General features: G+C 37.8%; 9 protein-coding genes and 1 long non-coding RNA gene across 19 annotated transcripts; 4 read left to right on the top strand and 6 right to left on the bottom strand.

Annotated features, from left to right (window-relative positions):
• Positions 1-925: 925 nt before the first annotated feature.
• Positions 926-3,462, bottom strand: LOC125216126 (protein REVEILLE 2-like). 3 transcript variants are annotated; one of them, XM_048117752.1, is made up of 6 exons: positions 3,194-3,456; positions 2,570-2,641; positions 2,346-2,457; positions 2,171-2,277; positions 1,735-2,085; positions 926-1,636 (listed from the first exon to the last, which is right to left on the bottom strand). In XM_048117752.1, exons 5-6 carry the CDS (start codon positions 1,957-1,959, stop codon positions 1,139-1,141), a joined length of 723 nt encoding a protein of 240 aa, XP_047973709.1. In that variant the 5' UTR covers positions 1,960-2,085; positions 2,171-2,277; positions 2,346-2,457; positions 2,570-2,641; positions 3,194-3,456; the 3' UTR covers positions 926-1,138. The 3 variants fall into 3 exon arrangements, with proteins under 3 accessions (XP_047973709.1, XP_047973708.1, XP_047973710.1); XM_048117751.1 differs by lacking the exon at positions 3,194-3,456 and having other exon boundaries at positions 2,570-2,975; XM_048117753.1 differs by lacking the exon at positions 926-1,636 and having other exon boundaries at positions 1,936-2,085; positions 3,194-3,462.
• Positions 3,463-20,693: 17,231 nt separating this feature from the next.
• Positions 20,694-22,428, bottom strand: LOC125209951 (protein ALTERED XYLOGLUCAN 9). 2 transcript variants are annotated; one of them, XM_048109526.1, is made up of 2 exons: positions 22,006-22,428; positions 20,694-21,825 (listed from the first exon to the last, which is right to left on the bottom strand). In XM_048109526.1, the coding sequence occupies exons 1-2, from the start codon at positions 22,195-22,197 to the stop codon at positions 21,079-21,081; spliced, it is 939 nt and encodes a 312-aa protein (XP_047965483.1). In that variant the 5' UTR covers positions 22,198-22,428; the 3' UTR covers positions 20,694-21,078. The 2 variants fall into 2 exon arrangements, with proteins under 2 accessions (XP_047965483.1, XP_047965482.1); XM_048109525.1 differs by having other exon boundaries at positions 20,694-22,428.
• Positions 22,429-36,933: 14,505 nt separating this feature from the next.
• Positions 36,934-40,028, bottom strand: LOC125210608. Its single transcript, XM_048110149.1, has 3 exons — positions 39,821-40,028; positions 39,360-39,423; positions 36,934-37,720 (listed from the first exon to the last, which is right to left on the bottom strand). The coding sequence occupies exon 3, from the start codon at positions 37,718-37,720 to the stop codon at positions 37,079-37,081; it is 642 nt and encodes a 213-aa protein (XP_047966106.1). The 5' UTR covers positions 39,360-39,423; positions 39,821-40,028; the 3' UTR covers positions 36,934-37,078.
• Positions 40,029-41,503: 1,475 nt separating this feature from the next.
• Positions 41,504-44,029, bottom strand: LOC125210609. 3 transcript variants are annotated; one of them, XR_007174383.1, is made up of 6 exons: positions 43,594-44,029; positions 43,264-43,397; positions 42,842-42,956; positions 42,531-42,648; positions 42,170-42,421; positions 41,504-42,080 (listed from the first exon to the last, which is right to left on the bottom strand). It is a non-coding gene; the product is annotated as an uncharacterized LOC125210609 (long non-coding RNA). The 3 variants fall into 3 exon arrangements; XR_007174381.1 differs by having other exon boundaries at positions 42,842-43,397; XR_007174382.1 differs by having other exon boundaries at positions 41,504-42,075; positions 42,842-43,397.
• A 20,942-nt stretch (positions 44,030-64,971) lies between these two features.
• LOC125210528 lies at positions 64,972-66,210 on the bottom strand. The gene is made up of 4 exons (XM_048110071.1): positions 66,055-66,210; positions 65,716-65,985; positions 65,436-65,603; positions 64,972-65,301 (listed from the first exon to the last, which is right to left on the bottom strand). The coding sequence occupies exons 1-4, from the start codon at positions 66,208-66,210 to the stop codon at positions 64,972-64,974; spliced, it is 924 nt and encodes a 307-aa protein (XP_047966028.1).
• Positions 66,211-76,320: 10,110 nt separating this feature from the next.
• LOC125212590 lies at positions 76,321-78,536 on the top strand. Of its 2 annotated transcripts, none has more exons than XM_048112800.1 (5): positions 76,321-76,620; positions 76,689-76,748; positions 76,819-77,034; positions 77,102-77,250; positions 78,183-78,536. In XM_048112800.1, exons 1-5 carry the CDS (start codon positions 76,455-76,457, stop codon positions 78,423-78,425), a joined length of 834 nt encoding a protein of 277 aa, XP_047968757.1. In that variant the 5' UTR covers positions 76,321-76,454; the 3' UTR covers positions 78,426-78,536. The 2 variants fall into 2 exon arrangements, with proteins under 2 accessions (XP_047968757.1, XP_047968758.1); XM_048112801.1 differs by having other exon boundaries at positions 76,324-76,620; positions 76,704-76,748.
• Positions 78,537-93,355: 14,819 nt separating this feature from the next.
• On the top strand, positions 93,356-97,628 carry LOC125208904 (RHOMBOID-like protein 9, chloroplastic). 4 transcript variants are annotated; one of them, XM_048108428.1, is made up of 8 exons: positions 93,356-93,489; positions 94,303-94,384; positions 94,514-94,849; positions 94,946-95,120; positions 95,222-95,387; positions 96,240-96,410; positions 96,843-96,997; positions 97,200-97,628. In XM_048108428.1, the coding sequence occupies exons 2-8, from the start codon at positions 94,321-94,323 to the stop codon at positions 97,417-97,419; spliced, it is 1,287 nt and encodes a 428-aa protein (XP_047964385.1). In that variant the 5' UTR covers positions 93,356-93,489; positions 94,303-94,320; the 3' UTR covers positions 97,420-97,628. The 4 variants fall into 4 exon arrangements, with proteins under 4 accessions (XP_047964385.1, XP_047964383.1, XP_047964386.1 ...); XM_048108426.1 differs by having other exon boundaries at positions 94,475-94,849; XM_048108429.1 differs by having other exon boundaries at positions 93,370-93,493.
• Positions 97,629-105,053: 7,425 nt separating this feature from the next.
• Positions 105,054-107,028, top strand: LOC125210527. Its single transcript, XM_048110070.1, has 4 exons — positions 105,054-105,156; positions 105,511-105,932; positions 106,338-106,433; positions 106,984-107,028. The coding sequence occupies exons 1-4, from the start codon at positions 105,054-105,056 to the stop codon at positions 107,026-107,028; spliced, it is 666 nt and encodes a 221-aa protein (XP_047966027.1).
• Positions 107,029-110,555: 3,527 nt separating this feature from the next.
• On the bottom strand, positions 110,556-111,605 carry LOC125210526 (protein ALP1-like). The gene has a single exon (XM_048110069.1). It carries the CDS (start codon positions 111,603-111,605, stop codon positions 110,556-110,558), a length of 1,050 nt encoding a protein of 349 aa, XP_047966026.1.
• An 8,702-nt stretch (positions 111,606-120,307) lies between these two features.
• LOC125212816 (cytokinin hydroxylase-like) lies at positions 120,308-123,360 on the top strand. Its single transcript, XM_048113079.1, has 5 exons — positions 120,308-120,650; positions 120,709-120,935; positions 121,008-121,249; positions 121,338-121,713; positions 122,797-123,360. Exons 1-5 carry the CDS (start codon positions 120,368-120,370, stop codon positions 123,217-123,219), a joined length of 1,551 nt encoding a protein of 516 aa, XP_047969036.1. The 5' UTR covers positions 120,308-120,367; the 3' UTR covers positions 123,220-123,360.
• Positions 123,361-144,179: the final 20,819 nt, after the last annotated feature.

Raw genomic sequence — 144,179 nt, 5'->3', positions numbered from 1 at the left:
AAATATAAAATATTTAATTATGATAAATTTGATATATATATATATATGCTTAAACTCAATCATAAAATAATAATATTTGTGATATTTCATGAAATTTTAATGCATGTTAAAAATTTAAATATTCTTTTAGTGAGATTAATTTATTTAACAATTAATATATTAATAAAAATTCAATATATAATTTATATATTTACCATAAAATTGAAAGTTATCTTTTTTTAGTTATCTATGTCATAAAATTAGTCAACGAAGTGTCGAATTAGGAGTAAAAAATTGAAAAATATAAATTTTACCGGGTTATCGGGCCAGCCCATCGGGTTTTCGGGTCTGGCCCTAACGGGTTGCGGGTTAATCGGGTGCGGGCTTATCGGGTTTTATTTTTATCGGGCTAGAAATTTCCGACCCTAACCCTATAAATTTAGCGGGCTATTCGGGCCAGCCCACGGATTGCGGGCTACATCGACATCCCTAAGTGGATCCCACATGTGTAGTAGGAGATGTTAAGTGGCGCTCGTCATATTCAGTTCAACCATGCCAGTCGAATTTGATTTAGAAAATTTTGGTTTTATCCTGGGTTAACTTAGTTATTTCAATAATAAAATTTGATCAAATTTTTGTTAGTTGAAATTTTAATTTTGGCAATTGTATTAAAAAATGGCTTTCCTAATTATTCAAGATCACCAGATTGATCAGAAAGATATTAATAATATCGTATTGTGAGCGACATAGACCATTCACTTCTTGCTATGTTGTACGTACGCCACACATCTTTCATTATCTCCATATCAAAAAATGATCGATCTCGTGCCTTCTTTTCTTTTCTACTTTTTTTTTTTAATCATTTTTAAGCTTGGGTTGTAGCAGAAGACATATGTACCAACAATAGATCCCACAGGGAAAACAGGGAGAAAACACAGTATGTCGAAATTGTTCTGAATCTTATACAACACAAGAAAACACAAGTTTCCATTAGGATACACAGTTGTGTTTCGAATGACCGAAAACATTAAAGATTGAAAATATTACAACCCAAAAATCAAAGATTGCCTAGGAAATCAAGTACCTGCACAATATATTATAGCCTTCAATTCAGAAAGAGAGCAAAAAAATGTTACTTGGCTATGCATATTGGCTGGGGCTACAAGCAAATGCGGCTCCGGTGTTTCTCAGCTTGTCGTGAATGTCTTTTGTACGGAACAAAACCTTTTCTATAATCTTCAAAATCTGCAGAAGCCCTCTTACGTAATCTAGAGGCGAGTGCATTTGCATTCTTCCTGTTAGTATCCGAGCTCTTTTCTCTGTCTGAATCAGTTGTGGAACCACTAGAAGACGCCCCCTTCTCGTCATTATTGTCGAGATGGCATTTCTTTTCGATAACTTGCTGGGTCGAACTTGATGAAAGCATCAGCCATGGAAAAGGAACCAGAGGCGACGCATCCACATGCTCAACAGTTAGCTTCAGAGGTATCACTTTCAAAGGGAATGATACGTCCCCACCTTCATTTCTCTCGATGGTCGAAAGAGATGTTCCAGATGAACCCTTCACTAACAAGTTCTTACCAAAAAGCTTCAGGTGTTGAACAGCAGATTGATCTTCTTGAGCAAGGTCACTGTCTTGAGCCAAAAGCTCCATATTCTGTTTCGTAGAAACAAACATATACTGCATTAGTTATGAGTTGGAGAATATGTAAACCAATTAACGCTGGCCTACTAATTTGAGAGTCGTGCAAGTACCAGAGAAACTTCTTCATCAGGATTACACTTTCCATCTTCGTGAATTGGTTTGGATATTGTAGGTACTTGGGTACCACAAGAAGCAAGAGCAGATGAGACTGGTGACGAGCTACCTTCTGGAGTACACAAATCAGCTCTGGCAGATGTGTACGAATGATTCTCAGATAACACAGAAGTAGGAGACTGTGTATCTTGTTCCGTCATGTCTTGAGATACCGATTTCATTAACTTCTTAACCACTGAATAAGGCTTCCTCGGATAAGGGTGCACCGGCTTCCTCTTAGGCCTTGGAGGAGAAATTTCAATAAGCTTTGCATTACTTCCTTCTCCATTAGTACTCTCTCTCGAAACCTGAAACACCACAACTATCCACACTCAAGCACGGAAAAACCTAACCCTAAATTAAGTTAAAATCAATGCAGTTTGGATGCCTTACTTAAAGGAGCTTATGGACATAATGATACTTATGAGAACAGTTAACGTTGGAGAAAAACTTCTGTGCGTGGCTTCGGATTTGCACTGCTGTTTTTGTACCCACATGCTCTGCAAAAGAGAATACACAATTTCCTCAGAATCAATCAATCATTCACTAAAAGACATGCATACAACACCTTCAATTTTCCTCCACGCACGACCATGAAGTTTCAAGGCCTCGAGGAACCTCTCGTGCTCTTCCTCAGTCCATCTTTCCCTTTGTTTAGTAATCGTATATGGCTTTCTTACCTGTCCCAACAAACATAGGACACCAAAATCACTCACAAAGTTGCAAGAGCACTGTTATCTGCAATACTAAACCTTAGGAGTGAACTCAAACAACTGCATACGGACCGATCACCTTAAGAGCATACGCATACGGATTCGACTGCATAGCCTCCTCACTTGCACCCGTGGCCTTATCATGCTTTTCCTACACCAGAAAATAATAACACTGTCCAAACTAGATCTTTCTTCAAATCTTCCTTATTAGCTAGCATGGACCCATCAAATCAAAACTCTTAATTCTCCCTCCGTCCCACACACAACGCATTTCTAATATAGAAACATCACTCTCTCTAGATGCTCCCCCGCATTGATCCTCTTTGGAAAATTAAAAATTAAAAGAGGAAAACAAAAAAATATTCCTACAACAAATTTAACAGAAAAGTCTGGAAATCGTACATAAAACTAAATAGAATGTAATTAATTAGAAATATACTACTACCTCCGTCCCCCAAATTTTGACACAGTTTACCATTTCAGTCCGTCCCTGAAAGTTTGAAACACTTTACTTTTTACCATTTTAGGTAGTGGAACTTATATTCCACTAACTCATTTATACTCACATTTTATTATAAAACTAATACAAGACCCACATCCCACCAATACACTTTTCATTACATTTCTTAAAACCCATGTCGGGTCAAACCGTGTTAAAATTTGGGGGACAGAGGTAGTAGTAAAATTGATGCCTCGATCTCACCTCAACTGCCATGGCTGTACTCGTTCCACAAGTCCTCCAACCTCTCCGCTACTAATATCTATTCCTCAACTTAAAAAAAATAAAATTCCAAATCCAAGAAAATTCGAATTTTGAAGGAAAAATATCCGACTACTTTACCAAATACTATATCTCATTTCCGCTTTTGGACAAAAAGTGAAATATGAGCAAAACTATTGGAAACTAATGAAGGAAATGGTGATTAAAGTGAGAAGAGGCATATGTTGCTCGGATTTTAGGTAAAGATGAGAAAAATTAATATCTGGATGAAGAAACTTATTGTCATTTGTGGATTGTGGAGAAGAAGAATGAAAAGAGGAGGTTGAGGCCGCCACGTCAGCGTGAAAATATAGTTAAAAAATTATAATACAAGTCTCGAAAATTTGATGGAATCATGTGGCTGGAATTCAACACGTGGCGTGAAGATGCTGGGAGTGGCCCCACTACTGCTCTTTTTGTGTTTAAAGTGCTCGCATCTATACAAAACTACTCTCTCCGTCCCCTATTAGGAATCACTCTTTGACCGGGCACGAGTTTTAAGAAATGTAAAAAAAAGTTGTTGAAAAAGTTAGTGGAATGTGAGACCCATTTTTTTATATTGATTTTATAATAAAATGTGAGTGAATTGAGTTAGTGGAATATGAGACCTACTTGCTATTTATGGTAAAAATGAAGTGTGACTTTTAATTGGAGACGGACCGAAATGGAAAAATATGACTCTTAATGCCGGACGGAGGGAGTAACGTTTACTCGCCAAAAATTTCCAGCCACTTGGCGAATTTCTAGTGGAATTCTGAGTGCAACATATATGTTGCCTAAAAATGTTGACCGGATAACATATGATATTTCATTTTCACAGTACTCATTGATGGCCAATTTTATATTTTCATCGCACATTTCATTGCTCACTTTCGTCCATCCATAGTTGAGACTATAGGAATATCAATCAGGTTGATCTAGCGGTTTCGGGTCAGCTTTATGGATACGGATCAATTGGATGGGGGCTACCGGGATGTGATTTTCCGAGTTATAAAAGTTCAATTCTAACCTTAAAAGCTCGAATTTCGGGCTAGCCCAATGAGTTAATCGGATTGTTAACGATAAAATTAACATGTGATAAGCCCAATAAATAATGATAAAAATTAGTTATATTTATAAAATATAAATCATTTAATTAGTAAATTTGAGGTATATGCTTAAACTAAACATTAACATGATCAAATACTAATATTTGAGATTTATACAAATAAAAATAAACATTAAAATTTTTTAAAGCATGTTTTAAAATTTTAAATATTTTTTTAGTGAATTTAAAATTTCTACGTTATTTATCCATTATTGTATTAATTAAAGTTTAATGTATAATTTGTATTTAATATAAGATTGAAAGTTAATCTTTTTATTATCTAAATAATAATAATAATAATAATAATAATAATAATAATAATAATAATAATAATAATAATAATAATAATAAATAATGAAGTGTCGAATTAAGAGTCAAACAAATAGAATAATACTCCCTCCGTCCGGAATTAGGAGTCCCAGTTGATCAGATTCATCCGTCCGGCATTAGGAGTCCCGGTTAGATATTTTCATAAAAAGTGAAAGAAAAATATTATAAAATAAAACACTAAAATGCACAAGTAAAAACACATCCAAAGAATAAAACAAATATTAATGCAAATGGGTCTTACATTTCATTATCACACATTCTAATTATTACACAGTCAAACATTTCTTAAAACCCGCACCCAACTCAATCGGGACTCCTAATGCCGGACGGAGGGAGGAGAAATTTTACTAGGCTTTCAGGTCAGCTCATCGGGTTTTCGGGTCTGACCTAAACGGGTTGCGGGTTAATCGAGTTGTAATTTTATCGGGCTATAATTCTTCAACCCTAACCCCTATTAATTTGGCAAGCTATTCGAGCCAGCCACGGGTTGCAGGCTGCATTAACATCCCTAGTTGAGATGTTTATTTTCTGTATGAAAATTAAGAAAAAATGTTTGTTGTGTTAAATGAAAAGAAAGAAAAGTAAGAGAACAGAAAAAGTAGAGAGAACAAAATAGAAAAGCGAATAAAGTAGGAAAGGAAAAGTGAGTTAATTACCATATAGGGAAATGACTCAACCATGAAGAAACTTTCCAAAATGAAAAAACGACTCAATTATGGTTCCACGTACTTCCCCAACTAAGAGCCATGGACTTGATTGTTCAGCAAGCTTACCACAACATTTACCGAGTTGCGAGATGGGATCCTAACTTTGCTGGTGCAGGACACTAAGGCGATGTGTATCGGCTGGTCACGGATCCCCAAGATTTGGGTACCCCAAGAATGCATGACTCCACCATTGACCCAACGCTGATTTCCTTATAGACACCGACTACTACAAGATTTCAGGCATGGAGCCATCACCTCCTAATGGGGCTACGAACTCGCCTGCAAAGGGGAAGGGAAAGTAAAGGAGGTTTCACCTAGTTGGTTGCAAGGTCTGTAGCCTGGAGGAGATGATGGTACTGACTAAGTGCTGGGTCAACATCTCTGAGGACCCAACTTTGCGAACAACCAAAGAGTCAACAAAATCTAGGGTTGTCTCTTGAAGAAGTACCACTGGGTCCAAATGGATGTCTCCAAATTTATCGCCATCTACCAAAACACCAAAAGCATGTGCCCCAACTTCCAAAGTTTGGAGACATTCCGCAGCATAGTCACGAAGACGTACTCCAATGACAATATGAGTCTCAAGTTCAAGTACAACGGCGTCTTTTTCCTCATCAAGGAATTTTACAAAATTCTAATCGGGTTACGAGTGTAGGGGCCTGAAGAAGACCAAGATCAGTGTCAATGGCAGCTGCACCATCAGCGGTGGCGATGCCTTCGACTTGACTCTCCTATGGTAGAGTATTTTGGCACACAAGTGCTAAGATAAAGTTGTCTCATGGGCTTAAAAGTGGCCAATAGAAAGTGGAAGGCTAAAGCAACCGAGCCACATGAAGCAAGTCCACATCCAAGGGCTGATCAATGCACTATTGTCGAAGCCGCTGCTCGCCACCAAGACCAACTTCGAGGAGGCCCGAGGCAGAGTGTGAAGAAAATGTATCAGAAAATGATCAACATGCTTCACCCACGATTAGGATACAATTGATGTGTCATTTTTCTTTATTCAATTAGTTTTTTTTAGTTCCTATGTAACTTTTTCTTTTTACCTTTTTTTTTTTAATATGTACTCCCTCCATCTCTTTTGTCACACTTTGTCGGGGCACGGGTTTAAGAAATGTAACGAAAAATGAGTAGAAAAAGTTAGTGGATAGTAAGTCCTACTTTTATGTATTAGTTTTATAATAAAATGTGAGTTAAAATGAGTTAGTGGAATATAGAGTCCACTATCAGAAATGGTAAAAAATGAAATGTGAAATTTTATGGGACAGACGAAAATAAAAAATGTGGCTAAAATTTAAGAGACCGAGGGAGTAAGTTTTAGTATTGTGTTTAATTTATGTTATTTTGATGTTTTTAATTTTTCATTAAATATTAAAATAGTAAAAAAAAAAATTGTGGCTGATTGCGTTAAAGATTGGAATTTTTAAATATTCAAGTGGCAACTACAAAATAGGTTGCGGAGAATTATAAGATTGATTTTTAGTAGATGTTCTAATATCACGAAATATAGCTATCCAATGTGACTTTAGAATATAACCTAAAAAACATATCCAAATCTTGAAACTAGAAACTAGAAAATAGAAAATTAAATAAGACACTATAGGTAGATCCCAAAATTCCCATGCAGAAATTCGGTAACATATGTATAGATAGGGACGTCAATCTAGTTCGAAATTCGTGGGTTGCCCAAATAACCCGGTACAATTATAGGGTTAGGGCCGAAAAATTACAACTCAAATGCAGAATAGGGCTACACGGACTGACCCGTTCGGGTCAGCGGGTTATGCGGGATGGCCCGAGTGGGTTGTGGGTTAGCCCATGGGTTGAACATTTAAAATAAAAATATAATTAAAAATATAATACGATGTATTTATTGTAATATCATTATCAAACGTATCATTGATATGAAGTATATATGGTAATCATGTCTTCTCTCTCAAATGGAAAGTTAGAATTATTTTTTGGGTATACAATTAAGAATGTCACTCAACTGATTTGAAATGCATGATTTCCATTTAATTGTAGTTAGATTCACGATATGTTTATGTATTTTGTTTCAATTTTCAATTCCTATTTTTTTTTCTCTTGATCACTTACTAATTTACGATTTGCGACAATCTGTTTTTTTATAACTTAGAATATTGGATTTGATAGAAAGTCACACATAAGATCACTTTTGACCCGAATAGTTCGTGGATTAGCTCGAAACCCAAAGATATAGAGTTATGGTCGAAAATTTATAATCCAAAAAATTCATAACCAAAATAACCCGCACCCAAATGAATTGGCCCGAATTCGAGCGAATTAGCACAATTGAAGTTTAAAGGCTAGAGAGAAGTCGATAATATTGAAGAGGATATTTCTCAAGGAAATATTTAAAAGAAATACATAGACAAAATAAATTAATAACTCTCTCTATTTTTAAATGGTTTAACACAAAGGATAACAAATACTCCCTCCGTCCCGCTTAAGATGACACGTTTTCCTTTTTAATTTGTCCCAACTAAGATGACACATTTCCTTTTTTGGTAACTTTCTCTCTCCAATTAATACACTCAACCACTTTTTCTCACTCCTATTAAAATATTCATCTTTCTTTATCTCTCTACTTTAATACTTACACCACTTTCTCTCTCTCCAATTAAACACTTTAACCAATAACTCCTAAAATCTCGTGCCGGCTAAGCAATGTGTCATCTTAGCCGGGACGGAGGGAGTACTTTGTTGTACACATTGACATATCTTTGTTTAGCATAATAATTTTATCGTTGGTACTTTGAATTAAAGAAAAATAGTGAACTACATAAATGATACCCGATCTTTCACTTTTATACATAAATGGTACTTGATATTTATTTTATACTCCCTCCGTTTCACTATAGTTGAATCATTTTTCCATTTCGGGAAGTTTCTTCATAGTTGAGTCATTTCCATATATGGTAACTTTTTTCTCGTTCTTACTTTACTCTCTCTTACTTTATTCTCTTTACTTTATTCACTTCATACTTTATTCTCTCTACCTTTTCCTCTCTCTTACTTTTTTATCTATTTATTTAACACACCCAACATTCATTTCTAAAACTATGTGCCCAAAAGTTCCGCCTCAACTATGGCGAAATGGAGGGAGTATCATTTTTGGTACCCTATAACAAAAATAACTCTAAGTTTCAAACATGTAATTGTTATGGAGGATATTTTTGAAAATTTCAATTAAATAGAATCAAATATGTGATTATTTTTTCTTCCTTTCTTATTTTTTTTTTCTTCTTTAGTTTATTCTTCTTTCTTCTTTCTTTTTTCTTCATTTTCTTCTTTCTTTTTAGTATTTTATCTTCCTTTCTTCTTCTTTTTTTCTTCATAGTTTATGTTTCCTCTTTTTTCTTTTCTCTTCTTTCTTTTTAGTGTTTCATACATACATCTAATTGCATTCATATTATAAATCAATAACAAAACACCTAATAAAATAATTATTTAAAGTAATCAAATTAATTGAATATTTTTTAATTAAATTATTTATACTCATTTTAGGGTTGAAACACCTAACTAAAAATATTTAACTCTTTATCGTTATGAATAAAATTCACAATTTTAAATTTTGATTAAGGTTATATTAATTAATTATTAATTTAATATAAAATAATAATTAAGTATATTTAAATGATAATAAAGAATAAATTAATTATTAATTTATAACATCAAAATAATAATATTAATATTAATTAATAATAATAGTATAAAGAGTGAAAAGAATGAGATAAGATATTATAATATTATTTTTGATATTAGTTTTGTCAATGTCTAAAATATCCTTTAGGATATAAATAGAAAAATGAATTTGTTTAAATAGTATTTTGGGGTGAATATTTCCTCAAGTATTAAAAATGTGATTTATAATTATAAAAAACGATATAAAATAAAGACCAGATAAATATGTAAAAATGAAAGATTAGTTACTATTAATCAGCTGTAGAAGGTGATTAATGAATTGTCTATTATTCTCTCTCACCATAAATATGGGTGGGCCAAACCTTTCTGCTCTTTTCCGCCACGTCACAATCCACCCGCCTCCTATTTCCAGACACCAGCAGATGCTTCGACATAAATTATAATTATATTTTAATTATAATTAGGATACGTATTGATTCTTAATTGCGCCTGCTCACATTTCAGACCACAAATTGGTTGTGAGTCATGACTCATGAGATCAATCTAGATCACAATATTAATTTGATATTTAATTTTGAAGATATATACTCCCTTGGTCCACACTACGGATTACTTAATACATTTACTAATATACTTCCTCAATTCGTCCACAAAAAATAGATCACTTTGTGTATAACACAAGTTTTAATATAGAATTGGTAAAGTAAGAGAGAGGGGGAGAAAAAATAGATAAAGTACGAGAGAGGAGGAGAAAAAATGAGTAAAGTATGAGAGAGGGAAAAAAAATGGAAAAAGTATGAGAGATAAACTTTCCATTTTAAGAAAATGAACTATTTTTTGTGGACGTCCCAAAATGACAAAAATGATCTATTGTTTATGAACGGAGGGAGTAGTATTTATTAATACACCGTTATAAACTACACAAGTATATATCGAAAGTTACTCTTCTTTTAACCGGAGAGGATCTCCTGTCTTTTAACACCTCTCTCCTCCTTTTGTCTTTCTTATTTTTTCTTTCTTCTTTTGAAGAAATATATAAATTATTTTATATACTATTTTTATTTATATATCTTGTTTGTATATAAATTAGTTTTGTTTTTATTTCTTGTAAACTGTTACAATGAATTAATTTTTTAATGTATAAATTATTTTTTATATATCTTATGTTCTTTTCATCTATATTTTTTATTATTTCTTTCGGTATTCCACCATTCATCATATTATTTCATAAAATTTGTTATAAAAATTTAAATATTACTACCACTAAATAAATGTATAAATGTAATTCATGTTTATCACTTATTTAATAAATCTAACCATGTTTATTAATAATTTTAAATGTAAATACAGTATTTACAAAGTAATTAATCTTAATAATTAATTATAATTAAACAATTTGTATAAAACAAAATATAAAGAGTGACATGTCTCATTAGTCCCTAATGTTCGGGGTTGTGACACCACAAACCCCTAACAAAAAATAATATCGCCAGATAATATAATTACGGATGCAGTGTTTTTAGCCATTTTTTCAAACGAAAATGCCCAAATGGCTAGAAGGGCAATTTAGTCAATTTACCACCAACCTGCACTCCTACTCTGCACACACCTGCGCATGACCTACAGACTTTTGTTTGGAAACAGGTTCTCTTACCACATCTGGAGCCATTGCCTAAACAACATCGTTTGGATCCTGGAAATCTAGCGCAATCATGTCAGCAAGCAAAAGACGCGTTATGGCAGGGAATGGAGCAACTCCACCAAATCGTGGGGCAAGCCATAGCCAAACTGTTGAAAAAGTAATTTGCAGTCATGGATCTCAATGAATAGACATGTACCTTCTTGAAGAGTCGTATACTTTGATGAAGAGTCATATACCTTATTGAAGAGTTATGGCCCTTAGTAAATAGTCGTGTTCCCTTAATGTAGAGCCATGTCCCTTAGTGAATAGTCATGTATCTATCTATAAATACTATTGTAATCTCCACAATTTTAATCATCCAATAAAAATATCATATTCACTATTTAGTGAAATATATCAATATCCATATTCTCTCCAAATATAAAAGTGCCACAATACTATTATCAATTCCTATACTCAACAAAGTGGTATCAAAGCCTTGATCTTTAACATGGAATCAAGCATTTCCATGTTTTCTTATACTCCAAATCAAGTTCCTATCTTCGAAGGAGAGCACTTCGATTATTGGAGTAATCAAATGGAGACTATATTTTTGTCTCAAGATCTATGGGATATTGTGGAAGATGGATTTCAAGAACCACCACAATAACATACTAATGGAGAGGAATGAAGCCAAATTTAACAAAACGACTTAAAGAAAAATGTGAAAAGAAATGCAAGTGCCTTGAGATTTATTCAACAAGGGCTGAGTAAATCCATATATCCAAGAATTCGTAGTATCAAACGATCCAAAGAAGCTTGGAATACATTGAAGGAAGGATTTCACGACAACGACAAGGTAACTTCTATCAAACTACAATCTCTTTGGAGAGAGTTTCATAATTTATCAAAAGAAAGATGGTGAAACCATACAAATCTATCGTACCCGAGTTGCCGAGATCGTGAATCAAATTAGAAGTATTGGAGAAGTAATTGAAGAAAAGAAAATAGTTCAAAAAGTCCTTCGGAGTCTTCCACCAAAATATGATTATATTGTTGCCGCTATTGAAAAGTTTAAGGATTTATCAACTTATACACTACATGATCTTATTACATGCTCTCTTCAAGAGTAGGGGTGGGTCAATACGATATATCGTATCGAAAACGCTGTATCGTGTATCGTATCGAAAATATCGATATGAAAGAATTTCATATCGTTATCGTATCGAAAGTTTCGATATAAAAAAATTTCATATCGTTATCGTATCGATATTTCGATATATCGTACCGAAATTCGATATATCGTTAAATATTGATATATATCGAAATTTTTGATATATATCGATATATATATCGAAAATAAAATATCGATATATATCGAAAATATCGATATATCGAAATTTTTTGATATATATCGTATTTTCGATATAAAACGATATATCGCGATATAAGGAAATTCATATCGTTATCGTATCGAAAACTTACGATACAATATCGTATCGTATCGAAAATTCGATAATTTTTCAATATTTTTCAATACGATGCGAGCGATATATCATTTTTTCGGTATTTTTCCCCAGCCCTATTCAAGAGCATGAAGAAAGAATTTGAAGGTCTTCAAATCAGCCTCTAGAGCAAGCATTTGGGTTGATGAATTTTTCGCACCCAAAACAACAAAGCAAAAGAAAATTCCAAGGACAAACATTTCAAAACAAGGGTGGATCATTCCAAGGAAGAGGAGGAGATTAGTCGAGGAATTTTAGTTTTTATTGCAAAATTTGCAAAAAGACTACTCATATCACAAAGAGTGTTATTTCAAATGCAAAAAGTGCAAGAGTTCAAATCATTCCAGAAGGAATGCTACCATCAAAAGAAAAAAGAGAAGCAAAATGAAGCACATTTTTCTAAAGATGAAGGTGAGCAACTCTTCTCTTGTATGATTTCCCAACATCAATCACAAGAGAAATGGTACATGGACAGCTGTTGCAACAGTCACATGACCGGGAACAGAAATATCTTTGTCGAACTCGATCAAGATTTCACCTCGGAAGTAAGGCTTGGTGATGGGAAGATCCATCATTGCGAAGGAAAAGGAACCATCGTCGTTCCCACCAAATGTGGTAACAAAAAAAGATTTATAAGCAATGTACTTTATGTTCCAAATCTAACAAGCAACCTTCTGAGTGTTGGAGAACTTACACAAAGAGGTTATTCCGTCGTGTTTGATGATGGAAAGTGCAACATAGTTGACAAGAAGAATAGTCGCTCTGTTGTTTCCGTGCCAATGAGTTCAAACCGGGTGTTTCCCTTAGTCATGCCTATAGAAGAAAAAGTGGCTCTTGCTGGAGAAAGCGTTGATCAATCTGGAATATGGCATTTGAGATATGAACATCTCAATTGGAACGGATTGCAACTTCTGAAGAAAAAGAATATGGTGATTGGCCTTCCGGAGATTGAATCAAACAGTCAAATGTGTGAAGAATGTATTTGTGGGAAAATGCATCGATTTCCATTCCCAAAGACTTCGTGGAGAGCTAAGCAACCATTGGAACTCATTCATGCAGACATTTGGGGTCCCTCAAGAAAACTCTCTCTCGAAGGAAAGAGGTACTTTATTTTATTTGTTGATGATTTCACAAGGATGATGTGGATCTATTTTCTAAAAGAAAAATCCGAGGCATTTTCTGCATTCCTCAAGTTCTAAATCCTTGTAGAAAAGCAAGACAATCATCAAATAAAGACACTTCGAACTGATCGTGGAGGTGAGTTTATCTTCACACCACTTGGATTATTGCAAGAATAGTGGCATTCACAGGAAGCTCACTATTAAGAGGAGTCTCCAACAAAATGGAGTGGCCGAGCGGAAGAATCGCACAATCATCGAAATGGCCAGAAGCATGATGATTGAAAAAAAACTACCAAAAATTTTATTGGGCCGAATTTGTTCATACAGCTAACTACATTCTCAACTTATGTCCTACAAAAGTTGTTTTGGATCAAACTCCATTTGAAGCATGGCACAAGAAAAAGCCGAAAAAGCCTGATATAGATCACTTGAAGATTTTTGGGAGCATTGTGTATTCTCATATCTCTACTCCAAATAGAGATAAATTTGATGAGAAAAGTGAGAAAACGATATATGTTGGTTACAGTGACGAGCCAAAAGGCATCATCTCTACAATCGATTACTCGAAAGATCGTGGTTGCAAGAGATGTTATCTTTGATGAAACAATATCGTGGAGTTGGGAAGGAAAATCAGTTGAGCATCTATCTCAAGATGATTTTTATGAATCATTAAATGTAGACAATGTAACAGATCATGGCGTTCCTCCACCTCAAAGTCCAAATCCTACTTCACCTCAGAGTCCTCCTGATCATGTTGCAGATTCAAGTCCAGAATCTCCAATAAGAAAGACTCATTCATTACGAGAAATATATGAAGTATCCGAATTTGCTCTATATTCTAGTGAGCCTGGAAATTTTGAAGTTGCAAACAACAAAGAAATTTGGAGGAAAGCTATGGAGGAAGAAGTTGCCATGACAGAGAAGAACAATACTTGTGAGTTGGTCGATAGGCCAATACATAAATATGTCATTGGATTGAAATGGATCTATAAAACAAAATATGAAGAAGATGGAAGCATTCAAAATCATAAAGCCAGATTTGTGGCGAAGGGGTACTCGCAACAGCCGGGAATTGACTTCACATAAACTTTTGCACTAGTTGTGAGGATGAAGACTATTCGTGTTGTACTTATACTTGCAGCACAGCTTGAGCTTCAAGTATTTCAACTCGATGTCAAGTCAGCTTTTCTAAATGGAGAGTTAGAAGAAGTTGAACAACCTCAAGGTTTTTGTGTTGAAGGAGAAGAAGCCAAGGGGTACAGATTGAAGAAAGCTCTATATGGCCTTAAACAAGCTCCAAGAGCCTGGAATAGCAGAATTGATGGATTTTCTCAAAGATGGTTTTCATTGTAGTCCCAATGAGCCTTCTTTATATGTGAAGAAAGAGAATAATGACATGATGATTGTTTGCATCTATGTAGATGATCTTATCTATAGGTACCTACAAAGACAGATGATAGAAGATTTCAAGAAAATAATGATGGAGGAATTCAAAAATGACAGATTTGAGAATCATGAAGTATTTTCTTGGAATCCAAGTGAAGCAATTTGGAGGAGAAACACTCATATCACAAGAAAAGTACATTGAAGATCTCTTGAAGAAATTTCACATGGAGAACTGCAATCCCAAACCAGTTTTCTCTCCTCTGGAAACAAGTGATAAGTTACAGAAAGATGATGGATCTGAAAAAATTGATGCACAACTCTTTAAAAGCCTTGTTGGTTCGCTTATCTACCTCACCAACACGAGGCCGGATTGTCCATGCTGTGAGTAGGGGTGGGCAAAAAAATCGAAAACCGAATATTTGGACCAAACCAAACTGAAATTTTAAAATTCAGTTTGTTTTTTCAGTTTTTTCGGTTTGGTTCGGTTTTAAAAATACAAAAATTTTGATTTTTCGCTAGGTTCGATTCGGGCGCAATAAAAAACCAAAAAATCGAATTATATTTTAAATACAATATTGCATATATATTCTATTAATTTAATATATTCTATATAATATGTAGTATTATATTATATTATACTATTAATTTTATATCATATATATATATATATGTTCTATTAGTATATAGTATAAATTAAAATATTAATATATTTTATTAATATTTATTAAATGAGATTTATTAGGCTAATTGAGAAATGAGATGCAATATCAGCCACTCATTTTTATTAAATGAGTGATCCAGATTCTACCACACAAAAAATATTTTTAGATTAATTTATTATGAAAGGGTATAATGGTAATTTTGTGTTTTAATTTAGGATTTTCAGCTTGTGTGTGGGGATTCGTCTTCACCACCGTCTTCAATCTGGAGCAGCACGTCCCCTCCGGCTTCTGCGCTGTGCCGCCGGCCGTCACGAACGGCAGGCAGTCCACCATGTTCGCCACCAGGCTCTTGCATTCCAGCGCCGCCACGGGCGCCGGAGCCGATTGCGCCGCCGAGGAGAGAGACAGCAGCACCGCGATTGCGAAGAAGGTAACCGCCATCTTCACGAAATCAGAATTTTTAACTCCTCAGATCGTCGATTTGCCAAGATATCCTCGAAGTAAAACTCCTCAGATCGTCGATTTCTGATTTTTCCCCTTCACGACGCTCGATTTAGATCCGTGGCTGCCGCACCGGTTCTGGCAGAAACCATCGACTACGACGTTAATCGCGTTGATTTTCTCTCCTTTAGATGCCAGATCTATGAGGTGTTTTTCGGTGAGAGATTTTCCGATTGAGTAAGAATCGTCGAGGATCTACTAGTTGAGGTGGAGATAGAGGGATGGATTTTTGGAGGAGGTGAGGTGGTAGTACTTCTCTGTTTTTTTCCACCACGCAGCGACGAAGGGGTTAGATTGCGAGGGAGAAGGGGAGAGAGAGGTGATGAAATCGGCGACGATTGCGCGCTGAGAAGGGGTGAATTTTCCGTACCAAATTAGGTTGGCGGAGATTCTTTCGAGGAGGAGAGCGCCGTTGTGATATTTCAAGAGCTGAGTTTGCTTTGCTGTGTCTTCAGCTAGAGAATTGGGGGTTGCTTCTGATTTGATTGCTTCTGAGTTTGCTTCAGCTGAAATCAATGGTTGCAATAGTTGATTTGCTTTCACCGGATAAAATTGCTTCTGTTCGATTCATTAGGAGAAGAATTGGCAAAATTCTTGATGTATTTGTATTGTTTCTTTTGGTATCCTTTTGTTATATTCTTTTGGGATTCAGACTTTCAGAAGAGCTTTGTTGCCATTTCTAGAAAGTTTTTTTTGTTTGGAATAATGAGTTTTACATTTTTGGCTGGCAAATTTTATTTGTAGACTTCATGAGTGACCTTGTTAGTCGTTTGTGTTGGCTATTATGTGTTTGTTTGACCAGTTCTGTAAAATAATTTGTACTGATTTTGAGGAAATTAACTGTTAAAATAGGATTGAGATGTCGTACTAGTTCATCTCTGAGATCAACCACACCTGAGGAAATTAACTGTTAAAATAGAATATGTGTTTGGTGATATTCTCAAAATAGAAATTAGTTGCTAAGAGATAGATTCAAGATTTAGCTATCTTCCTTTTTTAATGTCAACTGCATATATAATCTATGTCAACTACATATATAATGTCAACTATGTGTACAATCCATGTCAACTACATATATAATGTATGTCTAACTACATATACAATTCATGTAAACTACACACGTATAATGTCAACTACACAAATATAATGTCAACTATGTGTACAATCATGTCAACTACATATACAATTCATGTCAACTATATGTACAATCATGTCAACTACATATACAATTCATGTCAACTACACACATATAATGTCAACTATATATACAATTCATATCAACTATACACATATAATGTCAACTATAAGTTGTTGACATTCGATATTCTCGGTATTGATATGTGAATTGTAAGTGTTATTTTTTAGTTGTTGACATTTTAATACGAGTTGTTGACATTCGATATTCGCGCTATTGATATGTGAATTTTAAGTGTTATTTTTTAGTTGACATTTTAATACGAGTTGTTGACATTCGATATTCTCGCTATTGATATTTGAATTATAAGTGTTATTTTTTAGTTGTTGACATTTTAATACGAGTTGTTGACATTCGATATTCTCGGTATTGATATGTGAATTATAAGTGTTATTTGTTAGTTGTTGACATTTTAATACGAGTTGTTAACATTCGATATTCTCGATATTGATATGTGAATTATAAGTATTATTTGTTAGTTGTTGACATTTTAATACGAGTTGTTGACCTTCGATATTCTCGGTATTGATATGTGAATTATAAGTGTTATTTTTTAGTTGTTGACATTTTAATAAGTGTTATTTTATTGAATGTTGAAGATTTGAAGATTTGAATGTTGAAGAGATATGAAGATTTGAATGTTGAAGATTTGAAGATTTGAATGTTGAAGATTTGAAGATTTGAATGTTGAAGATTTGAAGACTTAAGAGTTAAAGATTTGAATGTTGAAGATTTGAAGATTTGAATGTTGAAGACTTGAAGAGTTGAAAATTTGAATGTTGAAGATTTGAAGATTTGAATGTTGAAGACTTGAAGATTTGAAGATTTGAATGTTGAAGATTTGAAGAGTTGAAGATTTGAATGATGAAGATTTGAAGATTTGAATGTTGAAGATTTGAAGATTTGAAGACTTTGCAGCTAGAGTTTTAGAGAGGATTTTAGAAAATGATTTCAAGTACAATTTAATTGAAAAGACAATTATACCCCCGTGTTGACATAATGTGATAGTTGTTGACATTAAGTTAATCTTGTGAATTAGTGGTTGAGATTGCATCTCATTTCTCAATTATTCATTTCTCAATTATGCCTAAAAATCTCATCCTAACAAGATCATATATATATATATATATATATATATATAGGGGTGTGTTATATTGCTAACTATTTAAATTGCTAACTCTGCTAACTCATCAATACAGTGTATTAAAAATGTCAACACAGTGGCATCAAAATGTCAACACATAATATCAACATATTATATTGAAGTTCAACAAAATTATATGTTGACATTTTAATGTCATCGTGCTAACATTTTTAATACACTGCGTTGATGAGTTAGCAAGTTAGCAACTTAAGAAAGTTAGCAATTGATCACTCCCCTATATATATATATATATATATATATATATATTAATTTCAGTTTTTTGGTCATTTCATATAATTTCGGGAACAAAAATATCCTTTTAGGACCTGAGGATGCTTCAGTCCAAAAAATCACATCGTGATTATACTAAATGTTAGGATTATCTAGCACTGTTGTGTTTAATTAAGGGTATGAGATGTCACAACCTCAAAAGTTAGTACTAATGAGGAAGTTCACTCAAATATAAAAACATGTTGTTAACTCAAATGGAATAAGATTACTTATTCATAAATTAATTAATATTATTAGTATATGGTTACTAAAAAAATAATATAATTATTTAGAACAAAATAAATAGAAAAAGAAAACAGGCAGAGAAGATGGAGGCTAAAGATAGTGTTAGTTTTATAATGGATTGTGAGTGTAAAAAGTTAGTGGAATACGGTATCCACGTACTAAGAGTGAAGAAAAAATAAATGATTTTTTAAATAATGAACAAAATGACAAAATGACTCTTTAAATTGTGGATAGAGAGTGTAGTAAGAAATTGGAAAATGAAAATAGAAATATGTAAATATTGAAAAGGGGAGTTTTGTATTTATTTTTGTAAATAATTAGAGGAAGAGGAAGAGGAAGAGGAAGTGAAAATAATTTTGAATATAAATTTAATATACAAATAAGATGTCTAATAGACAATAGTTGAATGATGATTCCATAATTTTAAAGTAAAATAAAATACATTAGTCTTCTCTTCTATCTACAATAAATGCTAATCATAAGAATAAAAAGAGTTAGTTACACTTTTACTCAATTTTATCGCAATTGGAAATTCAAATCTCTATAAATACTCATTCATAAAATAATTTTTTATATCAAAATTCGAGCAGACAAGACATAAGAAAGAAGGATTGGTCTTGCTACATATCCTCCAAAGTAGTTTGATGGAGAAGATAACGGCGATGCAAGACTATGAAAGTGCGCAAGAGGCTAACCAGAAAAGATAAAGACTACTGGAGATAGATGGACGTGGAAAGTAGAGGTAAGGGGAGAAGATAAGATAAAGGTATATTGGAGCAAAAGATAAGATGGAGAAGGATTTGGGTATTGAAGTGAAGGAGCAAATGGAGGCAAATTCGTGTATTAGAGCATCTCCAACTAGGAAAGGTAAATAAATGTGGTATATTATCTATTTACCTTCTCAAAAAGTGAAATATACATTTTCAAAGAGTAACATATTCTAAAGGGAAAAGATATATAGAAAGGTAAATTATTTTTAAAAAATAAAATAATAGTACAAAATGCATTAAAAATATAAAGTGTAATACCTTCTCAAATACCTTCTCCATTAGAGAAAGGTTTTTCATGAAAAGAAGTCAAATATGATAGTTATCAAATTTTACCATTCCATTGACGGAGAGGTAAAGATACCTATTCAAAATAGAAAAAAAGTATAATACCTTGTCAAATACCTTTCATATTAAAAAGGTAAATATGATAATTATATAACTATATCTCTCCACTGGAGATGCAAAAGATAAATGGCGCCAGATTCTTAAACGAATTCTATACCTTTTTTTCATTAATTCTAATTAGTTGACCCAATTATTTAATTTGAAGAGTATAGTCAATTATTTTTCAATTTCATTTAAATGAATTTATTTTTTAATTTAATAAATTGTGTTATTTAATTATATTATCTTATAGTACTAGTATTTTATGGACCAATGAATTTAATTGGCTTCACTTAAATTTGCATAATATATTAAGAAATTTAACAAAACACTCATTAGAATAATATGAATAACAAAAAAGATAGACAATACATAAATCCTAAAAATAAAAAATAAAATGAACTATGCATTCAATCGAGAGTATGCAAATAGTGTATCGGTCAAGGACAGTGGGATTCCTCTCGAAAGTCGACCATAAGATTAACCCCAATTCAACCATATCATCTTTCCCCACATTCAACAAAACCGATTAACAATCTCTTACGCAATGATTTACTAATCTAAATATCAAATCAATATCAGTAATTAACAAATCTAGCTGTCAAAAACATAACCCAAACTATATCGACTGCAACTACAAATGGAATATAGGATTTACGATTGCATTTACAATCTTCCTCACAAACATAACAATCACATGTATTTTACAACACAACATACAAGTTACTGCTGAAAATACTCAAGAACAAAGATGGCTCAGAAATTACTACTATTATAATTATAACTAAAAGCCATTTTGCAAATCTCGAGGTATTTGATGAAGTGAAATGAAATTGCACTCATGAAAATATCCCATGGCAGGAATAAAGCACATTGAATGACATAGGAAATTCAGGATGTATATCCCAAAATAGAACATCTAAAAATTGGAAAGAAAAACTTCACTAACCTTTATAGGGTGGTTGAAAGCATGTGTCTATGAACTATTACAATATTCTGTATTTCTTCACATCAAAATCAGACGTGAGGCATACTAGTTTCTCCGACTAATCTGTCTACCACACAAAGAAGCGAAAGAAAATTCGCCTCCACCATGTTAGGACTTGATCAATGAAGGAAAAGCTAATAACATAATCTCCCGAGAAACTAACACAACTGCAGCTCGCGCGATATTGGACCTCAAGAATACAAAAAATATTAAAGAACCTTATATCCCTTTTGAACAAAATGTGATCACTGGGGTTTCTGATTAGATTCAATGAGCAATGCGTTCAACATTATCTGAAGGGCAGTATTATAGACAACTTCATCATAATGCATTCCATCAGATGTACAGCGAGGGCCACAAAATTCACTTAACAAACCAATATCGAGTTTCAAAAGGGGACCGCCTGATTGGCGCAAGAGATTACTTCCAGCAAGCTCGTTATCATAAGAACTGTACACTGCAGTTGTCATCCTTTCCTTCTTCTCAGCAGTGTTCAACATCGATGTTATCAACGTCGGCATCCCAACCCAAAACAAATGCAACAGGTGAGAGGCTTTAGGCTCACTCACCCCTCCACCGCCAGCATCAGCAACCAAACTTGAAGAAACTGGCAAAAGAGCCAACACATTATCCCTCAAAACCCGCAGCGATACACCAAACTCTGTGACATTGTTCACGTGCAGCATATCCCACAAGCCCGCCCCCATCATCAAGATGTCTGGGAAATCCTTACTTCCCTTATACCTCAACGTCAATTGAGTTAAATTCGCAACGTAGGGAGCCCAAACGAAATCCAATCGCATCCCGATCTCCTCCACCATCACCGAGTAATCACTGTGCCTCTTGAACAAATCCCCTTTAACCTTCTCCACACCCTCAGATCCCATAATCAACTCCAACAAAGAAACAACCATCAATCTCGACTGCGAGTCCCCGGCAACAACCACCCACGATCCGTTCAACAAATCCGATGCATCGGATTTCTTCAGCTTCTGAAACTCACACTCATCAACCTCACCATTCCTAATCCAATCCCACGACCTCTTACAGACACTTTCGTTATCATCAAAATTGGAATCAACATCACATTCCCTAACATCTTTATACACAACTCTATGAAGCAAAAGCACGCAGGAATCATGATACAAAATAGCCGGCGTGGAAATGATTACCTCGGATGCGGAAAGGAAAGCGGAAATTGAAGGAAAATAGGGCGTGAGATGCACGCCGACGGCGAGGGTGATGAAGAGGGCGCAGCTGAAGAATAGCATCTTATTGCGGCTCAAGTGCCAGCCGGCCATACCCATGGGAACAAACAGAACAACGCAGGCGGCTAACAATCCGAGCTGAACGGCCCCTAGCATCTCTGGCAGACAAGGTATTCGACCAAATGTCTCTGCCACATTTGGGGATTTGGAATTAGGTTGGAACAGCGAGAAGTTTCCTGCCAGAAAGAGGGGTTTGGAGAGTGATGGTGATGGACTAACAATTCATAGCTCCGAAATTCTTAGGGCAAAGGAGGGTTTTTCAGGTCAATTTGGGAATTGAAATGGAGAGAGAGAGAGGAGAGAGAGAATTTGCTCTGTTGATGGTAAAATTAAAAGAGTATTAAAAGAGTATAATTAACACATTTTAACTTTTTTTTTTTTTGGAATGTTATCTATTCTCTTTGTCCCACTTTGTCCCACTTAATATAATACTACATTTTTCTTTTTAGTTTATCTCAAATTAGATGACATATTTTTTTTTTAGAAATTTTTTTCTCTTCAATTAATACATCAAACTACTTTTTGTCACTCCTATTAAAATATTTATCTTTCTTTCTCTCTTTATTAAAATACTTCCATCCACCTTTTCTCTCTCCAATATTAACTAATAGTTCCTATAATCTCCTGTCGGCTAAGAAATGTGTTATTTTAGCCGGAACGGAGGGAGTACTAAATTTGCAAAATTTGTTTTAAACTAAGTTTAGTGTTTGATTTTTTTTTATAGAATGCTATCTTCTAGATTTGCAAATTTGTTTTAAACTAAGTTTAGTGTTTGAAGATGTAAAAAAAAAAATTGTAAATGACACAAGTTTTAATATCAATTAATAAAGTAAGATAAGAAGAAAAATATGGTCAAGTTGTGTTAATGGATTGCATGGTCCACATTTATATTGATGTACTAGTATGTTAAACTGTTCATTTTTAGAACTAGGTTAAACTTTGGTGAATAATTGAAAATGATAAAATTAATCTATTTTTTTTTTAAAAAGTAGTAGGATATTGTCGAAACTCTTTTATTTGAAATTACAAATGCGCACGCACCCGAACATTGATTGTATTTTTAAAACGTGCTAAATACTTTTTTGCGGCAAGTAAATCATTTTTACACAGTGTAATAAAACCTGTAGATTGATCTAGACTTGCACTTGGGTTTGGAATGGGGTTCGGATTTGGACTTCCATTATTTTTTTTTGGTGAAGTTTAGATGCTATAAATTAATTATAAAACTAATATCGATTTCCTAGTAACATTTAAACAAATTGTTTATATTTGTATTTTCCATAAAGCTGTCCTGATAATATTTCTGACTTACCTGCACATAGCATGCAATAGGCAAAATTGCAAAAATATAACGCTAACAAGTTAGTTAAATTTTTGTACGAGCTTTAATGGTATTCTTATCGCTTACTCTCTCCATCTCACAATAAGTCATGTTTTACTATTTCGATTCGTCTCATAATAAGAGTTATATTTCACTTTTACCATAAATGATAAGTAAGCCTCACATTTCAGTAACTTATTCCACTCACATTTGTTATAAAACTAAGAACAAATTGTCTATAAGGTCATGAACTTTCAAAATAGTTTGGATTTCCCTGTGAATTTTAAATATTGCATGAAAAGTCATGAACTTTACCGGACTGTGCAAATTTCCCATCCTATCCAACCCGATAGATTTCCAACACAATTACTTATCCTAAGTGGAGCGCCAGAGGTTTGACTTGGCAAAACTCCACTAATTCTGATTGTTTCTCTTCTATCTTTGCAATCTCTGACCAAGTTGCACAAATGAAAACATACAAATCGAATTGAGTATACAAATCTACATAAACATACAAATCGAATTCCACAAATCGAATTCAACATAAAAGTAGCATGAATTCCATAGTTCGAATTGAACCCTAAATTGTTATATGCCAAGTTATGCCTTCGGCGCGCCACGTAGGATACGTTTGTGTCGGAAATGTATCAGGTCGGGCCAGACGGGAAATTCACACAGTCCAGTAAAGTTCATGGCTTTTCATGCACCATTTAAAGTTCACGAAAAAAACCAAACTATTTTGAAAGTTCATGACTTTAATGACAATTTGCCCTAAAACTAATATATATTAGTAGGAAGAGTGATCAATTGCTAACTCATCATTTAATTGCTAACTACAACTAATTTAAGGCCATAGGATTTTAGAAAACGTGTGGTCTACAACTTTCCATGTGTAATTTTCGTTTTTATTAATCGAATCAAAAAAGATAAAAAAAACTCCAAATTAGGGTTTTGGATGAAAATGTCAACATAGCTTTCGAAAATATCAATACAATGCTTTGAGAATGTCAACACAATGCTTTAAGAATATTAACCCATTGCTTATATTGACATTCTACATGTATTATATTGACATATTTTATATAGTATGTTGACATTTCTGTTGTACAAAAAAATTAAAAATTTTCGTCATTTTTTTTAAAATTTTGACGTCGGAACATATGCATGTAGGATATCGTTGGAATCCTTATAAAATTATCTTTAATTTGATATATGTTATTATGAATTTAAAGTTTTGAGATTTCTTTTAAAAGTTAGTTATAACTAATTTTGTAGTTAATTGACATTAATACCCCTATTGATATTTTTTGGAATTAATCCTATGGCCTTATTGACGTTTTTTGTTAATCGTATTGACATTTCGGAGTTGATGATCTAGACCTTTAATTTGAATATCTAATGACTATTATTTAGTTATAGTTAGCTATTAAGTATTGAGTTAGCAATATAACACTCCCCATATAAGTAGAGCCTATATTCCACTAACTTATTCTACTCATTTTCTTTACATTTTTAAAACTCATGCCATAACTAAATAGGACTCATATTCAGGATCTGAGGGAGTAATTCGATAAAATACAAGTATTCACAATACATTACTCTCTAATAATGCAAAAATCATACATACTTATATGACAAATTTACTTATTTAAGTTATAATTTTTATGTGTGACCATTCAACTAGCAATAATATAAAGGAGTGAGATTGAGTATATCGTAAATTTAAATCCTCACTTAAGCTAGAAAAGGTAGATTCTTATTATTCACATTCACTACACATTTCTTATTAATGACATAATTTGATTTTTTTGACTCGAAAACTAGCAACATTGGTGAATATGTGACTGATATTTCACAGTAGAAACTTTAACGAATATGGTTCTAGACTTGTGCCAAGCTTTGATTGACACAATATTTCGAAAACTTAGTGAATCAATTCTTTTCTCCTATATTTTACGTCCGTCATTTAATATAATACTTTAATTTATATCGTTAGGAATTTTTAGTCATTATATATAAGCAGCTAATCACTGGAGTAGAATTTCGGTACAACTTTAAAAATAAATCTCCTAAAACATGTGGAAAAAAAAAAATACTCCTAAAGCATGTGGGAGTGAAAATGTTTGAGACGTGGAGACTAGGGGTGGGTAGGTACGATATACCTTACTGAAACCACCATACCGTATACCTTACCGTAAATACGGTATGCGAAAAAGTCATACCTTTACCTTACCAAAGTTTTCGGTATACCGAACTTCGGTATACCTTATTTTCGGTGTGACGAATTTCCATACCGATACCGTACCTCATTGTCGGTATATCGTACCGAAGTTCAGTATACCTTACTTTTTCAGTATACCTAACTTTCAACATCAATTAAAATAGAAAATTAGAGTTTTTAGAATATTATTTATATTTATAATTTTAAAAATAAATTAAATATAATTTATTCATAATTATATTTATATTTCACAATAGATTTTATAATTTTAAAATATATAAAATATATTTTATATATAATTGTGTTTGTATTTTTGTGGTATATACCTTAGTTTACGGTATATACCTTAATTTACGGTATATACCGAATTTCGGTATGCAGCGGTATACCGCGGTATTTGAAAATTCATACCGTTACCTTACCGGAATCTTTCGGTAAGGTATCATACCGTACCGAAAGTCACAGTATACCGAAAATTCGGTATTTTTGGTATTTTTTGGTACGATAAGGCCGGTATTTTGGTATTTCGGTATTTTTCCCTAGCCCTAGTGGAGACATAATGTTGGCTGAATATAATCGATCATACACAGATCGGCACATTTCATAATTCAAACATAGAATTTAATATGATAAAGTGTTCCATTTAAGTCAATAGATTAGGTAGATATTTTGGGTTCAAATTCTCTATTTTCACTCTTTTATGAAATGGAGACATGGAGTTCAAATTCTCTATTTTTACTCTTTTATGAATCGGAAACATAGTGCTTATTTAGTAGCATAGAAAAGGCTCAAATTAGCACATTATATAAAAAATATACACTATACACACACCGCACACTAAAACAAAATACAAACGCTACACACATTATACACACACTACAAATAAAATGCAAACAATATACAAAAAATACACGCATTTGGTTTGATACGAGTTTTAATGCATAATTGAAAAGGCAAGAGGAAGATATAAAAAAAAAGTTTTAAAGTATTGTTAGTGGAGAATGAGTCCCTACCTTATTAGAGAAGAAAGAGTTTCTAAAATTAGAAAGTTCATACTTTTCGGGGATTGACTAAAAAGAATGTGAATTATGTAGCGATATTCGACCAAGAACGAGAAGCAAAAGGAACTTAGGCGATTACGTGGTTCGGCACTTAGGCCTACGTCCACGGGCAGAACTAGTGTATGCTTTATTTATTAAACGAGTACAAGGATTACAAGAAACACTCAATCTCTCAGCTGAATTTACAAGAAGAAGAACTCTTCTCAACCCGCTCAAAGTCTACTTGCTTTGAGAGCTATCACGCACAGTCGAAAGAATTCCTAACTCTCCTCTTGATTTTTTCACTCTTGAATTGAATGAATAAAAATGTGTAAACAACACGGTATTCAAATGCTGTTACAAACACTCCAGAAGAGAACTAACCAACTCAACTGCCAAACCAGCTCAGCTCCCAAAATCGGTTGAAACCAACGGTCACCTTCAATTTTGAGTCTTCACTTCTCCAACGGCTATATTTGGTAATTCCCCAAATTGAGTTGTTGATCAGCTCAACTTCTAACAAAGAAAATTGTTCATACTTTTCTGGGACAGATATTAGAGATTAAAATCATTTAAACATCAAAGCTGAATTGATTATATATTCCGACATTCCCTGACCAAAATCTAAATAACGAAATGAAGCCGTATGTAGGGAAAGTTTATGCATTTTCATTTTGATTTATATATGTATAAGCAGATCAAGGAGAGAGAGAAAGAGACGGCGGCGGCAATGGAGCAACAACAAAACCATAACTTGAACTCTTCTGGTTATGATCACCCACGTCATATGGGAATGGGATCCTTCAGCAACAGGTATGCAATAAATACTAACTTATTTCTAAAAATTTGAATAAATAGAGTTGGTGATAATATGATGGTAATGTTGATTGCATACATAGCAATGAGATTTGACGAGTTGAAAAAGAAGGTTCAGTAGGGGGAGTGAGTGTAACACAACACCAAAATCAATTTTCGAATCCGGTTATGCCGCCGTGCATGCTACGCTCATACACATACACATACACATACACATACACGTACACATACACATCACACACACTACAAATACTTCACACACAAAGAAAAAATACAAACAATTCATACTCTACACAAAATACTCACAATTTATACATTGTACAAATAAAAATACACTATATTCTAAATATACATTATTACACTACAGCTTAAATACATACATTGTGCTATACACATTATACAAAAAATACACAATACACGCACTGCACACTAAAACAAAGCACATACACTACACACATTACACAAACTACAAATAAAATGCAAACACTATACCAATAATACATGCCCTGCACGTACACATACACATTATACACACTACAAACACGTCACACTCAAAGAAAAAATACACACTATATAATGGACACACTACACCAAAAGTAAATACACTATATTCAAAATATACACTATTACACACTATATTTAAAATACATACATTGTGCTAAACACATTATACAAAAAATACACAATACACACATTGCGGACTAAAACAAAACACATACACAACACACATTACAAAAACTACATGTACACATGCACGTACACATACACATATACACACTACAAATAAGAAGACAAAAACACACTAATCCAAAACTCATACACTACACACTATAAATACACACACTTCATGCACTATACACAAAAAACAAATAATACATATAATGCGCAAAATACACACCAAATATAAATACACAAAAAATTCAAAATATACACCATTACACGCTATATTCAAAATACAGACATTGTGCTAAACAGACATTCACATTATATAAAAAATACACACTATACACACACCGCACACTAAAACAATGGTATGCAATATTCAAGAGCTCCAGAAGATAAAAACAATGGTATGCAATATTCAAGAAGATCAAATTTGGTATAGAATGAATATTATCTCTTGAGCACATTATATGGAATTGATCTCACGCTTTATGTATACGTGTAACAGCCCGACATTTTAGGGTATAATAAATACGGGGACTGCTACTAAGGCGGACTTACAAGCAATAAAGACAAAGGCTAGGGTTTCATTTAATGAGATTTGACCAAGGTATTTAACGAACTATCAAAACAATAAGTCAACGATTTAATCAAGAAAATCAAAAGATGAATAGATATCATAACTATGCTCAAAGGTCAAGGGTTTAATGTAAATCCAACAAAACGCATTATGTCTCGATATTCTAAGCAATAATGAAATAGTTCAAAAGCGATGATACTAAGTTTCATGTTTAGCGGAAGCAACCAAGAGAAAAGTGAAGAACATGTATGAAGACACAACTCCACTTGATGTTTCAAACGATCATATCATTATTCAATTTATTAGCTCAACACCGCCACCCGCTCGTCACTGCTCAACCTGCACATAGGGAAAACACATGCAGGGCTGAGTATTTTAAACATACTCAGTGGACTCATGCCAAAACGTTTTAATAGTTATGCCACCCTTACCATAGTGAACTCGAGGTTTAGCATTTATTGAAAGAATAACATCGAGTATCACAAAATATTTCATGGACTGGCCAGTCAAACAATACCTCCCATTTTCTCATCAATCAACAATATCATGGTGCGACGAAGTGTGGCCACACTTTCGCCCACGAGACCGGCCGACTAGCAAGGACGGCTCCCGATCTCCCGTGTACACTAGCCTGATAGGGTTTGCGGCCCTACTCAGACCCGAATTCGTTTATATAGCCCTATAGCCTAATGGAGCGCACTCGCAAACTAGGCATCAAACACACACAATATCCAAAATAATCATAGGCATGGCATAACAGTTTAATCCACCCTTATCGCTCCACTTTCATAAATTTGCAACATAAGAGAGAGTTTAAGAATAAAGCCCACCTCGATTCCTAGATCACAAGTATGTTCTTCTTCTTGCTATCACTCCGTGAGCGCGAGGTATCACCTTTAATTTATATATTACAAGTAAGTCTCAATCATTGATCAAAATCATGCATGGTCCCACGTTTTCCCTTTTTCCCATCGATTAGTTTTAATATCACCATTCAAAATTAAAGTACGATTATCATATCGCTTTTATTCGCACAACCACTCCAGATTTGTCATCAAATCGTATCACGCATGAGTGTTTTTCACACAACGCACGCACACGCACAACACACATACCGAGGCATGCACACACACACACACGGTTTCATACACACACACACACACCCATGCATCCCAAATTCATCAATTAATTTCCCCTTCACTCAATCTAAATGCATGTGGACTCAAGAACACCGATTAATCGGTAGATGAAGAAAAGATCAAAATAAAAATACCTTTTTCGATAGAATGAACGGTAGAAACAAAGTAGTAGCCTTGATTCTTCAAAGATTCTTGAATTTCAACTTCAATTCTTCTCCAAAAGATGAAGAAATATTGGAGAAAGTAGAAGAAAATTTTGAGAGAGTGGGGAGAAAGAGAGAGACGTGATTTTGGGAGTGGGGGCGTGATTTTGGTGTGCTAGGGTTAGGTTCTCACTCTTATATTTATAGAGTGCAAGATTTAATCCAACAATTAAATAAATAAAAGATTTGAGGAGATATGGTAGTTGTAGTTGGCGAAAATTTGAAGAGGAAAATAGGGAATTCGAATTTTTAGGCTATTTATTTAGCCCATGGTTTAATTTGAATATTTCACGGAGTAGGATAAAATAATAAACTCCCCAATCATTATGAAATAGGCGTGATTTTTGAATCTCTAACAAGGATTCAAATTAAAATCCTAATTTAAATAGGATATGACAAGATCTTCCTAGATATGGTAAGATTTGTTAGGATATTTGAATTTATTTATGGAAGAGAATAAACAATGGATCAAATAATATAATAAAAATATCCCTTCTCCCATAATAAGAGATTTTCGAAAATCTCCTTAGATAAATATAGGGATCGAAATTTTCATGGAGAAATAAGAAATAATCGGACTTTGGATTTAATTTAAATAATTATCCCAAACAATAATTAAATCCAAGAAAATTAGAATTCCTTTCAAATAAATAGGAGGGGTCTAAAATTCCAATTAATTAAATAATGCTCCTATTAAATTCTCACTCATCCCTTAAGAAAATAATTCACCACAATACTATTTAACCCGCATCAAAATATTCGCATAATCACATCACAAAATCCACCATTCAAATTTTACCGCCACGTCACACTTTCAACGACTTTGACCATTCCACAGCCACGTCATATATTCCACCATATTGACTATTCAATAGCCACGTCATAAAATCAACAAGTTTGACTATTTAACTCCAATTTAACTCCAAACCGCAATTAGGTCACAAGGAATCATGCAATAAATTACTCATAATTTCATCCACATATTTCATAGCATTAAAAGCATTAAATGCAAAATTTTCACATCTCAAAAATTAGGATTCGAAAAAGTGGGATGTTACATCCTACCACTCTTAAAAGAAATTTCGTCCCGATATTTGGTACCTTCATGGGAAAAGTTTCGGGTACAGTTCCATCATCTTATCCTCGAGCTCCCACGTGGCTTCCTCGTATTCGTGGTTTCTCCAAAGTACTTTTACACTGGCTATAGATTTGTTCCTCAAGATTTGAACTTTACGGTCCAAGATCATATGAGGTCGCTCCTCGTAACTCAAATCCGGATTCAAGGCAACTTCCTCGTAGTGAATCACGTGTTTCGGGTCGAACACGTACTTTCGCAACTACGACACATGAAAGACGTTGTGTACGTTCCCAAGGTTTGGCGGTAGTGCTAATCGATAGGCTACGCGTCCTACTCCTTCGAGAATTTCATAAGGTCCGATAAAACGCGGTTTCAACTTTCCTTTAACACCAAAATGTGTTATCCCTTTCGACGGGGATACCTTGAGAAAAAACTTTATCACCGACTTGAAATTGTAAGTCGGTCCGTGGGACGTCAGCGTATGACTTTTGTCTGTCCTGGGCTTCCTTCATTCTCACACGAATTCGTCGAACAATTTCAATCATCTCCTCGACTGCATCGGGTCCGAGTACCCTTTGTTCGCCAACTTCATCCCAGTAGAGCGGTGATCTACACTTTCTTCCTTATAATGCTTCATACGGCGCCATGCTGATCGTTGCTTGAAAGCTGTTGTTGTAAGCAAATTCAATCAGCGGTAGTGCGGTCTCCCAACTTCCGCCTCGGTCGAGCACCACGGCTCTTAGCATATCCTCGAGAGTTTGTATCGTCCTTTCGGATTTCCCATCGGACTGCGGGTGAAACGCCGTGCTAAAGTTCAATCGTGTTCCAAGCTCGCGCTATAGACTAATCCAAAATTTTGAAGTGAACTTCGGGTCACGATCAGACGTAATCGTCACTGGGACTCCATGCAATCGCACGATTTCTTTTATGTAGATACGAGCTAGTCTGTCCGATCCATGAGTTATAGGAATCGGTATGAAGTGCGCACATTTGGTGAGTCGGTCTACAATCACCCAAATGGCGGTGTTTCCTTTGAGGGTCTTTGGCAAGGCCGTCACGAAATCCATGGTGATGTGCTCCCACTTCCACTCTGGTATTTCCAACGGTTGTAATTTTTCGTACGGTCGTTGATGTAAGGCCTTCACCTGTTGGCAGGCTAAGCAACGCTCCACAAATGCCGCGATATCCCTCTTCATGCCATTCCACCAAAATGACCTCTTCAAGTCTTGGTACATCTTTGTACTTCCAGGGTGAGCAGTGTATGGAGTCTCATGAGCTTCACTCATGATCTCATTCTTGAGTCCCTCGTCGTTCGGCACGCACAGTCTGTTGGGGATAATCGCAGCGGAAATAGCAAATTAAATAAATCCACAAAAGAATCTATTTAGGAGATTATGTGGATCGATTCAATTTCATGCTTGAACATGTAGAGACATATAATTGCGCAATTAATCACATAATTTAAATTAAATTATGATGTTGAATACTTACAATAATGATTCTCCAAAGAATCGAAGTGGCTTGCTACTTCTCCACGTGTAGATCTTGAAGCTTGATTGTGAATGCAAGACCAAAGATCTTCTAACCTATGACCCTTAACTCTATAGATCTAAATTCCTTGTGGGAGGAATCTCTTAGAAATTATAAGAATCTTGAAGGAGAAGACAAGAAAGCCAAGTGTGGAGGCTAGGGTTTGTGATAACATTTGTCTCATCTCCTTACATTCTTATTTATAGAGTTTATGATGGGCTAGGTTAGGGATCTATGGGGCTTGGATTGGGCCTCCCCCATTGGACCTTCTTTACTAATTAAATTATAACCCATAATTTAATATAAGGCCAATGGAATATTTCTTATGCCACTATAGAAGAAATATTGACCGCCCATCCAATCCGTGATTACAAGCAATCCGGGTTAACCTCTTTAATATATTATTTCCCGTGTCTAAGACTTTCTATATCCATTAATTAATTTGTAGTCTGCTATAGACTTTAAATTAATTAATATCTTTATTTCCAAGAGTTTGTCTAGTACGAGATGTATATTAAAAATATACTTTTCCTTTTCTATTTATTCTTGGATTAAATCCAAACCGGCCGGGTTTCCGAATAATAGAACTTCTCTCGAACACCTCTTGGGGATATAGTCAAACCGCGCAGGCACACGATTCAATGTAATAATAAAACTAACACCATACTAGTTATTAATTACTACTACCCAAGATATTAGGAATATTGGGTTACGAAAAACCCGCACCTATTGATAAGTCAAAGCAGCGTATGATTAAATAACGTGTGTCCTATATTATTACAAAGATCAGGAAATATTAAATCTCCAAGACATCGTCTTACAGTAGATAGCAACAAAGACGTGTCTATACTTTAGATCCATTCAATGCTATACCACACCAGTGTCACTAGTCATTCTCAAGGTAAAGATGACTTTCGGATGGACACTGCAACCTTTCGCGATAGGTAGCCAAGGCCTATCTAGGTTGTGAAAAAATTTTACTTCTACAAGGTACCGGTTGGGCCACCTACTGTGATGACCTGTTCCACGACCCAACCTTCAATGTTGAAGACTTAGACTGATTTTACTTTCCGGCGCTTTAATTATATAATTTAATATATAATTAAATACGGTTAATACCCATTAAAGTAAAATACACAGTATGAAGAAAACATTTATTATTCTCATTAAATGAAGAGTGTTTACAATATACAAGCAATTTATCAAATTCAAAATAAACTCGAAAAATGCTTTTTAGTATATATGTTCCAACACAGTCTTCCTTCAAAGATGAGGGCATTATCGGACTCCTCACTAAAATTTTCCGATATGCCCGTTCTCACTTCCACTCGAATCTCTTCGAGTTTCGCATCCATTAGTTGCGTTGCAATGATTCTGGTTTTCAAATCTGGTTCCACCACTAAGGTGGCGATTCGTCCTTCCACCGTTTCAGGTGCCCTTATTACTTCCAATCGCAATTTACTAAACTCTTGTATCAAACTCTCTTCTTCCGTTAGGAAAGCTAGTTGCGAATGGTCCTTTCGGCTCAAAGCATCTGCCACCACATTTGCTTTACCGGGGTGGTAATTGATACCACAATCGTAGTCCTTCACTAGTTCGAGCCATCTTCGTTGTCTCATGTTCAAGTCCTTCTGCTCGAAGAAATATTTCAAGCTCTTGTGGTCCGTAAAGATTTCGCATCGAACTCCGTAGAGATGATGCCTCCAAATCTTTAGGGCATGAACTACTGCTGCTAACTCCAAATCGTGTGTTGGGTAGTTCAACTCGTGTGGTCTCAACTGTCGTGAGGCGTATGCGATCACCTTGTTGTTTTGCATCAACACGCATCCTAGTCCAACCTTCAAGGCATCGGTGTAGACTACGTAGTTCACTCCAGACTCGGGCACAACTAACACTGGCGCGGTGGTCAACTTCTCCTTCAAGAGTTAAAAGCTTGCTTCACACTATGGGGTCCAATTCACCTTGACTATCTTCTTAAGTTGTTGGGTCATTGGTCTCGCTATCTTGGAGAATCCTTCTATAAACCTTCGGTAGTATCCTGTCAAGCCTAGGAAACTCCGAATCTCGTTTGGGGTGGATGATGACTTCCATTGTTGCACGGCTTCAACTTTGGCGGGGTCCACTCTGATTCCCTCTGCCGATACAATGTGTCTAAGAAAGTTTACTTCTTTCAGCCAAAATTCACACTTGCTAAATTTGGCGTATAGCTTCTCGGTCCTCAAAGTCTCCAAAGCAATTCATAGATGCTCCTCGTTCCTCGAGTAGACTAGAACGTCATCAATGAATACTAAGACGACTTTATCCAAGTATGGGTGGAATACCCGGTTCATCAAATCCATGAATACCGCTGGGGCATTCGTTAGACCAAACAACATCACAACTAACTCGTAGTGTCCATATCTTGTACGAAACGCAGTTTTCGGTATGTCCTCCCTTCGAACTCTTAACTGGTGATATCCGGACCTCAAATCCATCTTTGAAAACACACCGGCTCCTCGAAGTTGATCGAACAAGTCATCAATCCTCGGCAGTGGATACTTGTTCTTAAGGGTCAATTTGTTCAACTCCCTATAGTCGATACACATTCTCATCGACCCATCATTCTTCTTCACGAAAAGTACTGGTGCGCCCCATGGCGAGACACTAGGCCTAACGAAACCTAGGTCCATAAGCTCCTGGAGTTGTATCTTGAGTTCTTCCAACTCCTTAGGCGCCATTCGATATGGTGCTTTGGATACGGGTGCGGCTCCCGGCTCGAGATCGATGGTGAACTCTAATTGTCGATCCGGCGGCGGTCCAGGTAACACTTCGGGAAAAACGTCTGGAAATTCCCGCACAACAGCGACGTCTTCCACTTTTCTTTCATCATTTTCATTGCCGTGAAGATAGACGAGATAGGCAGGTCGCCCCTTTCTCATCATCGTGGTAGCTTGTAGTGCAGAGATTATCGCGGTTCGTCGGTTCAACGAGATTCCGTGATACACGATGGGTTCTTTTCCCGGAGCTTGTAGAGAATTTTGCCTCTCTTTATAACGAATCGTCGCGAAATTCGCGGCCAACCAATCTATTCCTAGGATTACGTCGGTATCTCTCATTGCCATAACTTGCAGGTCGTGAGCGACTAACTTAAGTTCTCCTAGTACAACTTTTTATGTTCGAGCATATTCGAGATATTTCTACTGTCCCACCCACTGGTGAAGACACTATCACCTTATGTCCAGATTTTCTAACAGGCAAGCTCAAAGTGTGCACACATAATTCAGATATAAACGAATGCGACGCGCCCGTATCAAACAACACAACAACAGGGGTGTTGAGAATTTCGCCCATACCTGTCAAATTTCTCTTCTCGCGTTCATCTTCCTCAATCTTCGGCTTCTTCTGTTCCAATGCGTACGTTCTCGCTTGAGGAGGAAGCCTTTGGCGAGGAGGTTTTTGCTGTCGCGACGGTGGGTCGTGATTCCCTCGTGGTTCATTTTGCGTTCCCCTTGAATGCTGACGGAATCCCTGGTCATTCCGCCTCGATCCCGATCCTCCCGTCTTACTTGGGCACTCCCTAGAGTAGTGACCGTTCCCTCCGCAGGTGTAGCATTTGATAACATTCTGTTGCCGGCATTCTCCGAAATGGTACTTAGAGCACACGTTGCACTGTGGTGCCCTAGTCCGGTAGTCTCCTCTCTGGCTAGATGCATGTTGTCCTCCTCCATGTTGGGACCGATGTTGATTTCCTTGGTACCGTTTTCCATCGTAGGAAGTTCTAGAATCCTCACACTTTCTCTTCTCCCGGGAGTGATGCGATGGAGGTAAAGACGGTGTAGAGTTCTCCTTGGCTCACTCTCTAACGCGAGTGCTAACGCGTCGGCGTAGGGAAGTCTTCCTCTACTAGCCAACGACAATTGTTTTGGTGTATATGGCCAAGCACAAGATATCAAAAGTTCGTCACATAGATGGATTGCACAAGTAGTGTCAAAGCATTATTATCACAAAATCGGTTGCGCCATAGGGTATCAAAAGGATCATTGGTCCTTATCAACAAGGTAATTGTAATCAAGAGACAATTATGCAATTTAAGTGGCAAGTATACTGCAAAATAAGACATTCAAAGATAGTGGTGTGATAATATGATGGCGTGATAACACAGTGATAGATAATTTTTCACAATGGCATGGGAAAAACAATATGGAAATCCATTGCATCATAAGGTAGTGAGTACAGAAATAATAATAAAAATTCTCCCCATAGCATATCAATCAAAAACATTGCCTCAATGAGGTCTTAGTATCAACGGAATTTCAAAAGAGCAAAAATAGAAAGGTACGACAAAAGTTTAGCAAAAATAATCAAAATATGGGGGAAGCAAAACAACGTTTTCCACGACTATCACTCCTAGTCAATATCGTTCATATCCTCCTCGGGGTCCTCATCCTCATCAACATTTCCCATGTCCAAATCATGTCCTTCCTCGTAAGGTTCCTCATCTTCGCTTGATCCACCAACATCTGGGGGCGGGGGGGTTATCGCACGCATGTCCTCCACATTCCCATTTATAACCAACGGGTTAGACGTACGAGTCCTAAGTCTCGGTTTAGTAGGGACACGATCAAGATGCAGCTCCTTATCACGACGATATCTCCATCGACGGGCCTGACTCGGCGGATACTTGTGCCGTGGGGGACTAAGCGGCGGTCCATCTCTTGCAGCTGCCATGGCTGGGAGTAGCACCCCTATCAAGCCGATCATATCACCTCGAGGCGTATACTCGGGCGGACTGAACCACGTATATGGTAACGCAGCTTGGGCAGTCCATTCGCTCCAAGGACTTGGCAGGCTGTGGATCAATCTCGAGATCCCCGCGTGATGGGTAGCTCCTCCATACGCGTATGCATCCATCCAACGATCGTAGAATTCGGTGACGTAGGTCAGGAGGAAAGACTTTCCGTCCCATTCAAAATCTTGGTAGGTCTCGACAGGGAAAACATTGTTCTTCGCGTAACGGTCTCGTATCCGTGCGTAATACCGGTTAAGCATCTACAAAAAGAAATCTCAGCATCAGCACAAGGATCGAAAAAAAATCGATAGTGTATGAGGTTTCAAATGATGCTGAGAGTATGATGGATGTATATATGGGTCGAACGATAAAGGCGTGAAGGTACTATCATATCAAGAACAAATGGGATTTCAAATCCGCAACAAATGGTTCGTATGTTTTCGCATTTCAATAATTCGCAAATTTCGTTCTCAAGTCGCTTGCCTCGCATTCGGCGTTTCGTGCCTCCATATTTGACATCATCACAATATTTTCATTCACAACACGATTTACAACTATGTATAGCAGTATGCTCACATTCATTCTCATAAGTGTCGTTCATCATTCAATCAGCAATCACAATCATATAGAATTTCATTGATTCGATTCGTAGAGATCTTAGTCGCAAAATCACTTGCAAAACAACATTCATCTTTTTTTTTCTTGCATAATCACAATTAGCAATTTCGCATGCATGCATAATCGTCAGTTCATACCCCAACACAATCTCAAAATGTCACAACAACTTCCATTCGCTTCAATTTCCATCATTTCATAATTCAAATCAATATTCAGAGATACGGGTTACCTCATTCTTCGTGGTTGAGCGGAGACGAGTCGTGGTGTTGAGCTTTCGATGATGATCACTTAATCAATTTACACAATTTCAGATTTTAATACAACAAGACTCTTGGTTCCAGAGTGGAAAGAACTGAGGCTCTGATACCAACTGTAATAGCCCGACATTTTAGGGTATAATAAATACGGCGACTGTTACTAAGGCGGACTTACAAGCAATAAAGACAAAGGCTAAGGTTTCATTTAATGAGATTTGACCAAGGTATTTAACGAACTATCAAAACAATAAGTCAACGGTTTAATCAAGAAAATCAAAAGATGAATAGATATCATAACTATGCTCAAAGGTCAAGGGTTTAATGTAAATCCAACAAAACGCATTATGTCTCGATATTCTAAGCAATAATGAAATAGTTCAAAAGCGATGATACTAAGTTTCATGTTTAGCGTTAGCAACCAAGAGAAAAGTGAAGAACATGTATGAAGACACAACTCCACTTGATGTTTCAAACGATCATATCATTATTCAATTTATTAGCTCAACACCGCCACCCGCTCGTCACTGCTCAACCTGCACATAGGGAAAACACATGCAGGGCTGAGTATTTTAAACATACTCAGTGGACTCATGCCAAAACGTTTTAATAGTTATGCCACCCTTACCATAGTGAACTCGAGGTTTAGCATTTATTGAAAGAATAACATCGAGTATCACAAAATATTTCATGGACTGGCCAGTCAAACAATACCTCCCATTTTCTCATCAATCAACAATATCATGGTGCGACGAAGTGTAGCCACACTTTCGCCCACGAGACCGGCCGACTAGCAAGGACGACTCCCGATCTCCCATGTACACTAGCCTAATAGGGTTTGCGGCCCTACTCAGACCCGAATTCGTTTATATAGCCCTATAGCCTAATGGAGCGCACTCGCAAACTAGGCATCAAACACACACAATATCCAAAATAATCATAAGCATGGCATAACAGTTTAATCCACCCTTATCGCTCCACTTTCATAAATTTGCAACATAAGCGAGAGTTTAAGAATAAAGCCCACCTCGATTCCTAGATCACAAGTATGTTCTTCTTCTTGCTATCACTCCGTGAGCGCGAGGTATCACCTTTAATTTATGTATTACAAGTAAGTCTCAATCATTGATCAAAATCATGCATGTTCCCACGTTTTCCCTTGTTCCCATCGATTAGTTTTAAACTTTTAATATCACCATTCAAAATCAAAGTACGATTATCATATCGCTTTTATTCGCACAACCACTCCAGATTTGTCATCAAATCGTGTCACACATGAGTGTTTTTCACACAACACACGCACACGCACAACATACATACCGAGACATGCACACACACACACACGGTCAAACACACACACGGTTTCATACACACACACCCATCCATCCCAAATTCATCAATTAATTTCCCCTTCACTCAATCTAAATGCATGTGGATTCAACAACACCGATTAATCGGTAGATGAAGTAAAGATCAAAATAAAAATACCTTTTTTGATAGAATGAACGGTAGAAACAAAGTAGTAGCCTCATTCTTCAAAGATTCTTGGATTTCAACTTCAATTCTTCTCCAAAAGATGAAGAAATATTGGAGAAAGTAGAAGAAAATTTTGAGAGAGTGGGGAGAAAGAGAGAGACGTGATTTTGGGAGTGGGGGCGTGATTTTGGTGTGCTAGGGTTAGGTTCTCACTCTTATATTTATAGAGTGCAAGATTTAATCCAACAATTAAATAAATAAAAGATTTGAGGAGATATGGTAGTTGTAGTTGGCGAAAATTTGAAGAGGAAAATAGGGAATTCGAATTTTTAGGCTATTTATTTAGCCTATGGTTTAATTTGAATATTTCACGGAGTATGATAAAATAATAAACTCCCCAATCATTATGAAATAGGCGTGATTTTTGAATCTTTACACAAGGATTCAAATTAAAATCCTAATTTAAATAGGGTATGGCAAGATCTTCCTAGATATGACAAGATATGCTAGGATATTTGAATTTATTTATGGAAGAGAATAAACAATGGATCAAATAATATAATAAAAATATCCCTTCTCCCATAATAAGAGATTTTCGAAAATCTCCTTAGATAAATATAGGGATCGAAATTTTCATGGAGAAATAAGGAATAATCGGACTTTGGTTTTAATTTAAATAATTATCCCAAACAATAATTAAATCCAAGAAAAATAGAATTCCTTTCCAATAAATAGGAGGGGTCGAAAATTACACTTAATTAAATAATGCTCCTATTAAATTCTCACTCATCCCTTAAGAAAATAATTCACCACAATACTATTTCACCCCGCATCAAAATATTCGCATAATCACATCACAAAATCCACCATTCAAATTTTACCGCCACGTCACACTTTCAACGACTTTGACCATTCCACGGCCACGTCATATTTTCCACCATATTGACTATTCAATAGCCACGTCATATAATCAACAAGTTTGACTATTCAACTCCAATTTAACTCCAAACTGCAATTAGGTCACAAGGAATCATGCAATAAATTACTCATAATTTCATCTACATATTTCATAGCATTAAAAGCATTAAATGCAAAATTTTCACATCTCAAAAATTAGGGTTCGAAAAAGTGGGATGTTACAATACATCTATCTCTTCATGTAGCTTGAGAAAGCACGATTGGGATGCAAGGCCAAAGATAAATCTTTAAAGAAGGCTTGAAGAAAATCTACAGAACCTTGAAATCAAAGCTAAGGGAAATGATCAATTTTACAAAAAACATTGGGAGAAACTAAAAGAGTTCCAAGTAGAGTTGAACTCATCACTGCCAATCAATCAGAGAAAAAGGTTTCACATCTTTTGGAGAAGTTAAAAGGAAAGAAGAATCTTGTTCCAAACTTAAACAGAAGGTGAGAAATCAACTTTTATGTGCATACACCAACTCATATGCTTTGAAATTTGAATTTAATCTCTGTCGATTTTTTCGTAGGCCATTGCAGAGATAATTTGGGGCGCGAAAAAGGGATATTGTCCATTTTATTTGAAAGCATAATCTAATAATCATTGTTCAGGCACTACTCTATCAAAGATTCTTGTTCCATAAGAAATAAAATGATGACCTACATGAAAGCTTATGCCACACGTAACCAAATCAGGAATAAACCATCTTAACAATCGAAGCATCAAAAGGTGAGAAAATTAATGTCCTTGTAGTGGTAATTTGGACATAAAAATGGATCTTTAAATGAACTCGGCACTTGAAGATATCCCATTTGTTTGAGAGAATAGACGTATAATTGTTATTCGGACACAACTCTATCACAGATTCACAATCACGAACTCGAAACCCTAAACACGTTACAAGCTACCTAAACCCTAAACCCTAAACCCTAAACCCTAAACCCTATACCCTAAACAGAGGAAGTGAATATCCTTATTTTCTTCTTTTTATGTCAGCTTCCTTTCAAGCTCTTTGACCTAAGGAAATTATTGAACATTTGTTATACGTGTATATCTTTTAAAATGTACTTGGGTTGGATCACACTTTTCCAAAAAAATGAATGCATTAACAAGTGCAAGGAACCTCGTGTTCAAGTGTTTGAGAACTGGACTCACAAATTGTTGTATTTGCTCACTCAGCTTCTTCTCAGACCTTCTTTTTGTATGTTGTAGAATGATTTTCCTCGTGCTATTTCAGTCTTTTTTTCTCTCTATTGTTGTTTCAGCTTTTTTTCTCTTTTTTCAGCTTTTATTTTTCTCTCGTTTTATCTGACCTTCAACAAACACGAAAAAATCGACAAAGATTAAATTCAAATTTCAAAGCATACAAGCTAGTGTATGAACATAAAAGTCGATTTCTCACCTTGTGTTTAAGTTTGGAACACGATTCTTCTTTCCCTTTTAACTTCTCCAAAAGATGTGAAACCTTTCTCTCTTATTGGCATTGCAGTGATGAGTTCAACTCTACTTGGCCCTCTAACTCTTTTAGTTTCTTCCAATATTTTTTGTAAAACTGATCCTTTCCCTTAGCTTTGATTTCAAGGTTCTGTTGATTTTCTTCAAGCCTTTTTTAAAGATTATCTTTGGCCTTGCATTCCAGTTGAGCTTTCTCAAGCTACATGAAGAAATAGACAAGTACATAAAGCGTGAGATCAATTCCATATAATGTTCTCAGAGATAATATTCATTCTATACCAAATTTGATCTTCTTGAATATTGCATACCATTGTTTTTATCTTTAGGAGCTCTTGTATATCAACTTGTTCTCTAGCAGGACCAACTCAACACCTCTAACTCGGGTCGCAAAATTGAATAAACAGGTCAGCTTTGAGTTCCTGAAAGCTGCAACAGTTAGACACCAATGTCAGGCTTCATATACTGAGGTGTAACAACTATAGGAAAAATGAAAAGACCTTTTTCTTTTGCATCACCAACATGTATGATATGTGGCTGCTTTTATATGCTAAGGCAGATATTACATCTCCGAGAGCAGAGAGTGACCTATTGATGTTCTGAGCTTCTTTAAGCCACTTACCTTGTATATCAGTTTTTGCAAGCCTCTCACTTCCTACTAAGTCCTCAAGCCAAAGTTTGCTTTTCGTGCACTCTCCGGTGATTAAGTTTTTTTTCCTTACCATATACTGAGCATGCTGGGAGAGAGAGAGTGAGTGGGGCCATATAATAAATAACAGGCGATAAAGAATCTACAAGGCAGCAAAAGAGCTTGCAGCAACATCACTAATCAAGCCATGAACGAGTTAAAAAAACGCATACAGCCGTTTTCAACTTCGTACTAGTACTAAATACTGAACCTTAAAGGGTAAATGAAAACAATCGACTTTTCATCTCATCTCAAACCAAATTAATCAAAAGGTTAATGATGAGAATGCTAAAACAAGAATATTATTGAAAAAATATCAACAAAATAAAACAAATCCGACACTGCACAAAATCTACCCAAGCTGTTTCAAGCGCTTGGAAATGAGCAGAATCTGCTGCCACGCGCCGGCTTCGAAGCATAGCTGCAGAATATCGGTGTGCCAGCGACATAGCCAACTTGCCTCATATGCTTCTCACAATGCCCTAGCAATCTGACAATCAAGAATTTCCACAAAATTACTAAGAAGATTGAATCTTGAATGATACACATAACTGGTTATTTTTGTGATTACAGACGAACACCTAATCTAACTTGCGTTAGAAATAACACTGCAATGACCAAGTAGACAACTTGCCAAATGCAGGGAAACACAACCAAAACCAGAAAATAGCAGGCATGATACTTACTTTGGGAAATAGAGCTCGACAAGAAGCAAATTCAATACGTCTACAAATTCTTGTCACTGAAGAGATTGCATTGCTCTAAAGAACTCCGAATTCAATCCCATCTTCAGGTCACAGAGCAGTCATGATATCCATAGGCTCACCAAGGAACCGGCACTGGTGTCTCCACAATGGGTTTAGGGTTTAGAGAATAAGCATTAAGGGCAAGAAATTGGCCGAGAGAGAGGGAGAAAATGTTGTGATGTGTGTTGCTGGTTTGAGTGAGAGAGAGAAGTTGCGGCGGATTTTTGGGTTGTAATTTGGGATCCGCTCCGTGAGAAGAGAGAGGGAAAGAGAGTGGGATTGAGAGAGGGAGGGACAACGGCTACGCCGACGACGAGAGAAGGCGAGAGAGGGAAGTGCATTGAGAAGTTAGGGATTTGAGTTCCAAATTGGGTAGTACGAGAGTATACGCGTGATTTGGAATGGGAGTATATGTTAGAGTTTGTATACTAGAAATCATGTTTCGAGTGATTGAATACTTTAAAACTCTTATTTTATTTTCTAAGCAATAAAATAAATTATTTTTGTCATAATGTTGTTATGTTTTACATTTAATGGATGTTAATTGCATGTTTAAATGTATACGTTAACTTAACAAAGTCTAAGTCTTAGTTTTAGTAGACCGGTTGAGGGCGACGTCTACTTTAAGGTAACACGGTCAGTCCTAAACAAAGAAAAAGAAGAATTTCACGACCTAGATGGAATTAGACTATCCATCGTGAAAGGTTGCAATGTCAGTCCGCATATTTCCAAGTCTTACTGAAATAAGATGACATTGGTGTGGTAAAGCACTAAACGGATCTAACAGCAAGGCGAGTCTTTGTGCTACCTACTGAAAGACGAGATCTTGATAAATATTTGTTTCTTAACCAATGTAGGTTAGCATTGAGCATACGGTATTGATTATGCATTACTTTGACTTATCAAATGGTGCGGGTTTTTCGCAACCCAATAATCCCGATATATTGGGTAGTGGTGATTAATATCTAGCGGTGCTAGGATTGCTATTATATTGAATCGTGCGCGAGGTGAGTCTCGTTTGATAATGTCCTCAAGAGGAGCGCGAAACAAGGTTTTATTATTCGGAACCTAGCTAGTTGGAGTTTGATTACTCTAAGAATAATAAATAAGCGTTTTATGCTAAGTCCACTCTTGGAATTAATAAGAAGTTAATTAATTAAGTCCATAGTAGACATTAATTAATTAATGGACATGTTTATCTTATGCGCGGGAAATTAAAGTTAAAACGGAAACTCGGATTACTTATAATTTCAGATTTGGATGTGGAGAGTTCAATATTACTTCTGTAGTGGCTGCTTGTAATATTCCAATTAAAGCTTCTATTAAATTGTGGGTTCAATTTAATTAGTAAAAAGTGAATTGGATAAGGCCATATCCAAACCCTTCTATAGATCCTTGTTTGGGCCCAAAAGGAACTTAATATAAATAGGAGAATAAAGGAGACAAAAATCATTATTATTATCACTAAAATTTTCGTCCCCCTCTGCCTTGAGGAGTTCGAAATCCTACTTGGAGAAGGATTTCTTCTATCTTTTTTTATTTAAGTCCTATTATTCCGGTGAGATCAGCCCACACTAATATTGGAGTACAGTTCGGGAACCAGAGAGAAGATCCGTGGTCTAGTATTCAAAGCGTCACGTGGAGAAGTAGCTAGCCATCGTCGATTCTTTGGAGAATCAACAAGGTATTATTTCTGCTCCGTTGAAAATCATGTTTTAGGTTTCTTTTATACTTAAAGCATGATTAATTCAAGTTTTGAGCATGATACATGTGAAAATTACGCGAATAGAATTTGTCTAAATAATCTGCTAAATAGATCTGATAATTATGTGATTTATTTGTTTGATTTAAATACGAACGCTTCCGCTGCCAGTTCCTTCAGTATAATCATGTTTTTTTCATTATTATGGGAATTTATTTGGAGTGTTGGGCCAATTTCATTTTTTTTTACTTGGGTTGATTGTTTCTTTCTTCGGGCTAGGTTGTTTTTATAAGAAGTGGCCAATTTGTTTATTTCTTTGGGCCAGCTTTAATCCACTTATGTTGGGCTAAATTGAAGATTGAATTTATTTGCTCATGACTCGGGTAATTTGTAAAAATGTTGGGGACATAAGTGGCCGACCGGCATCACCAAGACACCTTGGGCGGCCACAATTAATCGATATAACAAAGTTTATTTCTAAAATACGTCGAATTAAATATTATGAATCAATTAGGATTTGAATCCGAAAGTTTCTGCGAACACGGAAAGAATTTCGAAGCCTTAGATGCATGCATCATAACTTATGGAGCTTTCTAAAAGTAAGTACTCTCAGCTTCGAATGTGCAATTTCTGTCTTCGAAATTCGAAGGCAGAAAATGTCTTCGATTTTGATGCGTCGTGTTGCTTTCTAAAAGTGAGTACTCTCAGCAATTTTTCTCTTATGGAGCTGGTTGATTGTAATTCAGTTTGGAAGAAAAATGGCGGCATGTGTGGATTTAAGTTTTTACTTCTTCGGACTGTATTATTTATTTTTTATTCGTTTAAGTTATTGTTGTTGTAAGTTCTAAATCAGCCCAAAACAATTACAAGTAATACAATCTAACTACTTAATCTTCAAACAGCACCAGATCTCGGAGATTCAACCCTGAAAGGCACACAGATCAAAAACGTTCTATTGCGATTATAGTGTCACAGACTGTTAGAGGTTGCACTAGGTACAACTGTGCCTATTTATCCGACCCTCCAACTGGTCCACCGTATCCACTGTAACCCTAGATCCAGCAACCACTTTGTTGCAGAACAACCCAAGGATCAAAGCCACGACCAAACACCACATTTCAAGTCTCCACTCTTCCAGGAACCACCACAATAGGTCAATTGATCTTTACCATAAACCAGGAGTTCACTCAACTCACTCACTGACTCAGTGTATATACACACGCAGAACAAAGGAAGAAGAGAACCACACTCTCAAGCTTGTAGCACAGAGAGATCACCAAAGAAGAAGAAACACACATCCCTAATTTCATCACTCAAGATTCAGACCAGAAGCTGCCATGTAGCTAGGGTTTCCAAGGAGTTGGGCTCAAACCCAAGTTGCATCTTGGGCTGGTTACCAATGGAGCAGACTGGGCCAACATTAAAGGGCCTTACTATTACAATTCTCCACCTTGGACCTTATCAGACCAGTGAGAGATTCGGCCTGTGCTTTTCATCCTTGTTTGTTGGTGTTTGCTAAGTTAAGGACTAGGCAAACACGCCTTTCCACAGTCTATCTACCATACATATACATAAGTATATAATAAAAGAAAAACAAGGAAAATACCTGACCTTTTTACCTAGCCAGAATCAATGTGGAGTTTTCTGATGCAGGATAGCATTTTCTCCACTTAGAGACACTTAGTCCCCATATCAACTGGGTTGTGATCAGTGTAAATTTTTTCCAGCTGGACCTCACCTTTTTCCACTATGTCTCTGATGAAGTGAAACCTTATATCAATGTGCTTGGTGCTGTCATGAAAGGTAGGATTCTTGCACACTTATATGGCTGATTGGCTATCAGAGAAGACAACAATGGGTTGCTTAAGGAATTTCAGTTCACCCATCACTCCTTTTAGCCACAAAGACTCTTTCATTGCCTCTGTGATGGCAATGTACTCAGAATCAGTAGTGGAGAGGGCCACAATATGTTGCAATTGTGACTTCCAGCTTATACAAGATCCACCAAGTGTGAAAACATAAGAGGTAGTGGATTTCCTCTTACCCCTGTCATTGGCATAGTTTGAATCTACAAAACCATAAAGGTTAGTTTTATATGTACCCTTAGAAAAATTCAAACCATAATGAGCAGTATGTTTCAAATATCTCAGTAACCACTTAAGAGCTTCCCAATGAGGCTGTCCAGGATTGGACATGTATCTTGATAGGCATGACACTGAATAAACAATATCATTCCTTGTGCTCACCATCAAGTACATAACTGACCCAATAGCATTAGAGTAAGGAACACTCTTCATCTTCTGGATCCCACTATCATTATTAGGACACTGATCCTTACTAAGGTTGAAATGTGCAGCCAAAGGAACAGTGGAAGGTTTACATCCACCATATTAAACTTACTGAGAACCTTTCTTACATAAGAACTCTGGTTTAAAGTCAGCTCCTTCTTCTTCCTGTTTCTCACAATGTCAATGCCCAAAATCTTTTGAGCATCTCCTAAGTCCTTCATATCTAGAAAGCATATTCTGAACATGTTTGACAGCAGAAGTACTAGGACTTATAATAAGCATGTCATCAACATACAAGAGAAGAAAAACAGGAGTAGAAGAATTAAGGTCTTTGAAATATAGACAATGATCAAACACACTCCTAGAAAAGCCTAGGTTCTGCATGCACAGATCAAACTTAATATTCATATCCTAGGTGACTGTTTTAAACCATACAAAGCCTTTTTCAAGAGACACACATGATCAGGGTATTTGGGGTCGACAAACCCCTCAGGTTGGCTCATGTAAATAGGCTTATCAAGATCACCATGTAAAAAAGCAGTTTTCACATTCATTTGTTTGAGATCCCAGTCAAAATAAGCACATAATGAAAGCATTAACCTAACAATTGTAAATTTTACCACAGAGGCAAAGATTTCTGTATAGTCTACCCCCTCTTGTTGAGTGAAGCCCTTGGCAACAAGTCTGGCTTTGTACCTCAAGCCATTTAGCTCCTGTTTCAACTTGAAAAGCCACCTGCACTCAACAATAGTACAATCTTTAGATCTTGGCACTAAAATCCAAGTCTTATTCAAATATAAGGATTTCATTTCATCTTTCATGGCTTTTAGCCACTTAGGATAAAACATTGACTTAAGGGCCTGTTTATATGACTGGGGCTTATCACCATCTGACTCATAAATATTGAAAGCCAAAGCTATCAAGTTCATTTCATCAGACCATCTTTTGGGTGGTCTAACATTTTCCCTTCTTATCATATCTCTGGCCAGGACATAATTTGATGGGATATTCAAAACCAAAACAGAGAGCAGAGAAGGCACAACGAAACCGGAGAAGAAAGAAAGATAACCAGAGAGAGAAGCCAAACTACAATACCAGAGCAAGAGATCAAAATAGAGATCCCTTGTATTACCAGAAAAAACACCGTACCCTCGGCTTAACTCCAACCGTGGCTCTAATGCCACTGTAAGGTCTAAATCAGCCCAGAACAATTACAAGTAATACAAGATTACACAAGATCTAACTACTTAATCTTCAAACAGCACCAGATCTTGGAGATTCAACCATGAAACATTTAGCACACATATCTAACTACTTAATTTTTATTTATTTATTTTTTTTTAATAAAAAACGCCCATAGTGGGTGGGGGGTTTAGGCAGACCCCCAACCCGTGAATAAATCAAAATGTTATGTTCCAAACCATGATACTAGCCCAAAAGTGACTAGTATCGGAAAACAAGAACATGAACAAAGAAACAAACTGAAGCTCCCACAGGTCGGGATGCTCCATGCTTTCAAAGTCAATCCGTCCAAATCTCTGCGGCGAAAACGGAAGTTAGGATATCCCAGCTGGTCCAACCTAACCAGCGCCTTCAAGTATCGAGGCGCAGAGACTGAATCATAATATGTCATAGTAGGGGTCTGAACCCCCCTACCTGCAAGGAAATCGGCAGCATGGTTACCCTCTCTATAGATGTGTGAGAATCGAACCTGCCGCTGAGAAGTCATTCTACGGATCAGAGCCATATGATGTCTAAAATTCGCAGAGCCAGGCTGTCCAGATGACAGTAGTGTAACCAGAGCCGCTGAGTCAAGCTCTATCCAGATGTGTGTAGAAAACACCATGGCCATCTCCAAACCTCGAATAAGAGCCATAAGTTCCACCTCAAAGCTTGACGATGCATCCATTGGAGAACAGAAGGCCCACAGAAGACCTCCATCAGTACCACGAACAAGTCTTCCCTCTCCCGCCTCCAATGTCGCCGAAGAGAAGACACCATCTGTATTCAGCTTCAACCATGGGGCATCGGGTGGATGCCATAGGACCATGAGTGAACGCAGAACACGCTGTCTGGGAGAAGAAGGCATGAAATCCACCGACGTCGAGCAACCCCTCCAGTGTATCGAGGTAATCTTGCCGACCAGCACGAACGTATGCAGGTGATGAGTAACCTGCCAAATGACATGAGTATGACGGAAAGGACGACCACGGTGCTTGCAGCCGTTCCTCTCCGTCCAAAGAAACCAAACGATCAGACATGGAACAATAAAACTAATATGCATGGCGGGGGCCCTCGAGAAAGAGGACATCCGCCAGTGACCTAGTCTAACTGCAATATCAGTGCGCGTGTGAATCACTGTGTGCGAGGAGGGGAACCAGGTATCGAAATACTCCCACACAGAAATCGCCGACAAACTCGAAAGAAAGACGTGACTGAACGACTCAAAAGAAGGAGACTGATAAGGCTAATTTCATGCATCGGTTATATGGTGAAAAGCGTTACATTTTGCTGGATCTAACACGGTTTATAAGCCAGGTGTGTGACAGAATCGCTAGATCAAGGAAGTGCTGAATGAAACGATCTAGCGAAGGAATGAAGTAAAATGAACAGAAGCTAAGGAGAAAAAAAAAAAAAAAAAAAAAGAAGGCGTGAAGGAGGGAGTCAGTAGCTGAGGGCAACAAAGTCTATCTATACCTCGCTGGGCCCCACTCCAACGCCTATAAATAGATGAGCATGCAACACACAAAGGAGGACTTTTTTTTCGCTCGCTCTTAGCTCACACACATAACACACTTGGGAATGGGAGATCTGGGGTAGTTTGGTTTACGAAGGGGTTCATTTCTTTAGAAAGTTTCAGTTGCAACACCGTCCGCGTGTGGGCGAAGATACAATCTCTTTAAATCTTAGTTTGTTTGCACTTTTACGGTCGAACTTCACTTTTGGGAGTCGATTCGGTTGTCGATGCTACTGATTATCTATTCACTCTGTTTGTTTGCGTTTATCTGTGATCTGTTCAAGTTGATTTACATAGATCCTGCTGTTGAGAGTTTATTTTGACAAGTTATATGTCGATCTCTGTTTTTGCTGCGGTAGTATTCGATCTGGGAATTTTGTTGATAGATATGTGGTTTGTTGATTTATTGGAGGTTGTTGTTTAAATTTAAAGTTGTGAAACGTTGGAGTTTGTGTCAGGCGCTTGGATCCGGAGTGGATTTAGCGTCTGAGGTTGGATCCGAAGCGAGGAGGTTGAGTTGTGCATGGATTTTGAGTTTTCCGCTTGCTTTCTGTTTTACTTCGTCTAGCATCTGTAGATCTGTTTAGTCTTAATTGTTATTCATTAAAATGGTTTAGATTCAGTCTGCTCTGTTCCGATTTGGTTCATGTGATTTTTATTCTGAGTTTTTACGCAATTTGGTTGAAGAAGATGATGTCGCTGTTCGTTAGTACCAGAGTTAGTTGTTTTGCCAGCTTTTCGTCCGTACTCTGCTTTTTCAGTCATGGTCCCCACGGTCAATTTGTTTCCCAGGTCTAGGTGATTAGAGTAGTTTCTTAAATCCAGCGATAGATCGAGTAGTTTTTGAGCATGCTTGTTGTTTCGCCTAGATCCAGCTGTTAGCGTAGTAGTTTTTTTTAAATTCCCAAGTTAAGTTTATTTTCCTCAACCCGAGAAAAATGCGTGGCAGCAGCCAACCCCAAAAACAAGTCCAAATCATTGAACATGATTATTACGCATCCATCTCTGTGGGATCGATCCCTACTTCCCTATACTAGGTTTAGTAAATTGGTTGAGGGTTTTTTGAAAGAGTGATCTGTGTGTCCGACGACCAGGATTTCCTACGACCAATGAGTTCCTAGACCGCGTGATCTAGCGGATTTGCTGGACCAAGGGAACCTGTTAAATTCCTTCTGTGCGCACCGTGAGATCCACCTCGTTTTTCAAATGGCGCCGTTGCCGGGGAGGGATGGCTTTTATTGTTATTGCGTTTAAGGATTTGGTGTAAATATTTTAATTTCTGTTATTTTCTTTCTCTTTGACAGTTTATGAACGCAGGCTTTCATTCTGGAAGTTGGGCGAGCTCATCTGGGTCGGGGAGTGGCCAATACAAGTGGCGAGTCAAGGAATCTACATCTTACATCACCACCAGATCAGGATTGAGGACGGAGGATCCATTCCCGTTCGAGTCAGAGAGTGAAAAAGAGTGGAATTCGTCGACAGAGGAGAACCCGGAGTCGTCAACAGAACCAGAGCATTCCGAGACCGAGGAGGAGGAGGACCCGAATATGGCTCATCTGATAGATCCCGATCCGGAAATAGGGTCGCTCACCGCACATCTCGACGGTGAACCCGCTCATGCTATAGTCTCGAACCCACGACGGAGGGCGATCGATATCAAGACGAATGTACTCGGAGTTTTACCCACTTTCTCTGGGCGAAGGAACGAATGCCCTTATGAATTTTTGAACGAGTTCAATAAACTATGCAGCATTCAAAAGCGACCCAACGAGGCAACAGAGGAGGACTACCGTCTTCGGGCAATTCCGTTTGCTCTCAAAGGGGAGGCGAACACTTGGCTGCTAAGGCTCTCACCGGACTCGATCAACACGTGAAAGGACTTTAAACTAGAGTTTTTGGATTACTTTTTTCCGTCCAACAAGACGAATGCCTTGAAGAAGGAGATTCAGGAGTGCAAGCAGGAATACGATGAGTCTCTGAGTTCTTATTGGTCCCGTTTCAAGGGGCTGCTGGATGCTTGTCCGAACCACAGGATGATAGAAGCGGAGACTTACTATCTGTTCTACGAAGGTGCAAACCCTGAATCAAAGGACTTGATGAACTCCTCGAGCGGGGGAAATTTTACCAAGAATAAAGCAAGTGAAGCTCGGGAAACCTTGGGAAGGCTGATCGAGGCGAAGGAGGCCTATGATAACCCGCGAAGCATATTGAGGAGAGGATCAGCCAATGCAGTAATGGAACAAGAAGACAAGAAGGTGGAAGATAGGATCGATAAACTGGAAAAAGCCTTGCTAAATGCAATTGAGAAATATAATCCGCATGCTCCAGTGGAAATTGAGAAACCCCCTGGTCAAGAGGAAAGGCAACTTCAACCGTATTACAGTCAGCCCTGCGAAGGGGAGTGACAGAGGGATGCTCCATGGAGGACTCACCCAAACTTTAGGTGGACCGACCATGATCAAGGCCAGCCACCCCCACTTCAGCTCACGAATTATGCACATCCTCCGGAGAGGCAGACCAACTGGTCAGGAAAAGGTCAAGAGGGACAATTGCAGCTGGGGTACAGGAATCAAGACCATACTAATTGGGGAAATAGGAATCAGAACAATCCAGGGAGCTCCTATGTGCCACCTCATCAGAGAAATAACCAAGGGAACTACCAGAATTCCCAACCAAATCATCAAGGGAATCAAGGGTCTGGTAGCCAGTACAACAACCATCAGGGAAATCAAGGGTCTAATAACCAATACAACAATCATCAAGGTAACTATCGTCAGAATCAAGGTCAAGGACCGAATTCTGGTCAATTCAACTCCAGACCACAAAGGAGTTTGGATGACATGGTCCATGATCTAGTGAATTCACAGCAGTTCATGCAGAGTAACCTACACTCCAACAATGACGTGGTGCACAAGTTACAATATGCTCAGTCTGAACATAAGGCCGCCATGGACATGATGACAAAGCAACTGTCCCAGATTGCAGTTTCCTTGAACGAGATGCGAGGAAATGAAGGAAAACTTCCTGCCACCGTCAAACCACCAGACCGAGCAAACATTAGTCAAATTACCTTGAGGTCTGGGCGGGGTTATGAAGGGCCGACGTTGGAAATTGATGAGGAAGTGCCTATGCAGACTAGTGAAGGAAAACAGAGTCAGCTGCATCAAGAGGAAAGCTCTAGACCCAGGGAAATCCTTGTTCAGGAAGACCTCCAGAAGGGAGATTTAGGGGGATCCCTACCTCGACCAAGGGACCCATTCTTCCTAGACCCCGAACCTGAAAAAGTGAGCAAGGAAGGAAAACCATTTCCATACCGAGGGGAAGCGAAGAAGAAAAAGGATGATACAGAGGATCTCATGGAGATTTTTAGCAAGTTGGAAATCAACCTGCCATTCTTGCAAGCCCTAAAAATGCCTGCTTTCAGCAAGTTCATCAAGGAGTTCATTGCAGGAAAGACCAAGCCAGATGGGAAGATTGTGATCGGGGAGAATGTGTCTGCTGTGATACAAAAGAGAAGGATGCCCTCAAAATGCACCGACCCAGGTATGTTTACATTACCCATCTCTCTAGGGGACATCAAGGTCGAGCATGCTATGTGTGATCTAGGGGCGTCAATAAATGTTTTACCGCTTTCGATCTATAAGAAATTGACTGGAGTGAGGATGGTTGCTACCAAGGTAGTGATCCAGTTAGCAGATAGAACTTGCATCTGCCCTGAAGGAGTGTTGGAAAATGTTATAGTCAAAGTGCATGATTTTCTATATCCTACTGATTTTTATGTGATCAAGATGAATGATAATGAGTCTGCTGAGTCCAGTGGTGTACTTTTAGGGAGACCATTTTTGCGTACCGCTAAGACCATTATCGATGTCTTTGATGGAACAATTTGCTTGGATTATAACGGGGAGAAGTATACTTTTAGCATAGATGAGGGGATGAAAAGGCCTTTAGATGTTGAGAATCTCTATGCTATTGATGTTATTAACCCCTTGGTCCAAGAGTATCTTGAGACGGAATTGATGCAGGAACAAATCGACAACTCGGAGTTGAGTCATTCGATTGACAGAGAAGTTGTAGGATGGTGTGCAGCAATGAACACAGTAGAATTGACAGATGAGGAACTCACGGAGGCCATTATGGAATTCTGCAGAAGTCCCGAGTCAGCCAAATCTAAGGGATCGGCTCACGTGGCTAGTCTGGAAAAATCTCCTGGGTCTGGGAAGGAGGCGTTACTAGAAATTGCGAACAAAAATCCCATGCCCCAGGAGACGAACGGAGCAAAGAAGGAATTGAAGACGCTTCCACCAGGCCTCAAGTACGCTTACTTGGAGGAAAATGAGACATCTCCGGTAATAGTCAACAGCAACCTGACCAAGGAGCAAGAGAAGGAGTTATTGGAAGTCATCAAAAGAAACAAGAAAGCAATAGGATGGACTCTCTCAGATTTGGTAGGAATAAGTCCGGATCTTTGTATGCACCACATTCGTTTAGAAGAAGGTGCGAAGGCTCATCGAGATGCACAACGGAAACTGAATCCGAACATGCGAGAGGAGGTCCTAAAGGAGGTGTTAAAATTGCTTGCCCTAGGGATCATCTACTCCATTCCAGATAGCGAGTGGGTCAGTCCTGTCCATATGGTACCAAAAAAATCTGGAATACAGGTTGTTAAGAATGAAAAAAATGAGTTGGTACCCACCAGACTAGTGACAGGGTGGAGGATGTGCATCGACTACAGGAAGTTGAACGAAGCCACAAAGAAGGATCATTTTCCCCTACCTTTCATTGATCAGATGCTGGAAAGACTGGCTGGCAAACAGTACTTTTGTTTCCTTGATGGATACAACGGCTATTTCCAAATCTACGTTAATCCAGAGGACCAAGGGAAAACCACATTCACGTGCCCCTTTGGTACCTATGCATTACCGAAGAATGCCGTTTGGATTGTGTAATGCACCGGAAACTTTCCAACGATGTATGATGAGCATTTTCTCGGATCTGTTGGAAGTATGCATTGAGATATTCATGGACGATTTCACCGTATATGGGAACTCATTTGATACTTGTTTAGCCAGCCTTGATCTAGTGTTACAGAGATGCCAAGAGAAGCATTTAGTGTTGAATTTTGAGAAATGTCATTTCATGGTGACTGAAGGCATTGTCCTGGGTCACGTGGTTTCTGAGAGAGGTATTCAAGTAGACAAAGCAAAGGTGGATGTGATATCAAAATTACCATACCCTACGAACCAAAAAGAGGTGAGAGGCTTCCTAGGTCATGCAGGGTTCTATAGGAGGTTTATCAAGGATTTCGCAAAAATCACGCAACCATTCACTCGATTGTTACATAATGATGTGGAATTCGTCTTTGACGAAGGATGCGAAAGGGCGTTCCAGTTGCTTAAGGACAGGTTAGTATCAGCACCAATTATCAGGGCACCAGACTGGAACCATCCTTTCGAGATAATGTGTGATGCGAGTGATTTTGCTGTGGGAGCTGTCCTAGGACAGAAAATTGATGGAAAAAGCTATGTGATCTTCTATGCTTCCAAGACGCTGAATCAGGCTCAGAAAACTTATGACACCACGGAGAAGGAAATGTTGGCTGTCGTATACTCGTTTGAAAAATTCCGACCCTACATCCATGGGTCGAGGGTTATATTCTTCACGGATCACACGGATCACACGGCGATTAAGTACTTGCTGGCTAAGAAAGAGTCTAAGCCGAGATTAATCCGTTGGGTGTTACTCTTGCAGGAGTTTGATTGGGAAGTAAGAGACAAAAGAGGGACGGAGAATAGAGTAGCCGATCATTTGAGCAGAATACATCAGGGGGAAACAGAAGAGGCCATACCCGATGCCTTCCCCGAGGAGCATTTGTACCTTCTGGAGAAATTTCCTCGACCACTTAACTGGGAAGCAGTTTTGGCTCTAACCGGTCTAGGGGAATCGGATAAGGGGAAGCGCACACTGAACGCAGTAACCGTGGTTTGCTGATTTAGCCAACTACTTGGTCACGGGAGAGATGCCAAGTTCGGACGAAGTTTCCCGGGCCCAGAGGATGAAGATTAGAAGTGAAGCTAAATATTACTTTTGGGACGACCCTTACCTGTGGAAAATGTGCTCAGATCAAGTGATTAGACGCTGCATTCCCGAATGGGAACAAAGAGATGTGTGAATTCATTGCCACACCTTAGCATGTGGAGGTCACTTTGGACCGAGGAAGACAGCGAGGAAAGTTTTGGACAACGGTTTTTATTGGCCGACGCTAAAAAGGGATGCCTTTGAGTTCTGCCAATGTTGCGAGAGGTGCCAGCAGACAGGGGGAATTTCAAGAAGGGACGAGATGCCTCAGTCCCGGTGATCGGTGCGAAATTTTTGATTTGTGGGGAATGGACTTTATGGGACCGTTCCCATCATCTTGTGGGAACACGTATATATTGGTTGCAGTAGACTATGTGTCTAAGTGGATAGAAGCTAAGGCCACCACAACATGCGAATCGAAGGAGGTGGCAAAATTTTTGAAGGCCAATATTTTCAACAGATATGGAGTTCCGCGGGCCATCGTCTCGGATCAAGGAACTCATTTCTGTAATCGCACCATCGAGGCTTTGATGAAGAAATATGGTGTTCACCATAGAGTGTCGACTCCGTACCATCCCCAGTCTAATGGCCAAGCAGAGATTTCTAATCCTTTGATTTGTGCCAATGTTGCGAGAGGTGCCAGCAGACGGGGGGAATTTCAAGGAGGGACGAGATGCCTCAGGTCCCGGTGATCGTGTGCGAAATTTTTGATGTGTGGGGAATGGACTTTATGGGACCGTTCCCATCATCTTGTGGGAACACGTATATATTGGTTGCAGTAGACTATGTGTCTAAGTGGATAGAAGCTAAGGCCACCACAACATGCGAATCGAAGGAGGTGGCAAAATTTTTGAAGGCCAATATTTTCAACAGATATGGAGTTCCTCGGGCCATCGTCTCGGATCAAGGAACTCATTTCTGTAATCGCACCATCGAGGCTTTGATGAAGAAATATGGTGTTCACCATAGAGTGTCGACTCCGTACCATCCCCAGTCTAATGGCCAGGAAGAGATTTCTAATCGCGAGATCAAGGCGATATTGGAGAAAACAGTTAATCCGTCAAGGAAGGACTGGAGCAAGAGGCTCGGAGACGCATTGTGGGCTTACATAACTGCTTTTAAAACGCCTATTGGAATGTCGCCTTACAGGCTTGTGTTTGGCAAGATGTGTCACTTACCTATTGGTATTGAGCATAAGGCGTACTGGGCAGTGAAAGAACTGAACATGAAGCCGATAGCTTGCGAAGAAGAGAGGAAGTTACAATTGCAAGAATTGGAGGAACTTCGGCTGGAGTCATTTGAGTCTGCCATGTGGTACAAAGAAAGGACGAAGTTATGGCATGATAAGAATCTCCGAGTCAAGGAACTTCATGTGGGACAGAAGGTGCTCCTTTTCCAGTCCCGGCTCAAGCTAATGCCAGGAAAATTGAAGTCTAAATGGATCGGCCCATATACCATCGTCGGCATCCGCGCAAACGGAGCAGTGGAGATCCAGGGAAGTGCTCCTAACTCTGTTCCTTTCCTTGTCAATGGTCATAGAGTGAAAGTCTATAGGGATAATTCCGAGTTGTGTGTGGTGGACGAAGTTCCACTACATGCACTCCCTACTATCGCCTAGACGGACGAGGGGATATTCTCGATGAATTCCTGGGTCAAGTAGTAGGTTAACAATTTTGAAAATACAAACTGAACCAGGGAATCTCGGGAATACTCTAAAGAAGTGTGTAAATAGTTTAATTACTTTTCAAACTTAGAAAATCCAAAAATATTTTCGAAGCACCAGACTCCGAAGGAAACCGATACTTTATACTCTAACCTTGACCTGGGAGTCTGGAACCTTCAATTTTTTTATGTAGGGTCATGGTCTAGGGAGTCGTCTGGAGGAGAATCTGAAGGAAGAAATCAGGGGAAACTTGAAGGAAGAGGTCAAGGAGGGACGGAGAAAATTTGAATTTCAAATCTGCCGATAATTATGGAAGTTGTACGGTTGCTTACATCATGCCTGCAACTGCACCATCCTTTCATCAGAAAAGCAACCGTCGTCTCTCTCTCTCTCCAATAATCCCAAATTGATCGAAAAGAAAAAAAAAACTGAATTTACTCTCCCTTCTCTCTACTTTCATTCTCTCTCTAGAAAACAAACCCTAACCCAAATTCGACCAGATTTTCTTTCAATTTCAGATCTGCAGTGATGGATTCAACCCAACTCACCGGAAGTTCACAAAGCACGGTATACGACCCAGCCCTGTTGGCGGAATTGACGCAGAAATTGGGGAGCGTCGAGAAAGCAAAAGAAGTATATGCCCTGTTCGCCGCTAGCCTGATGACGTCCGCGCCGGTCGTACCACCACTGACGACTCCGGCAGACTCGGCAGCACAACCGGCGAATCTTCGTGAAGAAAGACCGCAAGAGTCTACATCTCAACGCGCAGAAACCGCTTCACAGGAGGCGGAGAAAGAGGAGGCGGTACACGAACGGCCGGAGGAGGATAGACCAACAAACGGCGGAACAGATGATGAGACAGAGAAGCACGGTGATGAGAACCCTAGTTTTGAGGGAAAAGAAGATGGTGAGGGGGAAACCCCTGTTTTAGATGAAGTTGTGGAGGGGGCAACCCCTATTGTGGACAGTATGATTGAGGGGGAAACCCCTGAAGGATGTTGCTGAGGGGGAAACCCCTTTGGAAACTGGGGATGAGACCCCAATTGATTTCAGGGGTGCGACCCCTGAGTTCGTGGAAGAGGGGGCGACCCCAAGTGGTGTCTGGGGGGAGAACCCCATTTATATTGAGGGGGCGACCCCGATAGTGGAACGTGAAGGGGAAACCCCGGAAAAGCTGTTGGAAGAAGCAGATCTACTTGCGACTGGAGTACCGGAGCCCGAGGGAGGGCTGAAATTGATTGTGGACCTGGTGGGTGACCAGGATGAAGATGAACCTAAGATAGATGAGAGGGCAGAAAGGAGGCGCACCAGGAGGAGTCTCCTCGATGAAGTCGATGACTTAGTTCCTGATGCTGCAGAGGCAGAGGAACACCGCCTGGCCAAGGAAATGGCGAGAAAAGGGAAGGCGGCGGCGACCTCATCTACTCGGTCAAGGAAAGCTCCCTCCGTCAAGGAGGTCGAGGAGACCCTTTCCCCTATAACCGAGGATCCCTCTATCGAGGAACAAGACGAGCCCATCCCTGAGCCCGATTATGAATCTGAAGAAGCTGAAGAAGAGCCTATTCCAGGACGTCCGGAAGTCTGGCTGACTAAAGAGTTGTTAGAGGAGATGAGGCAGTTCGACGATCAGAAGAGGACCGCAGTGTACAAGGAAAGATGTAGCGCTGGGAAGATGGCCAAATCTGGGAAGCAGTACAGCTCAAGGGAGCTTAAAATGATTGCATGTGACAAGGAATTCCGCGCTTGTATCTATTCGATAGGGTTTGAGTGGTTATTACAGCACAGCCAGGAGAGGGTGCCCGTGGATCTAGCAAGGGAGTTTTTCTCCACCTTTCGTTTGAAGAACACCACTGATCTCGACGCGGATTCAATAACGTTCAGGCTTTTTAATGAAGAATATGAGATGAGCATCCGGGAATGGTCTCTGCGAATGGGGTTGTTTACCCAAGCCGAGGATGAAGAGGGGGCATGGAATGAAAGGATGATTGGAGTGCCGAAGAACACGCCCGGTTTCAAGGTGCAAACGGCATGGGAACTGATCACGCACCCCAAGGCGGGAACGTTTAAGTCCAGCTACTCCAAAGCCTCCCACATTGAAGACCGAATTCTCCGCTTTGCTCAGACGTTTGTCAGTTACAACTTGATGGGTACCGCTAATTCAGCTCTTACAACTACCGACCTCTACTTCACATGGTGCATGGCGAAAGGCGTGAAGGTGCACCTAGGCTATTGGCTGGCTCAGGCATGCCACCAAATGACGAGCAACCCTGCGCGTCATATGTATACCTGCCACCTCCTCGGCGCCTACCTCCAACGAAACATAGAAATGAAGATTGCCAAGGCCGCTCCGTTGGTAGTCATGTGCGAACCCCCGGAAGTGTTCAGTGTTGATTATTTTTTCAACAAGGGGTTGCTGCAGACTCATGGCGCTAAGACCCTCTTCTACTCGTTAGGAGACAAGGTAAAAGCAGAGCCTGAGGAAGCCGAGGAAGCCATGCCAAGTGAAGAGGTTGAAGAGCTACGTAAGGAAGTCCAGGATGTGAAGAAGGAGATGCAGTTAATGAGGAGGGAAATGATAAAGGAACTTGGTGGGATCAGAAAGGAATTGAACGGGAATCGGGAGGAAGTGAAGACCCTGAGGGGCAACATTGCAGATTTGGCGGTGAAGTGCGCCAAACAAAATGAGCGAATGACGGAAGCGGTGGAGCTTTCGATGAAAATGTTGAAGTGGCTGCAGCAGACGCTCCCCTTGACCCAGTCGAAGGTAACTCCTGGGTCCAGCAGTGAAGTCAAGCAGCCCATTCAGAGCAGTCCCTCCGTCAGGCAACCGCAGCAATCGCTCAAGCAGTTGATCTCCCCGCCCGTTCCCAAACAAGTTCCAGCCCCATCTAAATCAAAGTCTATAGTGAGGAAGCCAGTACCCGAACAATCAGCACAGGAGGAGGAAGAGCTGGAGCAGCCAGCAAAGAAGAAAGTAAGGATGACCCGACCCGGAATCCCACCCCAGTCTGGCTCTCGAAGGAGCTAGCCCCAGAAGTGAATCACCACCCCATGACCAAGTAACTTTTAATTTTCATGCTTTCAGTTTTTTTTTTATTGTTATTTCTGTTACCTATGTGTGTTTTATAATTGTTTGTGTCTTCTCCCACTTAGCCCACTGCGTGGTCTAAGTGTGAGAAGTTTGTATTTCCTGTTTTATTGTGCTTTTCTCCCACTTAGCCCAATGCTTGGTCTAAGTGTGAGAAGTTTGTATTTTCTGTTTTATTGTGCTTTTCTCCCACTTAGCCCAATGCTTGGTCTAAGTGTGAGAAGTTTTTGTTTTTATAACCTGTTTTGTTGTTTTGCATTGATCTCTCTGTTTCCCCCCTTCACGACGATGGCTTGGGGACAAGCTTGAGTGAAGTGGGAGGGGGAGAGGAGTCAATGCATTAATTTGTCTGCATGTTAAGAGTCTGTAAGTCTAAGTTTTGTCGCATGAGCCAGTGAATATAATACGGCATGATCCCCTTAGTGAGAGTAATTGAAAGTAGGAGGCATTTCAACTTAGAAGCTTTTTCCTTTAATAAGCCAAGTCAATCTGAGTGAAGTGAGAACGATGGAGGATGCCCTTGCTTACTTAGTTGTGAAGCCCTACTATAATAGCGAGTTATAAGCCTTAACTAACTTCGAGCTAACACATGTTTAAGGGCCACCACTGAATGCTTAGGGAGAAGAGTTGTGAAGGAGAAAAATGGGAAATTGGGTTATGAAGGTATAAGCTGGACGAAGTCCAGGGTAAGGTGTTATAAGCTGGACGAAGTCCAGAAGAGAGGAGGAAATGGAGGAATAAGCTGGACAAAGTCCAGAGAAAAAAAAAAAAAAAAAAAAAAAAGAAAAAAAAGGGGGAGAAAATAAAAAATATATATATAAGGAGGAATAAGCTGGACGAAGTCCAGGGGGAAGTTGCCTAAAGGGTAGGAACAGTAATAGCCTGACCCAGGAAAAGGAGGAACTCTCATAACCCGACGCTTCAGTGGTGTGGCAATAACTTAAGAGAGAATCGATCCTAACATCCCTGGTGAGGAATGAGTGATCGAGTGAATCCAACAATTGGGTAAGAAAAAGGGCTATCTTGACAAGCTGACAGAATGGCTAGGTAGAGGAAGGGAAAGGGCCTATTTGGAGGAGTGCAACCTATTGGATTGACCTTAATCTTGTGGGGACGGTTGCCTAAAAGTTGAAGCTAGCTCATGCATATGTGTTTATGTGTTTGTATGTTTTTCTTAAACTTTTTAAGTTTTTAATTGTGTCTAGGTCTAGGAGTCTGTCTAGAGTCCAAGGAGTCGGTCAGGGGATAACTTTGCTTGAAATTCGCCTTATTCTTTTTTTTTCTTTTTATTCTTGTCTTTATACTTGAGGACAAGTATGGTTTAAGTGTGAGCAGTTTGATAAGGTAATTTCATGCATCGGTTATATGGTGAAAAGCGTTACATTTTGCTGGGTCTAACACGGTTTATAAGCCAGGTGTGTGACATAATCGCTAGATCAAGGAAGTGCTGAAGGAAACGATCTAGCGAAGGAATGAAGTAAAATGAGCAGAAGCTAAGGAGAAAAAAAAAAAAGAAGGCGTGAAGGAGGGAGTCAGTAGCTGAGGGCAACAAAGTCTATCTATACCTCGCTGGGCCCCACTCCAACGCCTATAAATAGAAGAGCATGCAACACACAAAGGAGGACTTTTTTTTCGCTCACTCTTAGCTCACACACATAACACACATGGGAATGGGAGATCTGGGGTAGTTTGGGTTACGAAGGGGTTCATTTCTTTAGAAAGTTTCAGTTGCAACACCGTCCGCGTGTGGGCGAAGATACAATCACTTTTATACTCAGTTTGTTTGCACTTTTACGGTCGAACTTCACTTTTGGGAGTCGATTCGGTTGTCGATGCTACTGATTATCTATTCACTCTGTTTGTTTGCGTTTATCTGTGATCTGTTCAAGTTGATTTACATAGATCCTGCTGTTGAGAGTTTATTTTGACAAGTTATATGTCGATCTCTGTTTTTGCTGCGGTAGTACTCGATCTGGGAATTTTGTTGATAGATCTGTGGTTTGTTGATTTATTGGAGGTTGTTGTTTAAATTTGAAGTTGTGAAACATTGGAGTTTGTGTCAGGCGCTTGGATCCGGAGTGGATTTAGCGTCTGAGGTTGGATCCGAAGCGAGGAGGTTGAGTTGTGCATGGATTTTGAGTTTTCCGCTTGCTTTCTATTTTACTTCGTCTAGCATCTGTAGATCTGTTTAGTTCTTAATTGTTACTCATTAAAATGGTTTAGATTCAGTCTGCTCTGTTCCGATTTGGTTCATGTGATTTTTATTCTGAGTTTTTACGCAATTTGGTTGAAGAAGATGATGTCGATGTTCGTTAGTACCAGAGTTAGTTGTTTTGCCAGCTTTTCGTCCGTACTCGGCTTTTTCAGTCATGGTCCCCACGGTCAGTTTGTTTCTCATGTCTAGGTGATTAGAGTAGTTTCTTAAATCTAGCGATAGATCGGGTAGTTTTTTAGCATGCTTGTTGTTTCGCCTAGATCCAGCTGTTAGCGTAGCAGTTTTTTTTAAATTACCAAGTTAAGTTTATTTTCCTCAACCCAAGAAAAATGCGTGGCAGCAGCCAACCCCAAAAACAAGTCCAAATCCTTGAACATGATTATTACGCATCCATCTCTGTGGGATCGATCCCTACTTCCCTATACTAGGTTTAGTAAAGTGGTTGAGGGTTTTTGAAAGAGTGCTCTGTGTGTCCGACGACCAGGATTTCCTACGACCAACGAGTTCCTAGACCGCGTGATCTAGCGGATTTGCTGGACCAAGGGAACCTGTTAAATTCCTTCTGTGCGCACCTAGACGCTAACTCAACACCCCGATGCTGCCAACTTCTCATCCACCGACAGCCTACCATACGGCAATCTCCAAATAAAAATTGAGATGGTGGGGGTCATCCCCTCGTTCCAAATCAGTCCCAAAATCTCATACTTTGGCAGTCTCGTCCGGATGCTCTCCCAGGCTGAGGTCACAGAGAACTCGCCATGACTAGTTAGACTTTAACACCTCACATCCTTCGCCCCCACCTCGATTGGCGTGGCTCTAATCAGATCGATCGTGTAGAGAGGTACGCCAAACCTGAAATACAAGTCATGCAGCATATCTTCATCCCATGCATGCTCATGCCAATATGATATAACAACCTGAGATTGCGGAAAAATCATATTCCAGGACGCATAGACTCCGGATGGAGCTAGCTCCAAGCCAGACGTCATCCCTGAAGCTGATCTTCGCCTCACCCAAGGACCAACGAATATAATCATGCATGAATGACCAAATACGACGCAGACGACGCCAAGTAGGACTATCATGTGACCAACATGCAAATGTATGCAAATGACAAGGAAGGATACTGTACTTCTGGGTCATGAACTGGGCCCAGAGAGACTCCTGTGCAAGGAGCCTCCACCACAGCTTGAACCCAAAAGCCACTGCTACCTCCCGAAACCGGCGAATGCCCAAACCTCCCTCCGCCACTGGAAGGCAGATCTGTCTCCAAGAAATCCAATGCAGCTTCCTCTTCTCTCCCACCATACCCCAAAAATATCTGGCAAGAATCCTCTCCAGCTCATCAAGAAACCCAACCAGAGGACTCATCACCTGTAATATATGTGTGCTCTTAATCAGAGCCAGCCGTCCCCAAAAGCGAGGTGACGATGGGACCAAGTATGTATCCTATCTAACATCCATTGCCTGAGAGGCAAAAAGTGATCCGCTCTCCTCGCCCCCCGGAAAATCGGCACTTCCAGATATGTGAAAGGCATCTCCCCTCTCTAAAAGCCTCCAACGTCCTCCACAACATCAGCAAACTCCATATGCTCATCCACCAAGTAGAAGTGAGTCTTCCCATTGTTCACCATCTGACCAGAAACAGCAATGTAGTGATTTAGGCATCCCACCAGTTTCTCCATCGCCTCTTTGTGAGCTCTAGAAAAAATGATGATATCATCAGCATATGAGAGATGAGTGATAACTGGAGCCTTCTTGCGACATCTGTAAACCATCTCCTTATCCCCCTTGATCAGTCTATCAAGACATCTCGAGAGGTAATCTGCTGCAAGCACAAAAAGAGAAGGCGATAATGGTCCCCCTGCCTTAACCCCCTAGAGGACTGAAAGAATCCTGTCGGGCCACTATTCACCAGGACCAAAAACCAGCAGGACGAGATGCATCTGCTAGAGATGCATCTGCTAATCATTCCCACCCAAGTCGGTGAGAAACCCATCTTTTCTAGTACCCTCAGCAGAAAAGGCCACTGCACTCTATCATATGTCTTCGCCATATCTAGCTTGAGAGCCAGATTAGGCGACCTACCCCTACTGTTGAGCTCCTTCCCCAAATCATGTATCAGTTCCTGGGCAAGCAAGGCATTATCACTAAGTAACCGCCCCTTAATAAAACCACTCTGATTCGGTGCAATGACGAGGGATAGCAAAGGTGCAAGTCTCGATGCCAAGAACTTTGTGATGATCTTATTCGTGACATTGCAGAGACTTATCGGCCTGTAATCCCCCCACGTGAATCTTCGATATGAGGATAATCATAGTCGCCGTGAAGCTCCGAGGCATGAAAGCTCCACTGAAGAAGTCCCCAACAGTTGCAATCACATCGCCCCCCACAATGTCCCAACAATGCTGGAAGAACAAGGTGGAGAACCCATGTGGACCCGACACACTATCTCCACTAATCCCAAAAACTGTCTCCCGGACTTCCTTCTCCTGCAGCGCCAAGCACAAAGCCTCCTGGTCCACTGATTCCGGAAGGGTGTGGATAAGAGACAGATCTGGCTTCTCAGGATCTCCAACATCAGACGTCAAGAGCTACTGAAAGAAGGCTGCCGCAGAGTCCCTAATCACTGTCTCCTCTGTCAAGGTCTGCCCTCCTGCCTCTATGCTGCGAATCCTAGACTTGACTCTATTCTGCTTGACCCAGCCATGGAGGAACTTGGAGTTCCTCTCTCCATCCGCTGCCCAGCTAATGGCCGCCTTCTGCCTCCAGAACTCCTCCTCCATCTTAGTCACAATTATGACTCTGCTAAGGCCTTGTTCAAGTCGGCCCTGTGTGCTGATGTGGGCGTGCTGTCATATAAGATCTGAGCCTGTAGTACCGCCTCCTCGGCCACCCTTAGGTTCTGATGTATGTTTCCAAACACCACTCTGTTCCACACCTTTAGGAACTTCCTAACTCTGATAAGCTTGAGCTTAAGGTTCATCATTCCATTGAATCATGTTCTTTCCTCCCAAACTCTAGCAATCTCGGTCTTGAAGGTCTCGTACCTCACCCACATGTTCTGAAATCTGAACGCTGGCCTCATGGTCTGAACAGAGAACTGGCACCGCACAAGCAAGGGGGCATGATCAGAGCTGAATCTCACTAAGTGGGTCACCCTCGTCGTTGCAAACACCAATGTCCAATGCTCCCCGATTAAGATCCTATCCAACCTCTCCCAAAGCCCTGCCCTATACCATGTAAACATCGGCCCGTCGAACCCCGGATCTATCAACTGGCAGTCAGCTATAGCATCCGCAAAATCCATCATGTCTCTATGTCTGTCTGTATCACTCCCCTGTCATTAGTAAGGAATATGTTGAAGTCACCTCCCACTAGCCACGGTCTTTTTTCCACAGCCAAGGAGATGTCCCCAAGCTTTTCCCACAGCTCATGCCTCGTCTCTCTCGTGTGTCTGCCATAAACAATGGAGATGTAGATCGGGAAGGGGAATATTGCAGTCGTGACCTTGACATGTAGGACCTGTCTCGAGTCATCAACTACCTCCACCGTCCAATCCTCATGAGCTAAATTCCAAATATGACCGCTCACATTGGCCTCAATAAATCGAAGCCCATGAAGGTTCCTCCCCACTGTCGGCACCGCCCGTTGGGGCTCAATCACGACAGCAAATAAAATTTTGTGATCTCGAATTAAATTCTTCAGATGCCTCCTAGTGTGGGCGTTCGCCACACCCTGAGCGTTCCAAACTAGGAACTGGCTCGACATGAGGCCTATTTATCCGACCCTCCAATCCCTTATTCACTGATCGATTTGCCACACTTAGGAGAATACAACAGCAGTTGACAAATCTGCTCCACCGTATCCACTGTAACCCTAGACCCAGCAACCACTTTGTTGCAGAACAACCCAAGGATCAAAGCCACGGCCAAACACCACACTTCAAGTCTCCAGTCTTCCAGGAACCACCACAATAGGTCAATTGATCTTGACCAGAAACCAGGAGTTCCCTCACACTCAACTCACTCACTGACTCAGTGTATATACACACGCATAACAGAGGAAGAAGAGAACCACACTCTCAAGCTTGTAGCACAGAGAGCACCAGAGAAGAAGAAGCACACAAACCATAATTTCATCACTCAAGATTCAGAGAGAAGAGAAAGAGGCAGAATCGAATTAGGGAGAGGAAAGAGAGGCTGAGAGTATATAAAAGACTCAGCATCAACACCCCACCAGAATCTGCCACGTAGCTAGGGTTTCCAAGGAGTTGGGCTCCAGCCCAAGTTGCATCTTGGGCTGGTTACCAATGGAGCAGACTGGGCCAACATTAAAGGGCCATACTATTGCAGTTGTGAAATAAGAAAGGAAGAATTAGTTTTGATTAAGCAATTTGGTTGGATTTGAATTGTGGGTGTGTAAATGGAGTCGGTAGAAATTGATAATATGCATAGAAGGAATTTTATTGATAGTAAAATGAGGAATACAAAGATCAAACTCTATTTATATATCACATGACATGAGCTCCAAAATATCATGAAGAAGATGCCGACTAGATGCTCCAACTCAGCTCCTTCTAGATGCCTCCTCACCATTCTTGCACTACGTTCATTCTTCAACAGAGTCTTCATTGATGACGACGGACGAAGTCATTGATGAAGTCGTTGGTGCAAAAACTCTGATCCGAAACGTGGAGAGGGAAGATCAGCTGCGTTTGGAGGCGTTTCAGGAAATCCAAAGGAGCACTGCAGAGAGGCTCTCAAGTATTGGATCTCAAGGGTGCTCATTTGGTGTTGGACGATTTGATCCAAAGGGCATCTAGCTAGGTGCTTGCCCGCCGCCTCCTATAATAGCTATTGGGTCGCTGGTCAGTCTCAGGGTTTTGAACATTGAAATGAACAATATTGAGGAAATCCCACACACAATTCAAGGAGCTTCACGAAGACTATAACCGGCTAAAAGCACTCCCTGTCTGATTGAATCTCTGGAGATTCTCATTACAATAAGATCAGACAGTTGCCTACTTCATTGGCAAACTTAAGAGAGTAAGAGCTTGTGCTTTGCAACAAGATGAACATAAGTAACAATTTTGCAGACTTACAGTATCTGCCAAGGTCCATTGGAAATCTTGAAATGCTAGAGGAGTTGGATATGAGCAATAACCAGATAAGGTTGATGGGAATCCTCTGACTGTGATCTGACCGAAAACGTGTATCGATTTGTCTCCTCTTATGCACAAGGCTAAATAAGATTTTTTTTGTTAAGTTCATGGCTGAATTTAGTCAAGCAAAAGAAATCTTGGGCACAAATATGCTTTTTTTCTATGATAAAACCTAAGATGTTTCAGTTTGGAATATGCAGCATCAAATTTGTGGGTATTGGGGGGAAGTTTACACATCCACTAAACTTGTCTTCATATCATTTATATAATTACAGATTATTACTACTCCCTCCGTCCCGCTTAAGATGACACGTTTTCCTTTTTAGTTTGTCCCAACTAAGATGACACATTTTCTTTTTTGGTAACTTTCTCTCTCCAATTAATACACTCAACCACTTTTTCTCACTCCTATTAAAATATTCATCTTTCTTTATCTCTCTATTTTAATACTTACATTCACCTTCTCTCTCTCCAATTAAACACTTTAACCAATAACTCCTAAAATCCTGTGCCGGCTAAGCATGTCATCTTAGCCGGGGCAGAGGGAGTAATATTTATTGTTTTTTCAAATTTTTCCATCTGTTGTGAAGTTGGAGAGAAAATTTGTTGATGTGTGAATTTGTTGTAAACATTGTTTGATTCTGTCATAGATCATGAAATCATACGTCCGTTCTTGGTGATTTGATGCAGTCAGATGTCAGTACTTGATAGAATCTGTGCTACTTTTGAATTTGATTTGTTTGTGAGTTAATAATCATGATGTAGTGCAAATCTGCGGCCATTTTCTAGGGTATAAAACTATGTATTGTATTCTGCCAAACCAAAGGCAAACTATTTTATCTTTCTTCCATTTTAAGTATGTTTTCGGCCAAACTATCTGGCATACCAAAAACCATGAATATCTCTCAATTAATTTTTTGTGTATTGATCTTAGGTCATTATCACACTGCAATAGATCTTGTTATATGCAAATTGTTGGCATCAGTTATTTCTATTTCCATGATGTCATTTGCACAATTACAAATTTTAAAATATAAGATACAGTATAATATTTTTTGCATTAATACATTCAACTTAATTCATGATAACATAACAATGTGTCTTGTTATAATGCAAATTAATAGATATTTCCTGCAAATTTCTTCATGTGAACAGATTTGTTAGAGTTCTCAAAAAATTATTTTTGATTTAGTATATGATTTGTAAAAAATAAATTTAAATGAAAAGAGTTGTGTGAAATAAAGTTTTTGTGATATTTAAGTTTAGGTTTGTCAATTGTTATTGAAAATGACATGTGATGCTATAAATTTGGAATCTACACCATTATAATATTGAATCGATTTCATTAATTATAAACATTCAGTTTAGCACATTATAATAATAAATTGTACTCCTTCCCTCCCTTATAATTTGATACTATTTCACTCGACACATGTTTTAAGAAATATAATACTAAATGAGTTGAAAAAAGTTAGTGGCGAAAATAAAAATAAATGACAAATTTTCAGGGACAGATGTAGTAGTATACTAATATATGTTTAATTGTGAACTTTTTTTAACCACTCGTGAGCGAAAGATGACGATAAACTTATATGTTAAATTACATTATAATCTACTCCACATGTGACATTATTTAGGCTATAAATTAGAAAATTATAGAATCTTAATCAGTTCATAGATATGAAAAAAATATTGTTCATTTTTTATTAGTAAGTCTATAAGCATTGTAAACAAAAGACAAAAGCAGATATGAATAAAGTGTTTGAACAGTAGTGATGCTTAAGAGCATCCACAATAGCGGTTAGCCGACCGGCTAGCCGATTCGCGTCGCTAGCCGGTCGGCTAGCTGAACCATTGCAATCGGCCAGCCGAGAATCGGCGAAAAAATCGGTGTGGGCTAGCGGATTAGAGGGCGTTGGCCGATGCGCTAGCCGCCATTGTGGCGTGCCGATCGGCCAGCGCCAATTTTCATTTTCTAATTTTTTTTTTTTAAAACCTATATATACGCGATTTTAGTTTCATTTTCATTTGCACCACTTGTTTTAACGAGTTTTCTCTCTCTCTGAATTTCTGTACAAGAGCAACATCGAGTAACGCGAGTGGTGCACGGTGGTGGTGGTGGTGGTGGTGGTAGTGGTGGGGATACTGAGTAGTACGAAGATAAACGAGGCTATGGAGGCCTACATGAACCGCGAGCTAGAGCGGTACATGCGAAGGGTCGAACAGCAGGCGGTACCTCGCCCTCCACCGGTTGTCCACCGCCGTGATTGATCGGGATCACGTAGCTGCACATCAGCGGCTGAATGACGACTACTTCGCTTCGGACCCGCGGTTTCGGAAGAACCATGTTCAGGCGGCGTTTTAGAATGTGCAGGGAGTTGTTTATGCGTATCGTTGACGCTTTGGAGCGTCGATATCTTTATTTCCGCTTCAGGCATGATGCGGCTGACAGACCCGGCCACACCCCTATTCAAAAGTGCACGGCGGCAATCAAAGAGGCAGTTGGCCTACGGAGGCGCGACGGACATGTGGGATGAGTACCTCCACATCGGTGAGACGACTTGCCCTGGAATGTCTGAAGTTTTTCTGTCGGGCGTGATTCAATTTTTCGGTGAGCGAGTACCTTTGAAGCCCTACCCCCAAGATTGTCGAAGTATCTGATGCGGATGCACGGGGAGCAGCATGGGTTCCCCGGGATGTTAGGCGAGCATAGATTGTATGCATTGGGAGTGGAAGAAGCTGTCCAACTGCCTGGAAAGGGGCCTACACGACCCGGCTACAAGGGAAAGAATCCCACGATGATCCTCGAGGCCGTAGCTGATTACCGGGCTGTGGATCGGCATGCGTATTTTGGGGTAGCAGGGTCGAACAACGACCTCAACTCGTCGCCCCTCTTCAACGAGAAGTGTCAGGGCATCGGTCCAGCCATCTCATTTGTGGCCAACGGCAACCAGCATGATATGGGCTACTACTTGGCGGATGGGATATTTCCTAGGTGGCCTGTCTTTGTTAAGACGATTAGGCACGCGACGTATGACAAGAAGGCCTACTTTGCGGAACGGCAGGAGTCGGCGCGCAAGGACGTGGAGCGCGCATTTGGTGTGCTCCAGTCTCGATGGGCGGGAATTAAGGGTCCAACGCATTTGTGGGATATCAAATGCATTGCTGATATAATGTACGCCTACATTATCATGCACAACATGATCGTCGAAGACGAAGGCGTACAACTGACTAGTTGGGCTAATGACGATGAAGCCGGTCCAAGCCACGGAACGGCCAACCCTAGCGTACGACATAGGGTACCTCTCGATGAAGTCGGCCGCCTCCAGGTATATGCCGACATGCTCCAAGTGGATGCTCATATTCAACTCCAAAAGGATATAATTTAAGAGTTGCGGGCACGGAAGATTGCACGGCGATATTTTTTTTCTTTATTTATGTAATTTATATTTTTAAATGAATGTACTTTTTTTTAATGCAATTAATGAATTTTCCTGTATATGTCTCGTAAATTTAATTTCGTAATTTAATCATATATTTAATTCTGTAAATGTAGTTGTTTTGAATTATTTTTACTGCGGCTGGCCTATTTGAGTAAATGTTGACGTGGCAGGTGGATTTTTAGTGCTGCTGACGTGGCAGGAAGAGAGAGTGGCTAGCCTATAGCTGGCCTATGGATGATCTATTTCTATCGTGGATGCTCTAAAACCCTAAACTCTAAAACCAACAAGGAGACGGCAAATAACTGTACCTGTTCTCTGTTCTCTGCCACCATTTAAAAACAAACTGCCTATTTTAAATTCAGCCTCAGATCCGTTTCGTGCCACAGATAGGGCTGGCAATTTTTGACACGACACGATAACACGACACGAACCGGCACGAAATTAATGGGTTTGGGTCAGAGCTTATCGTGTTCGTGTCCTTATCGGGTCGACCCATTAAGGACACGAAAATTTCGTGTCGTGTTCGTGTCGGGTTCGTGTTATCCGTTAACAATGCGTGTTCGTGTCGTGTTCGTGTTATCCGTTAACACATAAATATTTTAATATTATTATTCTTATTAACACATAATATTTTAATATTATTATTCTTATTATTTTCATTTTTCAATACTTATTTTCGTGTCATTAATGGGTTCGTGTCGTGTTGACCCGAAACGGTTCGTGTCGTTAATGGGTTCGTGTCGTGTTCGTGTCTGAGGGTAGCGGGTCGTGTTCGTGTTCGTGTTTGAGGTTTTCTTAACGGGTCGTGTTCGTGTTTGTTGTTATCGTGTTCGTGTCGTTATCGTGTCGACACGATAACGACCCGACACGCACGATTTGTCACCCCTAGCCATAGATCCTTACAACAAAACACAAAGCGTTCAATAATGAATTATTACTACAAATTTATTTATATAAATTTCACTTATTTCATTACATATACTCCTATTGTAATGTAAATTTTTCTATAAATAACTTATTCGTATATCAAATGACGTTTAAATCTCACTATTAAGGTGAATTTGTCTATAATTTTGTGTATTAATAATATTATGTGTAACGTCTAACAAGAATAAAGAATATTCTACCAAATTAAAAATTAAAATAATAAAACTCAAGTTATAATTGGGAAATATAGTTGAGAAAACTATAGAAAAAATCAATAACATATGGAAGAAAAATAAGAGTATTCAACATAAAACGAGTTCAATTATTTAATTTAAGCAAACGACATTGTCGTATAATTCTTCCGTCCTTGAAAAGTATGAACTCTTTCCTTTTTAGTTGATCTCTGGAAAATATGAACTTTCTAATTTTGTAAACTTCTTTCCCTCTTATAAGGTTGAACTCATTCTTCTCTTACAATACTTTAAAAACATTTTCTTTCTATCTCTTTTACTTTATCAATTATGGATTAAAAATTTATACCTAATCAAATATTCATAATTTGTTCAACTAACAGCGAAAATCAGCTTAGTACTAAAGCGTTTGCCCTTAATCATTAGCTTGAACCTTCCTGGCCGTTGATGTGTGTTGTAACTAAAAAGAGTAGATATATTCAATTAAACAAAAAGAAAATTCGTTGATCATTAAAACCACAAGAATATTCCTAGTTTAATTTTACCTACTATCAAAAATTGAACCAAAAACATGAAAATAAGCTAACATTGTTACATTGATGTGTACTTACATTTTTTTTTTTAATTTCCCAACATCATGCGTATTCCCTTGTCTTATTTTGTTTTGTCTTATGTCATATACTCCCTCCGTTTCATAGTAATGGAATCATTTTGCCATTTTGGTACGTTCCATAGTAATATAGTCATATCAACACATTTTTCCACACTTACTTTACTTTCTCTTACTTTATTCTCTATTCATACCTCTACCTTTTTCATTTTTCACTTTATTATTCACCTAACACAACTTTTTTTACTTTCTATGCGAAAAGAAACGTCTCCATTACTATGGAAGAGAGGGAGTATAACATATTCCAAATGTCTTCACCATATCCAACCTTAATCAACGACTTTTCCTTTTCTTAAATTAATTTTCGGTTTAATGATCCAACACAAATTTGTATCTTTGCCGAAAGTAAAGATATAATTGAATCTTGTTTAAATTACACGTTCGAGTTTCGATGAATACTAAAATATTTATTTATCCTCTATATACAATTGTCTCGAGTAGTAGGATTAAACCTTCCGTGTAGACAACGTCACAACAAGCTAACGACGTTTACTTGTGCACATTGCATAGAAAACTATTTGAGGTAGGATTGGTTAATTGATTGGTTCAGTTATTAATCGAATCGATTTGCTGGTTAATTGATTAAATAAAGGCATCAAAACGATAATCAAAATTGATATTGATATCGATTAGCAATAGGTTTGCCTATTATAATCGATCGGTTAAAATTGGTCGAAGAAACGATTATCTCAATCAACTGAACTTAAAATTTTAAACTAATTATTTTGTCACAGTTTGACCGGGCACAAGTTTTAAAATATATTGGAAAGTAAGTTAAAAAAGTTGGTAGGAAATATTAATTTTATAATAGAATGTGAGTGAAAATAAGTTAGTGGAATATGGGGTCCACAACAAAAAATGGTAAAAAGTGACAAATATTATTGGACGGATTGAAATAGAAAAATATGACAAAATTTCAAGGACGGAGAGAGTAGTTCTCGTCATAGCCACTCAAACCTCGGATGGTGGAACATTGACTCACACTACTATAAATAGATATCCCATTGAACCACCCATTTCGTTTATAACATTAAAAATTCTTTCCCTTATTCTTTGTCTTTGACATGGTAAATAGGAGAGGCTGAAAAAATTGAAGTCTATTGTATAGTTGACTTGCTCTTCTTCCACAACGAATCATTAAGACAACCGCGACATGGCCATGAAGACGTACTCAAAAAAGGGTCTACTTCCCGCTTTCAAATACTATGAAGTCAGGCTCTTTTTGAAGGATATATCCAAATTCCAAGTTGGGTTGGAGCCGAACGGTTTGAAGAGGATGAAACTCAACCTTATGGCAGCTACACCAGTAACGACGGAGGTTATCGGGTCGACTTGAACTCTCCTATGGATGAGACTTTTGGCACATGAGAGCCAACACAAAGTCGTCCCATAGGCGTTAAAACGGCCAAGAGGAAGGGGAAGACAGAGCTGACCGTGTCAGAAAAGCCAAATCGCCTTAATCTGAAGACCCGACTCTCACAACCTTTACAAAGGCGTCGATGTAGAGAACGATGTTGGACACCACTAGGTCCATCTCTGTGTGCGAAGACAAGGAAACAAAAGCCGGTCTATAGAATCTCCTCAACGACGTCAAGAGACGATTAGGGTTGGGTCCAAGGTCTTGAACAAGACAACTCCTCCGACAATTAGTTTGTTTCTATTTTTTTTTTTTTTAATTACCATGGGTATCCACTGGCGGTCCCAGTGACTATTCTCCGCGCTGATTTGTAGGCACCTCAATGGGTGGGACAGCTAGCCTAAGGATTTAAAGCTGCTCCATACCCAAAGGTTTTCTTCGTTTTTTTTAAAGTTGTAGTTCTTTTTTCTAATTGAAGTAAGTTGGTTTTTCCTTTAATTAATTTATATTAAATTATAAAAGAAGAAAAATTGTGTTAACGTGGAAATTGAAAATGAGCCAATTTATTGGGCAGAATTATAGAGCGCTATTGCAGGTGTTGAGGCTAAAAGATAAAATAATGACGTGGCAGGAAAAAATAGCTGGAGATGGACACGTTTGTATTTTATAGGTTGAATTTATAGTCCATTATTGTGAAATGGCCTAAGCTGAATTTTATCGATTATTGGAAGTCAATTTATATATTCAACCATGTAGTATTGTTTAATAATTTATTGTAGCACTTGTAACGATTATTTACAATGATATAATTAATTCTGTTTAAACTTTACTAATAAAAACAATGTCTAATTGATCAGTAGGCATATGTTTTTTTATAACGGAATAAATTCATAAAAATCCTACAATCATTTCAAAATTCAAACCATCTGTCATCTATTACGGATTCTAGTAGTGTAATAATTCAATAGTCAGACAATTCCAAAAAAAAAATTTGGGAGTTTAGGCATAGATTTTCTCCTGTGCAGTAGATGCCAACTAGTGGCATGGCCCATTATCTAAAAAGATGTATGCAGAAAAGGTTCCAATCAATGCAAGAATATGCAGTTTGAATTGCTTGGCCACATTTCAAACTCTATTTCAAAAGCACCTTTCAAAAAAAAAAACATTCAACTTTTTTGTTTCTACTTGTAAGTATTAAACTACAAGTAGCAACTCTATCAAACCAAACAGAAATTTCAAATACTAAAAAAATCAAGATCCTATTCTAAGCTAGAAAGCATGGCTGAGTTCAACCACAAAGAATGGTGTGTCAAGCCTCAAATCAGCACGAACACGAGGCGGTTTTCAGCATCAAATTGGAAGAGCTTCAGAGAAGATGAAAGGTCTTTAAGAACAGCTACAACAATTTCCAGCACTGTGTCATCTCCTGGATATACTGCTACAGGTAAATAAATAAATAAACAAAAAATCAATTAAGCTGCTCACAAGTTGAAACTTAACTTATACTACTAGTATTGTGGTTGGCAGACAAAATTGATCCTTCAACATATTCATTCACAGCAGCCATCAAAGGTAAGCAATGAATAACAAATAATGATGATTAAAAGTATTTAGAGTATAATTTGTAAGAGCGGAATGCCAGGGTTGCAGAGACGAGGAGTGTGGTCGTGTGAATACATAGGTGGGCTGCAGTCAAAATGGAGCGATGCTGAGAAATACATATCGAATCCGCTTTCAGGCCAAGTGCCCGTGGAATGCTTGTCGGCCAAAGCCTTAGGCGTCAGATCCTTCAGCACTCTAACTAGTAACAGAATCACCATTTCCGCGCCACTCCATTTTCAGACTTTCAAAATCCAAGGTTAGCTTTAAATTAAATTAAATTAAATTGCCCTTAATTTAAACATATATTATTCATTTCCTCTCAGAGAAGAAGACTAGAGATGTCGGAACACAGAGCGCGGATGTTAGTGTTAGTGTTAGTGCACCAAACACTCCTTCCATTCAAGAAACTTCGCCCCGAGGAGAATCCGTAGATTCCTCTCTTTCTACTCACAAACAGATGCCACAACAAAAGGTAATCGTGAAATACTATATAACTACAAACCCAATCTCAACCATTAGTTCAAAAATAATACGAGGGGTATGCACTATCTCTGTGTTTGCTTATTTGATTATGTATGAAGATTTAGTTTTTTTTTTCACTATCCTAAATATAATATATATGCAAATTGCAAAGTCTGTTTAAAAATTGCAATGATATATAGAGTATGTTTAAAAACAGAAAATATCACCTTCCCTTGGAAATGGGAATATGAATGACTTAGAAATTTGAATAGGAGGGAGACAGCTTAATTGTTTTATGGTGACTAATTATTATCTACTTTTGTTTCATTAGTACCAAATATTGTGCGTGCAAATTATAACTACTATATATTACTCCCTCCGTATACCAATAAGTGTTTCATTTTGTTATTTTCGTCTGTCGATCAATAAATATCTCCTTTGCATTTTTATTTTTGGTAATGGACCTCACATTTCACTAATGTTATTTCACTCACATTTCAATATAAAATTAATATACAAAAGTATGACCCGACTCCCGACTTCTGCTAACATTTTCCACTCACTTTCAACTACATTTCTTTTTACCCATACCCGGTCAAATTGGTCTTACATTAGTGGACGGAAGGAGTATTAGTACCAAATGTGAAATGGACAATTGAGAGGTTTTCGTAGAATAAAGTGTGAGATTTACGAGAAAGAATTGATGTAGCAAGAGAGAAGACAATTGAGATTTTATGTTAGATAGCCATCAATCATGATGGGTGTCCCTCTCGCATGTGACAAGTGCCCAACCCATATGTAAAGTGCTTATGTGGTCACACTTTGCTTCTTTCCTACACATGCATGCATATATGAAGTTAGAGAAATGTGGTCACAATTTTCATCATTTTATCAACTAGTGTATGGCCCATTTCTATGTCAACATGGTTGAATGGTGTGTAGGTGGGGGAGACAGAAAATAAGGAGAAAGAAATTAGAAATACAGAACAAGGAAGAGAGAGGAAGAAGAAGGCAATGATGATGTGTAGCCAAGAAGGGGGAAGAAGAAGAGGAGGATGTTTGTCATTTAAGGGTTTGTGGCAAAGAAGAAACAAGTGCAATTGCAAACCCAAGAAAAACTACAAAACTCATTCTTCCTCATCACCAACCTTTCTATATCATATTAATGCTTGTTACGATGTTTAATTTTATTCTTTCTATCACATACATTTTTAGACTCTCTGATCCTTTATTTTCAGATATATAATCAACTTGTTTGTTGGTGTTAAATGGAATATATGCCACAATTTAAAATCATACAGTATATATATAATGCCGGATCCTCTATTATAATACACGTACATTGTGAATGTTAAGTATGACTGGGTGCCAATATTAAAAGTGATGTCCCACCGAATTTTTTTACTACTAAACTCGAGTCCATATTTAAATATTTATAATAAAAGTGATGCTGCACGACAAAAAAAATAGTGTATTAGTACTTGATATTAGTGATTTAGTAATTATAAGTTTTTTATGCCACGTAAAATACCTTTTATTATTCTTATGAGCTTATATCACGAGAGGGGAGTGTTATATTGCTAACTCATAACTTAATTGTTAACTACAACTAAATAATAGGCATTAGATATTCAAATTAAGGGCTTAGATCATCAATCCCTAAATGTCAATACGATTTATGAAAAACGTCAATAAGGCCATAAGATTAATTCCAAAAAATATCAATATGGGTATTAATGTCAATTAACTACATGTTTAGTTATAACTAACTTTTAAAAGAAATCCCAAAACTTTAAATTCATATAACACATATCAAATTAAAGATAATTTCATAGGGATTCCAACGATATCCTACATGCATATGTTCCGACGTCAAAATTTGAAAAAAAATTCAAAATTTTTTAGTTTTTTCGTACAAGCAGAAATGTCAACATACTATATAAAATATGTCAATATAATACATGTAGAATGTCATAAGCAACGGGTTAACATTCTTAAAGCATTGTGTTGACATTCTCAAAGCATTGTGTTGATATTTTCGAAACACTATATTGACATTTTCATCCAAAACCCTAATTTGGAGTTTTTTCTATCTTTTTTTATTTTATTAATTAAAATGAAAATTACACGCGACAAATTGTAGACCACACGTTTTCTAAAATCCTATGGCCTTAAAGTAGTTGTAGTTAGCAATTAAATGATGGTTTGACAATTAATTACTCTAATATGTGTTTATAATAAAAGTATTAACATTGGAGTTATCAATATAACAACGTGTAGTAGATTAAGTAGATTAATTGATTCAACTACGCCATACATCCAACAAATATAAGTTGATGGTATATTCTAGCATAAACCAACAAAAGTAGATTAATTAATTCAACTACGCAATATAACAACGTGTAGTAGATTAAGTAGATTAATTGATTCAACTACGCCATACATCCAACAAATATAAGTTAATGGTATATTCTAGCATAAACCAACAAAAGTAGATTAATTAATTCAACTACGCCATACATCCACCACATTTAAGTTAATGGTATATTCTAGCATAAGCCAACAAAAGTAGTGGTAGTGGTGGTTAGTTATAATAAAAGTAATGATAACAATATCATTCTCACTTTCAAATGATCATTCTGTGAGATGGGTTAGTAATAGGGTGATCATGTAGTCTAAAGGTTATTGGGATATTAGTGACATATACACGACGGAAGACATGCATATATAAAACAAATCTGATGAAGAATATATTTGATCAATTATGTGAATAAATAAATTTACATGCTAAACATATATTGCAGAACACAACTAATACACAAAATAATAAACTTAAATAATTGTGAATTTTGCAGTTCAGATATTACAGAACTATTATCAAAAGAGTGAAAATTGCTTGCGACTTCTCCACATGATGATGTAGAACTCGACCTTAAATCTTTCTAACTGATCCTAAACTCAAAGTTTGATCTTTGTCACAATCGCATTTTATTAAGGATAATTAAACATGATTAATTGTGATTAGGGGCGGAAATCAAGAAGAGAGAATGGAATTGGAGAAAAGGTACATGGACAATTCTCCCTTGCTAGTACCCGAATTTGATTTATAAATTTTGGCATTACATATTCAGTATAGCCAAAATAGATAGGCATTATGCATAAACAAATTACTATGGCAAGACAACATTATTTGCATAAATAAATATTATCTCAAATATACTTCATATTTTTATTCATATTTGTATGTAGGATAGAAAAATTCACTTCGTATACTTATAAACTCCATAAAACAATATTAACTCACTTGGAGTTAAATTCCTTACTATGGACATTGTCCAATAAAAGATAATAATCTATTTAATTTTGACAAATAAACAAATGATATGCACCAATGATATGCATCATATCTTCTTGTTCTTTCAAATATTAACTATTTCGCTTAAATCCGAATATTTAATTATTGACATTAATTAATTGAAAGATTAATTAATTTAATAAGTCTGAAGATTAACTTGAATCAAAATTATACAAGTTCACTCAATTTAATTAATTCAAAAAAGTCCAAGCATTTAAATTAATTTATACTCCATAATATTAATTAATCTCAATCTAAAATTAATTAAATAGGGTTCAAGAAATAATTAAATTAGCCCACAAATAATTAAATTTAAAGTGGCTCCAGTAAAATTTTTGGCCCAACATAATTGAACGAAGATTTGGGCTCATACTTTGACTATTTCGGCCCAAGTTATAATATTATCAGCCCAAAAGAGAGCTTTGAAGCCCGAAGTTGTACAATTTTTTTATATTTCAAACTCATTCCCATTTCCTTATTTGCAAAGACACGCCTCCAACCAATGTTTTAAAAACCAGACCGGTGAGTGAATCGATGCAGCTATCGGTTCATAGTTCAACCGGTCGGATCCCACCAGTTGAAACGAAATACTGTAGCATATATATAATTAAATATCTATTATTCTACTCTCTTCGTCCCGACTAAGATGACACATTGCTTAATCGGCACGGGATTTTAGGAATTATTAGTTAAAGTGTTTAATTGGAGAGAGAGAAATGGGTGTAGGTATTAAAGTAGAGAGATAAAGAAAAATGGATATTTTAATAGGAGTGAGAAAAAGTGGTTGAGTATTTAATTGGAGAGAGAAAGTTACCAAAAAAGGAAATGTGTCATCTTAGTTGAGACAAACTAAAAAGGAAAACGTGTCATCTTAAGCGGGACGGAGGGAGTATTAATAACTTAAAATGCCTATAAGTCTACACAATTACACATGAGTTCATGTGAAAGTAGTGAACAAAATATTTTAACAAAATACTTAAACATAACAACAAATATAAATTCATAAACTCTAATCATAATATTCAAAAATTATTTACATTACTATATTATTCTCAATCCTAACTTCACATATTGTGTAATACTCCCTCTGTCCCAGATAATTCGACCCAATATTCCATTTCGGGTCGTCCCACATAATTTATCCCACTTCACTTTTACCATTTTTGGTAATGGACTTCATATTCCACTAACTCATTCCTACTCACATTTTATTATAAAATTAATACTTTAAAAGTAGGACCCACATCCCACCAACTTTTTCAGTTCACTTTCCTTAAATTTCTTAAAACTTGTACCTGATCAAAGTGTCTCAAATTATCTGAGACGGGGGGAGTACTATAATTTAATTTTAAAATTAAAAATTATTATACTTTCCCTAAACCCATACGGTACATATTCACATCAAAATATTGAAGTGAAAATATATACACATAATGTACTGTTAAATTAAAATAAATTTGAGATTTTAAAATTAAACTTCACTTATCCATACAACCACCACACGGTACACCCATATATATATATATTTAAATCACAATTCTCAACCCTAGTCTTATTCCCTCATGCGCCGCCAAGAAAATACCCCCACCTCCCCCTCCATATTTTGAAACCTCTTCTCCATCGCATAGTTTATCTATTTCTCTTCTACTTCTAAATCCTCTCAATCTTTGTTCTATTTCTCAATCTCTACTCTATATCTCAAAATTTGTTGGTCATTCTCTAGATATAGTTTATCTATTTCTCTTCTACTTCTAAATCCTCTCAATCTTTGTTCTATTTCTCGATCTCTACTCTATATCTCAATATTTGTTGGTCATTCTCTAGAGCTACACTGTCATTGCTCCTCACAAATAGAATAATTCTGGGCTGCGATGAAGATAAGGGCACAAAAGAGTCTGAGAGCGTGAAAAAATTTCTTTATATTTTGACAAATCGGTTAAACCGGCCAGCGGTTCCCAGTCCAACCGCCCGGTTTATCTGGTCTGAAACGGCCAAACAACACAACAGTTTTAAGGGGCAAACCGGACCGGACACGACATCGGTTCGCGGCCAAACTGGTCCAACCAGTCGGTCCGGTCCGATTTTTAAAACACTGCCTCCAACCTTTCTTTTATTTCACTACCTACGGCCCATGGGCGGATATACGCGGAGGGGTGGTGGGGCATTTGGCCCTCAAAAATTTATTTCAATGCATTTTTCTTCAAATTTATAAATTTATTTTAAATTCTCCCTTTAATGTCCCTTCTCTTTACAACAAAATTTGTTTATAAATATATTTTTACCCCTCCTTACGTCAAATCTTGGCTATGCTCTACGCCTCTTTCTCTCTAACATCTCTTTCTCCTTCTCTCCTCTTTCCTATCGAGGAAAAGATAGTCTCGATTTTAATTTACGATCAGATGTCCAAACATTCCGATTATCCTAAAATTATACACGAAGGTAGATGACTCTTAAGGCATCATTTTGGCCGAAGGAAATTAATGTTTAATGGTTAGAGCATCCACTATAGGGGAGCCGCGGCCGGGCCACGGGAGAGCCGCGAGCCGCGGCTCCCTATAGTGACGGGGATGGGCAGCCGCGGCGGGGGTGGGGGGACATGGGAGCGCCACGATCGTGGCCTGGCCGCGGCGCTTGGGCTCGAGCCGCGGCCCTCCTATTGCATCGGCCACGGGCCGTAGCTCCCCCTATTTGCTGATTTTTTATTTTTTATTTTTTCGAAATTTTTTCTATATATACCTAAAATTCAAATCTTATTTTTACTCTACTCTCACACACAATTTACCATATTCCCTTCAATTTGAATTTTTGTGAAATGCAACGCGGAGATGATCCCGGTTATGGAGATTCGGGACAGGGGAGCTTTTCACCCCCAACGCTAGAGATCGAGTCCCACCCCTTCTCCATCCCAGATGTGGAGTCCGCCATCACTGGCGTCGTGTCAACAAACACCCCAAAACCGGGGTCAGTCCCCGACTTATCAGCAGAGATATGCGGGTCGTACCCAACCAGGGACGGACGACTACCGACCCAACATGGACGCGATAAACTTCCCATCCCAATTTCAATCCTCCCCATTCCAGAGCAGTCAATCTCCGCTTGATGAATCTGATAGATTCACATGGGAACAATTGATGGGGTCGCCTGATACCCCGACGCCGACGCCCGGTCGTGTAGAGACGAGGAGAGGAGGCGGTGGAAGAAGCGGCGGTGGGCGAAGTGGCGGCGGCAACGAAGGGCGAAGGGGCGGCGGCGGCGGCGGGCGAGGCGGAGGATCCGCGCGAGGTGGCGGCAACGGCGACGGTGGGCAGCAAGGCGGCCGCGGTGGTCGCGGACAAGGCGATGGCGGCGGTGGTCACGGAGATGGCGATGGCGGTCGTGGTCGACGAGGGTTTCTGTACACAGACGCCGAGTCCATTGCTATTGCTAGGGCATGGGACGCGGTGACGACAGATGCCATAGTTGGCACGGATCAGACCGACTTATGCTTCTGGCGGAAAGTCTTGGTGGTGTACAATGAATTCAAACCGCCAAGGAGCGTCGACCGTACACCCGATCAGATTCGGAAGAAGTTCGGCAGGATCACTACAGCTCTTCGGAAGTTCATTGGTATATACGAGAACCAAATGCGCACTGCTCAGAGTGGCCGCAGCGAAGCCGACATAAAATCCCCGTCGATGCAGTTGTTCAATGTGCAAGTAGGCAAGAAGTTTACCTATTGGGCAGAATTCCTCGTTCTGCGGGACTCCCCAAAATTCAGAGCCATCTGCGAGAACGCGTCTGATTCTGGGGCCGAGCCGTACAAGACGGGGCAGGGGCGGCAACTGCAGCAGTAGTAGCGGCGGTTCAAGGACCTTCGACCTCAACTACGAGGTTATGGAGGAGCCCCCCCCCTCTCACTATCCCGGCGTCCACGGCCCCTGGGTCAACAGTCCGCAATCCGAGCCGCTAGATCCGCCTCCGCCGCTGCCTCCCAACACTCTGCTGCGGGCCCGTCTGCACCCTCCCCCCCCCCCGGATCGGCCCGAGCGGCGTTGAACAACACCCTAGCGGTGCAGATGATAAAGGAACTCAAGGACACTCTGGCCTTGTATGAGAAGTCGACCGACCCGACTACCAAGATGATGTACTACGACCTTATAGTGAGGCTGAGGTCGTTGTTGGGGTGGGAGGACACGGAGGCGGCGGCGACGGGACCTCAGAGCGGTGGTGTTGGCGGTGACGATGCAACGGGTGAAGATGAAGCGGCGGATTCTGATGATGACACCGAGTAGTCGGCGATGGCGGTGTTTATTTATGATTTTGTTTGCATGTTCTAAAACAATTTTCGTTGTATAATTTTACCCCGTTCTATAATGCAACGAAGATTTGGTTTTCGATTTGGTTTTCATTAAATTATGCATTTTATTTAATTATTGTAGTCTACAATTTTTATTGTAGTAGAATTAAAATATAAACAAAATGGAAAAAATAAATTTTTTGGTGGCTTGGCCATGTCCACTATAGTGGGAAACATGGGCATTGGTGGCCCGGCCACGATTTTGTGGCTTGGCCTGGCCAACTATAGTGGACACTCTTAGATCTTCTGTTACTAGTTTCCGAAGTGGTGGTTGTTTTCAACAGTAGCGGTGTCGGTTTTCTATACGATCGGAGGTTCAAACGTTGTCCGATCGTTCTAAATTTTAAAGGCAGGTAAACAACTCATCCAACTTCATTTTCACTGAAGGAAATTAAATTTGAATTGTTCGATCTTCTGTTATTAATATCCAAAGGTACTGCCGTTTTAAAATGCTTATTTTCAAAAAGATCAAAAGATGATTGTAAGAACGAAAATTGGTTTGTTTTGTAGGTACAAAGATTAAAAATGTGTTAACTGGGTTAAGTAAATGAATAATAAAGTAGGAAATGAATAAGGTAGAAAGATGAAGAGAGAATAAGGTAAGATAGAGTAAAGTAAGGAAGAAGAAATAGTTGATATTTACTAAAAAGAGAAATGACTCCACTACTGTAGAACGTACCAAAATGGTAAAATGATTCCACAACTACGGAATGGAGGGAGTAGATTAAAGCCAAGCATGCTCACAAGAAATGCCTCCACTATGGAACGAAAGGGAGTATGTTCTCGAGATTTTTTCTAAACATGCAACGGGGTTTTCTTTAAAAAAAAACGCATGCTTGAAGTAAAAGATTTTGAATAAAAGACTTACTTAAATGAAGAGGTGCAAAACTTGTTGAAAGTACTTGGTGCTTGCGTGGAAACTTGCTCGTGAAAGAGGTTTTAAGTGTGTAGTGTTTGAAAGTATTGGAGGGATGATTGGTGAAGAAAAAAACTCTCTTCTTTATAGTAAGATTTCCTCGACAATGTACGCAAGGAAAATAAATGTGGCGACCGTAGAAATCTTCTCTTTTCCAAAACCATATACTCCATTTGTCCCAGCATAAGTTACCATTTTTTTCCGCACGTGTTTTATGAAAATGATAATAAATAGTTAAAGTGGAGTGAAAGTAAAGTGAGAGAGAGAATAATGTAGATGAGAGTCTCTTCTATATTACTCCCTCCGTCCCCTATTAGGAGTCACTCTTTGACCGGGCACGGGTTTTAAGAAATGTAAAGAAAAGTTGGTTGAAAAAGTTAGTGGAATGTGGGATCCATTTTTTTATATTGGTTTTATAATAAAATGTGAGTAAATTGAGTTAGTGGAATGTGGGACCTACTTACTATTTATGGCAAAAATGAAGTGTGACTCTTAATTGGGGACGGACCGAAATAGAAAAGTGTGACTCTTAATGGGGGACGGAGGGAGTATTATCTATTTTACTTTACTTTCCCTTCATTTTAACTAATTTTTTTTATCATTTTCACAGAATACGTGTGAAAAACATATGTCACTTAGGCTGGGACCAGTGGCGGACACATGATTTTGATATTGGGCGGTCAAAATTACTAGTACTTCTTTCGTCCAAAAAAAAAAAGTAGTTTGATCTTTCTATTTCATTCCGTGTATCAAAACTAGTCTCATACTAAAAATGAAAAGTCATTCATAATTTAAATACTTTACCTATTACAAATTAAAACTCGTTTCTTCCTATAATGAGAATATTTTCCACGAATGGAGGAGTATTAACAATTGTGGTATATTTTTAGTGTCAACTACGTCACAAACAGTCCGACAAGAACATTATAGAGCTACGAGATAGAGATGGATAATGAGAGATAAATAATTTAAGAATGAGCAATATAAATTAAAGATACATTTCTTTATAATCTTACAATAACAATATTTACATAAAATTACTAGATTGAGAAAATAAAAAAATATATAAAAGTGCGCTCAAAAATAAAATTGGTGCTGGTGGTGTTCGATCTCATGTTCTACTAGTTCCGAGGTAGCTCCACGAACTAACTAAGCTAGAACTTATTTTGTCTTGTACGTATATGTATAATATAGTAAAATCCAAATTGTTGTGGGTTTCAAGGATCTCCCATTAATCAACGTAGGTCCGCCTCTAGCTAGGACGGATGGAGTATATTTTTGCATGGGAGTTCTCATTATAGCATGTTTGATACCATTCTGCATGGAGATGAATGGTTGATAAGCTCGGATTTTACACTGTTTTAAGGTCTTTATTTGGTCCATTTTTAATGTCAAAATCACAATTCATGTCCGCATGTTTTATCTATTTTGGTATTTTGACGTGCTTTGTGAGAAATGTGCATATTTGAGCCTAAAACGATAGTTAAAAGTTGATGTTGAAAATCTAGAGCATTCGAGAAGCCCATCGGTCCGCTTCAACACAGCCAGCGAGCGTTGAGGCCCAACAACCGCTGAGCCAGTAGCGGTTCGCTCCGGAGAAAGTTGTGCTGAAACGAAGGACACGCCCAGTGACCGCTGGGGAGTGTCCAGCGGCCGCTTCAAAAGATCCATAAGCTACGGGACGATTGCCAGCGACCGCTACCCATGAGTCAGAGGCTACGAATCAACCCACAGCGACCGCTGGCTAAGGTGCAGCAGCACGCTGGGAAAACGCGGCGCACAGAATTGACCTACTTTCTCCCCAAGATTTAACAAACTTAGCCACCTTTTTCCTAAATTGATGAAGAACGATTTTAGCACTATATATTCCCCCTCAAACCTCTTCATTAAGGATCTTCTTTTTGCCAATTAATTCAATAGCATAAATTTGAGAGTTCTTCATAGTGCAAGGGGTTGAAGAAGGAATCAAGAGAGATAAAGGCTACAAGGATTCAACCTTTGGGTTTTATTGCTTTAGTTCTTATGTTCACTTTATTTTTCCTACAATCTATGTTTTTAGATTATTCTATCATGTGAAATTAAACTAATAGGATTCCAGGGATGTGTTAGTAACTACTTTGGTTATAAAATTCTGTTTTGCTATTTAATATCCATTTTATTTTTACTTCGTTTCTTCCCTAAGTGATAATTTTGATAATCGTCAATTAAGAGGAGACATTTTTTCCATTTTCGTTATAATTGTTGGATAATGCTTCACGTTTGAGTGACACATTCTGTGAATGATTTAATATAACTTGCTACATAATCGTGAGAGGAGGTTGGCAAGTTAGGTCCACTTAGTAGACACTACAATTAGCTTCCCTTAAAACGACACTGTTAATTGAGAGTGGGAACTTCTTAAGGGTCTTAGGAGCTTTTAGGAGTTACGGATCTAAGATTGACAACCCTAGTGTTAGTAATCTATGCTTGTGCCATGGGCAAAACTTAGGTGACTCGTCCTACTAAAGTAAGAACTGTGCTAGGGTATTGTAGTAGGAATTTGTATGACCATAACTGTGAAGGCACATCCCTAGAATTCCCTTATCTCACATATTTTATCTTTGTGATTTACTTGCAATTAGTTGTTTACTTGCTTTTTAAAACAAAATTATTTTCAAAAATTCAAAATTCTCTCGGTTTTCCAAATAGTGAAAGACGCTTAGTAGAAGGTAGTCAATTGGTGATTGTTTTCCCTATGTTCGATATCCGGTACTGACCTTAGCTATACTATATATACTTTGTACACTTGATACGCTCAGATTTTGCACGGCTTTAAGACCATTTTTTGGTCCGTTTTGAGTGTCAAAGTTGCATAACACGTCCATTATTAGTATATTTTGTCTATTTTGGTATTTTGACGTGTTTTGTGAGAAATGTGCAAAATAGAACAGAAAAAGGGCATAAAATGGTGAATTTTCGGAAGCTGGAACTGAAGGGACGCCCAGCGGCCCACTGGAACAAATGCAACGGTCGCTGCAAAGACTCCAGAGGGCTCTGACTCTCTCCAGCGGTCGCTAGACCCTTGCCAGCGACCGTTGGGAAAACGCGGTGCACGACAGCTGTATTCAAACTCAATTTGCCGGCGATCCTGAAGTCCGATTAGGGCGTTCTACATGTCATTCTCTTTTTATTTGAAAGAGATTTCCAATGGTACCTAGATCATCTCAATTGGAGTTCTGTGAAGAAAGTTATGGCCATTCTACTAAAGCCGCGCAAAGCTGTCAAATGCTGGTGGGAATTTAGGCGGAAATTCAGGGAAGGAAAGAAGATATTACCTTGTGAAAACAAATCTTTTCCTTACACTATAGGGAACAAAATTTACCTTCTCCAAACCTTTTTCATGCCTATAAATACCCCATAACCTAACTCATATTATTCACCAATCTTAGAGCCTTAATTCCATCTCCTACCTTACACATAAATTCCTCCATCTTCTACAAGGAGCATAGAATTCAAGGGAGATCAAGCAAGAACATGATTAATTCTTCCGGGTTTTATCTAGTTTTTGTTAGATTGAACATGTCTATTTTGCTTATATTTATTTAGATTATCTGTCTATGGATAGCTAATTTATAGAATCCTAGGGGATGAAAGTAATTGACTCTATGTAGTTCTTTTTATTTTGTTTAATGTTCAGAACTCATTTTACTTTAATTATTCCTTGGTTTATATTTAACTGCTTGGTTGTTACTTTGATTATTGTTAATCTCTTATTGGTGATGACTTTGAGTGATTTATATTTTATATGTCAATGCAATATTTGTGACATGAGTGTTGATAAACGATAGGAATAACTCCTAGTAGAGCTTGAGTCGGATGAACATACAACTAAATAATTAGAATTACTAATGAGTTGATGAAATCACTACCCTAGGATTCCCTTGTCTCATCTGCTTTCTCAAACCAAGTTAACTGCAAACTGCGAAACTGTTTCATTGTTTTCATTTAATTGCTTTCTTTACTTTCTTTTATTTTCTGTTTTTTTTTAGTTTAATCAAATCTCAACTGTGTCCAAATAGTATATGAGACTGAGTATGTGGTAGATAGTCTGTAAATTTATTTCTCGTGTTCGATATCCCGGTACTAACCTTTAGCTATACTAGATCTACCATGTATACTTGCAGGTATTTTTAGTGCTAATAAAAAGTGCATCAATACTTGCAAGTTTATTTAATGCTAATAAAAGTGCATCAATGGTGTGTTGCCAAGATCTTTGACAAGTGTGCATAAATCGTGCAATGATGAGGTTTAAAAGATGTCAAATTAATTCCTATTACGCCTTTCTCACATGCTTCTGAAAAAGAAGAGTAATAGTGCTTCATCATGTTGGATTTTGAAAACATTTCTTTATTACATGTGAGTAACTATTCATCGCACTCTTCACAACACTATTCGTTTGTAGTTTTTTATCGCATACAACTTACCATGTACTGACTATGTCTTTTCATTTGTATGAGCATGCTTCGGAATTGGAGTTTTCCCGAAAATGATGCACTGACTGTCATAGCTCGTCTTTGTAATATCATAGATATACTTGGAGCATTTTCTACTTGTAAGAAATGGCCATATTCTGTAAATGGACATTTAATATCCATTAGAGCTATAGTTGTACACATGCAACTATTTGCTAACGTGTACACTCTATGTCCTATTAAAAATGAAACGTTTTTCTTTTTTGATTGTCCCATTAAAAATGAAACGTTTTCTTAACTGAAAACAACACTATCTCTACTTTTTCATCTCTCTTACTTTACTCTCACTTCATTAACTCACAAAACAACACTTAGGGCTGACAATCTTTGGCACGACGCGATAATACGACACGAACCCGCTCGAAATTAATGGGTATGTGTCAAAGCTTATTGGGTTCATGTCCTTGTCGTGTCGACATGATAACGACACAAAAATTTTGTGTAGTGTTCGTATTACACGTTAAGAAATAATATTATAATAATATTATTATTTTATTTATTTTAAAATTTCATTAGGTTTAGGCTAATAGAGCACTTAGTATTAGCATAGTGTCGTGTTCGTGTTACACGTTAAGAAATGGAGTAACATTAATATAGTGTCGTTATTGTGCCGTGTCATATATGTGTTGTTATCCAGTTTACTGCATTCGACCCGTCGAACCTAGGGGGTTTCATCCTTATGGATCTCTGGTGATCATTGGGTCGAAGCCCGTTCGGCGAACGCCATGCTGAGTTATCCCACGACGAGGGCTATCGGAACTGCCCCTGGTCAATCTCCGGTCTCCAATTGGGATGATCCCAGGAGTTCGGAATTAGCATATGCGCGGATGTAGGCCGCACAAAATTCCATCCCGTGTTAGGGTATGGGAAAGTCGTGGTCAAAGGGGCGGTTGATGGTTGTAGAAATTGACCCGAATCCTGCAGTTTGTACCCGGCGTAGGGCTGACTCAATGTGGGGTAGGTTGGATGCTGTGAACCAGGTGTTCGTCGCCACATGCAATGCGAGAGGCGTCAAAAGCGGAGGTATCCCAGTCGGTCCAAAAACAGGCGGCCTAGAGGCGACAACGGTTACCGATTTCGTGGGGATCAGGATCGGCAAAGATTGTGGAAGAAGGTCTGTAAACCAACCAGTGGTTGGGTATTATATAGGGGTTCCGCCTCTGAATGAGGCAGCACTAATCGACGATCGAATTCATCCATACGAGTTTCCATTCGCGCCACAGACGCCCCGAGATGCTCCAAGGTCGCGAGCACAGGAGTATCGGTTGTCCATCCAGTGCAAGCGACGTATCTATGCCGCGAGTCATCGCGAATGTGGGTACCGTACTTAGATTCTACGTTCGTCTGACACCGTATTGCTGGACAGCCATGAGTTCGGTGAAAGCATCAACTGTTAAGGATATTCTCCTTAACGAGATGCCGGATAACGGATAATATAAGTCTCGGGAGTCCTTCCCGTCGACAACCAAGACTAGGGTTTGCAAGAATGAAAATAAATAAGGAAATAGGCAAAATTATATTGTTCAATCATGAGGAAAACGATAACATAAGCCTATTTATAATCTAAGGACCCTAGGGTTGATTCGACAATTCGATTAGAGAAATAATCAACAAAGAAAACCCTAAAGGATCTTAAAGCCCAATTGACTGAATTGTTCAAATTTCAATAATTCAAAAGGAAATTAACTAAAGAAAACAAATGAAATAACTACTGCTAGTGCGACAACAAGTCGCCGAACCATGGCGGCGGCCGCGTTCGTCGCGAGGACCTCCTCTTCTTGATCGACGACGACGGTGTCGGGGTAGTCTACTCTTGCGTCGCAAAATCCAAATCTCCTACAGGCTCATTCTCCTGACTTCTCATAGATTCTTCCAACTCCTTCGTATGATATACTCCCCCTGTTCCACTGTAATGGAGTCTTTTTGCCATTTTGGTACATTACATAATAGAGGAGTCATTTTCTTTTTTAGGAAAACTCAACACATTTTTTGTCTCTTACTCTTACTCTCTATTATTTTATTCTTTGTTCATCTTTCTACCTTTTTCATTTCTTACTTTATTCTTCATTTACTTAACTCAGTAACCACAATTTTTCTTAAATTTCGGCCGAAAAGAAACGCTTTCACTACTATGGACTGTTCTCTGCTTTCCAGTTCCAACATTTGTGGCATCTAAAGCCAGGTTCAATAACGATAGTTCGATGAATGTTGCGCAACCACTCGAACCAGTCTGCAAAGGAGAAGGCTACGAATACTGGAGTATTCGGATGCAGACTCTACTATAGTTCTCAAGATCTATAGGACTTTATAGAACAGGGATTCCGACGAGGCGAACAGATTGTGGGAGAATAAGAAAAAAGACTCAAAGGGCAATCATCCAACAAGCGGTCCACGACAAACGTCTTCTCCAGAATCGCAACGGTGACTACCTCAAAGCAAGCCTAGTCAACCATGCAGAAAGAATTTAAAGGAGATTCATAAGTCATCGTTGTGAGATTATTCTCTCTATTTTTCTCTCTCTCCTTTATAATATCGTTTATTTAATATATTACACACTTTTTTTTTATTCTCCATGTCAGAAAGAAATGTCTCTACTATTATAATATTAATATTTGCGGACGGAGGTAGTACAAAATTTGTTTGTAAGCCATTTATATTATCTACAAGTTCGACTGATAAGATTATAAAATTTAATATTTTAGAGTCGCTGATGATAATCAACTATTCTATTATTAGGATACTTATATTCTATCCAAATTCAATTAATTATTCCCCCATTTTAAGTGATAGATATTTTTAAAATGAATGATACTTATATTAGTAAAATCCAAGCGGAACTGAGAAAATGTTAGATTGGTGAGAATCTTGAGAGAGGGGAGCTAGACGTTGACTCGGCGGGCCCACAAGATCGCGTAGAAAGAAAAGCAGTGGCTGTTGGATTAAGTCGTACACGTGTCGAAAAATGGTTGGGTGAAGCGATGATAAGGCAGAATTCCGTGCTTGTCCAAGTACGCACATAGACTTGAGTTCAAACTTGCTTTTTATGAAGCTACACTCTCTGGGGTGTGGGATCTCCTACAATCTGTCAACCACGTTTCTCCCTCGCTTGTTTCCTCCTAGTACAATTTAAGGTAGGTAGGTTACCTGTTTGTTGAAATGACTCAATCAAAATTTGTTTGGGGTTATGTTTGATGTTTGCATACGATAAGTCTCACTAGTTTTCTGTGACTGCCGTCGTCACTTTGTAAAGCTGCAAAAGCTAAGAGCGTAAAAGGTGTGTTGGAGCCGACTAGAAAACTTTACAATTATGATAAGTCACCCTCCCTCTGTCCCAACTAAATTGATTCAAAACTTTTGGGCATTTGTGTTGAAAAGGCGGGGAGAGGAATAAATTAGGAAAGATAAAGACAGAGTTAATTAGGTGATGGAATAAATTAAGAGTGATTGGATGTTTTGTTTTTTGTAAAAAAAAATTATGACTCAACTTAGTTGGACATCCTAAAATGGAATACGACGGAGGGAGTATCGGTTGTTGGGTTCTTGGTTTCTTCGTTTGATTGTTAATTGCATAAAGGCTGTTGTTTGCTCGATAGTGCTATCTTCATGTATCTTGTTTAAGATGTCTGACATTTGTTGTAGATTCATATATTCTGGCTGGTGCGATTTTTTTTAAAAATCATCCTCGGATGCTAATTCGTTGGTGATCAGAGCCTCTCTTTAGTCTTTATTGCTGGTTCCAAAGTGAGTTATGTGATGGATCAAATGCTGAAAATGTGTTTCTGTTCTCGTCGCATATTCACCTGAAATTCTTGCCTTGGAGTTTGTTACTATGGTTCATATATTGCTCTCAAAAACTGATGACTGTTGAATAGTTCTTACACTGTTTTGGTATCTTAGCAGAATACATGTCCATGAAACTTTAACAAATTCTTTTATGCTTGCAGTTATTGATTTAGATATACATGGCGTCAGTTTCGGGGACTCGTAGTTTGTTCTGTACAGATAATAATCTCTTATGTGCAAAAGGTAATAGGGAAAGAACCAAGACGGACTTATTTGTGATTTTACTTCCTTTTCAGCTCTTATTAATTCTATTCTGCAACATGCAATATTTAGGTAAGGGGGAGCTTGTCTCATGTGATGCTTTCCTTCCAGCAATAAAAAGAAACAGGTGGAAATGTGAAACTGGAACGAAAGTGGATGAGCTCATGCTTCAAGCATCTCTGCAACCGAGGAAACAAGAAGGCTTACTATGCCCCTCCATTACCAGGAGTCACCGAATGGAAAAATATTGCATAGTTACAAAAGCAACGAGTTCCTCTGTGGAGCATTTGAGTTCGTTGAATTCTTTTCTTGAAAAGCTTCACGACTACACAAAACAGCCTTCTTCAAGAGATTCTAAGGAGATGAGTGAATCATTTGGTGAAATTGATGATGTCAAAGCAGATAATGGACTCAGATCTCTAGAGAATTATCTTGTCAAAATTAAAGGTGGTAATATGGTCATACCACAAAAAAAATTTGTTCTAACAAGATACAGCTGATCATTTGCTAACTGTTTCCTCTTTTTTATCTTCCTGTTTTCAGAGGTGGAATCAGAAACCATTTTTAACAAAGACACAAAGGAGTCAGTAGATAGCTCAGCGGGGAAGGACCTCGGAATGGTTGGAGAGATGTCATTTAAAAATTATAAGGGATTAACACTCGCCAATATTGAAGGCAAAGAAAAATCTTGCATTGATGCCTCTGATTTCTATTTAATGTAATATGCGTTCCCTTCACGTCTATCTGCTGCACTGTACTGATTACACACCAAGGTTCATATTAACTTCTTGTTTATAAATAATTGTTTCATTAATGCAGTGGTGTATTGGTGTCAATAAACATAGCGGTTTTCCTCTTTGAGATTGCCACTCCAGTAAAGAGCTCTACTTTCGAGCTATTTTCACTGCCCACGGTTTATGGAGCGAAGATAAATAACTTGATCCTACAGGGAGAGTGGTGGAGACTAGTGACACCCATCTTTCTGGTACAAGATTGATGACTTGGTTCGTGCTTCATTTTTGTAATTAGTTTAGCTCCGTTTGACAAATATTCATGTGAAAACAATTAGATTAAAGTCTGCGAATAAATTAATATTTTAGATGCAGGAACCTAGATAACTGAAATTGAAATTTTAAAATGTTTCGTATAGACTAGAGAATAAAATTTTGGACATTCCAAATAAGTGGTTTTGCAAAAAAGGCCAACATGTTAACCTCCTATTGTCACTTTATTCTTCTTGTATTTAGGGCTTCATGTTAGTTTCTGTCCTTGGTTTTGTTCTGCTAAAACTATGTGCTTGAAACCAGAAATGCTAGCTATTTAAATCTATCTGTAACTATCGCAAACATGGAAGTATATTCGGTTTACATATGAGATGTTACTCAATGTACACTACTCTAAGTATGTGGCTTGGGCTATTTAATTGTGTACCTCAAATGTATTACTATAGGAGGGTAGGAGCACATTTGTGTTTATCAGCTATTGACCCCTTCTTTGGTTTTCTCGTCGTTAAGTGATTACAATGTTCACTCTACCTTAACTGTTAATATATTGCAACAAGAACACTTCGTGTTTAAGAAGACAAGCAGGAGGAACAGCAGTATTTATCTCTCTTGATGATTAAATTTTATCGATTTAAAAAGAATTAGATTCAGAAATTATGCAAATTTGAAATATTGATTCATAATTGCAGCAATTGCTCGAACTTGATTTTGTTAGACTTGTAGCTCTGCAAGATTACATGGTCTGTTTGCTACAATTCCGATACGTCCCTCTCCTATATTACAGTATTTTCTGTGTAAGTAATTCTATTTGCCTGAAGCTTAGTTCTTTGCAGCATTCTGGTATCATTCACATAGCCGTTGGGAGCAGGGCCCTTTTCACTTTTGGCCTTGAAGTATGCAGAAAATATGGCTCATTCACCTTCCTACTGCTATATGCTCTTGGAGGAATTTCTGGAAACCTATTCAGCTTTCTTCACACGCCAGAGGCATCCGTTGGTGGTACGGTAAGCTAATCACTGAAAATTTGCAGTTGCATATTGTTGGTCTTCACATATTTATTAGTCATCTGTTATTATTCTAGAGTTGCAGCTGATCAAGTGGAGGTTTAATGCATAGTCACTTTTGCACTTACACATTTTCCATAACATTTCCTTCCTTCTGGAAACTAAATGAACAGGTTCAAAGCCAAAAACAACTTGTTCCACATCGAAGTTATGTGATCTAGGAGATTCGATGATCAGTCTCGGATGGCTATAGAAATTTCTATACGTTTGATGCATATGGTTCTTTGCATGGAAATTTTTTTGCTTAGATTCAGCTAAAATCTATAAAATTTCCAGTTACTCACTTTCTGTCATGGACAGTGTGACCCTAGATCCCAAATGCTTAACTTTCATGTATGCTGAATTATATATAACCCGACTTTCCTTATGCAGGAACCAGTGTTTGCCATTATTGGAGCTTGGCTTATTTACCAATTTCAAAGCAAAGATGAGATATCAGGGGATGCTTATGAAAGAATGTTTCGGAATGCCATTATCACGACAGCTTGTATATGTGTCCTAAGCAATTTCGGCCCTATTGACGACTGGTACTGAGCTACCATTTACCTTAAACACCATAAGCATGCCTTGTTAGACTCTTTGAAGTTCATTGTCCTGTCATGCATAATCTTGTTGAGCCAACGGTATCACTTGCATTAAACTGATGAAGAGATGGTATCTCTAAACTATTTAAGAATAAAAACATATGTTTGTGATGATCATGACAATGACTCTGTATGGTGTTTGCAGGGCGCACTTTGGCACAGCTTTTGTGGGTATATCGTATGGCTTCGTTACGAGCCCAATCGTGCAAGTGAAGGATGCGTCTACAGAAGCAAGTCAACATGAAAGAATCACGTTTGTTAGACGGTATTCGGATCCTCGCAAATCCCTTTTGTATTTCTCCCTCTTCGTGTTGCTCTTGAGCTGTTTACCTCTTGTCTTCGAACCTCCAGTAGATCTGATTTGATGAGGATAGTTTGGTATCGATATTTCCATTACATGATTCATACATAGTTAGTATCCACACTCCACAGAGATAAGTTGCCTTTCATCAATTTCACAAGTTTAAATAGAACTTCAATCTGCTCTCTCGCTAACTCTGTGTGAGTGTCTTGTAATGTAAACTATACTTATAAATTGATTTAAATGAAAGATATACTTTGTGTTCTGGCCCAATCAACAAAATTATCACTTGATCATTTAATTATGCAAATGCAACTCTGCTGAACTAGCCATCACCAGATTTAGTTCTTTATTCCGCAATTAATTGTGCTCTAGTTATACTACTTACTCCCTCACTTAAAAAGTTCATATTCTTAGTGACATGGGATTTTATGAAGAGTTGTTAAGTAAAATAAATATAGAAAAAAAATAGTTTAATATTTAAATGAGAACAGAGGAGAGAGGGATTTATTTCCAAATATAGCAATGGGCATCTTGAATGAGACAATTAAAATGGAAAGGTGGACATCTTGAGTGAGACGGAAGAAATTCTATTAATTACCCAATTTGATGTGCTTGATTACACTATTTATTACTACCTCCGTCCTTGAAAAATAATAACTTTTAAAATGACACGGATTTTAATGCACACTTGGTAAAGTAAGAGAGGATAATTGATAAAGTAAAATAGAGAAAGAGAAAATTAATAAAGAGAGAGAGAGGAAGACAGAGAATGGTGTTAGTGGATTGTGAGGTCCACGTCCTAAAATAAATAGTTTAGAAAGTTTTTATTTTTAAGAGACGACCAAAAATGAAAATAATTTATATTTTTAAGGGACATATTATTATTACTCTATTTATTACTTTATCTATTCCTGAATATAAAAACAAATTTTATCATTTTATGATGTCCACAATTTTAAAGTATATATTTTTTTCCATTTATAGTAAGTAGACTTCATACTATATGCACTAACCCATTACTTTCACATTCTATTGTAAAACTATGTATTCCCTCCATAAACGAAAACTATTAAGAAAATAGAAAGTTTTTCTCATACTTTATTCACATTTTCTTTTCTCTCGTACTTTACTCACTTCTTCTCTCTCTTACTTTACCAATTTCTCATTAAAATTCGTGCAGTCTACATATTAAATTTTTCCAGGACGGAGGGGATATAAAAATGGATTTTACATTCCACTAATTTTTTTGTTTTGTTTTCAAAGTCAAATAATTTATTAAAAATTTACATCCAAGTTAAAAGGTGCCCTTTAATCGTGGACCAATGAAGTATATAATATATAATGAAGTCTAGTTAATATTTTTCACTGAAAATTGAAATATAAAAAACTAGAAACACTAAGTCTAGATTATTAGTTAAGCCAAAAAAATAATCAATTAGCAAATGGAAAATAGATATATAAAAACGCTGATCATAATTCAATTCGTGAATCCTAGTTAATTATTCTAAAGCCTTTTGTGCTAATATAAAATAAATTTATATTGAGGGAAAAAGATCAAAAGCTACAATATTTGGTTTTCAAACGGAGTAACAATGGAATGAAATTATTAAATTAGATATCATAGAATGAAATTATTAAATTAAACTTTGAATTGGAAGTTTGAATATAACTAAAACTATAGATTTTGAGCTTTAGTAATTTTTGAAAGAATTTAAATTTTAGTTTTAGTATCAAAATGTGCTTACAAATTACATGTTAATAATAATAAAAAATATTTGGACATTGTGTTCATATAAAAGAAAATGAAAATGGTCGACTAAATTGTATACATGTGGAGTAAAAAGATGATAACGTATTCTGAAAGCAATGCAATGATGCTCCATTCTCGTGATTAGTTGAATCATGTAGTTAAAGTTACTCCTAGCGTGCTACAAAATTAAATTGAGCAAAGAAATCTGCTGAAAAGAAGCAAAAGAGAGCCAGCGGAGAGAGAAGACAAAATAAACTGTGTGGTGCGTGCGAGTAACATCTAATGGTAGAATGGTTAATGCACGAGGCTATAAAGGCATTTAAATTTGTAGATATTTCAAAGAAAAAAGAATGAATGGCGTGATATGGGAAAAGATAAAAAAAAAAAAAAAAAAAAAAAAAAAAAAAAAAAAAAAAAAAAAAGAGTTAATTGGACATAAGGATGGAGATAAAGGCAACTAGTGAAGCAACACCAATGAGGGTTCAATCCTACACAAGCAATCGCGTATTTTCATCATTGCTATGGGCCGGTGATAGGTCAGTCTACTCCATCTGGATCTAATACTTGGATAGATTCAAATGATACTCTCTCCGTCATCAAAAAATTGTTTTTTTGGAGAGAGAAGAAAAAATGAGTTAAGTACGAGAGAGAAAAATTTCATTTTTAGAAATGAGACGTCACAAAATAATAAAATGGCACTATTTTTTTTTTTGAATGGTGGGAGTATCTTACTCTAACATGGGAACATGAAAAATATTTTCAGGCCGTAGAAAGGAATGTATACGGATATGTCAAAGAAATTCAGACATTAGTTTCTAATTTTGGAATGCATTTAACTTTTACCTCGTATCATCAAAGGACGAGTATTATTCCCGTATCATCAAAGGACGAGTATTATTCCCTTCATTCCTTGTTAATTTAGACATTTCTTTTTTGCACGGAGTTTAAGAATAATGCATTAAACGGGTGGCGAATAAAATAAGAAAGAACAAAGTAAGAGAGAGAGTTGCCAAAAATAGAAATAACTCAATTATTTTGGAACTTCCCAAAATATAAAAATGACTCAATTAACATGGAACGAAGGGAGTATCGCCGAGGTCTATGTATATATTCTCTTTATCAATTATTAAATGCTCATATTTAAAAAAAAATGTATAATAATGTAGATGGAAAAAAATAGTAGAATGTAAAAGTAGATATTTTGGTACGTCATAGATTTTAATGTAAAATTGATAAAATAGGAAAAAAGATAAAAAGAAAAAGTAATTGAAGTGTTGTTTAGTAGGGTGTGGGGTAGATCTATTTTATACGAGAGAAAACTTGCCAAAATTAGAAGTAATGAAACTATTGTTTAGAGACAAGAAAGCAATAAAATGTGAGGTTGATTTAGCGAAAATAGCAAAATGAAGAGGGAAATATGGTGTGTATGCAGATTAGAGAGACGTAGAGTGAAAGCAGGAGAGAGAGGTATGGCGTACGGAGGAGGAAGAAGGGGTGGTGGTTGTTAACGCACAAATACATCGATGGCAACCAGAACCATCCCTGTACAAAACATGGTGATGTAGTCTTTGTTAGTTTGCTTTTTACATACAATTTTTGTAAAGCCCACAAACCTTATCATTTCATCTTTTTGCCCTAGATGAGCATATAGTGAGATCAACTGATTATAATAGCCGACAACAAAGATGTTTAGGGTTTAGTTAGTGACTCCATCTCATCCAGAAGCTTCTCCATGCCACCAAGATCAGATCGAAACAGGATACGGGAAAAGGTGGCTGTGAGAATGGAAACAAAACGGCTCTCATCTTTGATTCCACCGAAAGTCTTTACTACTCTTCGATCACAATATGTAATTGTTCGTCTGACTTGATTGAAGATCCACACGATTCAACGAACTAGTTTTACCACCCGTGCTATGCACGGGCCATAAGATTTTCAAATAATGAAGATAAATTCTAAGGTAAGTATATTAAAATATAAAAAGGGATAACAATAATATAATTATGTTTATAGTGCTAATTAAAATAAATATTTTAATAAGTATTCATAAAATTATAAACAATAATAAAAAGAGAAATGTACTTTTCTCAACCTACTCTTTTGAAATATTTCATATAAACCAAAACGATTATATACCGTTTAAATTTTTTATATGAGTGAAATAAAATAAAATAAATTAAATGACAAAGAGGAGGTGTGCGACTAAGGATTAAAGAATTTAGAATAGTATTATAAAGTAATTAAATTCACGTGTTAAAAGTAAAATCCTTTGATGAACCAATTAAAATCATTCTTCAACTTTAAAAATTAGAAATAAAGTGCAATTATGTGGATGTTAAGAGCATCATTAACGCTGCTGGGCCGGGCCGCAACTTGCGAGTCCCGGCCCGATTTCAGCGTTGGAGGGGGGAGAGTCACGGCCCGGGATGGTCCCGGGGCCACAGTTCCGTCCCTGGGCCGCTCCCGTGGTCCGGCCCGGCTCAGGGTTATATGCATCGGGACAGGCCGCAAACTCCCAAAATTTTTATTTTTATTTTTATTTTTTATTTTTTTGCCATTTTATTATATCCATTTCTTCAACATTCTTCCACCAATTTCTCCATTTCTATCCTCTAAATTATTTTAATATTTTTTCTAGGATGTAATTTTTATTTTCTAGGTCTTAATAATTTTTTTTTAGGATTTGTAAAATTTTTTCCTCGGATTTTTAATTTTCTATTTTTTGACTGAACAATGAATTTTCCCGGTTTTAATTGTTCAAATTCTATTTTACGATTAAAATATGTTGTAGTTGTGAATAGTGCAAATGAATAGTTGTGGTCTGAGTTGTGGCCTGCGGGATTAATGGAGTTGTGGCCTGGAACCCCTAATTTGAGGGAATGATGACGTGGAGGGACTTGCGGCCCAAATCCGGGACGGGGTTAAGGATGCTCTAAATGAAACAAATGTACTCTATGTGTCTCACTATAAGTGAGGCGTTTTTTTCGGCCGTTGTTTTGCGAAAATAATGAAAAATAGTAAGAGTGAAGAGAAAGTAATGTAAGTAAGAGAATAATGTAAATATGACTCTCTCCTGTATTATTCTCTCTCTTACTTTACTTCCGATCCACTTTCAATTTAAATATTTATTATTATTTTCGCAAAACAACAGTCGAAGCCCGAAAAAAAACGTCTAGCTTATAGAAGGACAAAGAGAGTAGTAAAGAATAGTAACATCTTATTAATCATATAAGAGTATATAACTAAATAATTTAGAAATTAATATAGAAAACACAAAGGAATGTGTAAATTAATTATATATACAATGGGAATATCAACGGATCCACCGATATCAACTACCCCAAAAAATTTATTATTAGATGAATAAAAGTAAATTAACTATAATAAAATCACAAATCAATAATTATTTAAAAATTTTAGAAAATTAGAGAGAATTAACACATTTACAAAACAATTACAACATAAAAGCACAATTTCATTACAAAAATCCAAAATTTTCTAAATTAAGACATAAATTGACAAAGGGGCCGATGATTTTTTATTAAATTTAACTCACAATCCAATTCAATTATAAAGAAAAGTCCAAAAAAAATAAAATGCCAAGCCCAATCTCAGATACATTACAATAGCCGAAAATAAAGGCCCAAACGATTTTTAAACAAAAGCAACACTTAGTTATTCATACTTAGTTCTAAAACCTTATTAACTCAAAAACATATAATGCTTCTGTCAAACAATTTGTGCCGCCACAAGTGTGACATCTTTTCTGGGACGGAGGGAGTATTAATAAAAATTTAGTTAAGAAACTTATATTCCAACATATGAATATCAGTTGAAGATAAACGTCTCCCAATGCTCTCCCTAAAAACTCCCTTATTTCTCCCTAACTCCTGCCACATCAGCGCCACATCAACACCAAAATTTATCCCCAATTTTTAGCCAACTTTTAGCCAACTGCTCCAATGGTTTCTCCCTTATTTCTCCCTTATTTCTCCCTAACTCAACATTTCATTTTTACATCATCATTTTTAATATTGTTTAATTTTCCCTACAAATGTGTTTAATAAATAGATTTATAATGAACAATTCATCGTTGTATTAATCATTGGAAAATATAATACAACGAGAAAAAAAAAAAACTACAAATAAAAACCATAAAAAACAAAGATTTAAAAAAAACTACAAATAAAAATCATAAAAAACAAAGATTTAAAAAACAAAGATTTAAAAAAAACTACAAATAAAAACCATAAAAACAAAGATTTAAAAAACAAAGATTTAAAAAAAAAAAAAAAATTATCGCCGATTTATCGCCGAATCGCGCCCACAGTGGGCGGCGATGATTCGGCGATAAATCGGCGATAATAAGGGAGTTGGCGATAATAAGGGAGTTTTATCACCGAATTATCGCCGAATTCACTCCAACGCCGACCCATTGGGAGTGCTCTTAAGGCTGCTAACTTTTCTTGTATCTTGCAGGTTTGAGAAGAAAATTTAACAAACATAGAACGAAAAACATCCACTACAGAGGATCAAGAGTGTGTTTCAAAACGCATAAAACAATAAGGTAAAGACTCTGAAGCTAAGATCAATAAACAGTTGCACGATTCAGTTCATATGAATGTTGGCAATGTAATAAATAATTATTCAACAATGCTACTTTTTGAATATTGCAGATTTGAAAGGAAGCCACTAAAAATCATGAAATGAAGAAGATTTATTCGAAGCAGATGAAAAGAGAACAAATTTGGGAAGAAAGAAATGTGGAGGTAAAAAGGCTGAACTACCTAATATTTCATTTGCTTGTTTCAGTTGATAGTAATTTTGGAAGGATAATCAGTAAGTTTTATAGAGGAAAAAACGTGGGCTTACATAAGAGCATCCGCAATGGTCGGCTAGCGACCGGCTAGCCGATTCGTCGCACTGGCCGATCGGCTAGCCGAACCATTGCAATCGGCCAGCGCAAAATCGGCGAGCGGATCGGCGTGGGCTCGCCGATCGCTCGTCGCTGGCCGAAACGCTAGCCGATCGGCTAGCCGCCATTGTGGAAGCCCGATCGGCCAGCACCGATTTTCGATTTTTTTTTTTAAATCTTTGTACTTTTTTCGCAGCCCACTACCACCGGCCTGGAGGAAGTGGACGGAGGATGAGTACGCCGCGGTGGCCAAGGGGTGGTTGGAGGTGTGCGACGATCCAGCTGGTTGCGAACAACCAGCGGATCGTCAACATGTGGGCGAAGATTAGTGCTGCCTATAAGAGGCAGCGCCCGCACGGAAGGACTTCAAGCAACGAGGAGGTCCGGAAGGGGTGGGAGCGCACCGGGGCCGCGGTTGGCCGTTTTGCGAATTTGTACGCCAACGCCCTCCGTCGGCTCGTGAAGTGGGCAGACGAGGACGACGCCAGGAGGATAGCCGCGAGTCAGTTCCCCTTGGAGGGGAAGTATAAGGAGTTCACCTTCGGGAGTGCTTCTTGTTGTTGAAGGACTCGGAGAAGTTCCGGAAGTGGCGGCCGTTGTAGTGGGAGACGTTTATTTGCGTTTTTCTAGTGATAGATTTTTGATTTTGAAGAATGTTTTGTTGATACCTTCTTTTAGAAGAAATTTAATTTCAGTTTCTAAATTGTCTTTTGATGGATATTCGATTTCTTTTGATGACAATTGCGTTATTAAGAAAGATGGCTCTTATATCTGTCGTGGTATCATGGAAAACAATCTGTACACAATCACTTCTACACAATTTAATCAACGTAAATCAGAACTCAATGCTACATCGAAAATTTCTAAGAAAAGAAAAGAACCTTCAACTTCAATGAATGAAACGTACTTATGGCACCTTAGACTTGGTCATGCCAACGAAAGAAGGATTCATGCGATGGTTGATCAAGATCTTATTAAAGGTCTTGAGAAGGAACCGTTTTCGAAGTGTGAGTCCTGTCTCGAAGGCAAGATGACTAAGAGACCTTTTAGGTCAAAGGGGAATAGGGCCAAGGAAGTACTTGAGCTCATTCATACTGATGTGTGTGGACCAATGTCAACCGAGGCAAGGGGCGGTTTTCGATATTTCGTCACCTTTACAGATGACTACTCGAAAATCGGATACATCTATTTGATGCGCTACAAGTCTGAAACTTTTGACAAGTTCAAGGAGTTTAAGTCTAAAGTAGAGACGCATCATGGTAAGAGTATCAAATGCCTGCGATCTGATCGCGGAGGCGAATACCTAAGTGCCGAGTTTTTGGACTATTTATCAGTGGCGGGAATTGAATCCCAAACGACTGCGCCGGGCACACCCCAGCAGAATGGCGTGGCTGAAAGAAGGAACAGGACCTTATTGAATATGGTCCGATCGATGATGAGTTATGCACGGTTACCTGTTTCGTTTTGGGGTCACGCTTTGCTTTCAGCAAACTATCTTTTAGACAACTTACCTTCTAAATCAGTTCCTACTACCCCATATGAGTTGTGGAATGGGCGTAAGCCCAATCTGGAACATCTCAGAGTATGGGGGTGTCCGGCTCATGTATTGGAAAAGGATCCAACTAAGCTGGAATCTAGGACGGAGGTTTGTGTGTTTATAGGATACCCTAGAGGAACGAAAGCTTATGAATTCTATAGTCTCAGAGATCAGAAAGTGATTGTGAGCACTCATGCCACATTCTTAGAGGAAGACTATGTAATGAATCATAAGCCCAGCAGTGAGATAGCTCTTGAAGAGCTCACTCAAGTTACAACTTCCATTAACCAAGAACAATTACCTAGTGTACAAACAATTCCAGAAATTTCAACTAATACTCCAGATATTGTAGTGCCGCGCCGCAGTGGGAGGGTCTCTCATGAGCCCGATAGATACATTGGTTTGGGAGAGTGCATGGATCACTCCTCGGACAGCAATGTACTTGATCCCTGGAATTTTGCAGAGGCGCAGGCAGATGTCGATCATTGCGAATGGGTGAAAGCAATGGATTCGGAACTACAATCAATGATAGACAAGGACGTCTACGATTTGTCTGTCCTACCCGAAGGCTGTACTGCCATTGGGAGCAAATGGATATACAAACGTAAACGTGGACCCGATGGACGAGTTAAAGTCTTTAAGGCAAGACTAGTGGCTAAGGGGTATACCCAAAAGGAAGGCATCGATTACGATGAGACCTTCTCCCCAGTGGCCATGCTCAAATCGATCCGCATACTTTTGTCTATAGCAGCTTACATGGATTGGGAAGTATGGCAGATGGACGTCAAGACTGCGTTTTTAAACGGGAGTCTTGAGGAGACCATCTACATGGAACAACCCGAAGGCTATGTAGTAAAAGGCAAGGAACACATGGTTTGGAAGCTTAAGAAGGCCATTTATGGCCTCAAGCAAGCATCTAGATCATGGAACCAGTGTTTCGATCAAACAGTTCAAAAGTTTGGATTCGAAAAATGCCCCAATGAAAGCTGTGTGTATAAGAAGGTTGAAAAAGGAAATGTTGTGTTCTTAGTTTTATATGTAGATGACATTCTTCTAATTGGAAACAATAAAAAGATGTTGTCATCAGTACGAACTTGGTTGTCCAGCCAGTTCGAGATGAAAGATATGGGTGATGCGGGACACATTCTCGGTATCAAGGTTCTTAGGAACCGAGGTAAGAGAATGTTGTGCTTATCCCAAGAATCTTACATCGATACAGTACTTAGACGCTTTAGCATGCAAGATGCCAAGAAAGGTTTTCTACCTTTTAGACATGGCATCCATTTATCTCAAGAGATGTGTCCTAAGACAGCATCTGAGATAGCAGAGATGAGAAGAATACCATATGCCTCGGCAATTGGTAGTCTCATGTATGCTATGCTTTGTACTAGACCCGATATCTGCTTTGCTGTTGGCATGGTAGCAAGATATCAATCTAATCCCGGCCAAGGACATTGGACTGCCGTAAAGAACATACTCAAGTACCTTAATCGGACTAAGGACTATGTTCTAGTTTACAATGCAGCCGAGCTCTGTCCTTTAGGATATACAGATTCAGATTTTCAATCTGATGTAGATTCGAGGAAATCAACTTCCGGATATGTGTTTACCTTAGGAGGTGGAGCCGTAATTTGGAAGAGTGTAAAGCAGAAATGCATTGCAGACTCTACCATGGAAGCCGAATATGTGGCCGCTTCGGAGGCTGCAAAAGAGGCTGTATGGCTTAAGAACTTCCTTCTGGACTTAGGTGTGGTTACGAATATGCCCAAGAGCATCACCATTTATTGTGATAATTCTGGTGCTGTGGCAAATTCGAGGGAACCACGTGCTCATAAAGCGAGCAAGCACATAGAGAGGAAGTATCATATCATTCGAGATATAGTGCAGAGAGGAGACATACAAGTGGTCAAGATTGAGTCAGAGAACAACCTGGCAGATCCTTTCACGAAGGCATTAGCGGTAAAGCCGTATGAAAGCCATGTTGAAGGAATGGGAGTTCGACTAATTCAAGACCTCAATCCGCTTTCAGTATAAGTGGGAGATTTTAGACGTTAGCACATTTTTTTGTATACTCGAAAGTGTTTTGAGTATAAGTGGGAGATTGTTAGAGTTTGTATACTAGAAATCACGTTTCGAGTGATTGAATACTGTAAAACTCTTATTTTATTTTCCAATAAATAAAACAGATTATTTTTGTCATAATGTTGTTATGTTTTACATTTAATGGATGTTAATGCATGTTTAAGTGTATAAGTTAACTTAACAAAGTCTATGTCTTTGTTTTAGTAGACCGGTTGTGGGCGTCGTCCACTTTAAGGTAATACGGTCAGTTCTAAAACAAAGAAAAAGATGAATTTCACAACCTAGATGGAATTTGACTATCCATCGAGAAAGGTTGCAATGTCAGTCCGCATATTTCTAAGCCTTACTGAAATAAGATGACATTGGTGTGGTATAGCACTGAACGGATCTAACAGCGAGACTTGCCTTAGGCTATCTACTGAAAGGCGAGGTCTTGATAAATATTTGTTTCTTAATCAATGTAGGTTAGCATTGAGCATACGGTATTGATTATGCACTACTTTGACTTATCAAATGGTGCGGGTTTTTCGTAACCCAATGATCCTGATATATTGGGTAGTGGTGATCGATATCTAGCGGTGCTAGGATTGCTATTATATTGAATCGTGCGCGAGCTGAGTCTCGTTTGATAATGTCCTCAAGAGGAGCGCGAAACAAGGTTTTATTATTCGGAACCTAGCTAGTTGGAGTGTGATTACTCTATGAATAATAAATAAGCGTTTCATGCTAAGTCCACTCTTGGAATTAATAAGAAGTTAATTAATTAAGTCAATAGCAGACATTAATTAATTAATGGACATTTTAATCTTAAGCACGGGAAATGAAAGTTAAACGGAAACCCGGATTACTTGTAATTTCGGATTTGGATGGGGAGAGTTCAATATTACTTCTGTAGTGGCTGCTCGTAATATTCCAATTATAACTTATATTAAATTGTGGGTTCAATTTAATTAGTAAAAAGTAAATTGGATGAGCCCATATCCAAAACCTTCCATAGATCCCTGTCTGGGCCCAAAAGGAACTTAATATAAATAGGAGAATAAAGGAGACAGAAATAACACAATTTTATTTGCTAAAATTTTCGAAAATTTCAGCTGTCACAAGCTGTAGGAATTTTCGAATTCCTCTCCTATTCCAAAAAGGATTTCTTCTGTCTTCTTTATTTAAGTCCTAGTATTCTAGTAAGATCAGCCCACACTGATATTGGGATACAGTTCGGGAACCAGAGAGAAGATTTGTGGTTTAGTACTCAAAGCATCACGTGGAGAAGAAGCTAGCCATCTTCAATTCTTTGGAGAATTAATTAGGTATTTTTCTGCTCCGTAGAAAAGCATGTTTTAGGTTTCAATATTCTTAAAGCATGATTGATTCAAGTTATGAGCATGATACATGTGATAATTACGCGAATAGCTTTTGTCTAAATAATCTGCTAAATAGATCTGATTATTATGTGATTAATTTATGCGCCAATTAATTATCGTTCATGAAATATATTATTATGATTAGTAAAATATTAAATATGTATTATATAAAAGGTTTAGTAAATCTTAGAATAAATAGAGTTTAGTATAGTCTGTCAGTTGGAAACCGATTACATTTAATATATAGAATTTATTACAACCACCTGGAAACATAATATTACGGTTAGTAAAGTATAAATGAAATAGTTTATTAGCTGAAGTAAATCTTAGTATACATCTTAATAAACAGAGTATTATTATTACAAAGAAAAAAGAAAAAGATGAGATGGCAAGTATGAGAGGCAACAAAGCCTACTCCTACTGATTCTGAACTTAGTTTTTAAAAAGAGGTATCTAATTCTTGCTTTTTAATTGTTTTTACTTTAATACTATGACTGCTACACATTCTATCATCTATGATTAATACAAAAATATTAATCATATGCTTACTACAATTCTGCACATTCTTTCTATTTAATCTATGAATATAAAGTATGTTCACAAATAGGTTAGGAACTTAGTCCTAATGGGTGCACATTAACTTCTATAACTGCTTATCATTTCATGATCTAGAATACTATTCATAGAATACTAAAGTTTATCATTACAGACTTTTAAACTTATAATCTAGATTTTAAATATAGAACCTAACACGTTTTTTAACTTTGTTCAATGAGACCTTGCATTGGAATCTGATAAAGTAATTGCTATTGATTTGCATGAATGACTTTTGTAGTCTTTTGTTCTCCATTTAATAACCTGCCACCACCACCCCCCCCCCCCTATTTTTTATGTTATAAATATGTGATTTTATTATCTAACTATTCATATCACAGGTATTAATTGCATTGGTAGAAAATGTGAATCTCTCTCAGTATTTTTTTAAATTTTAAATTGAATCAAGATTCTGTCAATTATTAAAGTATAAACGAATTCTTCATATTTCTCTGGGTCGAAATCCATCAAAATAAATTCTTCTTTAGGGCATCCACAATGGATGCCCTAATGCATGCCCCAGTGAGAGCCCTAGTGGTTGCCACGTCAGCATGCTCTATCTTTCTGCAATGGTGGAGTCCTATTGCATGCCCTATCTCTTATCCACTTTTCATTTCAATTTTAGTTTTAATTTTTTTTATGTTTACCATATAAATAGCAAAATTAGACTTCTAAATTAAAGAACTAGCAAAAAACATACATTACTTAATTTTTTTTTTTTTTAAGTTACACAAAAAAGAGGTACAATTTCAACGACCACTACATGCCCAAACTTCTTCAATCATGTCGTTCATGAGATCAAGATGAGCATGTTGGTTGCGCATGCTCTCATGAGCTTGTAATCTCTCGTTGAGTCCATAAGGTAAACCTCGAACGACCGGCGGGGCTGCATGACCTGCGCTCGGAGCGGCTTCATCGTCGGACCACTGGCTAGCTGCACGACCTTCGTCGTGAATAATCATGTGTGCAAGATGATGCACGCGTACATGACATTGGCGATATGATGCTTGTACCAGGAACAGGCCGGGCCTTTCACTATTCCCCAACGCGTTTGAAGCACACCGAATCCTCGCTCCACGTCCTTCCGTGCAGCCTCCTGCTTTGCCGCAAAAAACTCTCTCCTCGCACCCGTTGGGCAGGAGATCGTCTTCAAGAAAACTGGCCATCTCGGGTAAATGCCGTCGGCTAAGTAGTACCCCATATGATGTTGTCGTCCGTTGGCAGTGAAGCTGATAACCGGACCGTTGCCATTGCATTGCTCGGTGAAGAGACTGGACGAGTTCAGCACATTGATGTCGTTGTTGGACCCCGCCACGCCAAAGTGAGCATGCCAAATCCAAAGACTGTGATCAACGATTGCTTCAAGGATCATCGTCGGGTGGGTACCCTTATACCCACTGGTGAATTGGCCTCTCCACGCTGCAGGACAATTCTTCCACTCCCAGTGCATACAATCAATACTCCCTAACATTCCAGGAAAGCCGTGCACCGTATCGTGCATCCGCAGCAGGTCCTGGCAGTCTTGGGCATTCGGCTTGCGCAAATATGTGGCGCCGAAGGCGTCAATAACGCCCGCACAAAAATTTACCAGACACTCCCGGCCAGTTGTATCCCCGACGTGAAGATACTCGTCAAACATGTTCGACGTAGTGCCGTATGCCAACTGACGAAGCGCAACAGTGCACTTCGTCAGCGGGGATGGACCCTTTCTATGGGCCGCATCTTCCCGCCACTGGAAGTACTCGTCGCGCGCCTCCAACGCGTGAACAATCTGGAGAAACAGCTCTCGCCGCATCCTAAACCGTCGGCGAAAAACCGGCGCGCCCCACCGGGGATGTTCGGCGAAGTAGTCCTCGAACAGACGTTGATGAGCTAGGACATGCTCTCGACGGACGGATGTCCGTCGGCGGATGGGCCTCGGGACCTGCTCTTGGGCCTGCTGTTCGGCTTGCTCTTGCTCATGTATTGCACGAATACCGGCGAGAATCTGGTTCCCGAAAGCAAACATTGCGCGTTCCATAGACCGACCAATATCTTCCCCGGGAAATATTTTGGAAAAGTGAGTGAAAGAGATATTGCTATGGAGAGAGAGTTGAGAGAGATGTGTGAGAGTTGTGTGAAAAATGAGTGAAATGAAGGTATATTTATAGAATTGAAAAAGAAAAAAAAAAAAATCAAAAACGCGTGATCGGGCTCGGGCGTGATCGGGCGCGGCTCTGCAATGGGCGCCCGATCTCGCGACCGAGGGCTACAATGGATGCCCGACCGCGCCCGAGCCCGATCTCGGCCGATCGGGCGCGCGATCGGGCATCCATTGTGGATGCTCTTAGAGTTTTGCAAAGATGCTTGGTTCAAAAAATGAGATTTCTTCGTCCTATTGTTCAGGTTCTAAATGTATGCAGACTAATATTTTGTTTTTATGTTTGTTCAGATATTTATTGCATTGGAATCTGGAGTAAATATGTATCTCAATCCCTTTTCAAAAATGAATATATAAGTTTATCTGATATCTCTATATTTGTAATAGAATAGGTTTAAGTGCACATACCAATAAAAGTATAGATAAAAAACGAAAAAAAAACAAAATAACAAATCTTGGAACCATAAATTGCTTTCAGATTTCGTGTAAAAACAGTAACAATCGCACGTGAAAGAAGCCAAGTAATAAAAACAAAAATACACAGAACTTCATTTTCCCGCCTAAAACAGTGACAGGTGGCAGTTTAAAAAACTGTCACTTTATATATTGATAGATTTCACCAATAGTTGTGTACGTGATATTTGGGGGAAAGGGAAACGCTCAATTTTTCGTGAATTCAAATAAAGAAGCAATGCATGGTAAATCAGCAAATCGTAATAAATAGTAAAAACAGAATCAGATTAAATACCTGCGTATGATATGGAACCCGAGTAGATCCTCCGGCATAGTGGAGTTTGCCCTCGGTAGGAAGGGGAACAATTTTTCAGCCGTAGCTGTTGAGAGAAGGAGTTCATGAATAAGACAGAGATGATTTTTTTTTTTTTTTTGAGAGAAACACTTACAATTTCCAATCCTCAGGTGGCAAAGCAAAAGGAACAAACAAATTAAGCATCAAGGCGCAGTTAATTACGAAGTTAAAAAAATATATATTATATATTAAACACGCAATTAACGCACAATAGTATTCCTCGATGACGAGATCGCTCAATTTCTGGCTGAATCAGATGGCCTTGACGACGGTGGAGGAATCGGCGGCGGCGGTGTCTAAATCGTCATCTGGATCGTAATCGCCCCTTCTCCAGACAGGGCTTGGCCAGCCAGTGGCGGACACACAGCCAAGGGAGGAAGGGCTTAAGCCCTCCCCAAATCATTTTTTTTTAATATTTCATACTTCAAAAAATTTCGAAATATCTGAAAAAATGTCTTTAGCCCTCCCTAAATTGATGTATCTGAAGTCTAAAATGTGAAAAATTGAATAAGAAGGAGGGGCTGAAACTTGAAATCGCAAAAGGAAGTTTTGATAAAAAAAAATGGGCTGTTAGTTGCTTCTTGAAGAAGAAGATGAGATAAGGCTAATTAAACTAATAGTAATATGGTAAAATTTGCAAATGTCAAGTCCCCTACCTATAGGCTAAACCTATACGTGGTCTACTTATATTAGTATGTTTTAGTGTTTAAAAAATGTGTAATTGTTCCACTTTAATTTACTATTAGCACATGTTATAAAAGATGATAACATGAGATTCTAGAAGGTTTTGTTTTGTATGTTAAATAAAGAGAGAAAATATCATTTTTATATTAATGTGAGAAAGAACTTTTAAAAAAAATGGAAATGTGACATTTTTTACAGGACAAATTAAAAGGAAAAATGTGAGTCATGTAACATCTATTATGGAACAAAGGGAGTATTATTTAATGATGTGGACTCCATCCATTACAAATAACACTATTTCAACTAGTTATCAATTTATATCTCATATTATATCAATTTCACTTTAAAACTCGTGTCATCGTAAAAATCTCTATTTTTTAAAGACGAAAGAAGTGTATGTCAACTAAAAAATTTACTGTATAGCCCCTCCCGAAAAATATTTCTGCGTCCGCCATTGTGGCCAGCGCCACCGCCGCTATGGCTATCAACGTTGTTGTCACTGCCCCCGTCTCTCTCTCTCTCTCTCTAGATTGGGCGAAGAATAAGATTGAGATGATGGGAGACACTGAGGATTTGAATGTAGTATTTGAATTTTAAATTTAAGGCCGTTGTGGCAGTATTTCGTTTTTTATAGCTTTAGTTAGTATTTTATTAGTTTATTTTTATAACACTGAAACAAAAGTTAGTTTAAAATGTCTGCAAATTTTTATTCCATTATTTACAAAATATAACAAAAAACTAATTAAATAGAAATTTGAAATTAAAGAAATTATACGTATAATTTAATAACTACTTAGGGAATTAATTAAGTTGATGAGAACAAAGTATTATAGAAAACGAAGTATGAGCTAGTAAAATAAAAGAGATTAATTGTATTGATTTTGCAAAATAAAGAATAATTCAACTATGAGACTATTCAAAAAGGATTATGACTCAACAATAATGGGATAGAGGAAATATCATTTTTATAGATTCTAATCAAATTTATTCTACAAAATTATGGTTAAGGACAATGATTTTTTCTTATATTTCTTGGAAAAATAAAATCAACTTCTTCTAAAGTGAAGCTATAATACAAGAGTTTTGTCCCAGGTAGAGTCTCGGTTCATAATTAACTATAACTAGAAAAGAGACGTCACATTCTACTAACTCAATCTAATCACATTTCATTTAAAACTAATATATACATGTGTCGAAAAAAATTAGACTCATGTTCGAGGACGGGGAAACATATTTTAAATTACATCCAATATTGAAATAATCTTAGCGATGGAATGATCTAAATATTCCAATTGGCACCATAGTATTACTCAATTGATATCAATATTATGGAAAGTAACAACTAAAAATATTACTAATTGTAAAGTTGTAGTTTTAGATTTAGACTCTCCATGCTAAATTCAATTAGCCTTCGATAATTCTACTAATTAAGAATAATTAACAATAGACCATTAATCAATTATATTAATGAAGAAATAATCAGATTAGACAGTAAGAAATAAAAAATTCAATAAACTTATTTAGATTAAAGAATCCCCTTTCATCTTATTTTCTCCGTTAACTTTTTCGTTAACATTCATCATCAGGCCAGTTTGAGTCCATCTAAAGGTAAGAACATCAAACTAAAATTAAGCAAAATCCTATATACTGCAACTTTGCGTTTATACAGCAAGAGTTCATGGATTTTTATAAATAAAAATAAATTATATTAAATTTTATGTGGCCATGCGACCAATGCAATGGAGTTTGGGTGATTATCCATGAATGAGGCAGAGAAGCACGCGGTCGGTTTTCAAAGCTTGCAATGCTGTCAAGTGCCTACATTGTTGTGCAGATGCTCTTAGTCCAGTCTCTTAAACTCACTCCAAAAAACATAATTTCAATCGATCCGTGTGACTTCTAAGTTGTAAGAGCATCCCCATCCGTGCTCTTAGCTAAGAGCACGGAGGTGGGTCCGGACCCACTTTTATTCCTTTTCCTTAGCTAAGAGCACAACACCCACATCCGTGCTCTTAGCTAAGGACAAGCTCAAGGGTCCCACCATTCTATTATTCAATTTAAATACTCCAATTATTAAAAACATTTCTACATTATAAAAATACATTATAAAATAAAAATTACATAATTAAAATCCTAAAAAATACAAATTACATAATTAAAATACTAAAAATAAAAATACATAATTAAAATAAAAAATACATAATTAAAATCCTACAAATTAAAAATTACAAACGTGGAAGACTATTCCTCTAACCCCAATTGCCTCTTGAGACCCCGGATCAATTGCTCATGTGTTGCAAGTTGTTCCGGAGTCATGTGAGACGTATCGGTCATATGAAGTTGACTCAAGATGGCCCACAACGAGTTGGTCGGGGGTGGAGGAGGCACAAAGGGAGCGCGGGCGGCGGCGGATGGAGTCGGGGCGCGGCGGCGGGTGGTCGTCGCCTTCTTCCTTCCGACCGGCCGGCGGGAACCGCTCGGGCCAGCGTCGGGGCTACCCAAGTTAGTTCCGACAAGCTGGGTAGCCACATCATCGGAGGAGGATAGAGCTACCGACCTCGACCATTTGCTGGAGGAGCTGGAGGAGGATGCTGCTATGCCGCCCCTATACTTCGGATGTTGGCGCCCCTCCCGCCAACAATCGAGGTACTTGAACGGTTTGTACTCCTCCCGTTGGTATGCCGCCAAGGCGGCAGTGATGATGTCGAGCTCGTTCGTGCCGCTCCCCGCCGACCGCTCTTCCTGGAGGTAAATCCCCTGGAACTTCCCGATTGCCTCGTTGCATCTGTAGATGCAATTGCGAACCATACTATCATTGCGATATATGGTTCCCGCCGGCCGGGTTTCATTATAAAGGCGAGTGATGCGCCACCAATAAGTTTCCCCGGTTTGGTTCGTGCCGACGTCCGGATCGTCGGAGACTGCCAAGTAGGCTTTGAACATCGCCATCATCTCACCCGGAGTGTACGGGGTGCGGGTGCCACGAACAGGAGGAGTAGAACCGAAGTAGGAGTAGGAGTAGAGCTGTTGCTCCCTCCCGATCCGGGTTCGGGTGCCCACCCGAACCCGGGGCGTTTAGGTCGTGCAACGGGTAAGGACGGTAGCCACCCGGAGCTTGCGAACCTTGGGTTTGAGGAGAGGCCGTAAATTGGGTTTCCGGACTATATCCGGCCGGAGTCGAACCAATCGTGGTTCCAACCGCGATTGCCGGAGGGGTGATCGCCGGAGCCGGACATTGTGTAGTGTGGTGGGAATTTAGATGATAGAGTAGGAGGAAAAAGATGAGAGAATGTAGATGATGATAGTATAGATAATAGATGAGAATGTGATTTTTTTTGTGTTGGAGTGGGGATATTTATAGATGAAAATATGAATTTTGGGGGAAAAAAATTGAAAAATTAATTATAAGTGGGTAGAAAACGGATATATTTTTTTTGGGAAGAGGGAAAATATTTTTTTTTATTTAAAAATATTTTTTAAAATAAATTTTGAATTTAAAAAAAAAAAAAAATGAAATTGCCAACGGCTATGCCGTTGGCCAATCAGCAGCTGCCACGTAATTGTGCTCAGCGGCACGGACGTGCTCTTAGCTAAGAGCAGCGCCGTGCCGCTGGCACGGACGGACAAGCTCCATCGGCGGACGGACGGCTTGGTGCTCAGCGGCAACGCACCGCTGCGGATGCCCTAAGGAGCACATGAGATTAATTAATTAATCTACTTGCAATTTAATTATTTAAGTTCTCAAAGCACAATTCTAAATTAATTCTCGCAATTTCCAGTCCAACAATAAATTAATCTGGCCCAACCTTTGAAGTCGTATATTTCCTCAGTACAGATGGAAATTTTTTGCCACGAAATTTAAGAAAAATGATAATTATTGAGTTAAGTAGAAATTATACATTAGGAAAGACTTATAAAGTACTCCCTATGTCCGCGAATAGGAGTCACGTTTTCCAATTTTTGTCCGTCCGCGAATAGGAGTCTCGGTTCATTATCACTATAAATGGTAAGAAGACCCCACATTCCACCAACTCATTCCCCTCACAAATCATTTAAAACTAATATATACAAGTGATACCCGTATTTCACTAACGTTCTTCCACCCACTTTTCTTAATATTTCTTAAAACCCGTGCCAGAATGAAATGGAACTCTTATTCATGGACGGAGGGAGTATATGAGAGAGTAAAAAAAGAAATATTAGATGTTTCGTTTTTAGCTAATACTCCCTCCGTCCCTGAAAATTTGTCACCTATTTCCTTTTTCGTCTATTTCTAAAAATTTGTCACATTTCACTTTTACCATTTTTGGTAATGGACCCCACATTGCACTAACTCATTCTCACTCACATTTTATTTTAAACTAATATATAAAAGTAGGACTCACATGTCACTAACTTTTTCAACCCACTTTATATTACATTTCTTAAAACCCGTACCGGATCAAATGGTGACGAAATTTAGGGGATGGAGGGAGTAACAATCAATCACTTACTGTGGGACAATCAAAAATGTTAAAAATAACTTGCGATGGAACGGGGTATATATATTTTTATATTATTGTCCATTTTACAAAATTTATCATTGTAGATGAGTGATTTGGTGTAAAAGAAATAAAAGTATTATGTTCACAAAGACTATTAATATTGAAGATTTCAGCTAAACAATGACTTCTAAGGGTGATCACCCAGTTTTTGGTTCGAGTTTATGACAAAATTGAATTCAGCGGGAAAAATTAAAAATTTAAAATCAACATAAATTAAATTAAACTGAACCAACCAAAAAATCAAAATTGCATAAATATATATCTCAAAACTCGAAATCCAAAACTTACATAAAATTATTTCCTCCGTCCTATAGAAAGTAAAAGAGATGAAAAAGGGCTGTCACAAATGAATATGGACTATTTCTATAAGACATACTAGGGATGTCGAAACGGGTAACAGGTCGGGATCGGGTATTCAAATTTTGGAATTTGTGGGTATCGGATATACCTGATACCCGAACAAGTATACCCGTTAGTCCCGACAATTACCAGATTGTTTATAATTATATTAGAATTTTGTATGTCATCATTTAAAATTTTAAATATACACTCACAACACTATTTTCTTTTTCTTTTATACTTTTTTTTATCAGAGTTAAGTTTATTTAACTTTTATAATCTTCTGATTACAGTTACACGTACCCATACTAATATAATTTTTAGAATCTGCATTTACATATTCAGTAACATACTAATCATATACATATATTATGTATATTATATAGTAGAAGGTTTAGACTTTAGATATACATACATATACATGTATATATGAATGATTGGACACTCATTACTCATCTTTGGACTTTGGATTATTTATTTGTTTTAAGATGAATTCATCTAAATAAAGGATATTTACGGATGATTATCAACAATTGAGCATATTATAACAACAATAATAAGATTTAAAAAAAAAACAAAAAAAAAATGGTCGGATCGAGTATCGGGTAATACCCAACACAGTGCGGGACAGGTATCCGGGACTGCCTTTGAAGCTGAAATCGGTTGTGGGTACCCGTAGATATCCGTTTCGACACCCTTAAAACAGAAAAAAAAAAAGAAAAAAGAAATATGACATGTTTTTATAGGACAGAAGGGAGTATATAACACATCCATCCACAACCGTTAGTTTTTATTTTTCATTTTGGGCTCTCCGTGTAAAAATTAGTTACCTCGGTAAGTTTTCATTTCTTATGGAATGTGCCCAATTTTCAACTTACACATTTTCGCTCTGACTTGTTTATTAGTTTTAGTATTAAACACTTAGTGTCATCCACCGCCAATTACAATTAAAATGTTCATAAAATTTGAATATCACAACATCCTTATTTAAAAGCACCTATATAATTTCTATTATTTTCTAATATATATACTCCAGTAGGGTACAGCAAAGTTTCGTTTTCGATGATCCACAATTACTGCATTTTTTGCTATTTTTGATAATGGACTTTAAATTTCATTAACCCATCCTATTAATATTTTACTATAAAATTAATACTTTTCCCATCCTAAAAAAAATAGACTAATTTGATCATTTTGGATCGTCCCCTAAAATTAGACTAAGTTTAAAAGTTTTTACCAATTGCACACCACTAATTATGTGGACCCCATAAACTACTGATACTACTTTTTTCCCTTTCTCTTTAATTCATCTTTCTCTTACTTTACCAATTTCACATTAAACATGTACTTCCTCCGTCCCAAGGTATTAGACCAACTTTCCTTTTTGGGATGTCCCAACATATTAGACTAATTTCCTTTTTTAGCAAAAAGCATCTATCTTATTTTATTCCCCCACCTACTTTTTTCTCTCTTATCTTCCCTACTTTTTCCCTCTCTCATACTTTACTCTCTCCACTTTTACTATTTAAATATCAATTCCTTAAATGATGTGCCCAAAAGAAGTGAGTCTAATACTCCGGGACGGAGGGAGTATCATTTATAAGTTTGTTTATGTTTTGTGAACGATGGTATACTATATAAAAGTATGACCCTCATACTAACAACCTTTTTTTTTTTTCTCTATTTCCACTATATTTCTTAAAATCTAAACCGAGTTAGCTCATTTCAATTAATTGTAAACCAAGGGAATAGTACTATTTTAAAAAATTGGATATTAATTTATCTAATTTGTATATATCAAATTGAACCGAATAGAACCAAACCAAATATGAAAACAAACAAATAATATTCAAACCATATAATACATATTTCCCCTAAGTAAAAAAAGTTGGCATCTGAATCATATTATGGTAATGTTATTTTATTAATTTAATACACTTTGTACATTAAAGATGATACACTTTATTTTTTTTAGTTTGTCCATAACTCATTATTAAAACTAAAAATCCTTTTATCTCTAATTTATTTACTCTCTCCAAACTTTATTCTTTCACATAATATAAAAATGCATAAATCTCTTGCCGCCCAAGAAATTGGTCATCTTTCTTGGGACGAAGGGAGTAAGAAATTTAGATTGGTGGTGATAGTAATATAAATATTAGAGTCACGGCAGAGCTCTCTTAGCCTGCAGACAACCAGTCGCAGAGTCTATAAATACTCCATATATGTACGTGGTGTAGAGAGAGGGAGAGAGAATGGAATTGGTAGGATGGATGTGTATGGGTATATGTATGTGTGTTTTATGCGTGTTGAAAGTAGTCCATTCAAGCATTATATGCTACTGGGTGAGTCCTCGACGCATTCAGAAAATAATGGAAAAACAAGGTGTGCGTGGCCCCAAACCCCGCTTTCTCCTCGGCAACATCTTAGACATGGCTTCTCTCCTCTCCCAATCCACCGCCAACGACTGCCTTTCCCTCCACCACGACATCGTCTCCCGCCTCCTCCCCCATTACATCCTCTGGTCCAAAACATACGGTACGTACGTATGTAGTAGGACTACTATATCATTTGCTAATTCATTCATTTTAATCAGGAAAACGCTTCATATTTTGGAACGGAGTGGAGCCACGCCTGTGCCTCACCGAAACACACCTCATCAAAGAGCTTCTCTCCAAATACAGCAGCCTCTCTGGGAAGTCTTGGCTCCAGCAGCAGGGCTCCAAGCATTTCATTGGCCGCGGCCTCTTGATGGCTAACGGCGACGATTGGTTCCACCAGCGCCATATCGTGGCTCCTGCTTTCATGGGCGACAAGCTCAAGGTTCATTTCCTTCATTTCCTTCTTTATTAATTACTCCTATATACTTACATTATTAGTATTATTGTTGGTCAGAGCTATGCAGGGTACATGATTGATTGCACGAACCAAATGCTGACGTCACTGGAAACAGCCATCGCCAACGGCCAAACAGAAATCGAAATCGGAGAATATATGACCAGACTCACCGCTGATATCATTTCCAGAACTGAATTCGACACCAATTACGAAAAGGGGAAGCAAATATTCCATCGCCTAAGTGTTCTGCAAAATCTGTGCGCCAGATCCACCCGCCATTTGTGGTTTCCTGGCAGCAGGTATACCGTATACCAATCAATAATCTTTATGTAGTAGTAATTAAGATAAAAACAAACAATAATAATGGTGAGTCCTGAGTGTGAACAGATTCTTCCCAAGCAAGTACAACAGAGAGATAAAATCGCTCAAGACCGAGGTGGAGAGGCTGTTGATGGAGATCATACAGAGCCGCAGAGACTGCGTCGAGATCGGGCGGAGCACCTCCCACGGCAACGATCTGCTCGGAATGCTGCTCAATCAGATGCACAACAACAAATCCAAATCCAAATCCAATCTGCAGCTCATCATGGACGAATGCAAGACCTTCTTCTTCGCGGGCCACGACACCACAGCGCTGCTGCTCACGTGGACTATCATGCTCCTCGCCACCAATCCCACGTGGCAGCACAGAATCAGAGCTCAGCTTAACCAACTCTGCAATGGCTCCCCTCTTTGCGTTCACCACCTCTCCAACCTCACTCTGGTATTTCTCATTTTATATTTTACAAATTTCTCAATTTTAACAAATACTACAAACTAAAAATAAGTGAGTTTCGCACTTCATTTATCTCAATTTTCTATATTTCTTATTTTTCACCAACATATGCCATCCACTAAGTTGACTATTCCTCATGGATGAACAAGGGAATAATATGAGCTTATGAAATTTTATCTCAAAATAATAATACAAAATAGTTAAACAATTCTACTAGCAATATGACATGTCACGTGGACAAATGAGTCAACATCAAATAAAACTTAGGTTGATCAGAATAATGTGAATAATTTTTTTATTAAATTATTGCCCTGGAATTTCACTTTTCATAAAAATCTCGCCTTAACTTTGTGTTTGCGTACAATAGTCCACAAATCACTTACTATTATTATAATATCGTGTCATTAATTTTTTAATTTTATCCTGTACCACATTTGAACTACATGAAGCTAGCGCAGCATGAGCTGGATTTCTTAACTAGGTTTTCTTAAATTGTGAGCTAGGACAAATTTTTATTAGTGTTGATAGCTTTCATATTTTCCATTTCAGATAAATGCTCATTTAGTGATATAAACTTTTTTGTTGCTAATGGACATTTTATATTCTATATTTGAACTTCTCCCCCATATTAAACCAACATTTCATTTTTATAGTTTTAATAACTCTAGTGCATGTCACTGTATCATTATCTTAGGCCACCATCATAATACCAATAGTTTCTTTAAAAATATTAAGCCCAAGAAGTAACATTTTGCTCTTAAAGTAGATTTTATTTTGATCTAATACTTTAACTTCTCAAAGGCTTTTCAGTGCATCTTCAGCTGTTAATAATAACAAACACCTACTTTCGATAGTGCCCTTGATATATGAATTTATTGAGTGTCATTTTCGTGTCTAAAATCCATCCACGGTTACACAATACCTAAGTCACTTTCCGATCACATGTATGGATTCTTAAATTTTCCAATAGTGTACATTGTTAAAAATCTCTGTCATCTTTTCCACATCGACTTGGTGATGATCTATCTCATCTGTACAAAAGTGAATAACCATCTCCCTTGTGACATGCAGTTAAACATGGTGATCAATGAGTCTCTTCGGCTGTACCCTCCGGCTTCGCTTCTACCTCGAATGGCGTTCGAAGACATAAAACTCGGCGATCTTTTCATTCCGAAAGGGCTATCGATATGGATTCCGGTGCTAGCAATCCATCACAGCCAAGAAATATGGGGGAAAGATGCGAACGAGTTCAACCCGGATCGATTCGCATCAAAATCGTACGCAGCAGGACGCCATTTTATTCCATTTGCGGCCGGGCCGAGGAATTGTGTGGGGCAGGGGTTTGCCCTAATGGAGGCCAAGATCATATTAGCAATGCTCATATCCAAATTCAGCTTCACTATTTCCCCAAATTATCGTCACGCTCCCCTAGTTGTGCTCACCATGAAACCCAAGTATGGAGTTCAGATCCTATTGGAACCCATTAGTGAGTGACCTATGAGAGAATTTTGTTTATTTTGGGAAGGTTTTTTGGGAATATAGAGAGTTAATTATGCTTGAGTTTATATTATGAGATAATTAAGGAAGTGGAAATAAATGGCAATAAGTGAATAAGTTATTCACTTTCATCAAAAATATATATCATGCACTTTAATTTTAATATACACTACTCGATACAAAAAGGTATGAAAATTTTTATTATAATGTTGAATTTATAAATTGAATTATTTAAAATTAATATAAAAAGGTATGAAAATTTTCCTTTGCCCTACCCCATACAAGATGATGAGGAAATGAATTGCATTGTTGCTCATTTTCCATTTTAGAGAGTGACAAGATTTCGGTGGAAATTTGTGATTTTCAAGATATACATATCTTTTGAAGTCAAATCTCTCTATAGGTTTAGATTAATTCTACCAGGGCCTATTTTTGTCATCCATTAATACGTTATATTATGATACAGTATTAGAATCTAATTATTAATCCGTCTAAAAGCTCTGAGAGGTACGTATCAAGCAAAACAAGGCAATGATCCTAAAGTTGACAGAATTCTTCATAATGGTTTATCTAGTTTATTTATGTTGAACATATTTTATTTTGAAATTGTTTTATTTTATTAGTCTTGGAATAGCTACACATTTAGAATTTTATGGTTTGAAAGTAACTGACTCTAAATGTTATTTATCTTTTATCTTGACTTGGATTTACTTCAAAGAAATTTTTCAATAAACGGACTATGTAACCATTAGTTGGGTAATTTTGATTATTTGGCCAATAACTGATTGATTTGGTGTGTTCTACTAACAAAATATGTTTGGGACCAAGTGTGAAGATGTAAAGGATGTTACGAGTTTTTGTAAATGTAATGTTGAATTTATAAATAGAATTATATTAACAGTCAATGAAGTTAATACAATTTTCCATTGGCCCTACCTCATACAAGAAGTAATGAGAAAATTAATTGCATTGTTAGGTTATTACAGGATAGTAACAATCCATGATATCATCTGCGGCTAGGCATATGAATGCTAATTGGAGTTGTTCAAGTTCAAGTCATGCATTTTCCAAACAACACAAAGTTGTAAAAGTTGGCAATGGCATCATGTAGAAGGTGAACTCAGTGGTCCGCTGACGAGTCAGCCGAGTTGGAGGCATGGTGAATTCAGCGGTCCACTGAGTTTGTCCAACATATCTGATTCCAGCCAGAATTCAAAATTATTTCATAGATCTTCGGTTATTCCAAGTCGATTCCAAAGTCATCAAGGAAAATTTTTATCCCTGTAATTAAATACCCCAATCAAGATAATATACAAGAAAAAGACACACCACGTAATTAAGAAGATACAAAATTCAATTAGAGTACAAGCTTCAATCATTCCTCAAAGTTATATGTTGTTGAGTTCATATAATATTTATAGAATAGATATTGATTATGTACTTCAATAATTTTAAAAATAAATTGAGTAATTATGAAATAAATTACATCTAATTTTTCAAAAGTTAAAATCAAATCTTATTCTAATCTTTCACTAAAATAGCTATAAGGTTATACCTGTGTACACAGAAAACAGCATTAATTTTTTAAAAGTAATTAAAAATTGATAATAATATAAAATTACTAATTAAACTTATTATATTAGAGATGTCACCTTCCAAAATCATAACCTTAAAATATAAGTATCTTCCACATTATATTACTAAGAAATTAGTGATAGCTTAAAAAGGGTTTATGCTTTACCCTTGGTTATGCTAAAAATAATCATTGTTTGATTCTTCTTTTCGCCCTAATTAACAGATCAATTCCTTGATTTATTCCTCTTAACTTGGCAAATAGTTGAATAGTGCCAATTCACAGCCACGTACTCCATCATCTGCCTACCACCAGTCTGGATTCTACTCTGTCCACCACCACTAATTCTTAGTATTTTTCATTTCTCGATCGACCTATTTTTAAGTTCGAAGTTATTATGCAAACTAGATACAACCGCTAATTAATTCATATTTTAATCACAAACTCAAACTATAAATTGATTATAAAAATCGAATCTAAAACGTTTTGATTCAGCAATACCCACTTAACCATTTTAAGAGATATTTTTACCGGCTTTGTTACATAATAAATGCTTTAGTTTTCGGTAAACTGATACTCCCCCCGTCCACGAATAAGAGTCCCGTTTTTTCATTTTTATTCGTTCACAAATAAGAGTCCCGGTTCATAGTTATCATAAATGATAAAGAGACCCCACATTCCACTAACTCATTCCACTCACATATCATTTAAAACTAATATATGCAAGTGGGACCCCTATTCCACTAACTTTCTCCCACCCACTTTTCTTAACATTTCTTAAAACCCGCGTCATTTAAAAATGAGACTCTTAATCGTGGATATATTAGAAATGGGCCACTCACCCCTTAAAAGGCCTCATAAGGGGGAGGGTTGTCCACACTTATATAGATTAGATTGGATCATCACCAAGTCGATGTGGGACAGAATTGAGAGAATTTAACACGCCCCCTCACGTGTGGGACCGGAAAGGACATCGGTCTTCCATCACGTGGGTAGGCAATGCTAGAGAACCATCATCGATGTCGGCCGGAAAGGACATCGGTCTTCCACTCGTGAGGTAGATAAGAGATAAAGAGAAAACCATCATCGACTTGGGCCCGCTCTGATACCATATTAGAAATGGGCCACTCACCCCTTAAAAGGCCTCATAAGGGGGAGGGTTATCCACACTTATATAGATTAGATTGGATCATCACCAAGTCGATGTGGGACAGAATTGAGAGAATTTAACACGCCCCCTCACGTGTGGGCCGGAAAGGACATCGGTCTTCCATCACGTGGGTAGGCAATGCAAGAGATAAGAGAGAACCATCATCGATGTGGGCCGGAAAGGACATCGGTCTTCCACTCGTGAGGTAGATAAGAAATAAAGAGAAATCCATCATCGACTTGGGCCCGCTCTGATACCATATTAGAAATGGGCCACTCACCCCTTAAAAGGCCTCATAAGGGGGAGGGTTGTCTACACTTATATAGATTAGATTGGATTATCACCAAGTCGATGTGGGACAGAATTGAGAGAATTTAACTGAGGGAGTATATATTACCATAGAAAAACAGATTTGAGGTCCATTTACTTTTTCGTTCCTATTGAGATAGGTCCTTGTGCAATTTGCATTTTAACACGCTTTGATATATTACACGCCATTAGTTATTTGACTTAATAATTTTTATACTATCTTTTTATTTATTTGGATAACACATAATTAACTTATTTAAGTTAATTAGTATATGTATTTAATTTCGCCCTCTCTATAGTGGTGTTTTGGATCCGTCACTTAACTATATGGATGTAATCAAATGCAAATTCTGTATTTGTATAAATTCCAAACTATGATATGGACCGTTAGAAAATATCAATAGATGATAAAATAACAGTAACAAAAAATGTTAACCGATTGATGTGTTGACATCAAAATCTTGAAATTTTATAATATGTTAACAATGTGTTAATACTGTGTTCATACTGTATCAAAGAATTTAGAATTTATACAATATATAAAACTAGCATTCTATCGTATACTACATGCATCATATTTTTGTAAAATGAATTTTCGTTGGAGCAGAAAAGAAGATATCCTGTACTAATACTAGTTTTGAACCCATTGTTTTGAACTCCCAAAAATCTAAGGTAAAAAATATTTAAAAAGAGAGAAATGATTAAGAAAATGCAGCACTGAGGAATTGAAAAACTTATCACATATGAAGTGATCAATCTTGGAAACGATTATGACAAAGTGGAAGACAGAAACAGACGCAAGCACTAAACCTCCTAATTTCTATTTATAAACAAATTAATATCGATACTCCGCTGCCACTAATTTGTCATATATAATAGTCTGTTTAAGTACTATACAAATACTATAGTTTAATTTTTTTCACTTAATTAAATGTGCTAGTGTCTTTTGACCTGCCGTTTTGTTCCATGCACTGAATTTGATAAGTCAAAACAAATAAGTGTATGAACAAAAGCTAATACAAAAACAACTGCAGGCACTAATAATATGCAGTTAAGCTTTGATTAATGTACGAAAAATTCAGAAATATGGACAAGATAGATGACCTGATCACAATTTAATTACTATGGAAATAATTTTATTCAGTATATTTTTAACTAAAATTGTGTAAACAAATATTTATTCTCGACAAAAAGCATCTTTCATGTTTTGAAAATGTAAGCTCATATTTAAGGTTTGAGCGAGTAATGTTTTTTAGTTTTTTGTTTTATTAATTTGTAAGCAAGTTGTGAATTTGATATTTAATTCGAAAAAAATGAGAATCAAATTGGCACAACACCATGTGTTACGCTCAGGGAAGATGCGATGTCGAGGCCAGTTTTCATGATTATCAATATAAAAAATCTTCAAGTATATATTAAATTATGTTACAATTAATCGAATTAAAGTATTTTGTCAATAACAAATACCTAATGAGTTTAGTTGTTGGGTTGGAATCAAATGATATTTGCAGCTAGGTTTTATTTTATTAATCCAAATGAAATTGTGAATTCCAGCGCTCGAACACCCAGCTCATTTAAATTAAATCCTAGTTAGACAGTTATATACTAGGAAATAGGAAATATTTACATTTCTTTTTTATTATTTTAATTTTCCATTTGTTTGAGTCGTGGTAGGTATGACGGAATTTAACGTGATCTTTGATCACTAAATCTTTTAAAAGTGAAAATTGCACGGTTTATAGGTTTCGATATACATATTTAGTTGAATAATATATATATGCTGACTGGCTTTCACTTTCAAATAATTATACCAATATATATTTGATTAATATTGAATATAAAAATAAATGTCGCAATTGGAATAATTAATTATCTGTTCTGGTGCGTGCAGGAGATATATTAAAGAATTATACTGTACTACTTAAGTGCTCCATGACTTTGATAAACTAATAGTACTACAATTTTTACTTGTTGACTGACCTATAATTCAACAATAATAGTTTACACAACACCGCCAAACCAAGAATTTATTTGATTGGAATTCCTTATTATTATTATATCAAAAATCAGTAAACAAAATAAAATGGATCACGCAGTATGATGCATGTGCAAGTGAATAAGTCAGAATTAATAGAGGTTTTGGGTATTAAATTCTATTAAAAACAAAATAAGGCCGCCATTAGCATAGGACCTTTTTGTACCCACATATTTTCATAGTATAAAATAATCAATCCCCAAGAATGATAAGACGTCTACCTTTACAATATAATTTTATTCATCCATAATTTGTATGATTGCACGAGCGGAAGTTAGTGCCCCAAAGGTCTGAAAAATCTAGCCTAGCTATCATACTATTTATTAATTTGTCATATGTTACAAATATAAGTATAAATTCTACTGCCTCCGTCGTACAATTAGAGTCACACTTTGTCATTTTAGTCCATTCCACAATATGAGTCATATTTCATTTTACTATGAATAGTAAGTAGGTCTCACATTCCACTAATTTACTTCACTGATATTTTAAAATAAAATAAAACCAATATAAAAAAATGAGTCTCATATTCCACTAACTTTTTCAATCTATTTTTTATATTTATTAAAATTTATGCCCACAACAAGAGTGACTCTATTGTGGGACGGAGGGAGTAATAATTTTATTCACGGAGATAGTAATTACAAATCCAATATAATTAACTGAATTAATATTCAGTTTCAATAATCCCTTTTTCATCCCTTTCCATTATTGGCGGTGTAAAAAATAATAAATTTGATTTATTTTTTATGTTTAATCACTCTAGACATTATAAATTTAACTAATATTTATTAATTACGCCACGAATAAAATTATGTATGGCTTATGGATACTTAGCTACACACCACTACAGGGCAGACCAAAATATATTAATGTAAACTTTCCCATATTCATTAGCTACTTCTAAGGAATTTTAATTTCGATTTGTTATCAATCTCAATAATATAATATTGTAAATTTAGTCCTTCCCAACCATTCAAACTACCTGTTGTTTATTAATGTCTTTTAATTATACCTGTAGGTATAAGAGGATATTATTTTACCATATGTATAAAAAGAAAACGGGAGTGAGAAGTTATATAATCTATAGAGGCTAATAATCCAGTGGTAAGTGGTTGATTAAATAAGCACGCCTAAAATGATGATTAGGCATAATAATTACCTTAGCCACCTTCCGCACCACCAAGGCTTCGCTGTTTTAGTTTTTAAGTGTTTGAAAATATAAACCACATTATCTATCAAATTCTGAAGTACGAACATATACTATTTTATTCTGAATACTTTATTTTTTCTGTTTAAATTTAAACTTTAATAATATAGGTCAGTCTTCATAACTTCATTATGAATATAAAATAAAATTAACTGGATGGTCACATTCCAAGCTAGGGACAATCTCATGCGAATGATTGCACGCTCCACATGTTTAAACTATAAAAGATTTTTTTATCACTTTAATTACGTGGTATTAAAAAGTACAACCCCTAGTCTTATAACAGATGGCACACTTTCTTTTTCAATTTATCATATAAAAATGTTATATTTTTTATTGGAAAAATTCTCTATCACATTAATATAATACTATTTCTCTCTCCACTTGTAGGGATTTGGTGCCCCATGCACAACAAAAGTCATACATAAACAAATAAATCAGATCTATGTGACTGATTATGAGATTAAATATATCACATGTTAATCATTTAATTGCCTTCAAGAATGCACATTAAATCATGCTTAGGAAATAAAACCCCAATTCATGATTTCCTACGATTTAGAATTACCGAACAGATTCTCAAAGAATCGTCGATTGCTTGTGCCTTCTCCACGTGATGTTCTTCGTACTCAACCACGAACCATCTAATCTGTATCCCGAACTAAGATAATGACATTTGGGTGGACAAAGCTTGTTAGAATAAAAAAGGGTTTGACTAGAAAGAAGAAAGAATTCTCGACAGAATGGAGTGAAAATTTTCCGTCTCATCTGGATAGAGGGAGCACGAAATTTTAATGAAAAATATTAATTATTTTGTCTTCTATTTATTCTCCTTTATATAGAGTTGTAATGAGCCAAATTAGGGATCCATAGAGGTTGCACTTGGGCCAAACCCGTTAGAGTTTGCTAACTAAATTGAGCTCTAAATTAATTCAAATCCAAACAGAATGTTAGTATCATCCACTATAGTATAATAATATTGACTTCCGTCCAATCCCAAATCACGAGTAATTCGAAATTTCAACCAACCGAATTTCTGAATAATATAACTTTTTTCGAACACCTCTTTCTCTTTTTCTTTTCCTTTTTCTTTTAATACACTCTTATATGTGTATATATATAAGTGAGCATGCTAAAGTCGGCTGATTATTCCACTTGTATATATGGTTTCAACTAATCCACCAAGGTATAAGACATGCACTAATTCATGGGACTACACGTGCCCTCTCCTATACTTACATATAAAATTGAACTTATTATTTTAAATCATACAAATAAAATGAATACTTATTAAATATATCTTTGCCATAATTAATTTTACAAATAAGTGTAAATAAAATTCATAGTAAAAAGATATTAGAACAATTACATAAAGAAGTTAAATTTAGTTAGACTATTAGTACGTACACTTATATAAATACACGCACACATTATTACACATACATGCATTTAGATTTAATACTTAGTAGTTAAAGCAAAATTACATTATATATGTAATTGATTTTATTTCTTTAAAATCTTTCAAGAATCATAACATTAACTATTACTATACATGATATCCGCTTAATATACTAAGACGCATATATATATCTTGCTGGCATCTCCTGTTTATTTCTAAATCTAAACCCTTTATTGGATTTCTATTTATTTTAATTGTGAGAAATTTTTTCACCCAATCTACTCATCTTTCTTGCAGCTCCGTAATAATGTCTCTGATTGTTTCTAGAATCGGCGACACTAAAAATATGCAATTATCGTTAGTATAGTTTGGATCCTCCCAGTATGAAAATCTTACACCACTGAATTTAACTACTTTCATTTTTAGTTTAATCCGTGTAAAAGTATTTTTGCTGGGGTAATACGTAAAACCATTATATATTTTACAGTTTTATTTCCATGAATCGTTTTAGTAAAACTATTTTTATTAAATTAATACCCCATGCTCAAATAGGTTATTTATACAATACTCCATCCGTCCCAAAGTATTAGACCAACTTTCTCTTTTGGGATGTCCCAACATATTAGACTCATTTTCTTTTTTAGCAAAAAGCATCTATCTTATTTTATTCTCCACCTACTTTTTTCTCTCTTCTCTCTCCTACTTTTTCCCTCTCTCATACTTTACTCTCTCCACTTTAACTATTTAAATATCAATTCCTTAAATCATGTGCCCAAAAGAAGTGAGTCTAATACTCCAGGACGGAGGGAGTATATAAAATGGGAGTTTTGGGAATATTCACAAGATTGCCATTATGAATTTTTTGTAATATTAATGAAAAAAAATTATCAAAACTTGGGAAACTTTGTAGAATAGAGTTTCCTATAATTCATTATTGTGTTTTTTCCCTTTAAAATTTAATATACTTATATGATATGTTTACTCCAATGTATTTAATTCTTTATTGATAGATTTTTATCTTCCTACTCCATAATTTAATGTTTAAAATTTAAATATTATAGTATGTGATTTGTTTCAAATTTATTATATGTTGATTTGTATATATTTTTTATTTTCATATAACTAAAATCGTTACTCATATTATTCATTGTTAATATTGATTATAATTTTATTTAATTAATTTAAAATTAAATATTAATATATTAAAATTATATTAATCTGTGCATACGGGCGTGATACGTAATATACCTAAAAAATGAGTCATGTCACACACAATCCATATACATAACTGGAGATAATGATTTTCATTCAACCTCCGCACTAAGAGCCATGCCAATTAGAAGAAAAAGAAAACAGATTTGGAACAGGTCGAATGTCAGTATTTTCCTCACATGTTTATCTTATTAGTAAGTGAAATAGCTTAAATTTAATTACATCCAATAAAATAGAAAGAGAAGCCTTCCACAACCATGTCAGTATTTTCCTCACATGTTTATCTTATTAGTAAGTGAAATAGCTTAAATTTAATTACATCCAATAAAATAGAAAGAGAAGCCTTCCACAACCAGACATACATTACTTAATCTAATAAATAAATTAGAGCCTACTTCAACCAATTCAATTTATTTGTTATTCTCTATTGTTAATAGAGATATTTCATTCTTTTTACTTATTTTATTAAAATAATAATAATAAATAATTTTTATATTATTTTCTCTCTTAATTTACTTTTTTTTATTTATTAAAAAGGATCGAGAATGGTTCCCCACCAACCCACGTGATGACTCGAACCTCCAACCTATAGGTTGGAGGTGAAGCGTCTTACCAACTGAGCTGTGCTTCGTTGTCTTTTTCTATCTCTTAGTTTATTCTTTCTGCACTTTAATTATTTATTACTACATCCGTCCCTTAAAAATACACCACATTTGTCAATTTGAGATGTCCCTTGAAAATAGACCAATTTTATTTAAAGAAACATGGATCCGATTCTCCACTAACAATTCTCCAATCACTTTTTATTTCTATTTTTCTCTTTTACTTTAACAATTGTGCATTAAAACTTGTGTCGTTAAAAATGTAGTCTGTTTTTTAGAGACGGAGAGAGTACTATTTGTTCAAAACGAGTGTAGAAAAATACAATGCATCTATTAAAGCGGAACAAAGGAAGTATTATATTAGGTTTGACTACATATCATCTAACTAAAAATCAAGTGAATACGAAACACTGTCTTCACTAAAAGAGTCAGAGTAATTGCACCGTACGTACAAAATATTTCACCAATGTTTCAGTTTATAACAAAAAGTTTTAAATTAGCAAGTATCATACAAAAAGTTTCATTAGTGTTTCAAATTAATATATCCGTCTAAAATCACTAACACTATTATTTTTTTATCCTATTCAATCCAAAATTAGCTACAAATATTAGCTGAAAATTACTCCATCTGTAACATCCCGGATTTTAGAACCCTAATTTTTGAGCCCTAGAATTTATTGTTGATGACGTGGCATCGAGAATGCAGTTATTTCACGAGGTGATATGGTCGAATTAAGTTAAGGGTTGTGTGAAAGTTTGAAAAGTCAAACTATTTGACTTAATGATGTGGCATGTGATTTATTTATTTGTGTGACTTATGTGGTAATTTAATTGTGTATGGGTTAGTGAGAATATTAGAGAAAATTTGCCATAAATACTTATCACCCTAATTCTTGTAATTTTCGAACCCTAGACCCCTTGGAGAAAGAATTTCTATTTTTCCGGAATTTATTTAATCCTTGGGATATTTATCCAAATTAAATTCCAAGAGCCAATTATTTCCTTGTTTAGAGATGTAAAAATCGAGCCCCCTTGTTTTTCTAGTGATTTTCGAAAATCACTTAATTATGGGAAGGAAAGAATTATTTTATTTTAGTTAATCCCTTGTTTGATTCCTTCCATACCTAGAATTTAATTATTCTACCAAATCTTTCCATAATTCAAGAGATTTTGCCTTACTTGATTTTAGTCAATATTCAAGAAATCCATGCCTTATTTAAAAGGCATAGAAATCGCCCCTTACCTTGCTTCATGGAGGAGTTTCCTTATTTTTATTTTGCTCCATGATATTTTATTCTACTTCAAAACCATGGCTAATCCCCTAGCCATATTTTTGAAAATTTGAGAATATTACCATACTCTATTTTTGTTAATTCTTCTTCCCTACTCCACAATATTATTTTATTCTATTTATTTATAAGGCAAAAGATATTACCAAATATTCTATTCTTATTACCTAAAGATCTCATTGGACTCTATAAATAAGAACCAAAACCCCCAACCCTAGCCCCCATATTTTCGAAAACTTCACCCCCATTCACTCTCTCAATTTTCTTCCACTTTACTCCATAAATCCTTCATCTTTTGAGAAGAAATCGAAGTTTAATCCGAGGATATTGAAGAACCAAGTCTCTACTTTGTTTCTACCGATTTATTTTCTCTAAAAAGGTATTTTTGCTTAAGAGTTATGTTGTTCTTCTTCTACCCTTCTTTTCTTTTTCTTCCAACCGATTTAATCGGTGTTCTTGAACCTTCATGCATATTAATTGAGTGAAAAAGGGATAAGAAGGGATATGGGAACACATGTGTGTGTGTGTGTGTGCCGAGAGTGTGTGAGGTGTGTGTGCCGTGTGTGTGTGTTATGCGTGTGAGTGTGTGTTGAAGTGTGTGTTGTGTAGTGTGTGCTTGATGGCTAAATACTTTTGTATGACATATGATGATAGATCTAGGGTTGAGATGCTAAGAAATATATGTATGCTAAGCGTGACTTGGAATTAGTAATTTATGATGAGTGTGACTTGAAATTTATAAGTTATGAAGATTAAGGTGAATCGATGGGAAAGAGGGAAGTAACGAGACATGCATAAGTTAAGAGTTATAATTGAACCTAATTTGTGAATATGTGCCTATGTGAATTTAAAGGTGAAACCTCGGTTGCGAAGCCAGATAACGGAAAAGCGAAACTACTTGAAATCTAAGCAGTCGAGGTGGGCTTTACTCTCAAAAACTCTCTTTTATTTTGTCAAAGATAATTATCGGAGCTATAAGGGTGGTTTAACTGTTATGCCATGCCTATGTTTGTTTTATTGTGAGATTGTGTGCCTGATGCCTAGTTTGTGAGTTCGCTCCATTGGGCTATAGGGCTATGGATATGATATACGAATTCGGGTCTGAGTATGGGCCGCAAACCCTACCAGGCTGTGTACACGAGGGGATCGGGAGCCGTCCTAGCTAGTCGGCCGGTCTCGTGGGCGAAAAGCGTGGCCACGCTTTCGTCGCACCATGGAAAGATTGTGATATGTGATTGTGGAATTTGATGAGAAAATGGGGAGTTATTTTGACTGGCCAGTCTATGAAAATATTTTGTGATACTCGTGATATTTCTCTTAACTGCTTAAAACTCGAGTTCACTTGGTAAGGGTGGCATAACTTTCGGATAAAATGTTTTGGCAACGAGCTCACTGAGTATTTCAAAATACTCAGCCCTGCATGTGTTTTTCCTATGTGCAGGTTGAATGATGACGAGCGGTGGCGGGTGTTGAGCAGCTAAATTAATTAATGGACATGTTGAACTCTAAGTGTAGTTGTGTCTCCATACATAGCTATGCTTTTTCTCTTGGTCGTTTTCCGCTAAGTTCTAATACTCTGATATTGATTTGGTTGATTGGCACTCTTCTTCGTTTTTGAGGCCTTATACTTTTCTCGTGACGTTATCTTGAAACCTATGCCATTCTCTTAAGTTTTGATCGTCATTTATAAAACTCCCTTTTGTTTACCTATTTAAGTTTCTAGGTTAAGTTGTTGCATTAAATACTCTGATATTCCTTCATTTCTTTGGTCAGTACTCTTTAAATGAAACCCTAGCCTATGTTTACTTCTTTTGAGTCGGTTTTGGGTAGCAGCCGCCGCATTTATTGTACCCTAGGAGGGCGGGCTGTTACAGTTGGTATCAGAGCCTCAGTTCTTTCCGCTCTGTACCCAAGAGTCTTTCTTCTTTTCGAACTTTAGGTTGTCTTTGTAATCTTTTTGTAAATGAACTAAATGCGAAGGGCTCAACACCGCAACTCGTCTCGTTCAACCGCAAAGAAAGAGGTACTAAATATTTTGTGACTTGTGCGTGAAACTTGATGCTTTTGGAAATATTGTGAACGAGAAGCGATGCTTCTAGAATGATGATTTGTGAAATATGAGAACTTGTGAAAAGCATGCCTTATGTGCTAGAAATATTATGAATGCGAAGCGATGCTTCTTGAATGATGAATTATTGAAAGTGTTGTGTGAGAACTTGTAAGAATTGTGAAATACGAATGTGATTACGTGAAAGCATGTTGAAACGTTGCGATGCTTAGACTTGGACTTTTGGAACTTAGCATGACTTAGCTATACGATCACAACGCTTGTACCAACACTAGGAACGTAGAAGGACTAGTATAAGGCCGTTAGTGTATGTGAAGATCCGACGAAACGCGAACAGAAAACGCACGAGTAGTTGTTTTAGGGACGAGAACTTTGACGCGACGCTACGCTTCGAACCATCACCCTTTGGACTTTTATACACTTTCGCAGCACCGTTTGAGATCACACACTTTCCTTTCTTTTCCACCTTTTGAGACGGTGCTGACTTGTTCCTTTTCCCCTTTTGTAGATGGTCCAACCCTATCACGCCCTCATGCGACGTCGTTACGCTAAGAATAGGAACTTTCCCGTGGAGCGCTTTAGAGAGATGGAATGGGACGGAGAGCAGTTCCTTCTGAACTTCGTCACCGACTTCTATGGTCATTGGCTGGACGCCTACGCGTACGGAACTACCCATCACGAGGGAATCATGCGACTTATCCATATACTACCTTCCCCTTGGAGCGAGTGGACCGCTCAAGCCTCAGTATCCTACACTTGGTTTAGCCCTCCCAAATACACGCCTCGAGGAGACTTCGTCGGCCTAATAGGAGTCTTACTTCCGGCCATGTCTGCCGCCGTTGATGGACCTCCACTTCATCCGCCAACGCAAAGGTACTCGCCAGGAGCAGCACGTCGAATGAAGTATCGCGATGATGAGGAACCGCACGTTGCTCGCGTTCCCCGTAAAAGAACCCTTAGGATGCGCGTATCAGCCCCTCGAGCAATCATAAGAGAGACCGAAGAGATGCTTGCTTCGATTCCGTCGCCCCTAAGCAACGAGGAGAAAGACGAGGAGATGAGAACGTTCGAGAGAGGAGAGAGTTCAAACGCGGAGAGTGTCGGAGAGTCGGGAGAACCCGAAGAGGACGAGGGCAGAGATGTCTAGTGCCCGAATAGGAGTTTTGCTTTCCCTTTTCCCCACGTTTTGTTTTGAGTTCAGAAACTTCTATTTTGTTGTTATTTTCCTTCCGCGATTGAATCGCTCTTTTCATTCATTGTACCAAGACCTTTTGGGATCGTTTTTGAAAATTAATGGGGAATTCGCACCTTTCATTCTTTTACATGGCAATGAAGCCGTCTTCACTCTTCTCTATCCTTATCGCATGAATATACTTGCTTGTCCCATTATCTTCCGACTGTTTTCCACCTTATCATACGATTTTGTCGTGTTCTTCCATACACGACTGTTTTCCACCTTATCATACGATTTTGTCGTGTTCTTCCATACACGACTGTTTTCCACCTTATCATACGATTTTGTCGTGTTCTTCCATACACGACTGTTTTCCACCTTATCATACGATTTTGTCGTGTTCTTCCATACACGACTGTTTTCCACCTTATCATACGATTTTGTCGTGTTCTTCCATACACGACTGTTTTCCACCTTATGGTGCGATTTTATCGTGTTCTTCCATACACGACTGTTTTCCACCTTATCATACGATTTTATCGTGTTCTTCCATACACGACTGTTTTCCACCTTATGGTGCGATTTTACCGTGTTCTTCCACCCACGACTGTTTTTCCACCTTATGGTGCGATTTTACCGTGTTCTTCCACCCACAACTGTTTTTCCACCTTAGGGTGCAACCGTATTATGTTCTCTGTTTACCTTACAACTGTTTTGCGTGGTCTTTCTTTAGACCCTAATTGTGAATGAGTTAAAGATTCCTTTTCCTTCTTTTCAAAAAGTACCCTATCACTGCCTTGAGTTTTAAGTAAGTACGCTAATGATTCGAGTGTGATAAATCAGAATGCCGCCTAGACGCAACGTGAGGAACGAGGAACCTAACTCCCAGGCTTCGGTAGAAGAGAGTGTGACCCAACCAAGACCGCCGTCGCCACCACCACCTCCACGAGTAGATAGGGAAGTCGTGAAGCTTTTCTTTGATCAAAAACCTCCTACCTTCGATGGGATGGGTGAGCCTGCCAAGGCCGAAACTTGGATACGAGCCTTAGAACGCATCTTCCGAACCTTAGTGTGCAACGATGCGGAGAAGATGATCTGCGTGACGCATCAGCTGACTGGATCCGCCGATTTTTGGTGGGACACCAAACTGAAGACCATGTCCCAGGATCGCATAGACGAGATGACTTGGGAAGAATTCAAGACCGAGGTCTACAGCAAGTACGTACCCAAGAGCTACCGCAAGGCAAAAGCCGCCGAGTTTCACAACCTTACCCAAGGACGTCTGACCGTAGCCGAATACGACCGTGCACTCTGTGACATGACCCGTTATGCGCCGGAACAAACCGACACCGATGAGAAGGAGGGCCTTAGGCACGAGATTAGGATGGCGTTAGCAGTCCGCGGAACCCTTACGTACGCCGAGGCACTAGCCCTCGCCCTTGATGTAGAGGCAGCAATGCCAAAAGATAGGAGCGCGGGGAACACCGCAATGACATTACCCCCGCCACGTCCTAACCACGATAAGAGGAGATGGGAGGAGAATAGGGTCCCCTACGACAACAAGCGATACCGCCCCACTCAGAGCAGGCCGCTCATACGGAGGAGGACAGACTTCGTACAACCCTATAGGAACGACCTCCCGTGCCAGCGCACCGCCCACAAAGTGTAACGTTTGCGCCCAAATACCATTTCGGGGAGTGTAGAGGACCGAACCCGACTAGGTGCTTCAACTGCGAAGGGAACGGTCACTTCTCTAGGGAGTGTCCGAGTAGGAACGTAGGAACCGGGTCGAGGCAGAACCACAGAGTTTCCGTCAGCAGCCGAGGGTGCCACCTACGGGCCTGCCAGGAGCGAACCGGAAACCCGCCCACCGCGGCTACCACAGCCCTATCCGCCTGCACTTCGCCCCGGCTAGAGCGTACCGCCAGGAGCAGGAGCAGCCCAAGGTCGGCAAGGAAAGCCCGAGAGTGGAAATCTAGCAGGGATAGCAACCTTGATACCCCTATCGTTGTTTTGTTTGACACGGCGCATCTCATTCGTTCTCATCTGAGTTATGTGTTCATACCCTTTGCTTGCCTACTAGAAAATGTGAACATAGGATGATGGTGTCCTCACCAAATAGGAGGACTAGTAGAGATTTCCCGCTTTTTGCTTGAACATGTAAATCGTACTGAGAACTTCTTGCTAATGTGTTTCAATGACCATGAGTTATGGCGATATATCTGACGTAATCCTAGAATGGACTCCAAGTTAACCCAACTTTGCGACGATTAGTTGTAAGAAATACGTATAACCCTACAAACCCCAGGTCTGAAACCCAAGCGTGTACCACGGAATCTCGATGAACTGATGAATCGCTGCAGTCTCTGCGCCAAGGCTTTCACCGCCATGTGCCACAGGACGCCGCTTACCTTGCTCATTCCACGGAGAAGAGTAGAAGGAGAAGCAGCTTGAAGACGTTTTGCCGCCAGGACAGATTTGATGTTCTTTCCCGGCGGTTGGCTCGGACCGCGCCCGATAGGCGCTAGAGTTTACGATCGATTCGAACCTCGGAGCGCCTCTTCATATCGGCCCATACCGCATGGCACCTAAGGAGTTAGAGGAGTTAAAGATTCTACAAGAGTCATGGACTTAGGATTCGTTAGGCCCAAGAGCCACACGTGGGCGCACCTATGCTCTTCAAGAAGAAAGACGGGTCAATGAGAATGTGTATCGACTATAGAGAGTTGAACAAATTGACCCTCAAGAACAAAAACCCTTTGCCGAGGATAGATGACTGTTTCGATCAACTCCGAGGAGCCGGAGTGTTCTCTAAGATGGATCCAAGTCGATACCACCAAATTAAAGCGGGAAGGAGGATATCCCTAAACCGCTTTCGTAATGTATATGGTCACTATGAGTTCGTCAGATGCTGCCTGGTCTAACCAACGCCCCTGTACCTATGTTTATGGACTTGATGAACCGCTTCACCCGTACCTAGATGCCTGCTTTAGTTTTCATATATGATATCTTAGTCTACTCGAAGGACGAAAAGAACACGGCGGAGCACCTACGGATCGCGCCGAGACGCTGAGGAAGGAAAAGTTGTACGCCGAATTCATGTGAGCTCCGTTTCGAAGGAAGTCACCTTTTAGGACATCGTGTCGTGCCAGGAGGAATCCGAGTGACCCCGCTAAGGTCGAAGCCGTGCACCAAGGGAAGTCACCCTCGACGCCGAACGAGATCCAAGTTTCCTGTGGTCAGCAGATACTACCGTAGTTCATGGATCGGCGAGGCCGATGATCCAACAGCCAAGAAAGGAATCAAGGTGAACGACTGGAGTGTGGAAGCGAGTTTCCAGCTTTGAAGGAGAAACGACCACAGCACCGCTGTTGGCCGTGGCCGGAACCAGGAGCGAATTACGTAGTTTACACCGACGCTTCGAAAGCCTGACAGATGTAAGATGCGTAACAAGGTGATCGCTACGCAGCCGCGACATGCTGAAACCGCACGAAGAACTACCCTACCTAATGGCTTAGAGTTAGCCATCAGAGGTACAAGTGCCCTAAAGATTTGGAGGCACCATTCCTGCGGAGTTAGGTGGAAATCTTTACGGACCATAAGAGTTAAAGGCTTTTCTGAGTGTATAGATCCAACATGGCTAAACGGAGATGGGCTCGCAGCTAGTGAAGGACTACGGACGTGGTATCAACTACGCCCGGCAAGGCAAACGTAGTAGCAGACGCTTTGCCGTAGAGACCATTCATAACTCGTTTTCAATCTAAGAGGAAGGTTTAGGTACAGAGTCGAGTAAGTCATGTATAGAGGTAGTTAGAACACCTGATACCGCGAAAGGCCGAATCGTCATAGTAGTAGAACCTGGATCTAAGAATCTGAGATTTGCAAAGACAACGGCTAGATGAGAAATTAGAAGAGATTTGAGTCGAAGTGAGAATCAGTAGTCCTGAAGTTTTAGTGAGGCTTCCATAACGCTCTTACCTTGGAATGAAGACTCTGGGTAAAAAGCGAACGACGAGAGTCTTAGGAACGAAATCTGGAGCGAAGCGCACGAAACTCCCATAATAATCGCTTCACCTCCGGGAGCACTAAGATGTACCAAGATCTGGAAGAAATCCTTTTGGTGGAACGGCATCGAAGAGAGACGTCGTTACTGTGGAGCGCTCACAACTTCACAACAGAAAGCCTTACACCAACTAATCGCATTTGGAAGCTACAACCGCTGGAGGTACCCGAGTGGAAATGGAGCACATCGCCATGGACTTCTGGGATAAGGCACAAGTGACCCTCAAAGGGAATACTGCGATCTCGGGTGATCATCGATCGACTTACCAAGAGCCGCATTTCATAACAATCCCCAGAATCACGAGACGGATAAGCTAGCTCGGATCTACATTCAAGAGATCGCATGATTACATGGAGTCCCGCTTGACGACATTGCCCGATCGCGGACTCAAGTTCACTAAAATTTCGATTACTTCAGCAACGCGAACTAGAACTCGCATTAAACTTCGCCACCACTTTCACCCTGACCATGGACAATCCGAGAGGACGATATTAACTCTCGAGGACTCTCGAGGATATGCTCGACCGAGGCGGAAGTTGGGAGACCGCATCCCATTGATCGAGTTCGCATACAACAAATTTTCTGCCACGACGGCATGGGTTTACAAGGAAGTGGACTCTATGGAAGAAAGTGCATCTCCACTTACTCTGATGAAGCTAGCGAACGAAGAGCGCCTGACTCGATGCGGTACCAAGAAATGGTCGGATCACCACAAATCCGCGCACGAATGAAGGAAGCCCAGGACAAACAGAAGTCGTACGCCGACGTTCGACGGACGGACCTACAATTCCACGCTGGTGATAAAGTAAAGTAGGTTTTCGATCCGAAGCATGTGATTCGTTACGAGGATATTCCGTAAGCCCGGATCTCGAGCTACGAGGAGCAACCCTAGTTAGTCTTAGATCGAAAGGTCCAAACCTTGAGAAATAAAACCACTGCCTTTGTGAAAATCAATGGAGAAACCACGGGCCCGAGGAAGCCACGTGGGAGCGTGAGGATAAGATGATAGAGCTTTACCCGAAACTCTTTCCGTAAAAGGTACCAAATTTCGGGACGAAATTTTTTTCTAAGTGTGGTAGGATGTAACATCCCGGATTTTAGAACCCTAATTTTTGAGCCCTAGAATTTATTGTTGATGACGTGGCATCGAGAATGCAGTTATTTCACGAGGTGATATGGTCGAATTAAGTTTAGGGTTTGTGTGAAAGTTTGAAAAGTCAAACTATTTGACTTAATGATGTGGCATGTGATTTATTTATTTGTGTGACTTATGTGGTAATTTAATTGTTTATGGGTGAGTGAGAATATTAGAGAAAATTTGCCATAAATACTTATCACCCTAATTCTTGTAATTTTCGAACCCTAGACCCCTTGGAGAGAGAATTTCTATTTTTCCGAAATTTATTTAATCCTTGGGATATTTATCCAAATTAAATTCCAAGAGCCAATTATTTCCTTGTTTAGAGATGTAAAAATCGAGCCCCCTTGTTTTTCTAGTGATTTTCGAAAATCACTTAATTATGGGAAGGAAAGAATTATTTTATTTTAGTTAATCCCTTGTTTGATTCCTTCCATACCTAGAATTTAATTATTCTACCAAATCTTTCCATACTTCAAGAGATTTTGCCTTACTTGATCTTAGTCAATATTCAAGAAATCCATGCCTTATTTAAAAGGCATAGAAATCGCCCCTTACCTTGCTTCATGGAGGATTTTCCTTATTTTTATTTTGCTCCATGATATTTTATTCTACTTGGAAAATATACCAAAAACAAAACCATGGCTAATCCCCTAGCCATATTTTCGAAAATTTGAGAATATTACCATACTCTATTTTTGTTAATTCTTCTTCCCTACTCCACAATATTATTTTATTCTATTTATTTATAAGGCAAAAGATATTACCAAATATTCTATTCTTATTACCTAAAGATCTCATTGGACTCTATAAATAAGAACCAAAACCCCCAACCCTAGCCCCCATATTTTCGAAAACTTCACCCCCATTCACTCTCTCAATTTTCTTCCACTTTACTCCATAAATCCTTCATCTTTTGAGAAGAAATCGAAGTTTAATCTGAGGATATTGAAGAACCAAGTCTCTACTTTGTTTCTACCGATTTATTTTCTCTAAAAAGGTATTTTTGCTTAAGAGTTATGTTGTTCTTCTTCTACCCTTCTTTTCTTTTTCTTCCAACCGATTTAATCGGTGTTCTTGAACCTTCATGCATATTAATTGAGTGAAAAAGGGATAAGAAGGGATATGGGAACACATGTGTGTGTGTGTGTGTGCCGAGAGTGTGTGAGGTGTGTGTGCCGTGTGTGTGTGTTATGCGTGTGAGTGTGTGTTGAAGTGTGTGTTGTGTAGTGTGTGCTTGATGGCTAAATACTTTTGTATGACATATGATGATAGATCTAGGGTTGAGATGCTAAGAAATATATGTATGCTAAGCGTGACTTGGAATTAGTAATTTATGATGAGTGTGACTTGAAATTTATAAGTTATGAAGATTAAGGTGAATCGATGGGAAAGAGGGAAGTAACGAGACATGCATAAGTTAAGAGTTATAATTGAACCTAATTCGTGAATATGTGCCTATGTGAATTTAAAGGTGAAACCTCGGTTGCGAAGCCAGATAACGGAAAAGCGAAACTACTTGAAATCTAAGCAATCGAGGTGGGCTTTACTCTCAAAAACTCTCTTTTATTTTGTCAAAGATAATTATCGGAGCTATAAGGGTGGTTTAACTGTTATGCCATGCCTATGTTTGTTTTATTGTGAGATTGTGTGCCTGATGCCTAGTTTGTGAGTTCGCTCCATTGGGCTATAGGGCTATGGATATGATATACGAATTCGGGTCTGAGTATGGGCC

The sequence above is a fragment of the Salvia hispanica genome, chromosome 3 (genome assembly GCF_023119035.1).
Source record: "Salvia hispanica cultivar TCC Black 2014 chromosome 3, UniMelb_Shisp_WGS_1.0, whole genome shotgun sequence".
In the NCBI taxonomy this organism is placed as follows: Eukaryota; Viridiplantae; Streptophyta; class Magnoliopsida; order Lamiales; family Lamiaceae; genus Salvia; species Salvia hispanica.
The sequence above is the reverse complement of the archived record's forward strand: the minus strand, read 5'-3'. Positions and strand labels throughout refer to the sequence as shown.

Excerpts from the sequence above, each read along its gene's own strand:
- LOC125216126 (XM_048117752.1), bottom strand. The coding sequence starts at position 1,959 with ATGAAATCGGTATCTCAAGACATGACGGAACAAGATACACAGTCTCCT. Across the intron at positions 1,637-1,734 it reads CTGATGAAGAAGTTTCTCTG|AATATGGAGCTTTTGGCTCA; the intron begins GTACTTGCACGA and ends TCTACGAAACAG.
- LOC125209951 (XM_048109525.1), bottom strand. The coding sequence starts at position 22,197 with ATGCTAGGGGCCGTTCAGCTCGGATTGTTAGCCGCCTGCGTTGTTCTG.
- LOC125210608 (XM_048110149.1), bottom strand. The coding sequence starts at position 37,720 with ATGCTTAACCGGTATTACGCACGGATACGAGACCGTTACGCGAAGAAC.
- LOC125210528 (XM_048110071.1), bottom strand. The coding sequence starts at position 66,210 with ATGGAGGAGGAGTTCTGGAGGCAGAAGGCGGCCATTAGCTGGGCAGCG. Across the intron at positions 65,986-66,054 it reads AGACCTTGACAGAGGAGACA|CCAGATCTGTCTCTTATCCA; the intron begins GTGATTAGGGAC and ends GATCCTGAGAAG. Across the intron at positions 65,302-65,435 it reads AGTGGCCTTTTCTGCTGAGG|GGGGTTAAGGCAGGGGGACC; the intron begins GTACTAGAAAAG and ends TCAGTCCTCTAG.
- LOC125212590 (XM_048112800.1), top strand. The coding sequence starts at position 76,455 with ATGGCTGAGTTCAACCACAAAGAATGGTGTGTCAAGCCTCAAATCAGC. Across the intron at positions 76,621-76,688 it reads TCCTGGATATACTGCTACAG|TATTGTGGTTGGCAGACAAA; the intron begins GTAAATAAATAA and ends TTATACTACTAG. Across the intron at positions 77,035-77,101 it reads TCAGACTTTCAAAATCCAAG|AGAAGAAGACTAGAGATGTC; the intron begins GTTAGCTTTAAA and ends ATTTCCTCTCAG.
- LOC125208904 (XM_048108426.1), top strand. The coding sequence starts at position 94,321 with ATGGCGTCAGTTTCGGGGACTCGTAGTTTGTTCTGTACAGATAATAAT. Across the intron at positions 94,850-94,945 it reads TTATCTTGTCAAAATTAAAG|AGGTGGAATCAGAAACCATT; the intron begins GTGGTAATATGG and ends TCCTGTTTTCAG. Across the intron at positions 96,998-97,199 it reads TTCGGCCCTATTGACGACTG|GGCGCACTTTGGCACAGCTT; the intron begins GTACTGAGCTAC and ends TGGTGTTTGCAG.
- LOC125210527 (XM_048110070.1), top strand. The coding sequence starts at position 105,054 with ATGACTAAGAGACCTTTTAGGTCAAAGGGGAATAGGGCCAAGGAAGTA. Across the intron at positions 105,933-106,337 it reads TGCCGCGCCGCAGTGGGAGG|ATGGACGTCAAGACTGCGTT; the intron begins GTCTCTCATGAG and ends GAAGTATGGCAG. Across the intron at positions 106,434-106,983 it reads TAAAAGGCAAGGAACACATG|CAAGATATCAATCTAATCCC; the intron begins GTTTGGAAGCTT and ends TTGGCATGGTAG.
- LOC125210526 (XM_048110069.1), bottom strand. The coding sequence starts at position 111,605 with ATGTTTGCTTTCGGGAACCAGATTCTCGCCGGTATTCGTGCAATACAT.
- LOC125212816 (XM_048113079.1), top strand. The coding sequence starts at position 120,368 with ATGGAATTGGTAGGATGGATGTGTATGGGTATATGTATGTGTGTTTTA. Across the intron at positions 120,651-120,708 it reads CCTCTGGTCCAAAACATACG|GAAAACGCTTCATATTTTGG; the intron begins GTACGTACGTAT and ends CATTTTAATCAG. Across the intron at positions 121,250-121,337 it reads TTGTGGTTTCCTGGCAGCAG|ATTCTTCCCAAGCAAGTACA; the intron begins GTATACCGTATA and ends GAGTGTGAACAG.